Source organism: Rhipicephalus microplus, chromosome 1 (assembly GCF_043290135.1).
Source record: "Rhipicephalus microplus isolate Deutch F79 chromosome 1, USDA_Rmic, whole genome shotgun sequence".
Lineage (NCBI taxonomy): Eukaryota > Metazoa > Arthropoda > Arachnida > Ixodida > Ixodidae > Rhipicephalus > Rhipicephalus microplus.
This window is the reverse complement of record NC_134700.1, coordinates 68,734,882-68,879,060: the sequence shown is the minus strand read 5'-3', so window position 1 is coordinate 68,879,060 and position 144,179 is coordinate 68,734,882. Positions and strand designations below refer to the sequence as shown.

General features: G+C 45.8%; 1 protein-coding gene and 1 non-coding gene across 4 annotated transcripts; one reads left to right on the top strand and one right to left on the bottom strand.

Moving 5' to 3' along the window:
- Positions 1-30,024: 30,024 nt before the first annotated feature.
- LOC119178754 (uncharacterized) lies at positions 30,025-142,176 on the bottom strand. Of its 3 annotated transcripts, XM_037429996.2 has the most exons (11): positions 141,897-141,957; positions 128,558-128,655; positions 126,801-126,889; positions 124,434-124,518; positions 122,995-123,150; positions 116,675-116,734; positions 107,056-107,115; positions 98,733-98,792; positions 70,446-70,531; positions 39,472-40,531; positions 30,025-30,738 (listed from the first exon to the last, which is right to left on the bottom strand). In XM_037429996.2, exons 4-11 carry the CDS (start codon positions 124,503-124,505, stop codon positions 30,646-30,648), a joined length of 1,647 nt encoding a protein of 548 aa, XP_037285893.1. In that variant the 5' UTR covers positions 124,506-124,518; positions 126,801-126,889; positions 128,558-128,655; positions 141,897-141,957; the 3' UTR covers positions 30,025-30,645. The 3 variants fall into 3 exon arrangements, with proteins under 3 accessions (XP_037285893.1, XP_037285891.1, XP_037285892.1); XM_037429994.2 differs by lacking the exon at positions 126,801-126,889 and having other exon boundaries at positions 141,897-142,176; XM_037429995.2 differs by lacking the exons at positions 116,675-116,734; positions 126,801-126,889 and having other exon boundaries at positions 141,897-142,176.
- LOC119178756 (uncharacterized) lies at positions 109,046-110,222 on the top strand. Its single transcript, XR_012886729.1, has one exon. It is a non-coding gene; the product is annotated as an uncharacterized LOC119178756 (transcript).
- Positions 142,177-144,179: the final 2,003 nt, after the last annotated feature.

The following is a 144,179-nucleotide window of genomic DNA, read 5'->3' as shown; positions in this document are numbered from 1 at the left end:
TGTCTGATTCAAAATCAGCGCTTCAAGCTATCCATTCTTCCTCAAGAAGAGGCCAAATTTACGAGTTCGCGTTAGAAATCGTCCAAGCATTTGACCTAACACACAGGAGCGGTCACTTGATTACACTGCAATGGATTACTGGACACTGCGGCCTGGTTGGCAACGAAACAGCCGATAGCGAAGCAAGAGTGGCAATATACAATGCTCCTATGTACGTCAAAGTACCATACTCACGAAGTGACGTGAACACATTGTTGAGATCACTCATGCGCGAATGCGCTGCCACTTACTGGTCGCTACCAGATCACCGGAACAAGCGCCTGCGGGAAACAGACCCTGGTATGACTTTTCGTCTTCCAGATAAAATCAGCCGAAGACATGCTAATATACTGCACCGAATTCGCCTAGGCGTCGCCTTCACTCGCCACTACACCCACCTAATCGGCCGTGCGGACAGCCCGAATTGTGAACGCTGCCAAGTGTGCGAAACGATAGCTCACATATTTGGTGACTGTGCATTATACGTGGCGCAAAGAAAAATGCTAACTGCAACGTTGGCAAGCATTGGACGAACACCATTAAGTGAAAGCCACATATTGTCAGCAATGAACGATCAAACAGTATCAAAAACTGCTACAAAGGCTGTTCTAGACTCTATAAAAAGCACTGGACTAGACACTAGACTGTAGGGTACTATGCTAAGTGGCTACTGTACATACACACCACCTCTTCTTGTCCCCATCATCACCCTTCATCCCTCTTTCTTTCCCCTTTCCCTTATCCCCTGTGTAGAGTAGCAGGCTAGAGCGAACTAGCTCAGGCCGACCTCTCTGCCTTCTAATAAATTCACACATACACACACACACTGCAACACCATACGCTTGTGTGCAGAGAGTATCTACCACCACATTCGAAGCCCAATAGAGGACAGCACCATACTGAGAAGACTGCAGAGCAACACACACACACACACGGCATACTAATGCACCGATTGTATTCAATGTTGCACGAATATCTTTGCCCGATTTGCACCGTACCTGACACGCTGGCCCACCTGATCTTCCAGTGTCCATGCAATACACAGACTTTTTGCCTGCGCCCCATAGGCACCCGGCCATGCAGTTTACGAGATCTAATGGTAGCGCTATAACACACAACCTAGCGAGTCGGCGCAGCAAAACTGAGTCTTCCAATACGTAGCCTAGCGAGTAGACGCAGCAAAATCGGACTTGCATGTGCAGATAAGTTTCTTTTTTATTTGTGAGCAGAGGGTTCACGACTGATTATGTAAGCGCCCAGGAAGCGTTTTTTGAAAACGTGCCAAAAAGGGCATCGACACTTCAGCGTATCACTGTGTTCAGCGAGCGTTTCCTTTTCTTAGTATCCCTGGCGGTCGGTACCAACAATGCTGAGGCGGCCCAAAAAGGTTCGTCGCGCCCTCTGGTCCACTGTCGGGCGCCTATAGGTGCGACGCTGCTCAAGAAAACGAACACCTTCTCGAAACGTGGGAGGCCAAGCTCACCTCGAAGGACCTGGACCAACAATGACCTCTCGTCGCCAGGGCCAAGAAAGCAGCAAAGGTCAGAGGGTTCCTGGAATGAGAAGACCTCCCACCTAGGGTGAAATCAGGACCTACAGCCCTACACGGTTTCAAAAAATAAACGTTCATTCCTCCTTTTCCTGCAGTATAGTCGACAGCGATGTAAAGTTTTCTTGATAAGTGTTTATGGACACGATTTCTCAATAAAATGACAAATTTATTCCTTTGAAGAGTATTAAAAAACCCTTGTCAAACCCATGGTTAAGCAGAGACATTATCCAAACTAGATGCAAGCTCAAGAGAATGAAGAAAAACAAATCTAAGAGTCCAATGATCGTAAAATTAAAAAAATGAGTAGCTGGCTAAAATAAAAAAAAGCCCGAGCAAGATTTTTCAATCACACCCTTCCTGATTTTATTACAAACTCCACATATTGGCGCTATTTAGGTCAAAAAAGCCACACAAAAAAAGTCACAACTTTGCCACAAAGGCAAAACAATGAATGCGATAGTAACAAATTGGAAGGTCACGCGCAGAATTGCAAGCAGATCAAAACGTGCCCGACGTTTCTCACGCACAAATAACGCACAAAACGTATTCACAGGTACAGATGAACGTGAATAAGCGTCTCACTTGTTACATCGCTGTGTCTGAAAAGCATGCTTTTTTCACAAACGAGAAAAAGCTCTGTTGAGAGGCGGTGGCAGTCAGACGCATGTCACGTCGGCTCCATCGGAAATCAACGAATGTCGTAGAATTTTGGCAAATATCCGCCAGAAACTAGTTTCAGCATTTCTGAGATGTCGTCAGGAACCTCTGGATACCTATTTCATCTAGGTAAGCCCATTTCGCGGCAATCTACGACTGGTTGAACACTACGCGACGGCCGAGCCCGGCTGAGCCCAACGCCGACGAGGCTTACGCCCGAGCTCCCCAGCCATGGCAGCGTCCACAAAGACAGGCTACGACCCCAGCACGATGCAGTGGGTTGACATCGAGGTGGCAGAAACACGGGAAGACCCTATACCAGGTGAAGACGAGTATCTTCATATCATGGTTCGCCAACTGCAAGAAAAGCTCGCTAAAATAAAGCCCCGAGGCTCGACGGCCGCCGCCCAGCCACAGGCTCGCAAAACAGGATCAACACCCGCAGCTTGTGTTGAGTCCCCGTGGCAGCTGGTGACGTGGAAGCCAACACACACGCCTCGAATCCGGTCGGACGAGTTAGTTATTGTGCTTAAACCAAAAATAACTATGGATATGCACGCTGCGTTCGGCCCAGGCGGAATTGGCACCGCAGTGCAACGCTTCACCGGCAGCACCACGAACGCTAGTATCTCCGCGTGGCCGGTGTGGGACCAAAAAATTGTTGTTGTAGGTGTGAAAACGGAACGCCTGGCCTCGAAGCTCTTCGGGGACATCACGCTGACGATCGGGGACCGCCAGGTACCGTTTCAAGGACATTGAAATCAGCCGGAGAAACCTGCAAGGGTGTCGTCACCGTCGCAGACAATGAAACTTCGGAATCCCTTCGACGCAAGCTCGAGTGGATCGACGGCGAAATTTTGTATGTGCGGAAACTCGGAACATCCAACGTTGCAGTGGTGACCTTCAAAGGACGCCACGTTCCAAGATTCATTCACTACTGCTGTGAAAACGTGCCAGTGCGCAACTACAAGAAAACGGTTCCGGCATGTTACCGGTGTGGAACGGTGGGCCACAGACCGGATGCGTGCCCCAATCTGGACAATCAGCGGTGCATTCACTGTGGTGCGAAGGTGGAAATCACTCTGCAGGGCCCAGCGAAGCACGACTGTCAACTCGAGTGCCTTATATGCGGTGAAAACCATTTCACCAGCTCTGCTCAGTGTGTCGGAAAATTCCGGAAGGCATGGAAGCCCGCTCTACCACAGCGGCAACATGGACTAAAAAACAAGCAAGAAGAGCCCTCAGCACCTCGCAAGACTGACGAAAAAGCGAAGCTCATCCATAACAAGCCCAAGCCGATCAAAGCCCCAGCCGAACAGAAGTCGAGGCCGCCTACCTTCGGCGCCGGGGATTTCCCGTCACTGGCAAACCCGCCCAAACAAGTGTGCAATTGGGTAGGGGTCTCCTCTTAGTCTCCCACCACCACCACTGCCTCTCCCTCCAATCCTGAAACCTTAAAACAATTGGAAGCCATAAAAACGCACTGAAACTCTGGAACGAGCAAATCGAGCGCTGAAGGCGCCGCACGCTGCTACTCCTCCACCACCGTTGGAACCGGTAACTATGCACACCTCCAACTGCTCGGACGATGAGCAGGACACTCACTCAGACGTATCGGGTAACACTAGTGTGTCGAAAACTGTAGTAGGTGCTTCGAACTACATAGAAGGTCGACTAAGCAGACTAGAGACTAAACTTGAGGAGCACAGCAAAATGATTCTAGAACAAACCAAGCTTACAGTACAAGACATTATTCCGCAGCAGCTGAACCTATCAGTCCAAGCGGCTATGCAAGACCTCAAGCAGAGCGTTTTGCCAATTCTCACAGCCAGTGTACTACAAACCATTCCAAATTGGCTCACACTCCAATTGGACCAACTCAAAACTAGCATTAAGACAATGGAACAACCCCGACGCAAAATTGTTCACCGTCACCTGGCAAATTCTGAATCCGAGAGCATCATAGCCCAATCGTTAACAACCAAACTGAGTCCTTCATGCCTCTCTAGGCTTCCACGCTGGCTGCAGTGGCGAAAATGACACCTCAATAATAAATCCATGATGGCAGGCAGTTCTAAACATAATAATAAAAGGTCCAAACAACAGCAACTCGATATTTTTCAGTGGAACTGCAGGGGGTTTAAAGATAGGGAAAATAGGGCCGCTCTTAAACTTTTCCTGCAGAATCAACATTTTACCCCTGCAGTTTTGGCGCTACAAGAAACCGGCTTACATGCGAAATTGCCTGGTTACAACTCATTTCAGGGAAGTGCGTCCACCTGTGTTCTCGTACACAAGGAGTATACCGCTTGTCAGATAGACCTTGATCTGTCAGAGGCGCATGAATACACAATGGTCAAAGTGCTTCCCAATAGAAGACGAGATCCTAGCTTGTACATTCTCAATGTATACAGTTCTCCACAATCTAGGCAATGCGTCTTCAACGAAATGTTTTATAAAGCGATTAAGGAAGCAGATAAGTACCCACTGGTGATTTTGGGTGACTTTAACGCCCCCAGCTGTCACTGTGGTTACACCCGTGAAGTCCTCAAGGGACGTAAATTGGCAGAACTCATATCCACTCTTCGTCTATCGCTTCTCACAGATCCGATGAAACCCACTAGAATTGGGAATTCTGTAAACCGTGATACTTGCCCGGATCTATCACTGACTAAGCACATTTCCTACGCAACATGCGAAAACTTAGAAGAAACGCTCGGCAGTGATCACTGTCTCCTCAGAATCACACTCTCCGCCAACATACGCCGTATAACATGGAGCCAAGCTAAGCTGACAGATTGGACAGCCTTCCACTCACAGGTGATCCCCTCTGTGCCAGGGGCGGGAGGATATACGGGATGGGCAAAACAGCTCCTTGCAACCCATTCCAAGTGTCTTAAAACTATAAAGACAACGGAAGACACCCCCGCCGTCGATAAGTACCTGCTCCACCTTTGGGACGTCCACAGAAGCTTAACTAAACGATGGTGGAAAAACAAATTCAACCGCAAGCTTAAACTTAGAATAACCGAGTTGAGTAAGCAAGCGGAGGAATATGCTGCAGAACTGAACGAATCCAATTGGATAGAACGGTTCAATGTTGTAGCTAAAAATATGAATACAAAGAAAGCATGGCACCTTTTTTCGAACTATCGTGGACCTTGCCCAAACCAGAGGAGAAGCGCAAAAGCAGCTTCGTCGAGCCCTGCACAGTTTTTAGGTAACCAACTCCCAGCTGGCTGATGCTTTGTGTGCTAGATACCTATGTCGCACAACGGATCCCAACAGGTATGCAAATGAATATGCAGGTAGATAAAACAGTCAGCTCGATGCCCCTTTTGAAATGTGCGATCTGAAAGCAGCACTGAAAAGCAGGGGCACTGCCCCGGGCCGAGACCTGATCACGGTAAAACTGTTAGCAAATCTGTCACACGATTCTTATCGGCATCTATTGCAGTACATTAACGCGATCTGGGATGGCCAACCACTGCCAACTGAATGGAAAACAGCAGTAGTCACATTCATCCCCAAACCAGGCAAGCAAATCAGCACGGACAGCCTCAGACCTATATCATTAACTTCATGTGCCGGCAAATTAATGGAAACAATGGTTAAGACCGTCTCGCCACGTACCTCGAGCGCAAGGGGTATTTCGCAGATTCCATGTTTGGCTTTAGGCCACACCTGTCTGCGCAAGATATCCTCTTGTAACTAAAACGAGACATTGTACAACCCACTCCCTCGACGCACAACGACAGGGCAATCCTTGCACTCGACCTTAAAGGTGCATTCGACAACGTTAATCATGAAAGCATCCTGAAGAACTTGAGTAGTACCCATTGCGGTAAGAAAATCTTTGGCTACATCAGAGACTTTCTCTCTGAGAGACTGGTGTTCATTCGCATAGATAACGAGGAACATGGAGCATTCAAAATGGGGACGCGGGGAACCCCGCAAGGAGCTGTCCTATCTCCGATGCGATTCAACATTGCCATGATGAAGCTACCGCAAGCATTACCAGTAGTGGAAGGAATATATCATGGAATATACGCCGATGATATAACAATCTGGACGAATCGGGGCCATTAGGAGAAATTGAAGACCGCCTGCAGCAGGCCGCCTCCATTGTGGAGGACTATGTGGCTCCATGTGGGTTGCAGTGCGCTCTAACCAAATCTGAATTCCTGCATATAAGAGAAAATATTGAAGATAGGACGACCCTAAACTTGATAGTATCAGGATCAACCATACGAGAGGTTTCAGAACTACGAATCCTTGGCCTTCTGATTCATAACAGAACAAAAAACAGCACCACGATAGACAAGCTAAGGAAAATTGGAGAACAGGTAGGGCACATGATCCGCCAAGTGTCAAACAAGCGCGGGGGGCTACGAGGAAGGGATGCGATTCGGCTCGCCCATGCTTTTGTAACTAGCAGGATTTTATATTCAATACTGTATTTATGAATGAGGAAACACGAAGAGAACAGAGTCGATGCTATTCTTAGGAAAGTAATTAAGCGTGCACTTGATTTACCCATCAGCACTTCAAATCAGAAACTCTCTGCATTGGGAGTGTTTAACTCTATACGAGAGCTCCAAGAAGCCCACCTCACAAATAAATATACGCATCTTACGCAGACGACCCCCCCCCGCCCGGGTGGCGCCTACTGGACCGCCTCTTGATCCGGCACGAATGCGAAATTGAAAACGCGGAGCGTATTACTGAAGTTTGGAGAACAAAACTTTGGGTGTCCCCGGTTCTCCGCAATATGGCCAGGGAGGCGCACCAGGGTAGAAAGCAAGCGCGTGCTGAGGCACTTGAACAACGGCTTGGCTCCCGTAATGAGGTCTACTACGTCGGTGTGGCCGGGCCTTCACCTAGGGGATACTACACGGCGGCGGTAATACATCAAGGCACGTAGGCAGATGGCCTCACTTTCAAAGCCACAAGCTCAAGTAAGGCGAAGGAGGTGGCCATTGCACTGGCAGTATCCTATCCCAACTCAAAACAAATAGCTACAGACTCTCGTAGAGCCTGCGAGAGCTATCTTGCAGGAGAAATCTCTCCAATGGCTAATAGACGTTTAATATTCAGCATCAGGAACCGCGATCCTACCCCAAAACGTCTTATATGGACTCCGGGACACATCAGGGTCTACGGGGTAACGAGGCTGCACATGCAGCGGCCCACATGCTTACTTCCCGGGAAGCTCCCGTGCCCCTGATACACCTGAACGTCCCACACCTTTAACACGGTTTCGAGAAATCAAAGAATACTACATTGAGCAACGCCGCTTGTATCCCGCACCAGCGAAGGGACTCTCGAAAACAGAGGAGCGCGTCCTGCGGCGCCTACAGACAAACACGCTGCTCTGTCCAGCCATACTCCAATATTACGACCCAAAAGTAAGTGCGCAGTGCCAGTACTGTGGCGCAGTGGCCAACACTTACCATATGGTCTGGGCCTGCGAAATGAACCCAAAATTAACCCTCTTTCCCAACCCCACCAAAGAGGACTGGGAGACGACCCTACTCAATAGCTCCACACTAGAGTAACAGCGAACTCTAGTCCAGTGGGCTCGGGTGGCGGCCTCGACTAATGACGTCCTGGACTAGGGATGTCAACCAGCCCGCTGAGAATAAGGGCTATCTGGCACAGCCAGCATCAATACAGGTTTTTTCCTCCTCCTTCAGAAACAAAGACTTCAACGATTGCAGTGACCTTTGTGCACCCAGTTCCTACAATAAAATCGTTCTGGTAAAAGCCAAAGGCCAGCGAAGACATACGATCCTTTCCACCACGAGATAAGAGAAAGCGAGTGAGTGCCCAAGAGCTTTACGTCTGCCCCTCCTCTCCACAAGGCAAAGTACGCATGGGAGATGAGAGCGCGCACCACCACATCATGACGATGTGTCAACGCGTAGTAATTGAGCCATATTGCTGGTAATGCTGAAAACACGGTCGTGTCACCCCCCCCCCCCTGAATAGCTTGCCATCCGAATGTTCAACAATGCGCTGCTCCGTGGCTCAGTGGTTAACGCCTCGCACTTACGTTTCTGAAGCCCCAAGTTCAAAGGCGCGCGCCGGGGTCTTTTTCTGTATTTTTTCTTTCTTACATTTTAATATATACGTATACTATACAGTGAGTGACTGCAATGCCCACGTCGACGCCAGCGGTGAAATCCAGCTGAGAGAGAGCCTTTAATTGTTATTCCAATAATAAACGTAAATAGTAAAATAACAGAAGACCTCTAAGAAGTTGCACAACCTTGCAATGATTACTTAAGGAGTGTGTTTTCTGAGTTAGACTGTTATGAACGATGCAACGCAAGACCTGTAGTGCATGAGGTTACGATTTCTCTATATGATGTTTTGGAAATGCATCTTAATCTTGACGTACACTAATCTGCAGGGCCTGACGGGACACCGATTTTTTTACGACGTTACGCGAAACTGATTTGAGTCTTCTTAACAGAATTTTTCAAATTATGTTTACGATTAGAGGATATTCCATTCGACTGGCGTAAATCCAGAGTTGTCCCATTTATAAAAAGGGGGAGACTACCTTGCGGTTTCCAATTATCGACCCGTTTCTATTACAAGTACTTGTAGTTAATTATTAGAACACATTGTAGCAGTTTTTATTCACCAGTATTTAAATGATCACAAATCTACAGGGCCTGACGGGACACTGACTTTTTTACGACGTTACGCAAAACAGATTTGAGTCTTCTTAACAGAATTTTTCTAATTATGTGTACGAATAGAGGATATTCTATCCGTCAGGCGTAAAGCCAGAGTTGTCCCATTTACAAAAAGGGGGAGACTACCTTGCGGTTTCCAATTATCGAGCAGCTTCTATTACAAGTACTTGTTGTTATTTATTAGAAAACATAGTAGCAGGTTTTATTCACCAGTATTTAAATGACCTCAAGGTCCTCTCTCCACAACAGCATAGATTTCGAAAGGAGTTATCGACTACAACTCAGCTTGTGCAAGGTGTTCATGATATCTCTGAGGTGTTTGACTCGTCCGGACAAGTTAACATGCTTTTTTTCGATTTCAGTAAAGCCTTTGATAGGGTGGCTCACAGAAAATTAATCTACAAGTTCGAGTGCGTTGGTCTCCTTTAAAATATTATATCATGGATCGAGGCGTACCTACGGCACAGGCAGCAGTTTGTAGACATTACGCAATGCTCGTGCGTTGTGCACCATGTAACCTCGGACGTGCCGCAAGGCAAGCGTACTAGGACCACTGTTACTCTTGGCCTATATAAATGAAATCTCAGAAAATCGCCCCAGTGACGTGCACGTAAACCGTCATTTGCGGATGACTGTGTCACATTTAAAGGTGTAACCTCGCAGCATGATGACCAAAGCTTGCAGCTGTCAGTCACAGCTATTTCAGATTGGTATTGACTTTGGGGAGCGGAAATAGGTGTACGAAAAACCGTTTTGCCGCGAGTCACACGAAAAAGAAAACCTAGCATATTCTCTTAAGTTCTTAAAAACCCCATAATAACGGAAGTTGACCAGTACAAATACTTAGCGGTCTCAATAATTACCATACTTATTGATGAGATCGTGTATCTTTTACATGCTTTGTAGTCTTGCGCAAATTGTGGTTTTGGAAAAGAAACTCTAGAAAAGCTCCAGCGAATACAAAACTTTTAGCATATAAAGTTATTGTGCGTCCAAAGCTTCAAGAAGCGGCGGTTGTATGGTATTTTCACACTTAAAAAGACATCATAAATTTGTAGCATGTGCAAAGAAATCCTGTTAGATTTATTTTTGGAAAATACAGAACATTCCCCGTCACTTATAATGCTTCCCAATCAAATAGGTTGCCCTGAACATTAACGTAAATTTAGTGGCCTACAGTAGCTAAACAACACCATAAAAGGGGAAACTGGCGTTGAGTTGCCTCGTTTTTTATAACCCCTAAAAACACGGTCGACTAGACACAAACACAGCTTTTCTCTTACGCCATTATTTGCCAAAACCAAATCTCACATGAACAGTTTCTTCCCGCACACCATAACAGAATGGAATTCTTTACCTGTTGTGATACAATCGAGGAACTTCACAAAAAAATTAGAAAACTATTTCTCCTAAAATTGAGTACAAACATGAGCAGTGTTTAAAACTTTCTTGCAATTATGTTGTGAATCCTATGCTGTGTGTAGTGTCCTGCTATTGTCTTAAGAGTTTATTACCTGTGTGAAATTTTTTGCGAAGCAAGTGTCGTGCACTGTTAATTTTTCTTCATGCATTGTTAGTGTTTTGCGAATGATTCGTCATAGTATTATTGCATTTGCCCCTTCTACATGAGCTAGCATATTGGCCTACAGCATCAATAAACAAAAATAAAATAGATAAAAAACTGTCGTCCTCACGCACTGTGCTCGATAGTGACTACCTCATCGTTATTATAGTCAATGTACTAATGGCCCGAGACGTCACCCTTGCTCACACTGTTGTCTCCGTTGCTGATAATACAGTGGTCACACCCCTATTCAACGTCAGTCTCTTTGACTTGAAGGGCCACTCACCGGGTATGACAATTTTGAGCTGACAAGCGCAATGCGTAGTAGACAAGGCGTTCATGATCACGTCTGCCGAAATTTGCAACGCTACACGCCGCGGAAATGGGTCAAATTTCAAGATGAACACTGCTCTCCCTCCCCTCTGCCGACGCACGCCTAGAGAATGAGGGCATCACGCGGGCGTATGAATGGCCCTACGTAAACGGCAATGCAATGACGTTGGTCCTCTATGAAGACGACTCTGCTCCGACATTGTCAACAATACACCACGTGGCATGGCAAAAATTCTTTAACACAACATGCGTAGTTTATGTGTTGGTTTCTTTAGGAGATTAACAAAAGTTGAAATAAATATTGAGACGCAATAAAAACTTATGCGCGTTTTCTTTAATTTTTCCCGTGAAATGCTACGAGATGCAGGGCTGATGTGCCAGTGTTTCGCATGCGTTCGTGTCCCTGCGCTCAGCGCATTGAGAAGACGACCGTGTGGAACGCTCCTACGTGTTCGCGCACTCATTGTGCTCATCTACTCTGGCGCGTCTAAGCCAGCGTTTCCAAACCATCCCACAGAAACAGGAAGAAAACCACCAAATAACGCTGGCCAACAAAGCAACGCTGCTCGCGTGCTCGGGGGTTGGACTTGTTTGGGCACATCATGGCACGTCACCTCATAGTCGGATGCTGGAGAGGGTGCGGAAGAGATTTGGCTTGCGAAGGCTATGCGGAGGAGCGGCAAGGGTTTTGAGCCTGCCTCCTCTCATCCTCACTTCGCGCTGCTTCGAAAAACCTGTTTTATCCGCTTGTGATGAACAGACGCGAAAAATTTTTGTGGCAAAATTCAGCCTGGACACTTTGAATTCGTATGCTTGTTTTACTTGCGTTGGTTAACACAGGTAGGCTGTATTGAAGGAATCCAAGGAAAATAATCCTGTATAGTCGCAACATAGCAGTTGTGGACATTCCCCAGTTCTTTCCAGCGAAGAACTTGAACAAATGACAGATGCCTGTCAATCGCCTTTTCATGTATTATACATGTGAGCTCCATGAGAGGTCTCTGTCAATTATAACACCTAGGAACTTGTATGATCGGAGGTGGCGTATTCTTTCGCTGTTTATCATAACGCTGTAGTTATGCATTGGTTTGCGCGTAAATGCCACTAGTGCACATTTCTCAGAGGAAATTTCCAGACCTCGTTGACGGAGGTAAATAGACACTTGAGTGGCAGCTCTCTGAATTCGCGCTCGCCGCTGTAGACGTGTTACTGCAGACGTCCAAACGCAGATGTCGTCCGCGTACATTGACAATCTGACAGTACTTGGCAGATGCTCATTGAGAGCTATTAGCGTCCGGTTGAATAGCACAGGGCTAAGTATGCCACCCTGGGGAACACCACGGTGGCTGTAATGTAGCGACGTGTCACCATCCTCGGTTCTTACGAAAAAGGATCGCTCAGAGAGATAGCTGCGTAGCCACTGAAACATCCGACCACCCACTCCTACCTCCTTGAGAGCGGTGAGGACAGCTTCATGTGTGACGTTATCGTACGCCCCTTTAACATCAAGAAATAAAGAAGCGCAGAGACTCTTACGGCCTTTTTCGTGTTGCACGTAGCTGACCAGGTCTATGACGCTATCAATTGATGACCGGCCACGGCGAAATCCCGTCATAGCGTCCGGGTAGATGTTGTGATGCTCCAGGAACCATTCTAGCCGTCCAAGTACCATCCTCTCCATCACTTTGCCCAAGCAACTAGCCAGTGCATTCGGGCGGTATGATATGAGCACCAATGGTGACTTGCCAGGCTTCAGTAATGGAACCAAACGGCTGGTCATCCAGTTAACTGGGAGGGTGCCCTCTCGCCACGAATTGTTGTATATCTCGAGGAGGGCACTCCTCGCACACTCACCAAGGTGACACAGTGCTCTGTATGATATTTCATCAGGCCCGGGTGCTGATGTCCGTCTACACAAAGCCAGTGCTGCTTTAAGCTCATGAATAGAAAAAAATTGGTCCATGTGGTGATCGTGTGATGTCGCGCCACCACGTGAGAGCGTGGAGATGTTGGGATCTGCGAGTTGACCAGATAAGTTGGCACAGAACTCTTCTGCCACGTCGACCTCCGATCTCTGTTGAGAGAGGGCTAGAGCCTTGAATGGAGACCGCTGAATGGGAGATGTCCGGAGCCCTCTTATTGTCCTCCACAAGTGTGATAAAGGCTTGCGAGGATCTAACGAAGCGCAGAAGGCTTCCCAACGTTGTGACTCTAGCTTGTCTATGCGGCGTTGTATCTTCTTCTGAAGACATCTAGCGATTCGTAAATCGTCGATTGCTTTCGTGCGTCGGTACCTTCGTTCCGCACGCCGTCGGAGAGCCCGAAGTTGTTCTAATTCCACATCAAATTCGGTTACTCTCGAAGAGCATGTGAGGGTGCACACTGTGTCTTGCACTGTGGACTTGATCACCTCTTCTAAGTCAAATGAGGTGTTCTCTTGACAGCGTTCTTCCAAGAGAGATTCAAACTTGGTCCAGTCCACTCTTTGGATAGTTTCGCGTACCTCACAAGGTGATAATCCTCTGATCTTGACATATGTGGGAATGTCGCCGCTCCCATGTGTTTATATGTCCGCAAACCATCCGGCACATCTCACGAGACCACGAGAAACAAAAGCCAAGTGAAGGCAATTGCTGTATCCAAGGCCACGTAAAAATGTTGGGCACCCATCATTTAACAAGCACAGCTTGTTGTCTGAAGCAAACGTTATCAGACTTCTACCCTTTGCGCTGATCTTCGGGCTCCCCCATAGTGTATGGTGGGCGTTGAAGTTTCCGATGATCACCCATGGGACAGGAGTGGATGATAGGATGTGTCCTAGTCTTCTGTGGTCAAATCTACTTGATCGCGACAGGTATGCACCGATAACAGTGACAGTAAGACCCCTTTTCTTCACTGTTAAGCATATATATTGGTTATCGTTGTCAGGTGGTACAGGCCGAATAATGTAGGTCAGGTCACGTCGAATAAACAGCAGGACCTTGCTGTTTCCACTATAACAAGCCGACATAAATGATTCGTATCCGGAGAGTCTAATAGCGCTCAATAAATTTGGCTCGCAGATGACGATGATGGGAAACATATTGGTGGAAACGAACCGACGGAAATCCGCAATGCGTGATTTCAGTCCCCGTGCATTCCACTGAAAAATTGTTGCTTTTTTGACCTCTTCCCTGAAAGACAGTGGCTGGTGGGCTATTATCTACTCAAGAGCCGCCAGTACTGGACTCAGAGCGTCCAGTACTTGAAGTGCCCTTTTGGCTGACGTTGTGCGCATGTTGTTTAACACCGTGCGAATGGCATTTTATGGGTCGTAGAAGAGCAATCACTTGCTTATCCAAGTTCTGCTGCTCCTCTGTTGTCGCAGCTTGCTGTGATGAATGCGGCTTCTGATGTGGTTCTTCCGCAAGTTGCGTGCGCGTAAGTGGCGGCCACTCTTCAGTAGAGAGAGATCTACTTGTTTTCTGTCTTCCATCGTCTGCGTTCGCCGCGTTGTACCCTGCAGTGGGCGCCGTTCCCAGATGCGTTGGCTTACTTTTTGTAGTTGACTGCGTTCTTCGCGAAGATCTTCGACGGTGACGTCGTCGTCTTCGCCGGACTTTTTCCGCGGCCTCTTTGTGGGTAGAGCTGTCTCGCACCATTTGTCTAAGAATAGTAAACTCCTTCTTTATGCGTGGACAGTCTTTGGAAGATGCACTGTGGGCACCTTGACAATTAGGGCACTTTAGTATGGTTGCGCTGCATTTGTCCTCGGCGTGTGGTTCTGAGCATCGGGGGCACACTTCGGAGTTCCTGCACGTTCCCTGCACATGGCCGATCTTCTGGCACTTGTGACATCGCATAGGTTTTGGAATAAATGGTCGGACCTGGTGACGAAAGTGGCCTACCTTCACATGGGAGGGGAGACAGTCCCCTTTAAACGTAATTCTCACACAATATGTGTTACCAAGGCGGCTGACATTCACAATGACGTTATCTTCATTTGCCTGTTCTATTAGCACTGAAAGATCCGAGTTCGGAATTTCAGTGGCGATGTCATAAATGACTCCTGTTGAAGTGGTGCTATCAGCTAGTATTATAGACTTGACATTGACGTTACCCAGTTGCGTTACTTTCTGAAGCGCGTTTAGCGCACGTGGGATCAGCACATCGGTTGCCAAGATGTTCTTTCTTGCGCTTAGACGTATTTCTTTGATCTGATTTGGCGTAATATTCTCGAGATACACAGAGAGCGCTTGCCTGTTCAGCCCGCGTAGACTGTCGGTAGCCTTCAGTGGCACAAACAGTATAGAGTGAGGCCATCGCTGAGGGGCAGTTTTCACGGTAGTCGTGCTTGATGCCGAAGTTGCATTGACGATCCGTCGCTTAGCCTTGCGGTACAGGACGGGTTGGAAGCCGTCGTCCGAGGACTCGTCGCTTGATGCGGAGCACAGCTCAGTGTCCTCACTCTCACTAGACGCGTTTCCTCGCTTCCTCTAAGCAGTCCCCGCGGTCGAACCGGACTCGGACGGTGCCCCGTGAGGTTGAACATCCATCACCACGATATATGGGGCGATAGACCCCACAACTGCGGCGAAAAAAAAAGGGAGGAAGACGAAGTGATTCGTTTACGGAACACATCTTGCTCGTCTTTGTGCTTTTCGAGAATATAAAAGGTCCATCTGCTTATGCTACTTAGACGATGTTATTGCCTTTCACCTACCTTTGAGAGCCACCTCACACGTCTGTCAGACGTTCTGGCTGTTTTTCGAAGAGCTGCTCTCCAGCTAAACTCTGCAAAATGCCATTTCAGACATCGCCAAATCACTATACTCCGCCATCTTGTCAGTGCCGCTCGTGTTCAGCCGGATCCCGACGAGGTGCGAGCAGTACGAGAATTTCGTGCCCTGTGTTCAACCAAGGACAGCTGAAGTTCTCTAGGGCTATGCTCTTACTTTTGTCGATTTTTTCGCAACTTCACCGACATTGTCCAACCGCTTACTGATCTCTTAAAGGGCCACTCACCAGGCCCTATAACAAATTTCAGTTAGACACGGAAGTTGTTGTGTGTCCGATAAGGAGCATTATGCCACAAAAAGTTTTTCAATTTGTTCATTACGAATCGAAAAACTGTTGTTTTTGTTGTTGTTTTTTGTTTTTTAGGGCCGCGAAACGAGGATGAGAGGAGGGGAGAACGAAACCCTTGCCGCTCCACCATGTAGCCTTCTCAAGCCAAATCTCTTTCCTACCCTCTCCGACTTCAGATCAAGAAATCATGTGCGCATGACGCGATCAAACAAGCCCAACTGCCAAGCACGCGAGCGGCGTTGTTTTTTGGTCTACTCGCTGTTTCTTCGGCATGGTTTGGAAACGCTGGCGTGGACTCGGTAGAATAGATGAGCACAATGAGTGCGCACACGCGTATAGCGTTACTTCTTTCGCTTCCACGCCTGTCATTTGCTCAACGTGCTGACCGCGGAGACACGAACGCATGCAAAACGCCAGCACATTAGCCCCGCATCTCATTCCAATTCACAGGGCGGGGGGGGGGGGGGGGGGAATAGAAAAAGACGCACACATTCCCTTATTGCGTTTCCTCATTTATCTCAAAATTTTCATAATCTCTTCAAGTAACAAATTACATAAACTACGCATGTCGTGTGATATTATTTTCGCCATGTCACGTGCTACTGCTGGCAACGTCAGGGCACAGTCGTATACGTAGATGAAAGTCACTGCACTGCCGTGTACGTAGGGCAATTCACGCGTGCACGTCATGCCCTCATTCTCTGGGCGCGCGCCCACGAAAGGAAGGAGGAGGAGCGTTCATCTAGAAATTTGACCTCTTTCTGCGGCGCATAGCGTTGCAAATTTTGGCAGACGTGATCGTGAACGCCCAATTTACGCTTGCGCTTCTGAGCTGAAAATTGTCAAACCTGGTAAGTGGCGCTTTAAAGAAGGACTTTCCCATCGCGCGGGGCGTCATGCAAGCGGACGCCTTTTCGGCTCTAATCTATCTGCTGACTACGCCACCAATACTGGCCCATTTCGACCCGGTATCACATACAGCTTCGGACTGATGCCAGTGGCTATAGAATCGGGGCGGTCGTCGGCCAACTACAGTACGGGAAAGACCACGTAACGCCAGTCATCTTCTTTCACCTGCCGTACGGAAGTTATCAATCACTGAGCGTGAATGCCTAGCCTTAGTATAGGCCATGACAAAACTCAGGCCCTACATGTATGTCTGAACTTTTTTCGTTGTTACAGACCATCACGATCTCTGCTGGCTCTCATCGCTAAAAGACCCATCCCGATGTCTCGGTCACTGCGTCTGCAAGAATAATCGTTTGTGGTCCACTACAAGTCAGGACGCCTGAACAAAGACGCAGAGTGTTTGTCACGTCATCCGGTTCAAACGCACGACTTAATTGAGGAACCTTGCATCAGACCCCTGCGTGCTCTCTACTCACGCTTTGGGTGAATTTCTCCACCGAACAGCGACGCAACCCATCGTTACTCTCCATCATCGAGCGTCTAACATTTGCTCCAGCAGACCTTTCCGTTCGCCTGTCCGAAGTCCACGACAACATTTTGTACCATCGCAGCTTCAACGCCAATGGCCCGGAATTACGACTCGTACTTCCCCATCATCTGCATACCAGCGTTCTGGAACAACTCCACGACGTACGTATAGCCGGTTATCTAGATGTCTATCCAGGGGTGAAAGCGGCCTTCAGTCTTTTGGAGCAGCTTTGGAAGCAGGAATAATGCGGTTTCGGAGTAGCTTTGGAGCACTAAAAAGGGAGTTATGGAGCGGCTATCGAATAGCAAAAGGTGTGTTTTGGAGCATCAAATTTTAGTGTTGGAACAGATTTCTCAGGCCACACATCACTGTTAATTAGAATTTTTGTTTTGTGGTAAACACGAATATTTCAGTGGTTTTTACTAGTCTTGCGCGAATAGTGAATTTCAGGTTCGAAAACAGTTCACTATTCACTATTCAAAGCGAATAGTGAATTTGGTTGAATTATTTCGAATTGAATTCGAACAGCATGTATCACATGTGAGAAAAAATGGGAATATTTATCATGACCTAACCTGCACAGTACTTTTTAATTGAAATAGAAGTTCTATGCAAGTTTCATTTTTTTTTTCATTCAAAGGAAGTCGTAATAATCTTGAGTAGTAGCGGGAGTTGAGTTTCGAAAGGATGCTGGTGATAACCTGTTAAATATGTAACGTTTTCAAATTTATTATACGTGAAGCATTAAGCCATCACACCAAGCTTTTAAGCATAATAAAATGATGAATTGATATGAGGGAAACATGTTAATTTATTGGGGCCGGCAACCCTTCTTCAAGTAGCAATGGAGCCACGAAAGAAGCTTATTGCCTATACGAATTCACCACCTCAAATTTTTTATATAATCAGTCCAGCATGAAAGGAGTTCCAAAGATTTGTCACACACTGCAATTGTATTCTCTCTACTCGTCCCTACAAAAAAAGCTGGAAGCTAAGCACAGAGCTAAATGCTCAGTGAAAGGAAAAACGCCACGTGCCTCGTGACCTTGAGCGCCTTTCCTCTCTTTATTTTTGAGTGGACAAGCGGCGGCCCCAGTAACGACCAAGCGCGCCATGCATATGTCAGCCAATGGCAGTGACAAGTGATTTTTTAACATTTAGTGTTATTTGCCGAGAAAGAAGAGCTATTTTTAGCTAACTGAGAATTTATTGTGAATCGCTGGCCACGTGCTGCGCTATAATATTTGCCTCGTGTGTTCTCGGTATCCTCAACTAACGATCAGCAGCGTTTGCTGACCATGCTCAATAAGTGTTGCAGGGCCCCGTTAAATTTGAAGGAGGGCTTCGCGGAAAAGCACATTTTTCTTGCACAGGTGCTTTCACAGCCTAGCATTTCTTCACTGCACTCATACTACCTTTAGAAGCGGTTACATGCGGACTATTATGATACTTTGAAATTTTCAATGATTTAACTTCAAATCGAAGCGAATTCGAATGCTCTGCTATTCGTTCGAATACTCAAATCATTCGAATATTCGCATAAGCTTAGTTTTTACTAAGCATGCAATGGTGATAAACGACCAGATTTTCACAAAATCAAACTTTACAACATCAAGATGAAAGCGCAGCGATTCAAAGAAAAAGCTTATTCGGTGTTCTACACAGCTACTAGACCTCAGACGATTAACAAAAACAATGTTAAAATGTTGCAACTTTCAACATGTGACTGACACACCGCATTCAACTATAACACCAACTTAGGACTACAAATAAGCCACTATATAATAGTTATTTTATAACTAAACTCTTAGGGCTCTATAAAAGAAATGTTAAAAAACGTATGTTGCGGTTTAATGTGCCACAGCCGACATAAGAACCACGAGAAAATTTAGATGCGCTCGTCGCGTCATTGCAAGTCAATTAAGTGATTTTTTTTCTTATCGCGATAGGAATGATATGGACACTCGACGGGTTTTTGCCGTCGCCGTCATGTTTCGCGTATACTATAAGTTGGTACCATTTCCTGCGCATCTTTTCCTGCGCACCAAGGCCCATTTTCCTGCGCACCAAGGCCCATGGTATCATTTCCTGCGCACCAAGGCCCAACATCTTTCTGGCACCGCCACGCATGATGTCGCCCCCCTCGTTTGCCAGAGTCCCGGGACAGCCACTGACGCTGCAACAGCTGCAGGTCATGCTGCCCACGCAGACCATGCTGGCCCAGCCCACACTGGGTGCGTTCCAGACAGACCAGCACCAATCCCTGGTGCAGATACCGACGTTCCCCCAGCCGCAGATACTGGCGCATGACCACCATCACCACCACCACCACCTCCATCATGGGGCCCTGTCGGTACCTCTAATCTCGACAGGCGGCAGTATAGTGTCCTCTGCACCCAGCGCCAACATTGTCACCCACCATCCTGTCATGACCTCGCGACACACGGTCCACACTCGGCCTGTCCGACCAGGTCACCGTGAGACCCGCTTGTCGGCTACCACAGTGACCCGGCACTTCCTCCTTCGTCCCTTGCGCTTCTCCCAGTGTCGCCCGCCAGAGACCCGCTGCTTACCGATGGCCAATCAACGTTGACAACCTGGACTTTCCAAATGAACACTTTATGGATTGTCGTTCATGTACATAGCATTTGTCGCTCTCTTTTTTTTTCATATGCCTTTGAATCGCGCAAAGCGCTAGGGGGGGGGGGGGGGAAGCCCTGTAGTGCCATCATCATCGCCATCATTTCTTGATCACTGCGCCGCGCCTCTCGCGCAGCTGATGCTAGCTCGAGCTGCGCGAGATTTAGAACGAGCTCACGCACCTGGCGGTTTGGGCGCTGGTCAGCCACCGCGGCTCCTCTTCAGGCGTGCAATAAAGTGGCGAGATCAGCACGGCCCCGTCGGCTGCCTACGACGCCGTCTCACGTCTCTCTTCTCTCGCCGCTACAAGCACAATGAGTGCGCGAACGCGTAGGAGCGTTCCACGGCGGTCGTCTGCTCAATGCGCTGACCGCGGGGACCCGAACGCATGCGAAACGCTCGCACATTAGCCTGGCATCTCGTAGCAATTCATGGGGGAAAAAATGTAAGAAAAATGCGCATAATTTTTATTGCCTTTCATTATTTATTTCAAGTTTTATTAATCTCTTAAAGCAACAAATACATAAACTACGCATGTTATGTTAAATAATTTTAACCATCTCACGTGCTATACTGTTAACAACATCAGAGCAGAGTCGTCTACGTAGAGAACCAACGTCACCACGTTGCCGTGTGCGTAGGGCCATTCCTACGCCCACGTCATGCCCTCATTCTCTATGCGTGTGCCGGTAAAGAGGAGGGGGAGCAGCTTTCATCTTGAAATTTGAGCCATTCCCGTGGCGCGTAGCGTTGCAAATTTTGGCAGACGTGATCATGAACGCCTTGTCTACGCATTGCGCTTGTCAGCTCAAAATTGTCAAACCTGGTGAGTGGCCCTTTAAACGAGCATGAAAAAGCGCGGGAGAAAGTGGCTCGCTCGAATAACAGCTGTGAACTTTGATTCTAATCAAGGGCACGGTTGCGATAGCTGGCGCACGCGATGTCGGCGAGCATGCGCGCACGGCTCGTAAACCGCTCTGCGTGGTGCGCCCTCAGCGGGAAGAAATTGTGCAATAAGAGTACTTCTCCCTATAGTAGACGTACTTGTCCCCTTATATCAGCGTTTTAAATGCGAAGCATTTCTAAGCGAACTTCGGCGACCCTGAGCGTATCTATCTATCTATCTATCTATCTATCTATCTATCTATCTAGCCACCTTCAATTTTTACCTCTCCTGGCCGTTTTGTTAACGGTATCAATACCACACATGGTATGGCATAACATGACTGCATGAAGAACATATTTGACTAGTCGTAACATGAAAATCATGACATGTATGTCATGAATGTCTTCATTTACATTTCACGGCCCTGCAGCTCCTGCGGTGGTTTCGTTCACATTGCATGTTGCAAAACTGGTATGGTATGACATGATTGCATGGCGAACACAAGCGACAGACCCTAACTTGAAAATCACGACATGCATGTCATGTAACATGACTATATGCCACGCTCATGATGCGCTCGCGGCCGTTTCGCTAGCGTCACATATACCATTTCGTATTACGGGACCCCAAGGGATGACAAAGGTATGTGAGTGGTGCAAACAGGGTAATCATGGGATCATGTGAGAACATGACTACATGCCACAGTCAAGGAGCCAATACATTTTGACGTGACGCGGTGTGCGTGCTCGCCAGCGTTCATTTCGTCGCATCACGCCGGCATTGCCACGCCAGGCGCCGGTCCTGCTATATACTCGCAGGCACGCGCCGCGCTGCTTTGACGCACGCGCGTTTCAGCGCGTCCGTTGCCCCTTCGTCACGAAAAGCGGGCGACGCAGTGGTTTCTGGGTAAGTATCGGTGCAAAATGCAGCATGTCGCATTTCGCGCTGGTTGCCATCGGGCCGCGCCGACGGACGCTGGTCGCGCATGGCGTCAGACAATAGAGTGTTCACGTTTTGCTAACGTAGTGTCGCTGTGCCCAGCGTGCGCGCGCGTCAACGCTACATTGAAGAATATTGGGCCCTTCATGATGCGCTCGCGGCCATATTGCTAGCTCCACATATACCAAATTTGGTGTTACGCGACGTCATTGAATGACGAAATATACGACTAGTGCAAACATGACAATCCTAACACGCATGCCATGTAAGAACATGATAACATACCACGCTCATAGCATGCTGGCGGCCGTTTCGCTAGCTCCACATATAGAAAATTTGGTATCGCGTGACATGAATAAATGACGAAGGTAAACGACACATCCAAACATGATAATCATGACACAGAAGTCATGTACGGCATCATTTACCTCCACCTCGTAACGTTGTACTGATTTTAAAGTGAAATATCAACATTTCGCATTTGTGCTTTGCATTTCATCGATTCCCACTGTACGTAAAATCTGCCTTTTTTTTGTTGTGAGTGTTGCCATGTCGAATTCAAAAGAGTTAGCTGTCATCCTGCGTGTTGTGACGGGGTCATGATGTCGACAAAGATAGCAGCCACTATTTTCATGAGTGAACTTTTTATTTGGGCTCACCTATGCCCGGAAACCAAAACGTCACTCGACAAGCAATGCACGCTGTGTACTGCTAGCAGCGAACGTGGAGCGTCGGTCGTCGAAAATCTGCCACGCCGTAAAGTGTGTCGGCTTTTACACATGTGTCATCGAAGATTCTAGCGTTATCACTAGCGGCCGCATAAGGTCGAGAACAAACTATAATGTACGTGTTGTGCGCGTAATCTCATCGGAAGATGGTCCCCAGCTATTCGGGCGCGGTTTGTGCAAGGCAGCGTCTCACTCGTAATGGTACGGTAACGAAAATAGAAAGAAAGGAGCGTGTTCAGCGTTACCATTAAAACAGTAAAAATCGTTGCTATTGCAGTCATCGATTCGTGGATGACACTGATTTTTACTCTTTTTCAGTTTATATGACAAAAAACTCGCCGCACACGCGCTCGGCGGTTGCTCAGCAACGGTGCGACGAGTTTTTTGCAACATCACTGCCGTCTTAATAGTTCGCCTAACATATTTGCTGTTCAACACATATAGAGTCGCCTAATGAGGTATGCACACAAACCCCACCTTAACAATAATCATGCATTGTGTTCACGTGGCGCAAGATTCATGCATGATCCGAAATCCGACGTTTGATATGGATGCGCTGACGTCCTTTGTGTAGCCGACGCATGTTGCTCGGTCGATCATAAAACTCTAGAGTAAATTTGGTGTTGTACGTGCAAATTGCTATTTAGGCGCGGCTTGGCGCAGCAGGTCAGATAGGGGCACCGTGGCGCAATTGGCACAGTACTTCCCCCCCCTGTCTACCGTATACCTACGATTGTGTGCAACGTCGCTTTTTCTAACCCGGCCTGTATCGTTCTGTGGTTCGCTACGTCACTGCTTGCGACCGCTGCAAGCGCCCCTCTGTGCTACCGTGTGGCCTCCTACAGCCCATCGAGATACCGACGGAATTACTCTTTCGTGTTGGCCTTGACCTGTTAGGCCCGTTTCATACGTCCACCTCTGGAAATAAATGGGTGGCAGTCGCCACAGATAACGCCACACGCTTTGCCATCACTCGAACAGTGCCAACAAGCTGTTCCACTAACGTAGCTGACTTTCTCTTGTATGAAGTCATTCTTCATCACGGCGCCCCACGGCAGCAGCTAACTTATCAAGGGAGGTACTTTTTTTGACGTGTTGTGGATGACATCCATCGTGCCAGCTGCACTGAGCACAAGCTTACCACCGTTTATCGTCGGGTGGTTCACCGAACAACGCACAAAGGGTTAAAAGTACTTCGCTGTCCTAGTTGTTCCACAAGTTCTTTTCTCAGAATAAGGGAAGAGAGTTAGTCGGAATGTTGTAAAAAACAGCAGATAATACCTCGCTTCGACGCAGTAGCTCCTGCTCACGTTCTGGCAAGCCAGGCATCGGGCCCCACACTTGTTACTGTGGTAACAAGGTTAGCATTACTTAGAAAAAAAAGCAACAATAGGGTACGAGCTTTCTTTAAGTAGGCGCTTCCAGCTTATCCCATTGGGGCAGCCTTCCGACGTCATGGGCAAGTTAATTGTGGTCAACGACCCCGCGAAAATCAAGTGGAGAGATGGCATTTTTTGTATTTTGATTTTTCTAGGTTGTGGGGGTGCTGACACCCCCTTTAAAGTTGTTTGCGCCGTGTGGCGCACGTGTCTCACCCCAAGCCCGCAATTTGGGTGACAACCACCCGGCGATAGATAGCGTTGTGTTCGCGTTAAGTACCACTGTTGGTAGAGCGGTACCGCCGGCCGTGACCCCTGGCGGAAGGCAGGCCTCGGTGGCGGGCGAGAGTTGAGAGGGTCTCTTCTGCGCGTGGCGGTTGCCGCGAACGGTTGTCTCTAGCCTGGGTCCTCGGCGCGTGGTACCGCGGGCCTGCACGTCGGGGCCCCTCGTGGTAAATCAAGCGTTGGCGATGCCACCTTGGGTGTGTTAGTGTGTTTATCATGCTGTGTGTTGGTCGTGTTATTGTGTAACAATGTTCTAGCGTATTACATAACGAGTTATGTATAAGTTCGGCGGACGATACGTCGTTATAAAGTAGTTAAGTAAATGTACGTATGTTATTTGGTTTGTATCGACCACGTCTACTGTGTCCTTTCACTTCAAGAGCGTGGCGTGGCGCTCGTTCGTCATTTCGAGACCCCAGGAGGCCGAATAATTTCAGACTGCGTGCCGTTACACTGCCGTTTTCGCTGAGTTAGTCTGCCTCTACTTCATTCTACAACAACCCACGAATAAAACATGGGGGGGGGGGGGGGGAACAGTGTTGGAGGGCCCCTAGTGGGGTCTCGATATGAAGAAGAGTGCCATGCTCTCGGAACACGAACACAGTCGGACGAAACGACACGTATTTAGCTGCTTTAGAACGACGATATCGTCAGCGGAATCATTATACATCAATTGCAATCAACGCACTAAACAATCTTACACAATATTACACATCACTTATAACATAAACCCTAGGCGGCGGCGCCAAGGCTTGCCTCACCACGACGGCCCACAGCAGACAACCCGCGGTGCCGTCTACTGCGGACCGCCGCAAGAGTCAACCGCTCGCACCAACCGACACACGCAAAGGAGGACCGCTTCTCTCTCCTCTGCTACCACTACGGCTTGCCGCCAGGTGTCACTGCCGGCACTAGCGTTCTAACAACCATGATAATGATGGTGGTGATAAAGGATGTTTGCGGCTGTGCCCTTAAGATTGGGTGATGGCTTACGCCACCTAGCCATACAGTTAAGTACTATCACTCTGTGTTTAAGGATTAAATTTCACTTACACCTCGATTGTAGCCACCGATTAGTTTGCCTTCATCTGGTTATTTCTACCCGTTTAAAGTATATTTTCCCTTCACTGTCCTTAGACTCCAATGCTTTCAAAAATTCGGTGCCATTATCTTCGACTATAGGGCGGAGCCCTTTAAAGAAGAATATTAGATGTTCAGCCGTTTCCTCCTCCTCTCCAAACGCACTACATAACATGCCTGGGCCTTCGTATTTTGCTCGGTACGTCTTGGTCCGCAATACTACCATTCTAGCCTCGAAGAGCAGAGAACTACCCCGTGAATTATCGTAGATCTTTTCCCTTGTAATTTCCTGCTTGAAAGCTCAGTAGATCTCCTTTGATGATTTCGTAAGCACTCCCATCTTCCAAATGTCCCTCTCTGTTTCCTTCACCTTTTTCCTAAAGGATGTTTCCTTTTGGCTTGGTATTCTGCTGTTGCCCAAATACATGCTTGACAGCTTTCGAGTTCACTTCCTCAAATTAGTATAAACATTTTTCATCTACAAGTAGCTGAAAACCTTCCTAGCCCAACGCTCCTCTTCCATTTTTCTCAATCGCTTCTCAAAATGCTCCCAAAGCAAGTCTACCTATGCCACATTAACTTTCCAATCTTGCTTGAACTTCTGATTTCATGCACAAGACCGCATTACCGAAAGTCAGACCAGGAACCATGACCCCTTGCCATATTCCTCTCACAACCTCATACCTATTGTAATTCCACAGTGCCCCGTTTTTAACACCGCTGCATTCTTGTTACCTTTAGTCGTCACGTATTATTCATGTTCCCTTAGGTACTCGGCCCCACTGCTTATCCATACGCCCAGATATTTGTATTTATCTGTTATCTCTAGCGTGATATTCTGTACTCTAAGCTTATTACCTTCATTAGCATTAAAAATCATGACTGCAGATTTTTCCTTGCTGAATCTGAAATCTAACCTATCTCCCTTTACTGCAGATGTCCATCAATCTCTGCGAATCTTCGTTGTTTTGGGCTATTACCACTATATCATCTGCATACATCAATGCTAGTAGTGACTGTTAAATGTGTTTTCCTTGCTTGCCAAAAAAGAAGCTGAAGCCGAGTAGACTCCCCTCTAATTTGATTTCTAGTACCTTGAGACACAGCATAAATAAAAAATGTGACAAGGGACATCCCTCTCAAAGCACGCATTTTATCTCTATAGGTTCAGATACCCGTTCTTCCCATTTTATGACTACCTTGTTACTTTTATCTCTATCCTTAGAAGATCAGTTATTCCATCTTCCACATACAGGGTGTCCAGCATAAATAACAAAGGTGACAAGGGACATCCCTCTCGAAGCCCGCATTTTATCTCCATAGGTTTAGATACCTGTCCTTCCCATTTCATGACCACCTAGTTACTTTTATCGATATCCTTTAGATTAGTTATTTCATCTTCCACATCCAGTGTGTCCAGTATTCCCTACAAGTCTTCTTGAATCACACTATCGTACGCTCCTTTGATATCTAGAAATGCCAGCCACAGAGGCCTGTGTTCTTTTTTCGCTATTTCAATACACTGAATCATTGAAAGCAGATTGTCCTTCAACCTCCTCCGTTTTTTAAAGAACACATTTTCGAGTTCTCCCAGCGCCCCCTCATTCTCTGCCCATGTCTGTAGTCTCTTTTTTAGTATCTGCAGCACCAGCCTGTAAACTGGTGGTAGTGGTTGTAAGGGAAAGGAAAAAGGCACCTAATTTCTGTCTGCCTGAGCGGCGACACAGCGCAGTGTCTTATAGGTGTGGGGGGAAGGAGGGATAAAAAAATAGAAGAAAATAGATGAAGAAATAGAGAGGCAAGCGACGAAAAATAGAAGGAGATAGGAAAGTGGAGATCTGGTCGAAGCAGTCCAAGGGCGGGGCACCACAATGCGAGAGCTGCACGGCGTCAGGAGACCGCGGAGGTCGAACCAGTTGGCGGGAGCTACGCTGGCGTCGGGGATCGCGAGGGCACGACCGTCCAGCTTGAAATCCTCCGAGCAAATCCCCTGTAAACTACTGATGTCACTGTTATAGGCCAGCAGTTGTTAATATCGGCTTTGTCCCCCTTTCCTTTATAGATCATGCTCAGTTTCCACCCATTGGGAGCTTCACTATTCATTATTGGTTCGCTGGCTGCCCCTCTTAATGTTTCCTTAGAGTTTGGTCCTAGTTTCATTATTAGCATGATTGGGATGCCGTCAGGGCCGGTTGATGTGCTATCAAGAACCCTTTTCTCTGCCCTTTTCCACTCTTGTTGTTCCGGTGGAGCCACTGAGATAATTCGTCCATCCTCGTCTGTTATGGTGCATGCAGTTTTCTTGGTGTTAAAATTTATCTGTCATCATTGCTTTTATATATTCTATTGCCTCATACCCTTCTAGTCTGACCCCTTGAACTGTAGTTCTAAACCTCTGTTTCATGCTTGTTTTATTACTCAGAGAATTGAGATGGTTTCAAAACTTTGCAGCTGCCTTTCTATCCTTTTTGTTTACTTCCACCATCCATTGGGCCCCTTTTCTTCTAATCTTGTCACTGATCAAATCAGACGCTTCCCTTCTGCAGTTCAGAGAGTTATTCTATTTTCTTTTGACATCATCTTCCGGATCACCCCTCTGTTTAGCATACCCGTGTTCCCTGGATGCATCCTGACTTCTTACTATGGCTCCCTTAACATCCTCATCCCACCAGCTCTTGGGTTTGTGTCTGCTTTTTTCGGTTGATTTGACTCGTACCTTAGCAAGCTCTAACTCAAACAATCGGGTTAGATTTGTGTACGTCCACTGTGTTTTAGTACCCTCGGTGATTATTTTCTAAATTTCTTTAGTTGCTATTTCTATTTGCCTATCTGAATAAATATTACCGTGTGGTTGCTCGTAATGCCACCTTTCTAATTTTATTTCTCTTCCAAAACTCAGCTTGATACCTTTGCAATCACTACTTAATTTTCTGGACCCATATTCATCTACGTTCATGACCCTTAGCCGATCATACATCCTATGTGACTATATTGCGTAATCTATCGTCGACTGCAGCCTTCCCACCTCCCATGTTATCTGCCCTTCGCATTTCTCGGTGCTGTTACAAATGATTAAGTCATGCGTTTCACGCATATCCATTAGCATTCTGCCTGTTGGGTCAGTATATCCATCTGTATCTTCTATGTGCAGATTCATATCTCCCAATATAATTACCTCACACTCTTCTTCTAGTTCGTCAATGTCATTTCCTATGCACTGCACCATTTGTTGACTTTCCTCTCTGGCTTTTGCCCCTGTCCACAAGTATACAAAACCCAGGAGCATCATTTGCCCTGCCACTTTCCCTTTTAGCCATAAATGTTCCTTGCACTCCTGCTTGACCCTTGGCTAGTCTGTACTTTTATGAATGAATGCCCCAATATCACCCCCCTTTCTGCTGCCTTCTGTTCTATTACATTTTCATGTGTAGTCCGGATTGTTAGGTGGTTGTTCTATGTCCCTAAGATGTGTTTCTACAAAACCATATACCATCGGCCTCTCCTCCCTTCGGTGGTGTTCTATCTCTTCCCGCTTCAGCCTATTCCTCCCACCCTGAATGTTAATATACCCTACGTCTGAATTGGCTTGGCCTTCGTGGCTACGTCGATTTCTGCCCCGGACTCTACGTGTCTTAGATAGTGCTGCCACTTTGGAATCGTATCTGTCCATACCACCTGTCAAAGACTCTCCCTGGTTGTTTTCCTCGTTACAAGCTATCCTGCACCACGAAGGGCCCACGTGCTCTCGAAAAAAGCTACTGCGCATCCTGCAAGTCGCCAACTCCCCTCTTGACCTAGCCGCCGATCGAAGTGAATATGTCTCCTTGATTGAAAACCACCCCACCCATGCACCTCTCTGCTTATTTCCACCATCTCTAAGCCTTTCTCTGGACTCATCCGCCATATCTCTTGCTTTCCGTTGACAGCCTCTCTTTGCAGTTTGTTGTCATGCAACGGTACCTCAGATATCGTGCAAATCACTACCTGTACTTGAGGAGAAATGGCGCACATTTCATCTGTGGACACTAATCCTGCTGTATCTTTATTCAGGGCATCGTTTAAACCACCTGCAATTATCACGAGGTTTCGTACATCAGCTGCAGTTTTGAGTTTTGCGCTCGCTTGCCTGATGACTGCTTCAAGTTTGCGTCCTAGGAACGTCTCTACTGCAACCCTCTTGTCACCTCTTACCCTCTCTTTCATTGCTTCTACGCATCGATTTAAATTGGAGTCCCCGGCGATTATCGCCTGCTGTCACTTTTCAGCTGGAGCGTCCTGCACCTGGAGGTTACTTGCACCTGTGACGCCGGCTGCTTTGTCCCCTCCCAACACCGCCACTACTTTGCTGAAGCTGGGTCTTGCGACCATTGAACCGGCTGAACCTGTTTTTTCCGAACTTGCTTGCTCTTTCTTCTCTGCCGTTCTGGCTGCCGATGCCATACTGTTCTCTCCGTCGGCCGCTCCTTTGTTCACCTTCGCTAGTGCCTTCTCGGCGGACCTGAGCCTTTTTCCCATAGCCTTCGTTTTTTCTTGCGCTGTCGCCAATGCAGTAACCAGCTTGGTGATTCTCATCTGCAGTTCACTTTGAGCAACCATCATTTTCTCCATTTTTTCCTCGGCCTCACTTGCCTACACTTGGCGTCAGCCTCCTCTCCATTCGCGTCTGGACTTGCATCTATTTTCAAACCCACCTCACATCCTGAACACTTTACAGCCTTTTTAACCATGTCTTTTTGACACCAGTTGTCTTTATAAATTGTCCCACTCGATAATTACAAAACACGGGGTATGACGAATCCTGCCCTACGAAAAAAAGAAAGTCTAAGTTCTACTACAAAATTTGCATGTTCGGTGTACGCGCACCTCTCCCATGGGACGGCAAGAAAAAAACACATACACACAAACAAGTGAATACCTGATGACTGACCCCCGAAAAAGCCGTGCAATGTAATAACTGCTACCAAGGTTTGAACTTCTGCCTTAATAATTATAAAAGCTTGAAACATGCAAAGCCACTTATCAGCGCAGTCGACCGGGAGCGCCCAAAAAACATGTCCATCCACAGTGCCAGTCCGAACTGAACTCTGAAACGGTTGCAAGCACAACGCCACCTAACACTCAATAGTTGTGAAACCGAAATGCAGCCTATGCGCGAAACAGGTGCGCCACAAGGCGCAAACAACTTTACAGAGGTGATAGCACCCTCCTTCCCCCACCCTTTAAAGTGCACCTAAATATAAGCGTACGGGCCTCTAGTCTTTTTTCTCCGTCGAAATGCGACCATCGGGGCTGGGATTTGATCCCGCGGCTTTCGCGTCAGCAGTCGATCGCCATAATGCCCTATTGGCGGGTTATTCTGAATCCATGTTGTCTCTCCAGATTTCAGTGCTGCTGCCGCCACATGCTGCTTCAGCTACTCCTTCTCCATTCGCATCTGCATGCTCCTGCAAATAACGCACACAATCTCAATGTAGACTTGTAGTATAATTTGATTTTGCACAATTGAAACATAATCATTAGAGTTTTAGTAAAGCGAAAGACAGCAAAGACAAGGATTTAGCGTTAGTTTTACATGGTACGTATACACACTGCGCGCGCACAGAATTTAAACGTAGTCTGAGCTGTTATGTACGTGCACCAATTGCCTAGTATATCGAAACGGTTGTACACGCAAGGGAATACGCACATATGATACGATGGCGGCATCCGTCGAAGCGAAAACCCACCACTTTGGCATAGCTTCAAAGTCGTCAGCCTGCACCGCTTAGCTGCTTCATTCTGCGCTACTACTCGCATTTACATGACATTCGAGCAATAATGTTTTGCCAACCGTGACCTGGTGAGTTTGCAGCTACGTTCTTGAGATATGCTCTCAATTAGCAGCGCGAAAAGCTTAATGAGAGACTGCCTGACTTCACTGTAGCGGCGTCAAGATGGCACCGCGGTCTGCATTTAGTTTTTTTCGTTCATTCGAGCGTTTCGAATGGCGTGTCCACAAGTTCGTTGAAATGTGCCACGTTTATTGACCGCAATAAAGTCAAATGCTGTAGTGAAGAATAGGCTTGTTGCTTTGCCTTTTTTAAATTTAGGTGGCACCAGATCTGTTGTGTTAGGGTTAACGTTTCACTTTATGAAAGGCTTAATCTCTGCCACGAGGTGCACGTTGTCGTAACATTAGCGCTAACACGCACTCCAACACTAACATAAGAGTTCAAGAATATACCAAAAGTCTCAATCAATCAAAAGGTCAGCTTAGATACAGACTGCGAAATGCAGGAGTGAAACATATTTAACATGCCTATATGTGCTTGAATTCATTTGCTTTGAACTGCCTGCCTGAAATTTCTATTCAATGAAAATGTGAGCGTACCATCAGAGGTGCAAAATGTTGTATGTTGACCACGATTAGGGGCTAACAAGGCATTGCATAATAATGATTTATTGTGGGGGTTCGCGACCCCTAAAGCTTTGTAGCACAATCGAAAGAAAGCACTCTGAAAAGTGTCAGTATGTTTGAGTGAAGAGACTAAGTATGTTTGAGTGAAGAGGCTAAGCCAAAGAACTAGGTTAACGCAGACTGCAAAGCTGAGAAAAAGAAAATAACAGGACTACGCAGAAAAGCACATTAACAACTGAATTTAGTCGATAGATGTTTTTTCTCCTTTTCTCAACTTTGCAGCGCTGCCTTTACCTACAGTGTGCCCAACTAGCCCTTACACGAGCTTTTTGGCAAAAACTAGTACGTCCAGTAAATTATTATAAACCTGCAATCAAAATTGTCCGAACTGCATTGACCTTGAAGTGAGTGAAAGTGATCTGTAAGAAAGAATGGGTAATATACGGCGGTGTGTTCCTCGTAAAACATAAAACCCCAGCACAGTGGCTGAGGTCATCACATTGTGCAAGAGCTACGAGGAGCTCCGCCGGCAGCGTTCAATTACCCATCGCTCCCCACCACGAGCTGCAACGCTTGCTGGCTTGGAGGCCAGTTGTGACCAAGTGGCGTTGATGGCGGACCTCAAGTCCTTCATCCGTGAAGAAATCGCGTGCCAGTTCTCCCTCCTGCCCTTTGCTCACCCACCAGTTGTTCAACAATTGGCCACTAACCTTCTCCCTCCCATCCGTTGAGCGATTGAGCAGGAAATAGAGGAGGTCATGCCTGCGTACCACCCCAAACAATCTCCGGCTCCTGCACCCTTGAGTTACGCCCAAGTCGTCGCCAGGCCGCCTCAAGTCCTTCCAGCACCCGCCCCTCTGACTTACGCCGAAGCTGCCGCTTGACCTCCGTCCTTTGCAGCGAGTATGCCCGCTACGTATGTCGACGCAACCCATCAGCCTCAGCCCACCATGCAGCTTTTCCAGCCACTGTTCCGTCCATTGGCTCTGACAATATGGGTGCGACCTACCCCGGCGAACCGATGGCGCACACTCGACAACCGGCCCATATGCTTTGCCTGCAGTTACGCCGGTCATGTAGCTAGTTATTGCTCTCACGTACAGCCAGCTCCCATTTCTTCGCCTGTTGCTGGCCAGCTCAGCCGTCCCTATCACGACAAACGGTCGTCTCACCTAGGTCTATCTCCTCGAAAATCGCCGTCTCCACAACGTCGTTCCTTGTCCCCCATGCGGCCAAGTTCGGCTGCTTATAAGCAGGAAAACTAGTCAAGGACTGTGACGCTATCACAATGTAAAAGACCTCAGAGCAGCCCCTCGAATGTCATTGACGTGTTTGTGGACCGTGTTTGTGCATCGGCTCTTATTGACACTGGAGCTGCCGTATCAGTTATGGGCGAAAAACTTTTCCGCTTACTTCGAAAAGTGACGAGGCCACTTTCTGGGTTATTCCTCCGTACTGCTAGTTTGTTTGTTTATGATCTGTGATGTACTTAAACATACATTGGTCACTTCACTTTGACAATGTTGCACTTTTCTCTCTATGCACAAGCATTTTTCTGATGCACATTCACACTAGCAACATGAAATCCCAGTCTCAATTGGGCAACACCATGGCTGCACCAAGGCAACACCATCGTAACAACATGGCAAACAGGGCAACAATTGGGCAATACCAGGACGCACACCTGTGAAAACTCATGAACGCATAGTGCTCATTCAAGTGAACATACCTCCAACTCTGCAACTAACACTGCTCCATGATACATGGCACTGGTAACCGATCCGACTAGACATGTCCAGTGTACATCACTGAATTTCTGGTGGACAAGACTGTATGCCTGCGTTACAACGTGCTCCACATTGGTATAAGCTATACGACAGTGATTAGTTCAATCTTTCTTTCTTCAGACAACATGGCGTCCTTTTGAGGCCATTGCCCTAGCAGCCCTAGCCATGTTGTTAGCTGCAATCGTGGAAGCTCTGACATCATGCAAGGCATGTAAGACAACTGGCGATTGAAGTCAGTTCAGCTCTTCAGTGCAGTGAGTGTCAGGCTCTCGCTATTCGTTAAATGCCAGGATCCGGGAGCCTGCAGCTGTAACTTCACCTCGGTAGACACATTGCCCGAGTTTATGCTCATAAGGGATCATGCTCATTTATTTTTATTTTTTTATCTGTCTGCATACTTCTTGCCACTTGCATATTGCTGGCACATGGAAGAAGAGAATAACGGCTTAGGGTTACTCTATAATCGGTAACATAACAACAACTGATAGTGTTCTGGCACTTGGTGGAGCGTATCTCTTTTGCAATCTGCTTCCCCTCCACCGCCCACAAAGTTTCTCACAATAATACCTAGAGGGATTTCTGGCACAACCACCAGTGTATTTCTTAAGTTACATTGTACCTCCGACAAAGTTTCTCACAATAATACCTAGAGGGATTTCTGCCACAACCACCAGTGTATTTCTTAAGTTACATTGTACCTCCCACAAAGTTTCTCACAATAATACCTAGAGGGATTTCTGCCACAACCACCAGTGTATTTCTAAAGTTACTTTGTACCTAAGGCGCTATGTAGTCATGGGAATGACAATATATGTCTGCGAGGCTTGTGTTAGCTGGATTGAGCGAGGCGTGTACTATCTGATATTGGGCTTAAAACATGGACTGGTAAGCACGAACAAAGCTTCTCTAAAACAACATTGTTATAAGCAGAGCTCATGCACTCATTTCACATCTGACAACCAAAGTTAACTCGCCTGCAGGGCATACACAAATGGAGAAATAAAAGAACGTGACAAAACATCCAGAAATGAACAGTAACAATGTTGTCTGTCTGCTAACTTTAGCAGCCACCACTACTTTATACATTTTAAAATATTGTTACACACGAAGAAGACCAGGACATGCACGGCTGAAGGGCCTGTTTATTTGGTTGCGAAGAGAAGCACCAGAGCAGCTAACAGGAGGATGATTGCAGCGTCATGGTCTTCCCTCTTGCTCCAGCTTGGGGCAGCCAGCACGCTCAGGCATCTTCATTTTCTTTCCAGGTATGTGCAACATTCCTCTTCTCGTACACGAAGCCCACCGGGCGAGGTAATTGATTCACTTTTGCATGTACAACTTCAGTCGGGCGACATGAACTGCTTGTGTTTCAGCAGCTCTCTTACCATTTCTCGTGAGGCAAGCTATTGTGTACGTGACTTCCGTGAGTTTGTTGAGAACAACAAATGGTGCGTCATATGTGGCTAGGAACTTCTGGCATAAACCACGTCTTCGTACAGGAGTCCAGAGGCACACTAAGTCGCCTGGATGGTAAGTTACAGGCCGTTGGCAGGCGTCGTAGTGTGCCTTCGATTTCTCTTGAGATGCCAAAGTGTGTAAACGAGCAATACAACGCGTCTCTTCTGCAAGGCAGAAGATTTCAGCCACAGAGATATTCTCGTGCATCGAAAATGACAAAGCTGTGTCAAATGTGTGCCGCGGTGATCGTACGTACATCAAGAAAAAGAAACTATAGCCTGCTGTCTTGTGCTTAGCAGTGTTGAACGCGTAAGTTGTAAATGGTAGCACATCATCCCAGTTCTTAAGGTTGGATGCCACATACATAGAGAGCATGTTTACAATTTTTTGGTTGGTGCGCTACATGAGCCCATTTGTTTGCGGATGATATGGCGACGAATGACAAAGGTAGGACGCACTCAATTCAAGCAGCTTTTCTACTATCTCTGCCATTAATTTTTGTCCACGGTCAGTGATGATCACATGAGGTGGGCCATATCGGAGGACAACATGCTGCAGCAAAAACACAGAGACCTCGCTGGCAGTTGTGGTTGCTATGACCGCCATTTTGCAGTAGCGTGTGAGGTAATCGACGCATACAATTATCCAGCGATTGCCCTTAGCCGACTTCGGAAAAGGGCCCACGAGGTCAATACCCACTAACTGGAAAGCTGTGCTTGGAGGTGGCAAGGGCTGTAGAAGACCAGCTGGAGCAGTAGATAGGCGTTTGTGGCACTGACACTGCTTGCAGCTGGCCACATACCCCTCGAAGGACTGCCGCATTGCAGGCCAATAAAAAAGTTTCTTAGCATGGTAGGGCGTCCGCGTAGAACGTACTAATGTCCGGACGTAGGATCGTCGTGCATAGAACTTGAAATCGCTGACCGAAGGCTTTCCGGCACCACCAGGAGGAATTGTGCGCCAGTGCTAGAAAAGGTCTTATACAGGAGTCCGTTGCGTACACAGACATGGCATGTTGTAGGAGCTGTGCAGAGCGATGATAGTTTAATGTCCTTTTGCTGTTCATCTACGATAGTGCTGAAGTCAGGAAATTTTGGTGACACAGAAGCTGCGAGGTGGTCGAGGTGATCGGCATCACACTCTGTAGTGCTCAGTGGCATATGGGAAAGGCGATCTGCGTCGGCCAAAATTTTGAGGGATCCTGCATTTTGAGCTGTTCGAAAGTTCGGCAATGCCGAATGACGTCGGACACCGAGCTCAGGTGCTCTTCTCTGACGAGAAAATTATAGACATCCTCGGCTATGCCTTTCAACAAATGTCAGAATTTGTCTTCTGACATTTTAGAATTGACCACCTAGCAGAGCTTTAGCACATCCTCTATATACGTGGTGCATGTCTCACCTGGCACCTGCGCGCATTGAGACAATGTCTGCTCGGCCCGCTTCCTTTAGACACTCGAGTCGCCGAAACATGCCTTCAGTTTTGCAACAAAAATGTCCCACGTCAGCATGTCCCACGTCAGCATGTCCTTGTGGTTTTCGTACTACATAAGCGCAGTATCCGTAAGGCAAAAGACCGCATTGGTGAGCTGTGCTGGGGTATCCCAGCTATTAGACTTGACGATTCATTCGCTTGTACTGGACGAGCCACGCGTCGGCATCATCTCTTGATTTCCCTCCGAAGGGTGGTGGGACTAGGTGGTACTGCAGCGGACCAGAAATCGCTGTCCTGGGAGCATCTCCTTTTTTTTGGACATGGCCGTGGAAATTTCGTCAGATTTCGTCGGCTTCGAGAAAGCACAGCAGTGATGGTTCCATCAATACCCATGTGTACCCAGCACCTTCACCAATCTGTTACGCACGAAGAAGACCAAGATGCACACGGCTCAAGGGGCCGTTTATTTGGTCGCGACAGGAAACGCCGGGGTGGCCAACAGGTTAGTGATCGAAGCATCGTGGTCTTCTCTCTTGCTCAAGCTTGGGGTGGCCAGCGCTTTCAGCCATTTTTCAAGTAGAAGTTAGGGTGTAAAGAATTTGCCATAATGGTGAGACAAAAGATCTCACAACAGACGGTTTTGACACAACATTGAATTAGCAAAATCTGGCCAGACGTATATTTGAGGCGTACGGGCTCTTAATGAATGATGGAAATTTGAATTAAATACATTCCAGCATTCTCATACACTAATTTTTCATCCAGATAATCATGAGAAGAAAAAAATTGGACGTCTAATTGCGTGCTTCGTTGCGAATGACGTCAAACGACATTCTGCTGGCAATTTTTTTCGTGCATAGCGTCGTATCTTCGGCGCAGCGTAAGAAACACTATGGCTTTTACAGTTTTGTATCTAGGTATTTTCTAGTAAAGAAACACATTACTTATTACCTATTTATTGATGTTAATCCTTAGATACGCGTGATATTTGCTTTTTGATCAACAACCTTCATAAGTATGAAAGCAGCTATCAGTTCAAGACGGCTGAATGTTCAGCAAGCATTTCAACTTATACCAGGTGGCTAAGAGACAAACAGACCAAAATTTTTGCGTTCAAGTATCACAAAAAAGACTATTGTCTTTGAAACTAGAGCACAATTGAAGCGGAGGCGCTAGGAAAATGAACTGAAGATAAACATGCAATCTATGAAACAGTTACCAAAGTCACCCAATTCCAATCTGAACCCACCATATACTTTTACCAGCATTCCCTGGCATACACCAACCTACTAAAGCAAGATTTTTCTCTATGCTTTATAGTGAGAAACTACATGCTGGAGCTGAGAGCACCGGCTCCAGAGAGCAATAAAGAGGGTAGCATCGCTCAACATGACGAGTGCGATTTGATGCCAGCAATGACAGTGCATTTGGCCAGTTAAGGAGGAAAGGCAGTGCTGCAAAGAATGGTGTAATATAATTACCAACATTACCGAAAGGAGAGGGAACATGAAAGCTTTCAATGAGACATTCGTAAACAAGGGGGTGGGTGCTGGTCTTTTTCAAAGCTGCACAGCCTTAAAAAAAGGTCACAATTTCCCCAAAAAGGCAATGCATTGAATGTGATAGCAAGATAGTGGAATGTATTACGAAGCAAGGCTAGCACTTTAAGAGCAATAATAAAGGGGCCCTGCAACGCTTTTTGAGCATGGTCAGAAAAGGCTGCTGATCGGCAGTAGAGGCTCTCCACAACAAGCGAGCCAAATATTATAGCGCAGCATGTGGCCTGGAATTCGCAATAAATTATCAAGTCAGCTAAAAATTGCTTTCCCTTCTCTCGACAAATCACAGAATATGCCCGAAAATCACACGTAGCAAGCCCATCTATCAGCCATTGACTGATTTGAGCATGGCGCTCTCGCTCGTTATAGAGATCACCGCGAGAGGCCGCTACTTGTCCACGCGTTCGCATGCGATCACACTGAAAAAGCCCGCACATTCGAAGGGAAAAAAATTTAAAACTTCTTAAGGTCACGAGGCACACGTGATGTTTTTCTGTGGCCCTGCCATCCCTCCCTGCTTAGCTTCCAGCACTTTTGTCGAAACGAGAGAAGAGAGAATGCAATTGTAGCATGTGACAAACCTTTGTAACTCCACTCGCACTGCATGGATTCTTAAAATTTTTGTGCTGTTGAATTCGTGAGGCAACAAGCTCTTCCACTGATGTCATTCCATGGTTACTTGAAAAAATGTTGCAGTGCCCCTTTAATTGTAGTAAAGATGCGCTTGCTAAGCAACCAGTTCTAGCTGCCCAGTCACAGTAGATGACCACAACAAGGCTCGTGCGTAGTGACGGCGTCGATATACGAAGTAAGGCTGGCAGTCAACTCATTTAGATCCGATCTCACGTAACTCTATAAAACGCTGGTGTAAGGAAACACAATCGCTCCAGGTACACTTTTGGCGCCGTTTTTTCGTGTTGAGAGCGCAGCCTGTAGAAGCTCACGCCTGCTGTGGGGGCACATGCTGCGTGCTTATTGTTCCGTGATAACGCGGCATCCATAAGCGCTCTCCCCGGCATGTGCACTCATAAGATATGCAGGCGCAGACGACCCCGGCCGGAAAGGCAATGCTCGCTCCGCAGAAAGAGGAGGCTGGTGCAACATTCCCGGTATATATATATATATATATATATATATATATACAAGAATGATGGCGGCGGCGACAGCGTAAATCAGCCGAGGCTGTCTATATAATTGCTATCGCAATAAAAGACCAGACCACTTATTGAAACGTCGGCTCCAGCTATGAATTTCTCGTTCGATATTATTAAGGATTGTTTCATTTATGATGAAATTTATTAAATGATCCTGTAAACTAAACTTGAAAGCAAGATTGTACGAAAAAATGTTTCGAGTCCCTTTAAGAAACATGAAATTGCAGTAGGGGATATAGAATATCCATACTGAAATACTAGTGAAGGGTTTTCTGACATATTAACAGGGTCAGAATAATGCCACCTGAAACAGAAGGTTTCCTGTCAACTGAATATTCTGCACGAAGGAAAAAAAAAACTACACAACTTCAAAACATACTTCACTTACAGAAGGCACCTTGGTCGAAGGGCTACTTGACAAAGGAATCTTCACCATGCTGTCTGTGCTCGCTAAGGTGGTGTTGACACCAGAGTGCATCCGGCGCATGTGCACTTTGAGATGTTCAGTCCTTGAGAACAGTTTCTTGCAAATAGGACATGTGTGTGGCTTCTCACCTTTGTGCATCATCACATGATAATACAGATTACGTTTCTGTGTGAATCTCGATGGACAGAGGTGGCAGAGGTGTGGCTTGTCCATCTTGTGCCACTTCAGATGGTTCCGCAATGTTTTGATCCGCTCAAAGGTTTTGCCACACTCTGTGCAGTGGAACATTTCTACTCCAGCTGCATGCAGTTGCATGTGTCTACTCAAAGATGCCTTCTTGCAGAATTTGGATGGGCATGTTTTACAGGCATATGGCATTTTAGCCGTATGCACTCGCTCGTGCTTAATGAGACTTGATTTCTGCATGAAATTTTGTCCACAAATGAAGCAACGGTACGGGTTATCGTCCTTGTGGATAAGCTCGTGTGCTAGGAGACTATGCTTGAAACCAAACCTGCGACCGCAGACTGAGCAGGAATACGGTTTCTCATCCATATGAACGGCCTTGTGCACTTCGAGATTAGACTTCTGGGCAAACTTCTTGCCACAGATGAGGCAAGTGTGGGGGTTTTCTTCCATGTGAATGACCTTGTGTGCCTGAAGACTACACTTGTAAGCAAACTTGCGACCACACACTGAACAGGAGTATGGCTTCTCATCCGTATGAACAGCCTTGTGAATAGTGAGAGCTGATTGGTAGGGAAACTTCTTGCCACAGATGTGGCAAGTGTAGAGCTTCTCACCCGTGTGGACGCGCTCGTGTGTAATGAGGTACGACTTCAGAGTAAATTTCTTGCCACAGAGTAGGCAACTGTGCTCTTTCTTCCTTTTGTGCACACTCTGATGCCTTCTCAAATTTCCCTTGCTTGTGTAGCGCTGCTCACAAATGTCGCACTCAAACCAGCTGCCAGCAGTTGTCTCGGGCTTCATTGGTGAAGATCCTGTAGCACTTCCAGAAATCCTGAATATTGCAAAAAGAAAAAAAGTAAAAATTGGTTAGCCACTTCATAAATCAGTCATAACTGAAGCATAGACTTGGGTGAAATAATTACCACCCAAACACTTCATAAAATTGGTTACCCTTTCACTGTCATGTTTTTTGGGCACTGCTGCACGCTCCATGCGCATTTTTTTTTTTCTGTACATAATATAGAAATATTTTGTAAGCAATGTAATAGAATGCTGCTAGGAGTATGTAAACATTTGTATAGGACATTGTCTCATAAAAGTAAAAAGCAACAATCACAAGGAATAAAAAGCTTGATAAAATAATCACTTTCAATTGAAGGAGAAGTGACATCAACATGACGCATGTCGCATTTTTTGCGTCAACACATAGTTATCAAGCTCCCAGGAACGACTCGGTACCAATAATGCAACAAATGGACAAAATAATACTATATGTCATATCGATTGGTATGACAAGTATCGAACTCAATTCAAAACGGGTGCAAAGCCCGCCAATTTTCAGTGCTGCCAGAGCGTCCAAGTGATCACCTCCCGCGTTCTCGCCCCATTTAATCACGGGGTCGCACGAAATTGTGATGCGAGTTTCAGTTGACATATCGTCTGCTAGGTGCGCACATGTATAGGCATGTCTTTGCCACACCACTGTCATTGCCACTATTATCAACATCCACAAACGATGATGAAAACAAGGAGAAATAAGGAATAGCAGCATTTTGCAACATGGTGAATCATTTTCAGTTCCATCTTCTTCTGAGCAGTAATTCTGAAATAGACGCCGAACATAGCAACAACAAGGAGCTGGAGACGAATGCTTGGGCCACACTGGCTGGCAAGACATATGAACGCTGCGTGTGTGCTACTTGTTCATGATGACTGTAGCTTGAAATAATCACATTCGGGCTCACGACTACACGACAAATCACCCAAAGTGGCACATCGAAAAAGCAGGATTGACACGAACGTGCTGCACGAACCATGCAAAATAAAGCAGAGGAAGCCAATGCCAGGCAACCAGGCGTCGCTGCCAGACGGTACCACATGTAGACACCTCAAAGACAACACTAAAATTGTTGACATCATTGCAGCTCGCTCATTGTCACTCCGCGCCTGAGGCGTGGCCTAGGAGCTAGCTGAACACGTCAAAATACTGTTGGCGTCTCATGGCCAGGAACGCGCCTTCCAGCTTTAGATGATCTTTGTGCTCAAAATAGAATAACTTCTACATAACGGACACCATTCATACTTCACTAAAAACTTGTGCATATCCAGTAATCAAATGAGCACCACATCTCAAGTTTGAAATTTGGTGTCACTGCTCCCTTTAACAATGGCTGATTAATTCAAAATTGCTGCCAACATTTATTGCCTACTTTAATCAGGAAATAAACTGATCAAGAGCTCCTGCATTTCTTCCTTAAAAATACACGCTTACTCGCCATAGCTGCACTACTAAGACACTGACAATGAGATGCAAACCGATGGTGATGTGCAAGCTTGCACTTTCTCCGTTGTAAAAAAATTAGCTGCTAGTTATATTTGTTTACATTCTCTCTTCACAGACAGCGGGATGCACCCCCATTACTATTCGTCTCCGTGGCAGGGAGTGCTTGGTATACCCTTTCACAGCCGGGTTTTTCAACAACCAAGATAGGTCGTTGCATGAGTTATTTTGATATCGGCATCGAATGGGTTACACAGCGAAGCTTGAACATGCAGCTGGGATGTTTATCACAAGCTGGAATATATCGAAGTTTCTTCTGCTGTAGCTTTTGATCTTCCTGTTACCACATTTAAAAGATGCGTGTTTCAAAATTTGCATCTGATGACAACCGTTTAAGAAGGTCAAGAACACTTAAAGGGGCCCTACAACACTTTTTGAGCATTGTCAGAAAACAATGCTATCGGTAGTGGAGGCTCCAATAACCACGCGTGCCAATAGCTATTATAGCGCAGCACACGACCTAGAATTCACAATAAATTATTAATGCCAGCTAAAAATTACTTTCTCTTTTCTCAACAAATGACGGAAGATGCTCAAAAGTCATTCGTAGAAGGCCATCAGCCATTGACTGATTTGAACATGGCGCGCTTGATTTTTACAGGGATCATTGCGAGAGGCCGCAACTTGTCTATGCATGCGCCCGCGATCACACTGAAAAAGCCACGTATTCGAAGAAAAAGAGAAAGGTGATCAAGGTCACAAGGCACGCACGACGTATTTTCTTTGCTCCATGCTATCCCTCCCTGCCTAGCTTCCAGTGCTTTCGTCAGGACGACAAAAGAGAGAATGTGTCTGCAGCGTGCGACAAACCTTTGTAACTCCGCTCGCACTGGACGGATTCTCAAAATATTTGCTGCGTTGAATTCCTGGGGCAAAAAGCTCTTTTAGTGAATCCATTTCATGGTTACTTGAAAAAGTATTTCAAGGCCTCTTTAAATGATCTTATGAGTAGCAATTATTCATACTGTGGCAGGTAGCACCTCTAGCTATAAAACTGAGTATATGCTAGCATTGCTTCTTCATTATAGTTTTCATGCACTAACAAACTACAAAACTATTCTACCTTGTAGCAGACTTGCTATTTCTGCTTTTATTAAGCAGTTTTGATTAACTTGTTTTCACTGAGCTGCTTGAATTTTCTAGTCACTTGTATAGTTTTTGGGCTTATTTGCATTTTCCCAGCAAACATAGTTATGTTAGAGATTGTCTCATTCACTAATAGTGCGCTTGTCTATGACAATGCAAAGGTAGTTTATTGTTGAAGTCAACCATATGTTGCGGGATCAACAAGTAATGTTAACTAGCATGAACTGGCAAACGTGCATTCAACAAAATAAAGACTATGAAATGGCTAAACATGTGGCCCATTTCTCTCCAAGCCTGTCCAATGCTTCTGCACCAACTCATTCCGTCTTGAACAAAAGAAATTTCTAAAATTGTAGTTATAGTCTACACAGAAAATGCAGCAGACATAGCAATGCCTGGGCATCCAGCTGTCCAAGATTGAAGGATGTGGCTAAGTTCTGCTCATAGATTACTACTCCAGATTCCCTGAAGAAGCGACCCCAGGGACTACATTTGTACCAGCAGTCACTGCCGCTGTGCAAAGTCCTTTTGCTCACTTTGGGACTCCATGCATTATGCGGACAGACAAAATGCCTTGGTTCATGTCACAAGCCTTCACCAAGTTCAGTCCATCTTATTAATTCTGCCAGGAAACAAGCAGCCCCTTAAAGTAATTGAGAGGCAGAGTACATGGTGTGGACAGAAAAAGCCTTGCTAGAGACAACCTCTGATTCATACGTAGCCTTTCTTGCTTAACTAGACACAGCTGAACTTTAGGATCTCTCCAGCAAAACTGCTCAAGAGAAAAAAAACTGCAAGCGCGCCTTGCAAGGCTATCCAGAACAACTGCTACTCGTGTTGACAAATCACAAAAAGTTCAAGGAACAAGATTCTGCAGCCAAACTGCAGCAGGCGAAAAACTATAGTCAGCGTCGCAATGCTGGCTCTTCCAAGTCCTTTGATACAAGTGAATGTGTGGATCGAAAACATCAGTGACAACAATTGTTTCCTTGGCTTGGCTCTACAACCTGACTGTATGTGGCTGAAACTCCTAGCAACATTCTGCGAAGGGATTGTTGGCCCCTGGTGCCTTTCTTAGCAAATCAGAATATCTAATGACAGGTGATACTGGCGTCGCTATAAAAGCCAACGTTATCACTACAAAGCTTTTTTTCCACGTCACAGGTGTGACCTTTTTCACTTGAAATACAGAGGTGGCCAAGGAGAACAAGTTCACCCCCGTGTGAATAGAAGCGAGATACAGCGAGAACACCACACAAGCTGAATCTGCACACCTAGGGAACGAATATGCAGCGGTTGCCACAGTGTGCTTTGCCTTGCACATACAGGATAGCCCCATAAGCTATCCTGTATGAAAAAAATTTAAAAAGTAGTTTGTTACAAATATAACTCATAGGGTCGTTCCTCAATTACTGTACTCGTCAAATGATCAGGGTTGCCCTCAGTTAGCAATAGAGGCAGAATTTGCCTACTGAAATTACTTTACCAAAGAGCTAGAAGATATTACAGCATAGACTCCTCTCACATTATCAATTATTCTCAGGGTTACACAACCAGGCGAAGACATTCTTTCACGATAACTCCTTTACTTACACAAAATAACTGCTTTAAATACTGTTTTTTTCCCTAGAACTATTGTTGATTGGAATAACCTACCCGACAATATTGTAACACAAGCCTCACTTTCTTTGTTTGAAAAATATTTGCAATAGCCCGTTAGCACTATTGAATTTACTTCTCTTTTATTATTCTTTCCAATTATTTGCATAATCTTGTTAAATTTGACAAATTTTCACCTTGACATTTTATTCTTTTTTGTGTTTATTTAGCTTGTTCTAGTACTCTTGCATTTTACAGTTATTTGCTGTTAAATTTCATTGCCTTGTTAATTTTCTTAGCCTCATCATTTTATCTGTGTGCGCTGTAATTTTCACTTCATGTATATCTTTGAATACTATTGTGCCTTTTTTGAATATCATGTACCAATGTTTCACACCTGCTATAGTCTCTGCTTGAGACTGCAGTATCAATTAATAAAAAAATACAAAGTAAAAAAATTATAAAAATAACAATGGGACGGCGTCTCACAACAGATATCTATTTCCTGGAGAGACAGAAAATTCTGCTTGTGATGGATGGTCACTAACATGATCACTAAGTCCTCTGTACAAAAGCATTACACACTATCGTATAAACCGGACTATAGGTTGAGTGGGAATATAGGTCGACCTCCCAAGTTCAGGCTACCGAAAAAAAAAAGGATAACAACCCGAAATTGCCAAATGACATTTATTTGCGAACTGGGCGCACTGCACCCCGATCGTCGGAACTCCCCTCAACTACCATCGCAACTGTTCCTATTCGTCAGACGAAGCACCACTGTCTTCTGAAGACGAAAGTTTGTCGCTGGCCGTCTCCCACAGTGCATTGTCTTCCGCGCCATACAGCGAGTTACTGATGGAACATTTCTTGAAAGCATTTTCCACCATAGAATCTGGCAAGGAATGCGAGGGGGAAAGCACCCAGCCACAAACAGTCGCAAGCGGAGGCCTCTGTAGGCCGCCCATCCGTGTATTTGGGTTGTCGCCGGACATCCACTTTTGGTACTCCAGTCGCACTCGGTCCTTGAACGACTTGTTTAGTACAACGTCAATCGGTTGGAGGGTGGACGTCATACCACCTGGTATCACGGCGAGGTGCGTTTTTTCATCGCCCAGTGCGCGCTTCACAGCGTCAGTTAAGTGACCACACAACGCATCTAACACCAGCATGCTGCAAAGACGCAGCAGTGCACCTGGCTGACGGTTCCAGACTACTCGTATCCATTAGAGCATCATGGCCTCGTCCATGTATCTCTTTTTTGTTGACGCGAACGACAACACCGTGCGAGACCACTTCCTTTGGCATTGTCTTACGTTTGAAAGTGATGAAGGGCGGAATCTTTCCACCATCTGCCATGCATTCCAGCATGAGGGTGAAGCTCGAGTGCTCATTGCCAGTGGACAACAGCTTGATATCCTTGGCGTCACGCTGCAAGATCATGGTCGATGAAGGCAAGTCAAACCACACGGCGGTCTCATCAGCATTGTCAATTTGCCCCATCATGTAGTTGTTCTGCTCCCGAAGCCGGTTCACAAAGCCTTGAAAGTTTATAAGCTTGTCCTCGAGCTCGTCTGGAAAGTTCTGACAGATGGATGTGCGCCACCGGAAAGAAAATCCTTTGTGTCTCATGAATCGATGCACCCAAAAATTTGGTGCACGAAACTCTTCTCTCGTGAGCCCACCTTCTCGAGAGAGTTCCACAGCTTTCTTGCGAATGGTATCCACGGTCACTGGCAGCGAGCACGCATGAACTTCCCACACAAAGTTCCCTAGCATATTCTTCAGCTGCGGATGAACCGCACTTCGCCCACGAAATGACATTTTTCGTGGATTGAACATGTGCAGCTTACCTTTCTGCACCCTCCAATAGCGCACGCTTTTTTCTGATACACCAAAGCAGTGCTGAGCAGCCATATTCCCATTCGCTTCTGCGAACTTAACAACCTCTCGTTTAAACGCAGCTGAGTATTGTCTTCTCGTACCGCTACTCGTATTCAGTGAAGGAAAAAAGACCACTAAAAATGAAACACAATGTCAAGCGGAGCAAGAACTTGGAACAGATCGGAGGCAAATCACGAACACAAAAAAAAACAGACAAGAGAAAAAAAAAACCTCTATTGCATTTGAATGCGAATATGGCCATGTCCAGCTTCTCATGCACATGCAAGCCACATGTTGCCAGACAGCAGTGCACTGTCGGCTAAACACCGCTATATAAAATGAGGGGCGACATTAGCTCGTTGTTCTCTTCAAAATATCTAGACTTATATTCCAGTTAATATGGTACTACTCCTATTCCTGCATGTGGTTTCACTTGTTTGAATGCAGCCTATGCTCTGTGACCACTGGTGCATTGAAAAACACTTCTAATAAGATTTGCATTAAGGGAACATGTGCCTTGAAAAACACAAGTTTTTTCCAAAATCACATTTTTTTTTGTTTTTTATTGCTCTCACAAGTTGAGTTTCTCTACTTTCAGGGCAAAAAAAAAATCAAGGCTGTACTTAAACTCAAAGTAGGCTAATATCCCTTTTGAAAAGCACAAGGTGGCTAGAAAAAAAACTAAAAAAAGCTCATTGTCTAGAGCCCCCCTAAACTGTGCCATGGCTGCTTGCCGTTGCATTTTGCATGAGGAGTGCACCAAAGGCCCCACATCAAAATTACCATGATTCCCAAACTCTCACCATAGAAGCAATCATATTGAAAAGCACATCATTGCCAAAGATGAGCTTTCATTTCTACGATTAAAAAGTTTTTCTCGAATTGCAATTTCGGGCAACGTCCCGAGTTTGGGCATCATGTTTTTGGTGCTTCTGATGGCCAGAGCCAAATGAAATTTTAGCCACAATCCTGAACATGTGAAGAGGGCAGTTATCTATTTTATAGTATAATATTTATATAATTATTACAAATTTAAAGTAAGCGATTAGTATGGGCTGAACATTTAATACTTTTCAGATTATAATTTTATTGTTCATTTAAATGCATTATACACACCTTATTGATCGTTATTTCCATGCTACAGTTAATGTGGAGCCATATGAGCTTTTAATGATTCATCACTATAATACTTTAGTGGCCTAAAGGTCTGTCCACAAAAAGCTACATTTTACAAATTATCAGGGTAAAAAATGAAAATTATGCCACTAACTACAATACTGATCACATATTTGAAATCAACATAAGAAACTTAGATAAACAGCAAAATTTTCAATGTCTTAGACTATAGATTAAAAAGCTTTTTTTTTTTTTTTTCAAATCACATCTCCCCTTAATCTGAAAACATCCCTTGTTTATGTTTACAAATAGTTGAGTTGGTTGGAGTCCTCATATTTGTAAACTTAATAATTTCTTTGCCAGGATAAGAAAGATGGTCCATTCTAGATTGAGGTCACACTTGACCAACTAGCTGACAAGGCTTGTGGCAATTGCTACATGTGTTGTTGCTCAGAATGGGAAGGCATCGCTATCCACTTGTGATGCATGACAATAACTACATGAGCAATTTCATACTATACTACCTATCTGAACGCCACTCTCATCACTGGGTGTGTTAAAACGTTGAATACAGGGTTTTTATGTGCAACAACCATGAACTCATTATGAGACACTATGATTATATTGAGTCCAAACTATGTATTCGAAACCCTTTATGAGAGACACTGATATAATAGACAAATGGTTTGACAAATGAACTGATAAAACAGACTATCATGCCTACGTTAAAATAGAGGCTGATAAAAAAATGCATACATGATACCCTGCTTATAAGAGATGCCTCGTATAATAGACAAGAATTGCTTCCCGGTGTATCCAAAACCAGTAATAAAGGGAAGATGGAAGCTTGCGATGAAATATCCGTAAACAGGGGTAGTGAGCCGACGTTTCGACAAGCACACTTGTCTTCCTCAAAGACAGAAAAGAACAGTTCTGTTCTACGCTTCAGGAAGACAAGTTCGCTTGTAAAACTTGTAGGGTTCAATCTTGTAATAACTCTTGTAGGGTTCAATCTAAAATTAGGTTATTTGCAGATGACTGCGTCCCGTATAAAGAAATACAAAGCCAGCAAGATCAAATAAGTTTGAACAATGATTTCGCCTTATTAGCACAATGGTGCGAGAGTTGGCAAATGGTCATCAACTTCGATTAAACAGTTGCAATGACAGTAACAAAAAAGAAATCCAAACCCACTTTCCCGTATGGCTATGATAGCATCATCCTTAAAACACTCACTAAGTACAAGTACTTGGGCGTCGTCATATCGTCACATCTCGGATAATCGGCGCATTTAGATCACGTGACTGGCAAAGCGATGCGGAAGCTAATGTTTTTAAAGCGGGCCTTGTGATACTCGACAAGAGAAGCCAAGCTCTTGGCCTATGCGACGATTATACGCCCTATCTTAGCATATGCGAGCGTGGCATGGTTCCCGTCTACCTAAAAACACATAGCCACTATTGAGGCCATCCAGCGCAAAGCCGTGCGTTTTATCTGTAACAGATATAGGCGCACCGACTCGCCTAAGCAAATGCTGACAGATATTGGCCTTCACACGCTAGCCGGTCTGGCGGTGCTATCCCGACTCAAATTTATGTACCTAATCCTACACAACAAACTTAGAGTAGATTCGAACACCTACATTTCTTTCAACACTTCGAGAGAAACCCATCACGAGCATCACTTTACAATGCAAGAATATTTATGCACCAACAATACTTTTAGTTCTTCGTTTTTCCCGCGGGCAGTGCGAGAGTGGAATGCTTTACCCGAGACGGTGGTTGTGCAGCCCACTGTCAACAAATTTTACGAACTTGCTGGCCAAGCCGTTCTATCAGCTACATGATAGCGACGCTATCAGGATTGTACTGATCATTGTCCTCCCTGCCAGTACATTTGTGGTTTAAAAAGGTGGAAGTCGGTACCAACTTTGTATGTTGCGTGCTTACCTTTTTCTTTCTTTTTCGTGTTTTTGTTTTCAGTGTGTGCACATGTGACTAAGACATGCGCCTCGTTAATAATGTAGGTCCATAATTGTTATCATTTTATAACATGATTTTTTTGTACCCATACAATTGTATAAATATGTGAATACAGAATGTTTGTTGACACTTTCCAACCCACTCCTGTAAAAATCCCTGACAGGATTGACAGTATTGTTAAATAAATAAATAAATAAATAAAAATGTCGTATCGACACAATCCCTGTTTACAGGTTATTTCCGGTGCATGTTTCTTATGAAGGGGTGACTGTTCAACACAGTAGTTGCAGCAAGTTCATTGTCTCTTGAAATGCGCTAACTGAGAGGCACCAAAGAGCACCAACTAAGGTGCATAACCCTGGCTCTAGCCGATCCCCGTGTCATGTAGCACTTATATTACCAAAACCAAAATATGCAAGCTCGAGACCTTTTTTCATCAGATTTCTTGCACTATATTGGGCACCTCTCCACACTCAATGTCTGATAGAGTCTGAGGACCGGCTACCCTTCCAAACGTCGATGAATAGGTTCAAATTTACTGGGAAGCACAATTCATGCACCTCAAACTATCTGCACAAGAATACTCTTTGCTTCGTGAATTGGGCTATGATATCGCCACGTTCCATTTCCCAAGTTTTTGTTATCGTCCCAAAACACCACACCATTCTCAGCGCGAACCGCGCCTGCAGTTTTTGAGAAGGTTCCGGACTGTAGTAGATCATTTCAATAAGATCACGCCCACTGTGCGAACGGTACAGATTGTTCTGGAACCTACGCCGCCGCCAGCGATAACGCTAGAACATTCGACGGCAAGAGTATAAATGCCGACGTGCTTCGCCGCTATCAGTCCGAGACTGCTATCTGTGCGAGACTGCTGCTGTAATTGGCCTTTCCGCTTACCGGGCTCAGGTTCGCCCAAATAAACAGGTAAATCCCAACACGAAGTCTCCAGTCTTCGGCCACGTCACGACCCCGTGACATCTGGTGGAGGTGCTGCTTCGTTCTTGTACCGGATGCCCCCGTCAAGCCGTCAACCCAGCCCACGTCGCGGAGAAGACACCGACGCCAACCAGGAGCAGCTAACAAGCCGCCGACAGCAAGGGCTACCACCGGAGTACGGGATTCTAGAAGACAAGGCGCGGAAGACCAAGGCCATGACCGCGACTGCAGCGACAATGACAACCGCCGCATCCCAGCACACGATGGTCATGCATCAACCCAGGGAACCACCAATTTTTCATAGGTCATCGTTCGAAGACCTGGAGTCCTGGCTAGAAACATACGACCGTGTGGCCGCCCTCAACCACTGGGACAACGAAGAAAAGCTCCGTCGTGTGTACTTCTACCTGGAAGACACCGCAAGGACTTGGCTAGAGAATCGCGAGTCCACGCTCCGAACGTGGGATGTCTTCTGCGGCGCATTTCTGCAAACGTTCGCGAGCGTGGCTCGCAAAGAAAGGGCCGCTGCTCAACTAGAGACCCGGGTTCAGCTACCAAATGAGAAGGTTGGAATTTTCACAGAGGAGATGACCCGCCTATTTCGTCACGCTGACCCAGACATGCCTGAGGAGAAGAAAGTTCGTTTCCTCATGCGAGGGGTCAAACAGGAGCTCTTCGCGGGACTAATGAGGAATCCACCGAACACCGTCCAAGAATTTGTATCCGAGGCGACCACCATCGAAAAAACCCTTGACATGCGCACCAGACAGTATAATCGCCGCCTGACTCCAGAATGCGCTGCTGCTCAAACCAGTGACTCCGAAAACCTGCGTGAAACGATCCGAGCGATCGTGCGGGAAGAGCTGCGCAAACTGTTGCCTTCGGCGCACCCTCAAGTGGATTCGATCGCCGACATTGTGCGAGAAGAAGTTCGGCAATCACTTCGAATTCCCCAAACACCGCTGCCCGAGCCAGAAACTATGAGCTACGCCGCTGCAGTGCGCCACAACGCTCCTCCCCGTCCACGCCAAAACGCCGCCCCGTCGCCCTTCCGTCGCCGGACACCACCGCCGCCACCACCCCCACCGACGACCTACCGTTCACCAGCGGGCCAGCGCAGTGCGCCGAGGAAAACCGACGTTTGGCGCACCCCTGACCACCGCCCACTGTGCTACCACGGCGGCGAGGCCGGGCACACTTACCGTCGTTACCAGTACCGACAGATGGGACTGCGTGGCTTCGCCGTCGATGCACCACGTCCGCAGCCAGGGGAACGCCCACGTGACATCGCCGACTACCTGACAGGAACTCAATGGACACCCCGAAGTCCTTCCCGTTCGCCGTCGCCCAACCGCCGCATGTCACCGCACCCCCGGCAGTACTCCGGCCCAACGCGGGGCCGGTCTCCTAGCCCGTATCCGGGAAACTAAGGGCAGCAACCGGTGGAGGTGCGGTTGCTGTGTGACGAACTACCGAAGATCCTCCGACGACGCCGCGACGGAGCTTTAGGAACACAATGCCAACCAGGCAAAGCCCTGACGGCGTAAGCTCACTTACCGGAGGTGGCCTGACGACGCAACGTGGAAGCAGCGGATCAAGCCGATGCAGCCGTGACCCGACGCCACGCCCTAACTGTAATGCGAGACAGCGAACTAGCGACATCGACGTTCTTATTGACGGCCACCGTGTGACCGCTCTCGTCGATACTGGAGCCGACTATTCTGTCATCAGTGGGTCGTTCGCCGCGAAGTTAAAGAAAGTTAGGACAGCTTGGAAAGGCCCTGAAATCTGCACAGCCAGAGGTCATCTCGTAACGCCTGCAGGAATCTTCACAGCGAGAGTCACCATTAACGGCCGTATTTATCCTACAGACTTCGTAGTCCTACAGCGATGCTCGAGAGATGTCATCCTTGGCATGGACTTCTTATGCCTCCATGGTGCTGTCGTCAACCTAAAAACAAAGTCGATATCATTATCCACAGAAGAAGCACTACCGCCACGCACGCCGTCAGGACACCATGCCTTGAATGTGCTGGAAGAACAAGTCACCATTCCGCCTCGCTCAAGCGTCATTATTTCAGTCGGCGCTCCTAAATCACCTGACTTGGAAGGCGTCGTTGAAGGCAGTCAGCATCTGTTGGTCACCCGAAATATTTGCGTCGCAAGAGGAATAGCAGAGCTGCGGGGAGGCAAAGCAACGGTTATGCTCACGAATTTCAGCAATGAGTACAAACATGTGAACAAAGGAACAACGGTCGCATACATCGAAGAAATTGTCGAAGCCACCAGTGCTTTCGCCCTCGCCGGAACCTGCTCAGAGGAACCAAGCCCCTCCCATAGCTTTCGACCTCAATCCCAGACTACCGAACGATAAGCAAGAACAGCTCAAGGCCCTGCTCCTGCAATACGAAGATTGCTTTTCGTCGTCATCGAAAATCCGGCAGACCCCAATCACGAAACATCGCATCATAACCGAAGAAAATGCCAGACCCCTCCGTCAGAGTCCGTACAGGGTTTCGACGCGAGAACGTGAGGCCATGAAGAGACAAGTTGATGAAATGCTGCGGGATGACATTATCCAGCCGTCCAAGAGTCCATGGGCATCCCCCGTGGTGTTAGTGAAGAAAAAGGATGGGACCCTACGTTTCTGCGTCGATTATCGCCGCCTGAACAAAATCACAAGAAAGGACGTGTATCCTCTCCCACGAATAGACGACGCACCTGATCGGCTCCATAACGCCAAGTACTTTTCGTCATAGGACCTCAAGACTGGCTATTGGCAAATCGAAGTCGACGAAAGAGACCGAGAGAAGACGGCGTTTATAACACCGGACGGCCTCTTCGAGTTTAAGGTGATGCCCTTCGGCCTTTGCTCAGCGCCTGCAACTTTTCAACGCGTTATGGATACAGTACTGGCAGGATTGAAGTGGCAAACTTGCCTTGTGTACTTGGACGACGTCGTCGTGTTTTCTTCGAGTTTCGACGAGCATCTTCGGCGCCTTGAAGCTGTACTTCAAGCCATCAAGACGTCTGGACTCACACTGAAGCCAGAAAAGTGCAGATTTGCGTATGAGGAGCTCTTGTTTCTGGGACAGGTTATCAGCAAGTCTGGAGTACGTCCCGATCTACGGAAAACAGCCGCCATCGCCGACTTCCCGCCGCCCACTGACAAGAAGGCCGTGCGCCGATTTCTGGGCCTGTGCGCCTATTATAGGCGGTTCGTGAAAAACTTCGCCCGCATCGCCGATCCTCTCACTAACCTTACCAAGGCCGACGTGGAGTTCAAGTGGGAAACGCCACAGGAACACGCTTTCCAGGAGCTTAAACATCGCCTCCAGACGCCTCCGTTACTTGCCCATTTCGACGAATTCGCCGAGACAGAAATACATACTGACGCAAGCAGCGTAGGTCTTGGCGCCGTTCTTGTGCAGAGGGCTGACGGACTTGAAAGGGTTATTAGTTACGCCAGCCGATCGCTATCCAAAGCAGAAGCAAATTATTCCACAACAGAAAAGGAGTGCCTCGCCATCATCTGGGCTACGTCGAAATTTCGCCCCTACCTCTACGGCAGGCCCTTCAAAGTTGTGAGCGACCACCACGCCTTTTGTTGGCTAGCCACCTTGAAGGACCCTTCAGGTCGCCTCGCACGATGGAGCCTGAGACTTCAAGAGTATGACATTACTGTCATTTACAAGTCCGGCAAAAAACACTCTGACGCCGACTGTCTCTCTCGTGCGCCTGTCGACCAACCGCTACCCGACGACCCGGATGACGAGTACTTCTTGGGAACGATAACTACCGACGACTTCGCTGAACGACAGCGGGCCGACCCGGAACTTAAGGCCCTAATAGAATACCTCGAAGGCAAGACCGCCGAAGTCCCGAAGGTATTCAAGCGCGCACTTGCGTCGTTCTTTCTACGAAACGGTCTTCTACAAAAGAAAAACTTTTCAGCGCTTCGAGCTAAGTACCTCCTTGTGGTGCCTTCAGCTCTGCGACCAGAACTCCTGCAGGCCCTGCACGACGATCCGACGGCAGGGCACCTCGGTGTTTCTCGCACGCTCGCGAGGATACAAGAAAGGTACTACTGGCCACGTCTTACCACCGACATCACTCGTTTTGTGAGGACATGCCAGGACTGCCAGCGACGCAAGACACCGCCGACAAGGCCAGCGGGACTTCAACAGCCAATTGATCCACCTTGCCGACCTTTCTAGCAGATTGGTATGGACCTACTGGGGCCGTTCCCGACGTCGACTTTCGGAAACAAGTGGATCGTGGTAGCTACCGACTACCTCACCCGCTACGCTGAGACAAAAGCCCTGCCAAAAGGCAGTGCATCCGAGGTAGCTAAGTTCTTCGTCGAAAATATCGTCCTACGTCACGGCGCCCCGGAGGTCCTTATCACCGACAGAGGAACGGCATTCACTGCCGACTTAACTCAAGCGATCTTGGCATACAGCCAAACAAACCACCGCCGGACGACAGCGTACCACCCACAGACCAACGGCCTCACTGAGCGGCTTAACAAGACGATCGCCGACATGCTGTCAATGTACGTCGATGTCGAACACAAGACGTGGGACGCCATTCTTCCGTATGTGACCTTCGCATACAACACGGCGGTGCAGGAGACGACGCAGATATCTCCATACAAATTGGTCTACGGAAGGAGCCCGGCAACGACGCTCGATGCCATGTTACCCAACGTCACCGACGAAGAAAACCTGGATGTGAGCGAGTACCTTCAACGCGCCGAAGAAGCCCGACAACTTGCGCGTCTCCGTATCAAGAATCAACAGACGACCGACAGCCACCGTTACAACCTTCGACGACGCTTCGTGGAATACCAGCCCGGTGAACGTGTTTGGGTGTGGACGCCGATACGCCGACGTGGACTAAGTGAAAAGCTTCTGCGACGGTACTTCGGACCGTACAGGGTGGTTCGACGTCTCGGCCCACTTGATTACGAGATTGTCCCCGACGGCATCACGAACTCTCAACGACGCCGATCGCGACCTGAAGTCGTACATGTCATGCGCCTCAAGCCGTTTCATGCGCGTTAACAAACTGAAACAGTGTTTTTTTTTGTATTATAGTTGTATCGTAATTTATTCATTGTACTTTCTAGCATTATTATTGTACCTTCATCTTTAGTTAAAGCATCGCGACGATGCCTTTTTTTCGGAGGGGGGCAACGCCACGTTCCATTTCCTAAGTTTTTGTTATCGTCCCAAAACACCACATCATTCTCAGCGCGAACCGTGCCTGCAGTTTTCGAGAAGGTTCCGGACTGTAGTAGATCATTTCAATAAGATCACGCCCACTGTGCGAACGGTACAGATTGTTCTGGAACCTACGCCGCCGCCAGCGATAACGCTAGAACATTCGACGGCAAGAGTATAAATGCCGACGCGCTTCGCCGCTTGTCAGTTGTTGATCGAAGGCCGACGCTCCGTTCGCCGCTATCAGTCCGACACTGCTATCTGTGCGAGACTGCTGCTGTAATTGGACTTTCCGTTTCCCGGGCACAGGTTCGCCCAAATAAACAGTTAAATCCCAACACGAAGTCTCCTGTCTTCGGCCACGTCACGACCCCGTGACAATATATCTCCACCTGTCGCACTTGAAGCAACCCGGCCCCATGGCAGATGCTCAGCAAAATCGCTTTTGACCCTGTACAGCAGCACATACATTAAGATACCCAAAGAGGACGACGCAAAGCATGAGTGCAACATCTCCAAAAAAGCACAGGAGAGTTGATCTTGTAGACAGATGCACCATCGCAGACCGATGAGGGCTTTTGAACGGGAATAGCTTTTAATGAACTACCACTGTCATGAGGCTTCTATTAAAACATTATTACGCAATCCATGGCAGAAATCACAGTCATAGTCGAGGCACTTACTCTTCCCAACCCAAATGCCTGTTGACAAGTGATATGCAAAGACAGCCAGGTAGCCTGTCAAGCCTTCACGACAGATGACATACAGACGCCCATTGAAGCACCCTAACGAAGCACTTACATGCCCACCCTACATTATGAGTTCAAATACAGTGGAAACCTGGTCACTTGGGGATCAGAAGGAACGAAGCAGCACACCCCATGTCCCATGCAAGTCTCCGAGGCACTGATCTGTCGTGACCGGATTCACCGAACTGAACCGAACCACTCGCTTGGCGCGTTCAGACAGGCGAGAATTAGGCGAGATTCGCAACTGCAGAATTTATCCCAATCCACCTCTTTCCATGACAAGACAAGACGCAGCTCTTGTGAGGCGTGCCCGAGCTCACCCTTCAAGGACACCCATATTCAGCAACCACAAACACAGCATACACGGGTCACATTCTGTGGGACCATGCGGGTGGTCTTCCAACCATGGGCAAGAGCCACAAACACATGCCCACAAACTTGAGACCTGCGACCCTAGAGAAGTGGCTGGTGAACTTCTCCTCCCCAGAAATCATGATGGCACTACTCGGACAATTGAAACTTTCTAGGCCTGTCTGATGGCTAGGCCATGCTTTTTTTTTTATGAGTCGACCCAGGCTGGGGTTTGTTCATACTTAATACATTTTGTCTCTCTCTCTCTTTTAAACGAGGAATGCTGTTAAAGTCAATGCTTTCAGAAGACATGTTTTCTTCCATAAACATATCCTATTCTTCTTTGCAGGAGCCAAAGAGAATATTGAACCCTGTACTCAGAAACACTCCTTGACTTCTACATGACTTGCCACTGCCTCCAAAGCTGCACTAATGGGTTTCGACTAAGCTGCCTTGGGGCGGTGGCAAGTCAAGTTCAAGCCAAGGAGTGTTTCTGAATGTGGGGTTTAGCCCCTACAGTGCACCCATCCTCTTGCCAGTTTTTCTGGGGAAAAAAAAGCTATCTAGACATAAGCAATTTGGCCTGCATTCATTGAATGCAAAACTGCAATTCAACCTAGTTGGAACTTATCTATCTTGAAAATTTTTGCGCAAACACACAGGGACACAGAAGAGAACTCAAATGGTCGCAATCTAACAACTAAATTATTTTTCGAAAAACATTCACTGCATACCCTTCGGATCTGCGCTCTCTGGTCACGAAAAAACAAAAGCACTGTACACATATCATAAATAACGATAAAAAGTTCATTGAATAACAGATATTAGCGAAATTTCTTTGGCTAGTAAGGCTACTGAAGGGTGGCTAACACACTTGCTTTTCTGCTTGTCTATGAGATAGGCCTTTATTATTTCTCTTGACGTCCTGTTTTGATTCCTATATACTAATGTAGCGTTGCTAAAACAAGGAGAGCATGTGCACACATTGCAAAGCATTGCCAAATGAATCTTAGGGCGACCTTTCAGACTTGACATATGCTATTTTAGCCTCGTGTTAATGCACCTGCCTGTCTATTTTACATATACACAACCACACGTCAAAGGTTTGGAATACACCACATTGTATGCACATTCAACAAACTTGAGCTTGTGTTTTATGCTGCATTCCTTATGTATGCTGGTCACTCTGTCACACTTCTGGTTGACCAACGCGCACACTCCTCCAATTTTGTTTTTGGCCGAAAACGCCACCTTTACATCGTACTTTCTGGCCACGTTTTTTATTCTGTGCAAAAGCCTATGTAAATAAAGGATTACTATCACTTTAGAACTTGAACCAGTCATCCCACCTGTTTCCAAACATGGCACCATGTTTGAGCTTTTTTATTAACCTGATACCTACAGTCAACATCACAGAGAATGGATACCCTGCATCCTGGAGCCTAGATGCTTGTTCATGAAACAATGTATGGACATTGTAAAAACAATATTTTAACAATGCAGACCAAAAACATTTTGTAATGATTCATTTCTTGACCAGCTTACAACAATTTGAAGCAAAATTCATGAGCAGCCTTTTGGCCTTAGGCGAAAAGGTTGAACACGCATGATCTGCCAAAAACTCTAGCTGCTGATCCAAAAACTGTAGCTTATTTTCAACCAGTACTTCTGATGTAACTGTTAATCCCTTTCCTAGAGAATTAACAGCATTTATTACCGTTACTCTGAAGTCCTCTTTGTGGACATCGCACCACATCGGGAATGGCACCAAAGCCAAAGTGCATAAATGGGCAAGACTACTGACATATCACTTGCATTCTGTGAAATGGTAAGTCACTTTCCCCCAGGTTTTTTTTTTTTTTTTTTCCCTTGAGCACTGTTTTCGTAACTGCTGGCATGATTGCAAGGTGAAACACTGCATTGGTATGCCATAGTGAGACAAACATTATGTGCAGTCCTCATTGCACAGTGCAGTCATTTCTTGTGCTGATACAAGGCATGACTCTTGTATGAGTTGGCTTGTCACTTGACATAAAAAATTGAAAACCGCTTATGCTTTGCCTTCAAGAGTGGAAGGCAAGAGAGTGATCGGGCTCCATTCACATCAACATTTCGTTCACTTGCCATGCCGCAAGAAAGGAACGTTTGTGCGAATAAGATCCTTTGAAACTTTGTAAAATGCATGCCTACTGCAAGTACAGTTGCAAAGTGTTCGCTTTGAATTCATAAAGCAATACATGCAGCTTCACACTTTGATCATGGTTTCAAAATCAATATACTTTTTTGTGCACAGAACGTTTTGACAAAGATGTCAGATAGGACAAAGAGCGCACTCAAAACAACTTTACTGGTCAGATGGTGGAAATATATGTACAATCTAGAGGTTTAGGAGTTGACACACAGAGAAATGGAAAGTTATGGTGCATGTGTAAAACATCTTATATTCACATTGAATTCACACTTTGACTAAAAATAGACTGCAATACCAACCAGCCCACCTTCCTGTTGATGCTATTGCTGATGATTAATCTTAAATATGCCTAAGAGCTTTTGAAATGGGTGGAACTCTCTATACTAGGGGTCGGCAACCTGCGGCCGGCAGGGCACTGGTATATTATGCAGGCCCTGGCACGAGAGCACGCTCTCTCTTTCCTTGTCACTTCTTATCTAAACCCTAGCAAAATTGCCAATAGAGAAATGTATTGGTGCTATAGAGAAATCTTAATGGTTTTATAGGAGCTGTAGTGATACTTTATTGGTCCTATTAGAATTCTATTGGCGCTATAATAAAGAACTGGGACAACCAGAACTGTGATTTGAGACTAGGTAGGATCATAGGCCTAGCCAGCGAAAGCAGCCACAATGTCCGAGCCGAGTGTCTCATGCTTAGCACTGCCGATGTGGTTGCCGAGCTTCGCATGATCAACTACTTCTTCATTACATATTTCATATTGCATATTTTTGGAGCGCCGTGACGCAGAACAAAACATTGCATCAGGAAAGACGCAACGTCACGTGCCGTCCCGGCTGGTAGAGCGGCCGTTTCTGCATACCTCGTGAGATGGTCGATCGCTACAACAATCCAGCGATTCTCAGCTGATGTATATGGCAGAGGACCATAAAGGTCTATTCCAACCCGGTCGAATGGTCGCACTGGGCACGGTAACGGCTGCATTGGTGCAGTAGGGCGGCTAGGATCGTGCTTGCGGCGTTGGCACTCTGTGCAAGATCGAATGTACTTTTGAACGAATGTGTACATGCCGTGCCAATAAAACCGAAAACGTAGCCTGGCGTAGGTTTTAAACAAACCGGCGTCTGCACACTGCAGATCGGCATGGAAAGCAGCATATATGCTGGCACGGAGATGCCTGGGTATGATGAGTAGCCATTTGCGGCCGTCAGGGTGGTAGTTGCGGCGATAAAGTATTCCATCATGGATGGCGAAGTGGGAGGCTTGTCAATAAAGCGCGAGATGGCGGGCGGGCGAGTGTTTCAGATAGGTAATCCATCAAAGACGCAATCCACGAATCCTTGCGCTGCTCCGCAGCCATGTCGATGGGTCCTGATAGTGGAAGGAAGTTGTCTTGGATGGAGACACTCGCAATATCAGTAGAAGCAGGCAAACGCGAAAGAGCGTTGGCATCAGCGTGCTTCTGGCCTGAGCGATAAATGACCCGAATGTCGTACTCTTGGAGCCGTAAAGCCCATCGTGCCAAGCGTCTGGAGGGATCCTTGAGAGAGGATAACCGGCAGAGGGTGTAGTGATCGGTAACAACATCGAAAGGACGGCCGTACAGATAAGGCCGAAATTTTGTAATGGCCCAGAGGATCATTAGGCATTCTTTCTCAGTTACCGAATAGTTTGCTTCTGTTCTTGCAAGAGTGCGGCTCGCGTACACAACAACATATTCTTGGTAACCAGGCTTTCGATGGGTGAGTACAGTGCCAAGACCGACACCGCTAGCGTTCGTGTGGATTTCTGTGGGAGCGCTTGAATCGAAATGAAGCAGTATGGGTGGTGTTGTAAGCAGTTCACGGAGCTTTGCAAAGGCACTGTCGCAGACTGGAGACCACGCAGATAGATTGCGGTCTCCCTGAAGTAGGTCTGTCAGAGGTGCCATGATCGAGGCGAAATTCCGTACGAAGCGGCGGAAGTATGAGCAAAGTCCAATGAAACTACGCAGCTCATTGAGAGACGCGGGCCTCGGGAACTCGCGAAAAGCACGTAGCTTGGCGGAATCAGGGAGAACGCCATCCTTCGACACGACGTGTTCGAGAATGGTCAGCTTGCATGCTCCAAAGTGACACTTCTTCAAGTTTAGTTGGAAGCCTGCTGCAGAGAGGCAGCGTAGAACCTGTTCCAAACGACGAAGCTGCATGGTAAAATCGGGCGAGAATACCACCACGTCATCTAAGTAGCCCAAACACGAGTAGGATAGTGTCCATCATGCGCTCAAATGTGGCCGACGCATTACATAGTCCGAATGGCATCACGTTAAATTCGTATAAGCTGCCTGGTAACAAAGGCAGTTTTCGGCCTATCATCCGGATTCACGGGCACTTTCCAATACCCAGAGCGTAGATCAAGAGAAGAAAAGAACTCTGCGCTTTGTAAAGAGTTGAGGGCGTCATCGATCCGAAGCAAAGGATAAACATCTTTTCATGTTATTTTGTTTAAGGGGAGATACTACTCGAAAAACGATTTTCTTTAATAAGAGTCTGAATTTAACACAAATTGGCATGCTAATAGTTTTTTCTCCTCTTTTCAAATATGTCATTTATTTTCATGTAGATTGCTTGATTTTCTTTCTGCAGGTCAGATACTGCAAAATTATGGCCATTGTTATGCAACAATTCTGACCTATAAAAATTTGAGATAAAGCATGCAGATATAGCTGACTATGATCCTTTGGAACTGTAGAGTGCAAAAAACTATATAAATTTTGTGTGTAAAAAGGTGAAATACAATAATAAAATAGAAAAATTTACTATGGCTCTAGTTGCCAAGGGCTTTCAATGTTATGTAATTTTTGAAAAACATAATCAAGCAGCACTGACAATCTGAATAGATACTTGCACTCTATGGGCCTTCATCAAGCTATGTGCAAAATTTCATAGAGGTATGACAATTCTAAGTATACGAACTAGCGTGTATAAGAAGCACAGATCACACAAAACTGCAAAAGGAGAAAAACGCATTTGAAAGTTTGAAACCTTTTTTTTTTTTTATCACAGAGTTGTTAGAAATGCATATTCTTTGGCCATAATGTTCAACAGAACTTTGAAAAGCACTGCAAGTTACTAGAACTGTCCTGCAGCATAGGTTGTGCCCTCACGGTCCTTGTGAGCACTCTCTTCTAGCCGTGCCCTTTTCACTCCACGACGACGGTGGGCCCTTGCTTCTGCTGTCAGACGCTCGGACATTCTCTTGATGCGCCTCGCATCGCGGGAATCACTGAAAGTAACTAGATCTCTAGATGGCAGTATGTTGAGCTCTTCCAGGATGTGCTCGAAAGTAGCATGACCCCTGTTGAACCACAGGATTGCCATAGCTGCGGCAGTCTCGACAACCGTTCGGGAGACAAACTTAGTCTTGGGGCAAAGTAGCCAAATTTTGCTGTTCAGGGATTCCGATGTGTTCTGGGTTTTCCCTTTGATGCATCGAGCAAGGAGCTTCTCATCCGTTAGCCGCTTATAAATGGGCAAAACAGCCAATCCCTGTGCTTTTGTCAGGAGAGGTATGTGGCGTGGTGCAGGTTCACCAAGTGCTTCAGCGCGTTGATGTTTGCACCACGACTCTGTTCCTGCAGGGCAAAACTTGTGGCTGCCAGCATTGTCAGTAGAGCATGAGTGGAAGTACGAAGCCCATACTGCAGTGTACATATCCCGTACACTCCCCCTGTAGCTTGTTATGGCAATCTGATAGTATGTTTGGAGCTTCTGAATGGCTGGCTCTTTCATTTTCCGCCCTCGTGGTAATGGCACATGCAGCTTCCGTAGCGCGGTGCCAAGTCTCTTGGCCACATGATTAGTGCAGTCTTCTTTTTCTATATTGACAGCACCATAGACTTTTGACTCTGCAACTGCACTATATGCTTTGCTGTCACCGTCACTCAAGAATGTCATGAAATGCAGTGGGGTGTCATAAGTCAATGTTCTCTGCCAAATGCACATTGCAGCCTCCGTTTCCATGGCATGGGAGGAACAGTCTGCATTTTTTTCACAGACTGGGCCATGGAATGCCTGCCACACTTCCTCGTGTGGGCCCATATCCTTGTGCCTACTGCATGTCAGGCAGTAATTTGATATGACCTCGAAGTCTAAGCAGAGGCCAGTATCTAAGGAGATAACTGCGCCAATCCTGTTGTGGCTTTTGTGGCCCCTCTTCTGCCAAGTGCCGTCGAACATAACAGCCACATCAGTTTCGCCTGCTACTTCTTTCGTCAACTCTCTGGATCGGCGCAAGTTTTCACTCACAGCTGCCATGGCAGCAGTGTGCACCTTCTTTGCTATCGAAAAAAATCCTCGGTGGTGCAATGGCTTTGGTAGTCCAATAATGGAGCAAAATCTCGACAATTGCTCATGCCCAATGCCGACAGCGCGTGCAGCCACCACCGCCTCCACATTTACAGCGAAACTATCTCGGGAGCTCCCACTGTCGTACCGTTGGCTCACTCGGCTGCTGCCGTCTGCCGTAACACGCAGTGACGTATAAGAGCACGAAAGAACAGTCACTGAGCATTCGCTGTTTTCGCAATGAAGTTCGAGGAGCGACGAAAGTCCCTTGCGCTTTTCTGCCGGCTCCCGAACGGCAAGTTGTTGAATACCGCAAGCAGGGCATGCCGCACCTGCCACAAGTGCCGTCAGCAAGAGGGTGTCGCACAAAACTGCCGTTGCACAAACCTCATCGCGCTGTCTTTCGTCTTTTTCGAAGAAGCCGAGCTTCTTTTCCGAAGCACTGACGAAAGAAAGCGCAGCGTCAATCCCTTCATCGCAGCCACTGTCGCTCGCGCACTCGTCGATGCCGCCGTCAGGCCTAGCACACGTAGGCGCGTTCTCGTTCGTCGCCGTCGTTCGGGGCACTTTGCGCCGCCTTCCCTTGAACTTGTGCTTCGTTCGAAACTTCTGCGGTCTCACGTTGCACTTTTTCGGGCTTGTCATCGCGGAAATATGCCTAGACGCGCAGAAAAGCAGACGGACCAAATGCCGATGGCCGCCACCAACACAGCTGACAATGACTCGGCAGCCAATGGCGATGCGGCTTAGGGTGCCGCGCGTTTCAAACTGCTCAAACCATGTGATAAAAAGGCCTCTTTTTTTTTTTTTTGCCCACGTACGAAACTGGCGGTCGTCGGAGCTGTAAGAAGAAGGCCGGACGCAACTTTCCCAACCGATCACGATGGCGGGCGGCAATGCGACGGGGAGCAGCGCGCAGTCAAAGATGGCCAATATCGGCGCAAATTTACGAAATTTTGAGCCACCGTGATGCCTTCATACACACTTTTTCGCATTTTGCGGTTCAAATTCAGTTTTGAAATTTTCACAGATGAAAGAAGAAGGTTTGAAGATTACAATGTAATAAAAATCAGAAATAAGAGAAATTTCGCTAAAAACGCGATTTTTTGACTCGCATCTCCCCTTAAACGACGATCATCTACACAAAAGCGTATCGTGCCATCCTTCTTTTTAACTAAAACAACCGGCGACGCTCAAGGACTGTTTGATAGTTGAACGACGCCGCGCTTTGGCATGTCACCTACTTTTTCATTGATGGCACGGCGTTCAGTCGGCGAAACACAGTACGGTCGCTGCCGTAGTGGTGGATGATTACATGTGTCGATCTGGTGGCATACAGTAGATGTTCGACCTAAAGTAGCGCTGTGTCTAATAATGCGTGGCACAAGTGTACATGAGAATATTATAAGGACTTCAGAGCTTAAAGCCCAATAAAAATGGCACACCTGCTGCTGCACCCTTAAGGCAACGTAGTGGGTGCATAGCAAGTTCGAAAATCTTTCACACACTAAGTGTTTGAAGGATGCACTAGGACTAGAATATCACTATCGTGTTCGACTCTTAAAGCTAAAGCTTAAGGTTCCCCTAATTTTGAACCTAGAAAAAGCATGGCGCTGCGTGGTCATTTCGCTTAGGATTTGCGATTGTCACAAACGACTCCAATTTTCGGATCATCCGCAGACCCCATCTTCCAAGCAAGGGCGCTTTTGTGTTGGGAGGACAACATCCGGCGACTAACGACCCAGCGTGGCGCCAGCTCGTCTTCCCTGCACCTGTATCGAAAGAGGCACGGGCGGTCTAAAGAAAGGTAATTACCCCCAGATGGGACGGGAGCACGCATACGCCACTGAAAAAGTTTGGACTGCATCGGAAGGGCAGTTGACATACAGCCAGCAAGAAGTGCGGTCGTCGGTGTCGCGAGTCTCGCGTAGGCGGCGAGCATGGAGTGACCCGTGCAACGTATTGAGACGGCTTCAATTCCGGGCACCCTCGTCGTCTACCAAGCCGGCGAGATCTTCAGCGACACCCAGTCAACTCCCCTACGCGCACCATGAGCTGGCCTGGTTCGCATGGAACTTTTTATTGTGACTTTTTTTTTTTAACTTAATTTATTATAACTAGCCTTTTTTTTAAATATGTGTGGTTGTGTGCGCTGCGTCGCACGTTGAAATTCAAAAGCGCGACCATGATCTTTTTCATGTAATTTGTCTTGTATCTCTTTTGATTTCCATCATGTCATTAGTTTATTAACATTCCACGTATCTGTGTTCTTTTTTTTTTGTACCTCTTGAAGTGTTCTTTTAGAGCACAGTTTGTTTTATAACCGTTCTTTGTCATCACGTATCAGTTTTCTTCCTCTGCTATTTTTGTTAACTCCTGCCTACGCTCTTGTTTTAATTAAATGCTTGTTCGTTTTGTATAAAATCTCTATGTCTGCTTATGAGTGCGTCGATCAGGCTTATTCATCACCACACGTGCAACCCTGCAAGGGTCGACCGACCTGCAAATAAATTTTAAATGTGCCACTTCGAGGCCTTTCAGGCGTTGCAGGCTGAAGCGTAAAGTGGAAGCCTGCGAGTCTGCCGCACGTCGATGTTGGATCGGCGGGGCCTCACCCGAAGTGTGTGACAGCGATGAAACGAACAGCTCTTTCTTTGTAAAATAATAATCTATCAAGTTTTGTTTGAGTAATGGCAAAAGATGGCCGAAACTTGTCAAGGAGTCTCAAAAGCTCACACCTCTGTTGTGGGTTTAGGCCTTCGTCGATGACACGGTCAAAAATCTTGGCAGTGGAAGGGCCATTCACGGAACTACAGGAGAGGGTGCTGACTTCCGATGATCCATCAGGAACGCCAAGTGTTGCGATGGCTTTGAATGATTCTAATGAGCCAATACATTCACCCCAGAGCAGCGTAATCGTGAATGGGAACGGATTCCCCACAGGCACGTCGGTTGCACCACGTCACTAATGATCAACTTCTCGTAGAAAGGGCGATCGTCCGCAGGTAGAGCATCACCAAGGGGACAAAAGACGACTTGGGCGCGGGCAAAATCAATGACGGCTTGGTGCTGGGAGGGAAAATCCCAACCTAAAATGACGTCGTGAGAACAGTGCGGGAGTACTACGAACTGCACTGTGTAGGGCACTCCTTGAATTACAAGTCTGGCGGTACACGCAGCCACAGGCTGCACAGGCTGTGCAATGGCAGTATGAAGACACGAACCCAAGTAAGGCGTTGTCACTTTTCGAATTGAACGGCAAACTTTTTCGGTGATGACAGAAATGGCGGCACCAGTATCAATAAGGGCAAGAATGGGCACACCTTCAAGAATGGCATTAATTACATTCGGCGGCGAACGAAAAGGGCTTGTGCTTTGCGACGAAAACGCAGTTCTTGCCTCGGGAACTGCGTCATTTAGTTTTCCGCGTCGGTTGTAGGGCGGCATCAGCGCATCTGAGAGGGCCAGCGACGACGTGGAGAAGGAAATTGGCGATCAGAAGCTGGTGGGTGGCTTGGTCGAGGAGGGTGCAATTCAGGTTCGGGAGTGTATGGAGCGTACGTGTGGTCGTACTCATATGGACATGGATTTTCACGTGAGGGGAGTGGGCGGTGGCGGCACAGACGTGCGACGTGTCCGGGTAGACCACACGAAAAGCAGATCGGTCGTTTGTCGGCAGCGCACCACGGATTATGGACTCGGTGGACAGGAGGTCGTGGCGGCTGGGCGGTATAAACAGGAGCAGGCAGTGGAGGCGGCACTCTGAACGTCTGCAGTCGAGGTCGTGCTGCTGCTTCGACGTACGTCAATGGTGCATTGACTGGTGGCACCAGCTGCGGAGGAAGGACCTCAGACACTTGGTCTTGTATAATAGTCCGTAGTGTAGGCCTAAGCGGCGAACTGCGCTCCGGTAGGCCGGAGATGAGTGAGAGTTGGCGGGCAACTTCTTCGTGCACAAAATCTTTGATCTGCGAAAGGAGGATGGGATCTTGCGAGGAAGTTAAGGCGGACATCCATTCTTGGTGTGGGACAGCACGGCGGGCGACGAGACGTTGCCAACGAAGCTCAGCATAGCTTTGGCAGAGCTCTGTAACTTGGGGGACAGAAGCAGGGCTTTTTAATATCAGCATCTGAAATGCGTCCTTGTCGATACCCTTAAAAATATGCTTGATGCGGTCCACCTCAGCCACGTTTGCATCGACATGTTTGCACAAGTCAATGACGTCTTCTATGTAACTGGTGAAATTCTCACCAGGTAGTTGGGATCTTGACTGAAGGCGTTGCTCCGCACGAAGTTTGCGGACAGCAGGACGACCGAAGACTTCGCTGAACTTTGTCTTGAATGCTGTCCAGGTTGGAACATCGGTTTCATGGTTCCGAAGTCACAAGTGCGCAATGCCACTGAGGTGAATGCCGACGGTGGCCAGTCTCGTGGCTTCGTCCCATTTGTTCAAGACACTCATGAGTTCGTAGGTAGCCAGCCAGTCGTCGACGTCGTGATCGTCAGTGCCACTGAATATGGGAGGGTCCCGCTGACGGAATCGCGCCGGTCCACACGATGGCCTGGGGAGCCATAGGTGGGGGGCTTGTGGCAGATGTAGTGGTCATGGTGGCAGGTCGAGTCCGGCTTCGCAACTCAATGATTGTGAGGAAACCCAGCAAACTTCACCAAATATAATAAAGAACTGGGACAACTGGAACTGTTATTTGAGACAAGGTAGAATCGTAGGCCTAGCCAGCGAAAGCAGCCACAACGTCCGAGCCGAGCGTCTCTTGCTTAGCACTGCCGATGTGGTTGCCGAGCTTTGCATGACCCACTACTTCTTCATTACAGCACCAATAAACACCAATTGACCTCACCTATTTGTCACCAATAAGGTGCCTGTAGGTTGTAGCTATTTGTCACCTATATAACCAATACTCGTATTGGCACCATTATGATTTGATAATGACATTGTGATATTATGATATGATATGATATGATAATAAATATTTATTGGTACTTTAGGCAATAGTTATAGGTGCGTATTCGTACTCATAGGCTGTAATAGGTGAGACAAATTTGTTGCCTATAGAACCAATAAACAGTAGCTATTTGTCACTTATAAAACTAGCTGGTGTGAATTGCCACTAGAATCAAGTAATTGTGAGGATGTATGCATGGTATTGGAAGGCCATTCGATCGGATCGCCATTGATCCACACATGGGTGAAAATAGATTATGGATGATTGGTTCAGTTCCAGAGCGTCTACCAGGGCGTAAATCACGATAAAAAAAAACGATTAGCCAGCCGTATCATTTTGCACCCTTGAATGAGCATGCTGCGAGGTCTTGCATACCGTGATCTAAGCGGCAATTGCATGCTTCAGTGAAATTGCCAGTGTCTTGTTTACTTTTTTTTTACATCTTAATTCATAAGCTGTGTGATATTTCACGGCGGCTTCTAGAAAATGAATCGGTTTTCAAAGCTGACCACATTTTCGCCCATAGATCAAAACAACATTCAGAGGAAGTTATAGTGGCTATGGGTCCGTTCAGACGTAATATATAAGCGAGGAACCCCGTGAGCTGAAGTTGCAGACAGCAAGAACGTTGGCAGAATTTTTTTCAGGGGGGCGCCACCTTAATTAGAATTGGGACCGGGCTGGCAAAAGTGGTAGATCGTTATTTTGTGTGATATACACCATCGGAAAAAATACGGGAGGGGGGCACAGGCTTGGTGTGCCACTCCCTGGCTATGCTACTGGCGGATGGTAACCTGTGTGATCGGGTACACAAATGGAGACGGACAGCCAGAAGGAAAGTGATGTGGCACAGATTGTGGTTAGGTTAACTTGGCGAGAGAAGTAAGCTTTAGCAAACACTGGTGCAGCACATGTATGATGCGAGTAAGAAGGTTTTGTTGAACGCGCTGGCCGAACACGCAGAAGACTGGCCATGAAATAGACCAGAATAGGATAAAATTAATGAAACTAAAGGAGAAATACCTGGACTTTCATGCTATATCTTGACTCTCTGACAATTCAGAGCACAGCGCAAATTCTTGAATGTAATGACGGCAACTTTCCGCACATGTAGACACCTATGTCTTATTTTAAATTATACATCATCAGACTATTTGAATGAGGCTTCCGCGCGAAAACAAACATTCTGCTTTCATGTGATCATTCATGGTCGGTGCTCAACTTAACCCCATTGGCTCGAAATAAAAACCCCAACAAAAAAGAAAGAGACAGGTGACAGTGGCAAAGCCTGCTGCTGTGACAGTGTCCTCACGTACGTGGCAACATTTACTGGAACTTTCTGAATTGTGTAGTCTGCAGAAGTCCGCACACATGAAGCCAGAGCAAAACAATGCTATCAAAAAAATGAAAACACAGCAAAGTCACGGTAAAAACAATGCATCCAACTGCTAGCTTTTTTTTTTTTTTGCCAGGGCGAGGAGAAATCACGTGATCCAACCATGCACATCACAGCGATTGCAGCGCTCGCGCCTCCAGTGGTGGGCCTCGTGCCCAATATCAATTTTTAAAACACGAGTTGAAGGAATAACAAGCAGCCTTTGTTGAAGAGAAATCCATTGCTTGGAAGGCAACCATTTGCTTGGGAATAAATATCTCTTGCGTTACTAAGAAACATGAGAAAAACTATCCTTCTAAGTGTGTTTCTCTTCACTACACTGATTGATTGATTGGTTGATTGATATGTGGGATTTAACATTCCAAAACCACCATATTATTATGAGAGACGCCGTAGTGGAGGACTCCGGAAATTTCGACCACCTGGGGTTCTTTAACGTGCACAAAAGTATGAGCACACCAGCCTACAGCGTTTTCGCCTTCATCGAAAATGCATCAGCAGCAGCCGGGATTCGATCCCGCGACCTGCGGGTCAGCAGCCGAGTACCTTAGCCACTATACCACCACAGCGGGGCTCTCTTCACTCCACTGCGCTTACCTTGAATCAATGATGTCGCTTGAAGCTTCAGTGCTGCTGTCGCCAAGTGCTGCCTCAGTTACTCCTTCATTTGGGTCAGCATGTTCCTACAAAGCCATTCATGTACTTATTAAAGCAGACCTCTTGATGCACATGATCTGACCGAACAAAACATGGTTATAGACAGATGGACCAGCGGTGGCAAAAGAATGACAGAACAATCTTTACAGACTGTAATATGTAGCTGTAGAATGAGTCTAACATGGCTATAAATGAGCCTAAAACTTGCTTGCTTAAGAATGCTTAAAGGTTCTATTAAATTAAAACATAGTGTGCCACCAATGAGGCACTGTTGGACATCAAAGTGATAGGCAAGTAATTGCAGGGAAATAATTTTGAGTCAGCATGCGAGCTCTGCAGTATCATAGTCTATTCAAAGAATAGCAGGCGAGCAATCTGAAAAGTGGCATGCATGCGGGTGCATGCAATGAAGTTCACCAACTATGTTTCAGTGATTCTTCCGGAACCCAAGCATCTAACTTCAAGTGCTCTTGACTAATTTGACAAGAGTGTTGGAGCAATATAGAAGAGAGGTGGGGGGACATGCAGCAGTCTCTGCTGGTTGCCAGATATTAGTGCACCAGCCAGAAACAAGGACACCCACTAGCTTTACTTAGGCTACTTTCCCTTCAAGACCACAATAGAAAATAAGGTGTTTATTTCATGTGACAGTGATATCAAATTGTTCGGAATGTATTGGCAATATTATTCTTATGAATTTCTATACTCTAGAGTCAGAAAGCATAACCTTAGACAACACAAGCAGCGCCTTGCATCTATCGGAATGCGGCTGCCACGGCCGGGAGTCAATCCCGTGACCTTAGGGTCAACAGTGAAGCGCTGTTACCACTAAGCAGTGGGTTACAGAAATGACACAAGTCAGAGTATGGATGTGGCATAATACTAACACACAAAGACAACGAAGAGCACTTGTCCTGTTGTCTATTCCTTGTCCGTGTATATGTTAGCACTATCCTACATTTTGACAAAGAATGTATTTTTATTTATTTATTTATTTGAAAATACCTTACAGGCCTCCGTTGAGGCATTGTGTAAGGGGGGCAGTACAAAAAAGTGGACTTCCGTAGTAGTTACAAAAACATAAAGTTCATGAAGAGCGGTCATGTAGCAGATCACATAATAATAGGAGGCCAAGCTAAAATCTAAGCTAAGCTAAAATTGAACATACAACAAAACCCTCAAAAAACAGCACTTCTTTTATACACAAAGTAGATGACACAGATAAATGCCAAGCAACCCTACCTATTCTAAATATCACTTAGACAATGTTGTTAAAAAAAAAACGAAAACTTAAAGGTCCGGACCATCCACTGTGATTCGCAGCCATTCCCCCGACATGGCGTCCGACATCGATCATGGCGTGCCAACATGACAATGACGAAGTTTCAATGCCAGGGTGGTGCCAGACCAGCATAAATCTTAACATGGTCTGGAGCATGCAAACCCAAAGACCACAGCAGGTGATCAGCCATGGGCTTGGCATGCAGATAGGTTATGGCTGCACAATTTAGCCTAGAAAACCCTGATCAGCGTGCACGTCTTCAGGCCATGGTTGGATAAATGACTGCCCGGCTTCCTGCACACGTCCACCAAGCTCGCCTTTTGTCTCTTGCCCCTGATGCTACCTCCGAGCTCCTAACTCTTTCAAACTTCTGCCATTCTTTTTTCTCTTCAATTTCTGCTTTTTTGGTGTGCTTTTTTTCTACCACCAGACTTTCTATTTCTCTTTTTCTTGATACACTCCTACTGATGACAATTTTGTTAGAGAAGTTGTTTGTCTTGACACTGCCACGTCTGAAAAACCCAAGAGATCTGCAACAGTTTCAACCTTTTTTTTATGAGGTAAAGCCAAAAATTTTTGCTGTCAAAATGGAACACACTTTCACTGCCAACAATTTGTAACATGTTAGATCTATTAGATCTTTGGCAAGAAGATCAGCCATTAGATCTATGGAGAGAAGATATTTTATTGAATGTTTGCAATAAACTCGGATTACATTCTCAGTGTTGTGCTCACTCACGGAGCAGAGAAAGCAGGAGAAGGAAGACTTTGAATCGTTCTGAACAACTAACAAAGCCAGAGTCGGAGACAGCTTTTTGAAGGATCTGTTGAATACTGGAAGATTGTCACTTGATGTCTTTAGCTAATAGATGATTATTGAACTCTTTTCTCCCCATTTGACACTGATATGCAGTAACTTCATCAGTTGATGAAGTTCATGATCAGAGGAAGCACCAGTGTTTTCTCCTACATTCTCCAAACATTTTTTTTTGTGCAATCTGACACGTCAACTGGTACAACTTTGAGGAGCACTTCATTCAGAATAACCATGTACAAAAAAAGAGTGATGCCAAAGCTATGCGGCCCCCTCCAATTCAGCTTCACAGTGTCAAGAACTTTTCCACAGTTGTCATGTCACTCATTAGTCTTACTGATCCGAGTGTGCACAAGCTCTCGAAGTATTTCCGCTCAATAATTTTGAGATTCCTGAAACAGCGTTTCGAAATTTCAAGCTCATTATTGTAACAAGAATGTGTCACCTCAGTACATGCAACGGTACAAGCAGCAGGACCATCCAGTAGTGTGAACAATTATTAAAGCAGATCTATTTAAGATACCTTCATCCTCAAGTGTGCAGAATGCAACAACACATCCATCAAAGCTTGCCATTTCGTCACTGAGCTGTGGAAGCCAAGCTCCAACTTGGAAAGCTGTGCGTTCAAATCAAGTGGTGAAACTATTTTATGTCTGCTAGGTGCAGTTTCGTCAAAACCATTGTCCGTAGTCACTGATATAGACCTTATGCAGAACTGCTGCCATCTGTTGGCCGTCATGCGCATGCCACCATGATAGAGGATCGAGCGTTGCGCTGTGCGCACCATCCGCGTGCATACACGTGTACGTATACCTAAGGCATATCGACGTGAGGAGTGTATGAACTAAGATTACAGGCAGTAACACTTAGCCTTGCCCCAGAAGTGGGTACAAACTGCTTGAATGAGCCTAGGACACCACCCTAAGCCTCTACAAGGAAGGTAGTTTAAATTATTCTTGAGTAAGACATGTTCTTGGGCAAGTTAGTTAAAGGCCGAGGGGGTACACAGTAGCAGAAACATGGAAAACACAGATGAGAGAAAAGATGTAGGAGGAGAATATGAGTAACGACAGGAATGTTCGAAAAAAAAAAAAGAAGGGGGGAGCAGAAAGGTTGGGCGCTGAACTTAAACTGTTTATTCAAAAGAACCAGCCACCAGATTAAAATTCTCTGGCCTTGCGTGCATTAAAATCGATGAACACTGTTCCCACTCACGTGTCAAGAAGCTGCAGCTAATTTCGGTAAAGTGAAATAGAAATATCACTAATTCAACCTGTCCCTCTCTTCTTAATATGAAACAGCTCCAATAACTCTCGTGCTAATGTGTTGTTGCTTCTGCCTATTATCTTCACTGCCTATTACTGCCTATTACTTATCTTCACTGCCTATTATCTTCTGCCTATTATCTCTCACCAGCCAAGGCTCTAATATGCAGGCTATACAGTGTGCAGGTAAGTGCACATTTCCTTTATTCGTTAAAGATAATTCATGCTCCGAAGCTCGATCGTTAACACAACGTCCAGTTTGGCCCACATAAGTCTTCCCACACGACAGCGGTATTTCATATACGACAGCTCTCACGCATTTCACATAAGGTCTGGTGTGCTTCTTCAGGCATTCGGGCTTTTTGTAAACGCGGCTGACCCGACGACACAGTCCAACCAATATGCATGGTGCCGAAAAGACTACATGCATACCATACCTACTCGAAATCTTCTAGAGGCAGTAGGAAATTTGGTCAATGTAAGGCACGACTGCAGGCTTGCCTCCTTTTTGAACAGGGCTTGATGTTATCCTTTTGGTTCCCTTCACCTTCTGAAGAAGGATTTTTTGAGGCGGCCACTACGACGGAGCTTGGGAAGCTGGCTGAATACAGCTTTGCCAATCGGCTATTAAGACTTTCCTGCATGGAGTGAGAACACGACTTCATGAGGACAGACTTAGGACAGTTGGTTGCAATTGCTCTCTTGACTTTTTTCGAGAGGGCAGAATCGTACGGGAGCACATCTTTCTGTGCGCATGGGCTGCACAGCCAACAAACATGGTTTTGGTCAAATGCTAAAGCCAGGTTTAAAAATTAAAGAGTGCTATGGGAAAGGGATTCATGCGTAAAGAGCATGCCCTTCCCAGGATGCAGCCGAAATGAGGCTCAAACGTCGCTAAGGTGGCGGTCCCACTCCGGCGGCACCCGCTCTGCATTTCAGTCATTGTTTGCTGACACACCACGCTTACTGCGCTTACTTTGTTGATGTGAATTGTATTGCATTACAAAGCTTACAACCTCTATTTCCTAATGACAGCTAGTATTGTTGCCTAGTCTCAAGCAATATTGCATAGCAATGAGAACAATGCAAGCAAGAACCACTGTTTTTGCTGTACAAGCCATCGTTGTACTGGCCGTGGGGCGAAACTGTTTAACATAACCAAATGAAATTTGCTGAGCCTCTTAAAGAAGCATTATACAAGGTTTCTATGAAGAGATATAGCCAGTAAAGCAATTGTTAAGTGCTGCATATAGAGTTGGGCAAAACAATGCAAGTTTTGGGTGAATAACTTTTTTGATGTTTTGTGTGGAACAATAATATTGAAAGGGTTTTAAGGTTACAAGGAACTTAATGTCTGCACGAAGTTGTTTTGCGTTCTGATGAATAGTTCATGAATTATCAATACTTGAATTCGGCAATTTACGGCTCCACATGTTCAGGCATTACCGAGGACGTGGCAAAGCTATCGAAGCTGATAATCTGAAATTTTTAATATTCAAGCAGCAAGCTTTCTCTGGGTTTCAATGAAGATGATGATGATGTTTGAAGTTTTGTGGCGCAAGGGCCATTTCACGGCCAAAGAGCGCCAGTTCATGTTACTAAGAATATGGACAATGATTGTGATAAGCGGCTGTATAAAGGCCATAAAATTCCTCGCGGTAAGGCGGGTAAAAACATACAAGTAATAAAATCATGACCATGCCGTGAAAGGTGTGTGTGGTGAGGATAGATGACAAGAGTTGGTGATTATAAAAAACGATGGTGGATATGAATGGCATTAGCACAAGTGCCTCACTCGTTCATACCCTTGCGTCCAAGGGCCGTGAGGCAAGTGCTTTCTTGTGTAACCGCCGCAGCAAAAACCTCTCTAGAGAGGTCGTGCTACGGAATGCCCGGGTGTATGATATGAAAATTATTAATTTCTTTTAAAAACGCTAACAATGATTTATGACTAAAAAGCGGTTCCCTACCAACGAACATTGCAGGGTGTAAAGGTATATGTTGTCGGTAGGGTAATGTAAAATGTTGTTTTCTTATAGTTTCTAAGTGTTTACACTGGATTAACATGTGAAGGACGGTTAATGGTTCACCACATCTGTCACACAATGGTGGATCGCCACCAGACAAAAGATATGTGTGTGTCGTGTATGTGTGTCCTATCCTGAGTCTCGTTAGTATTACCTCTGTATGACGCGATTTCGATACAGGCAGCCAATGACCAAGGTGTGGCTTAATAACGTGTAGTTTGTTTTGTGTGTGTGTATCCCACTTGCTCTGCCAGTAGTCCCGGAGGTTTCGTTTGAGAGACGGCTTAAGATCAAGGGCCGGGATTGATATGGATGTAATGGCGGTGCTCTCATGGACGGATGCAGCGAGCTGATCCGCCCTCCCGTTGCCTTGAATCTCACGGTGCCCTGGCACCCAGCACACTACAACATGTTGTTTGAGTGTGTAGAGTGTGCATAAAATGGAGTAAAGTGAGACAAGGACTGGGTTTTTGTGTTTTTTAAGAGTGTGCAGAGCCGTTACTACACTGAGGGAGTCTGTATAAATTACTGCTTTTTGTATTTGTAATTGTTTGATGTGTTTAGCTGCCACAAGTATCGCGTAAGCTTCCGCTGTGAAGATACTTGTGCGTGGATGTAGAGGGCCAGCATCCGAAAAGGATGGGCCGACAGCAGCGTAGGACACAGAGGAGTTAGTCTTGGAGGCATCTGTGAAGAACTCAGGACGTGTGTATTTCTGTTGAAGTTCCAAAAAGTATGTTCGGATATGGGCAATAGGTGCATGTTTTGTAACTTCTAGGAAAGACACATCGCAGTCTATAGTCTGCCACTGCCACGGTGGCGGGTATGCTACAGGAGCCATCAAACTGTGTTCAAGTGACACTGCAGTTTCTTGAGCTAGACACTTCAGGCGAACTGAGAAGGGCTGCCTCATCGAAGGCCTGTTTTGAAACAGAGTTGAGCTCAACAAATCATTATTGTAGAGTATGAGGGGTGCTCCTTGTCTGCTTTCACCTTAAGGAAGTAAACAAAGGACATGTAGATTCTTTGCAGATGAAGCGACCACTAATTTGACTCAACGTAAAGGCTTTCTACGGGGCTGGTGCGAAAAGCACCCGTAGACAGGCGGATGCCCAAATGGTGCACGGGGTCCAGCATCTTCAAGGCACTTTGAGTAGCAGACTGATAGACAACGGCCCCATAATCTAAGCGGGTGCGAATGAGGCTTCTATAGAGGTTCATGAGGCATTGCCTATCACTACCCCAAGTAGTACGTGACAACACTTTTAAAACATTCATGGCTTTTAAACATTTTCTTTTTAGATACTTGATGTACGGCACGAAGGTCAACTTGTTGTCCAAGATTAGGCCTAAGAATTTATGCTCGGCTTTGACGGACAGACGTTGCCCGTTCAGTCGAATGTCAGGTTCCGAGTGCATGCCTCTCTTTCGAGAGAACAAAACACACGCGCTTTTTTGTGGGTTCAGTCTGAATCCGTTTTCCTCTGCCCATTTGGAGAGCTTGTTTAAACCTAACTGAACCTGCCGCTCACACAATGCCAGATTGCAAGACCTAAAGCCAAGCTGGACGTCATTGACATATGTGCAATAAAACATATTGCGAGGGATGGTCAAGCGCAAGGAATTCATTTTTATGAGAAAAAGTGTGCAGCTAAGTACACCACCTTGTGGCACGCCTGTTTCCTGAACAAATGTTTGGGAAAGAACCGTGCCCACTCGGACACGGAATGTCCGGTTTGACAGGTAACTTTTGATTATGTGAAACATTCTTCCGCGCACGCCAAGGTGGGAAAGGTCTCTTAGAATTCCGAAACGCCATGTTGTATCATAAGCCTTTTCGATATCGAGGAACACAGAGAGAAAATATTCTTTATGGACGAAGGCGTCTCTGATCTGTGCCTCGATACGAACAAGGTGGTCTGTGGTGGATCTACCTTCTCGAAACCCGCACTGAAATGGGTCGAGCAAATTATTTGTTTCAAGGAAATGTACAAGTCGGCAGTTTATCATTTTTTCGAAGACTTTGCACAAGCAGCTTGTAAGTGCTATAGGCCCATAACTCGAGGGTAAAGAAGGGTCTTTGCCCTCTTTCAAAATGGGAATAATAATAGCCTCTTTCCAGGAGGTAGGGATAGCGCCAGAAAACCAGATAGCATTGTACAAACAAAGTAAGGTTTTTCGTGTTTCGATTGGTAGGTTTTTTAACATTTCATACACCACACGGTCAGAACCTGGGGCAGAAGTACTGCAGGAGTTGAGACATTTCCAGCTCAGCTAGACTGAAAGCTTGGTTATATGCCTCGGATCTAGTGCATTTGTGTTCAAGTTTCTGCTTTTCTATTCTTGTTCTGTATTTTTGGAAAGTGTCAGTATAGTGGGATGAGCTGGACATCTGTTCGAAGCGTGCACCGAGGAAGTTTGCCTGATCTTCCAAGGTATCACCCCGAGTGTCCACGAGTGGAAGTGTGTGTACTTGTTTTCCTGCTATCCTACCGACCATGTTCCAGACTTTAGCCTCCTGTGTGTATGAATTGATCCCTGACAAAAACTTCTGCCAGCTTTCTCTTCTGGCCTGCCGACGCGTTCTCCTGCCTTGAGATTTTATTTTCTTGAAGGTGTCAAGATTTTCGGCTGTCGGTGAGTTCCGAAGCAGCCTCCAAGCTCTGTTTTGCTGTTTGCGCGCGTTTCGGCATTCAGAGTTCCACCATGACACACGCCGTTTTCCTGGGTGCCCATTTGTTTGTGGGATGCATTTTGTTGCAGCATCAATCAAAAAAGCTGTGAAGTAGTTGACAGCAACATCAATGCTTAAAGTACATATGTCACTCCAATCTATACGAGCGATGGTATGAAACCGTTCCCAGTCGGCTCTGTTTATGAGCCATTTGGGAACACGGGGTGTACACTCAGTTGCTGTAGTTGTGCTCAAAACTACGGGAAAGTGGTCACTTCCGTACATATTACTGACGACTTTCCACTGGAGTAGAGGCACAAGAGATGGAGACACTATGCTTAGGTCTATGGAGGAGTAGGTGTTATGTGCGAGATTATAATAGGTTGGTTCTTTTCTATTTAGGAGACATGCGTTCGACGAGAGAAGGAATTGTTCAATCAGTCGACCTCGCGCGTCGCAACGAGAGTCTCCCCATAGCCTGCTATGCGCATTGAAGTCTCCAAGGAGAACATAAGGCTCCGGAAGTTCATCAATTAAAGAGTGTAAATCACGTTTTCGCAGCTGATAGCTAGGAGGGATGTAAATAGTGCAGATTGTGATTAGTTTATCAAAAAGAACCGCTCGAACAGCCACTGCCTCAAGGGATGTTTGGAGTTGTAAGTGTGTGCATGCAATTCCTTGATTCACTATGATGGCAACACCTCCGGATGATGTCATGGCATCATCACGGTCCTTTCGAAAAATAACGTATTTGCGAAGAAAATTTGTGTGTTTTGAATTAAGGTGTGTTTCTTGTACACACAGCACTTTTGGTGAGTGTTCGTGTAGGAGTTCTTGGATGTCGTCAAGGTTTCTGAGAAGGCCCCTGACGTTCCATTGTATAATTTGAGTGTTCATGGTGAATGTAAAATAATGCTGTGTGTACGAAAAGCGAGTGGCTGTTTAGACGGGGAGTTTGAGTTCACTTAACAGGGCCGTCACCAGGCCCTGTTATTTGCTTTTTTGTTTTCTTGGCGCGCTCCAAGGAGCCACGCCGCTCTTTCGGCACCAAGGGTGCCGACGTATCCATTGCCTCCTCAGAGGCACTGGATGCCCGCACGTGCGGGCTGTTAGTTTGGATTTTGGGCCTCGCCTGGTGAGGGGAGGCCTTGAGACCCGAAGACTCTGGAGTCTCCGGTCTCTGTTTGGGAGTAGGCGGTGTAGCCTGGGCTACAGCCGCCTTGGGGGCAGGTGCCACAGCCGACGGCTCGCTCTGCGCAGGCCGAAGGGGTGGCGAAGGCTGGTGCGGCGTTGCCCCCTGACGCGCCGCATCAGCATATGTTGCGCCGTAAAATGGCGACACTCTTCGTCTTGCTTCTTTGAATGTGATATTTTCTTTGACTTTAAGAGTGATTATTTCTTTTTCTTTCTTCCAGTTAGGACACGAACGCGAATACGCGGCGTGTTCCCCGTCACAATTCACGCAGTGAGGCGTAGTAACACAGTTATCAGATGGGTGGCCGTGGCTACCACATCTTGCACAAGTTTCCTGACCCCGGCAGTTCTGCGAGCCATGACCAAATCGTTGACATTTATAACACCGTCTTGGATTGGGAATGTAGGGACGGACAGAGAGTTTGATGTATCCTGCGTCTATAGATGAAGGCAGTGAGCTAGATGCGAAGGTGAGTATTAAACGTTTGGTAGGTATTTCTTTGTTGTCTCGTCTGATGACGATTCGTTTCGCATCTGTGACATTTTGCTCTTTCCACCCTTCAAGCAGTTCCTGTTCAGACATTTCAAGAAGGTCTGCTTCTGAAACAACTCCGCGTGAGGTGTTCATTGATCTATGAGGTGAAATAGATACTGGGATATTACCAAATGCTACGAGACTGCCAAGTTTTTCATAGTGGTGTTTTTCAGGCAGCTCAAGGAGAAGGTCTCCGCTAGCCATCTTTGTAACCTTGTATCCTGGGCCAAAGACCTCTGTCAGGGATTTAGCAACAAGAAATGGAGATATTACTCTGGCTTGTTTTGTTGGGTTTTCGCTGTGCACAACATGGAATTTGGGAAAGCATTGTCTGGGTTGGCTGAAAATTGATATGTCATCGGTGCGTCCCCTCTTAGGCGGGAGACGATCTAGGAGACGGGGAAATGCAGGTGTTCCCATAGTAGTGTACTTTTTGTTCGGCAGCAATGGCGACCACCCACCATGGAGTCCAACCAGGGGACGCTGAAGCACTTAATAGCATAAGGCTGCAGACGCCAGCCGTACATTGCCACTATAACCAAATATAACTACTCAAGGTTGAGTAATTACACAAGGTTAACCCTTGCCGCCATGAAAAATCGGAAGTAAATGGAAGAGAGAAGAAGACAGGACAGATTTAAAGACGAGAAAAGACTAAGATGTAGGAAGAGAGAGATAGGAAAAGGGGACTGCCGATTTCCCCTGGGTGGGTCAGCCCAGGGGTGCCGTCTACGTGAAGCCGGGGCCAAAGAGGTGTGTTGCCTCTGCCGGGGGGCCTTCAAGGTCCAATCACCCAGCTTTGGCTCAACCCCCAGAATCCCCTTTTCCCCGGACACGGCAAAGCCACGCACGGCTAGGCGTGGGAGGGAGCCGAAACTCCCCCGTTAGCTCGGGTCCGTGGTGTCGCTACACACCAAACGCCTACTTGCGCAGGCGCCCCTGCGGGGGTTTCAATGAAGACAAAATTGTCTTAGAGTAATAAGAAAAATTGTAGAACAGCAGTGAATTTACCTCATTTTGCTGCTTGCCAGATTCACAACAGATTTACGTTTATTTTTCCTTAATAGGCCAATTCAGAACAAGTATTGCACATTAGCAGGACCATGTCATGTCTTGTATTTACTAGTGCTCACAGATTTTGCGAAGTCATGCTTGAAACAACAAATTTTCAAAACATAATAAACCTCACAAATATTTTTCGGTGGTGGCGCCATCTGTGAAAAACGCTATGAAGTTGTCTCGCGTCAGTTCCCAGGTTTGTCAAAAGTGACGCCGCTAAACATGACTGCCGCCTAAACATGTATGGGTTATTTCTCCAGACTTTAGTGTTTAGCCCAGTGGCTAAATCTAGTCGCTACGCGATCAATGCAGAATGTAATCCACAAGGTGCAGCTAAAAAAAAAGAAAAGAAAGAGAGGGAGTGACAGAAAGTCAGATTCCTGATGAGAAGGTTAGGCTATTGTGCGGAGGATTCAAGGACTGGCATAGTTGTTCGCTTTTGTAGCCAAGGGATCGTAGAAGCGTTTTCGAAGTACAAAAAAAACTTTACCTAGCCTTGCGACTCATAGGACCTAAACTGGTAGTCTGCTTTGCCTTCACGGGGAGGTGACGGGTGTTTGGCAGTTTGTGTTCGACTATTTCACGTGACACCAGTTGAACGATACCTGGACCTTTTTCGGGAGACTAGTCTGCTCATGTGAAAAAGTGGTGACTTCTTGACGCACGCCATGTTTTTTGCGGGGTCAGAAGGCCAAACAGCTTCTCTAAATGCTGCACAGTGTGACGACAGGTGCGAACTGAAGGGCACCTGGCATCGTTTGCAAATCATCCGAAAACTACCAAGCCCACGAGAATTTTTTACCAGTGCGTGACGGATAACTTCAGAGGCCATGTACTTCCAATTTTGATTCCGGTGATCTTCATGGAGGTACTGTTCAGACTTGAACAAGGCCCAATGACAAGTTTGTGGATAGCTTGCGAGCAAAATGATGGAAAACAGTCTTGCTTATGCGCAGTAACTATCTTGTAAGTTGCGAGTTAGCGAGCCATATTTCCCAGACTGCAGCGAAAACTGCGAATGGCTGCCTAAGCTCTAGCCTTCCCAGTCGCGTGCTGTAAAACAAATGTTAAGCATTCCGACAAAGCTCGAAACACGATTTTTAGCACGTTCTCTTCTCAATAAAAGATGTATTTGCTATCATAACAATTACACTCACATAACGTACAGTGTACTATAATGAGGCAGTATGCTCACTAATGGGCGGAGAGTGACGCACTTCGTGTCGGCACCGACAGGCGGGGCGGCTCGCAGCGTCACCTGAAGCCTTCTGGCGGGTCGAAAAGCGTAGCTATTGCGCGTTGCTGTTTTACGCGTAAGTCAGAGTTACGGCGTGTGTGCAACTTTTATGTGTGTTGTGAAACAAATCACTACCATTGCAATTGATTTATGGAGGGAGGGTGATGTTTTAAGCGGCTATTGCATGGCTGAATGCTCCTCCACAGAGCAGCTGCAGTAACAAAGCATGCAGTTGAAAGCATTCAAGCATTTTTTTTTTGTTGACCTGCTAATGGATATGCTTTTCAATGCCATTTCGGCACTGTAGCGATAATAGCAACTTCACTCTCACCGATTGAGCCCCATGTTGAAAATACAAACAATGCCTCATTTTGCAATTCTTTGTTTTTTTCGCATATGAACGGGTCTAATTGTAACGAACCTATTTAATGCTTCTTCTTTCTGGGAATCATTCATCAATGGAATTACTTGGCTTTGTGATAAATCTATCTGCATGTAATCTTAAACTTTTTAATTACTGACTTAGATCACACAAAGTATCAAGACCGGTTGGCGCGTAGGCGAATGTGGTACTCTAGTGAAAAAATATCTATGCATGGTTATAATCAGTACATAACAAGTAGTATATAACACATACGAACACATATTTAATTTTTTACTATATCATAGAATTAAATTCCACCAGTTCTTCAGCAGCGTGAATAAAACAGGACACGAAGAAACGCTCAACAGCGTCACGTGCTGACAATTCGTTTTATTTTCACAACACTGAGTATATGTATGCGCAAATGATTGCTATGTCCCAATATAAATTAAAAATGTAGAACTTGAGACTTGTGGTCTAAGAATAAACACATGCAACTAACCTAAATAAACATCTGCTAATTGACCACAAGATGAAAAAAAAAGAAATATGCATGGAATATTGAATGTGATTCAAAATACTATCAGTAGGCATCCAAAGTTTGAAGACAGAAACATCGTTACTATGCAATTCCAATGAAATAAATGATTAAAGCACGCACAACACAAGAACCTACGAATATATAGTTAAATGCCAGCATCAAAACTAGAAAAAATTGTGAAAACATCAAAAAGGCGAAACGATAAAACAATCCACACAAAACCACCCAGAAAAGCAAATTTTGCATCATAATATAGGTGGCGCAGTTGTCCTCAATCAAAAGTTGAAATATGAAAAGGCCAATCTCTTAATGTTCTACCGATCATTTTTTCTGGCTTCCCCAAAGCACGATTATGGCTTTGCGGTCACTGCCCTTGTGTTTTCTTGTTTTGTTTTTTTTTACCGCACTTGACATTGTGTTCACTCCTACAGGGGTCTAGCTCTTCCTGTCGTCAAACACTGCCTCGAAAATTTCTCTGTACATACGCATCAGGCTTTGTGTGCGTGACCACGGAGGCTGGAAAAAGCGTGTCCTTTCCATCCAGAAGGCCGTGACAGGCCGTTTTTAAGACAGCTGCATCTTGTGGATAGACACAGGTGCCGATCCTTCAGAAAAACCAGCATTCACAGGGGCAACAAAGCAACGCGTGTGATATCGACAACGGTCTTTCAAACGAATTAATGGAGTGAACATGCACTGCAGCTGTGCACACACGAATCGAAACAGCAGCTTAAACTATTTAGGCCAGTTTAAAAATAGGAAAAATTAAATTCAAGACCCCTGACCCCTTATTTATTTGAATACAAATATTTATATTTTGTGTGATAGAGGAGACCCTCTCCCCACCTTCAACCCTGTGTTTAATGCCTCCCGAACTGCAGCGTAACCAGTGAAACCCTGGGGACGTGCGGACTCGCTTCACACACAGCAAGAGAAGTTTTCAAGACAAACTGGCGGCAGCGTTTTGGTGGGCGCCCGATCTGACGACGCGGAGAGGGCCATGGCGGTGCAGCGCAGGTATAAGGCAGTGAGCCCACTGCCCCCTTCTAGTAAACTGTACATAACGGTAACACATGTGTTTCAAATAATCATTGTGCTTTCGAAAATCACTGATGTGACTGCCATTTGCTTGTTGTAGTGGGCAACGACTGATATAGCAGAGAGGTAGCAGGAATAATGCTTGGAGTGCGCGAAATAGACAAGACGTGTACCATTTACCTCAAGCAAAACTAAAGTTTAGCAAATAATCTGTTTGCTTGAGTATATGGTGTTATATCTTATTTTCTAGGCACCTGGCCTTCACTGACCAAAGCACACAACGTAGCTCATTTACCCTCACAGTATCGGCGGCATCGGCCGCCATAGGCACCTAGAAAATAAGACGCTCTCAGAAAACGAAAATGCACTCAAGCATGTCCCTCCGATGAATCTTTTCAACGACTACTCAGTGGGGGCAGCCACAAATGTGTGAGCTGCCCATTTCCCCCCCCTCTCCACCCTCTCAAATGACAAATGCGATACTTAAACCGGTCTCGCAGCTTCCCCTCACTAAGCCAAGGGTCTCAATCGGCTAGCGTGCTGTCGAGTCACTGAAAATGATGAAAGCACAAAGGGGATAGAAATTTCAAACTTTACAAAAAAAAAAGCCTTAGAATCTTGAAAAAAAAAAAAAGGCTGTGCGCGACTTTTCGTGATGGTCAATTCATATGCTGGTGCTAAGAGCGCTCAAATCGATGAGCACTCAAGGCAACTGTTTCGTGTGATCGCTTCATTTACCACACCACTGTGCTGCGGTTCTGAAACAGGAATGAAAAGATCTGCAGTACAATGTGCGTGAACTGATCAGATTTTGACAGGTGCACCATCGCATTCGCGAAAGCTCGGCAAGTGTGCAGGGGGTGTGCGAAATTTCTATCCCAATAAAACTCGGAAGGACCCTTATGCGATTCTCTAAGAGTATTCGAATGCCACAACAGTCTTGTTTTTCTTCTCAGTCCCCCCCCCTCCCCCCCCGGAAGCTTTCTGCACCTCACGTGGTTTGTCAGTTTCTCGAGGTCTGCCCACTTTAGACCAAGCGGCGATGTCACGCGATGTCATGATTTGAAAAATTTTGGTAACCTGTGACGTCAACTAATGATTTTTTTTTTAGCATTCGTAAAGACTGTGCCGGACACCTTTCGCTCTCGATGAGGCTTCTAAGCTTTACCCACCATGTGTACTTTGCTGTTTATTTTGTAAGAGCGTGCGAATATTAACTTTTCATATTGAATCGAGTACTGCCAAAGGCAAATCTGTAACACCTACTTTGTCTATTATAAATTTAGGTGAATATGACATCATTAGATACTTTATTCAAGGCTCCAAATATTTTCCCCCCACTCTAATTTCATTTCCAAAAGTGTCATTTCCGAAGTATGCTTGGAAAGTGCTGCTGTTTGCAAGATAGTTGGGGAAAGTACACTTGGGGAGAGTACACGGTCGATTGAGAGATATGAAGTCTTGAAATAAACCCATATAGTAAAGAAGTTATAGTATTTGTGAATATATATATATATATATATATATATATATATATATATATATTCTTATTACACTGGGTGACAATCATTTATCTCCAAAGTATAGTCACCTGTAATCAATTTTCTTTGAGTTGCATCACTTCCTTCATGTGTTTGCCTGTGAATAAGACAATTTAGCTGCTTAGGCGGTGGTTGAAAATGAAGCATAGATTTATGTTGTATGTGGGGTGCACTTTTGCTAAGCGATTTTCGGGCAAGCTTTCGGTTATCAACTTTTGGCCTGTACAGATAGGTTTGGTTCCTACTAGAAAGAACCCTTTACACATTTTATTATTCAACACTCCCAAAAAGGCGCAATTCACATGTGCTTTACGACTTAGCTGCTGTACGAGGGGAACTCATTTTATAGCTGTAAGAATTGACCCCAATAGTTTTCTCTAAAGCTGAGCACTTCATTCGTGCATATATGTGCGAGTGCATCCTTCAAGTATGAATGTTGTGTTGCTTGACCTCCTCTTTTCCTCTGCCTGCTCGCCACGCTTGAACCGCAACATGACCAATGTCATCTTGATCCTCACTCATATTTTTTTGAAGGTTTCAAAGAAAAAGAAAGTGGCAACCCATACACCTGTTTAGGGATGCATGAGGCTTGTAATGTTTTAGCAGGCACAAACACAAATTACTTCCGCCCTTCATGCACATAAAACCAACATTTTTTTGGCTCCCTGCAAGGCACAGAGAAGGGGCTTTATGTAATCATAGCCAGGAGTAGCGGAAAGGAACTTTTCAGGTAGCTTCTGAATGTAACGACATAAGTGTCAAGCAGACTATGCGTGACAGCCGCACTGTATGTACAGCCCAACCAAATCTGGGGACTGCAAAGAAATCTCTACAGTACACGTGCACAAGGGTGGGGCTGTTCCCCATGACTCAACACTGCCGGTATTCAGGGCCACTGACCACCTCTCTCGAGAAATTAACACACACACGATTAGTCTCATACTCATTTTCTTAGAGAGGGAGAGAAAGAGTTGGTTCAGAAACTGAACCATTATTTTCAGAAATCCTTGCCGCCACCATGGCTCAGCAAAAGCCAGTGTCTAACCACTCTATTGTAAATAATATGTTTAAAGGACAAAAAGAGGCGTCTCTTTTCTGGGCAGCTGAACAGGAGTAGGGCTCTTAGGGCCGTACTTTTTTACGTGGTGGGGAAGGGGGGAGCGTCATGCACATCTGAAACGTTTCAAAGGAGATCATGGATGCAGCAGCGTCCCTGAATAAGAACAGATTACAGCAGGGACGGGCTCTTCACCGTTGCATGCTACCACAGCAGAGAGCGTATTTATCTCCCTTTTTTTTTTTTTTTTTTTTTTTTTTCAAATGTGACTTCATGGTGTCTTCTGATGGCTCCAAGAGAAACTACCCACAAAATGGGGACAGTAGAACAGCCATCTTAATGCACTCTTCAAACGAAAAAACTGGGTCAGTTTCTAAAATAATTAAAAAATAGTCAACATATCTAAAAGCCTTAAGAAGAAAACCTATCACCCAACGAACAGAGCACGTCTCCATTTACAGACGCTAAGATGTCACATGACTCTGGGGCAAAGCAAGAGCCAATACTAATTTCCTGGCGCTGGACGTACAAGTCATTGTTAATATTTCGCTACCGCAAAAAATGGGGCCATCTTTACTAGGTGTAAAATACAATCTTATAGCTACATAATAATGCCTTATATACATCATTGGATACCAAACTGTAGCTAAAAGAGTGGTCTGTCGAATAACATAAATGTAGCATATATATTCATTATACACATTAAATAAAAAAATGTGTAAAATAAAAAATTCCTGCAGTGATTATACAATTAACACTTTAAAAAGGAGAAAAAAAATTAACACTTTAAAAAGGATATTGCAACAAGGTTGTAAAAGTTTCAAAAATTATTGTCAGAAACTATTCTTTCCACAAAACAAAAAGTTTGTGGGGGTGCTGCCGTAGATAGGTTATCCTGTACAGAGTGCCATCACACATGGGGTCGGTCTGCTCAGAGTCCGTGACACTTGGAAAGGACTCAAGTGATTCAAGACACGCGACTTCTCTTCAGGAAGTTAAAACAATTCACAACAAGGTCTACAAGCCAAATTTAGCAGATTTACAAACCTGTTCAAATTCTTCTCTGTGAGTGTAACTTCAATATAACGCAAATATAGGAGCTTAGGACGGTTTAGACACCAAAATCTTAGGCAGTAAAAAACCTGCTGTAAACTTCCTCTGTATGCTAAGTCACTCCACACGAAGTGTTAGAAGCACCATAAATTTAAAATATATCTTAAACTTCAATTACTCAAAAATTAAGACCAATCACAAGACTGACAGACACAGATGTCACCGTGCAGCATGCGTAACACAAGTTTCAGTAGCCATTAAAGCTTCCCTACACCAAAAAGAAAAAGGTTCTCTTTTGCACAAGACAGCCTGACCCCATTGCCGAAAAATGACAACAACATGACGGTATTATTCCAGCGTGAACGTAGCGTTTCTACCACACACTCGCCTGAAATGCGTATTAGTACTATCATGGCCAGGATGAAAAAAGGACATTGCAAGCGCCGCTGCTGGGCTCGACCCTTTGGTAGACACAATGAAGGAACAAATGTTATTGTATTAAAACCATGTTTAGTCGGTCATTGCTCAATTCTTTCCAAAAAAAAATCTATACCAAAGTTGACAAGGTGTTTTAATGAAAAACAAAAGTGTGATCCGTATGTCCCATTGTCCAGTTAGGCAACTTTCGTCAAGTGGGACTCATATGTTCAACTGTCCACATGAGAGTGTTTATGTTCTGAAATGGTGCAAAGCAATTAGCATAAAGCAGAATATTGCTCACAACACACATGTACTTCATGCTTACTTCTCTTTTAGCTAGTTGAGCACCAGCGGCACTGGCGTTCTGTGCTCGTCGAGTTCGGACAGCGAGTGTTTCCAGAGAGCGGTGCTTATTCTGAATGCTAGTCACAGCACGACCATTGCTCCTAATCGTTACCATCGTTAAGAGTTCTCTGGCCAAACTCAAAATAGCTCAAGCGAGTGCTCAGCAGTGAGACGTCTCTTCTTAGCTTCAGAAAAAAGATACAATGAGATCAGTACGAACCACACCTCCCTGGTACTGCTATGCCCACAAAGCCTAACTTTGAGCACACTGCTTTTTATGAAACACATGCAGTTTATCAATTCATGATTAAACATAAAAGAACAGCTGGTTTTTGCTAAGCCATTATCGTAGACGAGGTTCGTTCACTCAGCATCTTTTTTGTTTATTTGTTTGTTTGTTTGTTTGTTTGTTTGTTTACAATAGGGATACTTGCCAACCTAGCAGCACGAAAATTCGGGAGACTGCAGCAGAAGAGGGGAAGCAGAAATTAGTGACACGCTGTTGTTTCTCCCATACGCAGCGATTCCGAAAGCAGGGGGCTTCAGAGCCTACAACATTGTGTTTTCAGCATCTGCAGTCCTTCCTCTGACGACAGCAGTTGTTCTGTATTACATCCGCACCTGTAACGCTTCGTGTTTTGCACTTTGGGTCGGTCGGTCGGTGAACTGATACAATGGTAGAAAAAAAAGTGCAGCTACTGCAGCTAGACTAAGCACCGTTTACCCTGATTAAGTACCATTCAACTGGGTGCCCAGAAACCGAAATTATATGTTATTCAGATAAACAAATAAACCACAAGGTGAAGCATAGAAAGGTGTAAGGGACATTGTATGTTTTAACTACTGTAAAGGAGAAACACACCGACATAAATACAGCGCCTATTCACTAGGCTGGCTGTTTTAATCTGCCTTGTTCTTCTCTTCTTTGCCCACACACTTTGCAAATACCCATGCATGTGCGCCCGAGTGGCAGTATTGCTTTTTGCTCTTAAACTCGGCCACGTTTCAACACTGCACAGGGAGCTGCCGAAATATTCCTGAGAGGATGACATTGTGTAGACTTGGTTGTCGCAGGCCCACAGGCTCAGGACCCTGAAGCACCATCAGTAGCGAAATGGTCTTCAATGGTTGGCATTGAATGTGCCATGTAGATGGTCTCGTGTGTGCTCCAACCCGTCTTGCCGGGCAGCCGAAAATTCTGGGGGGTGACGTTAGCACTTTCGGGGTGGTTGTTGAAGTCATTGGTCACATAGTGACATGGAACAGTTCATACATTTTTCAGCAGACTGGGCAGGAAAAACTAACGGCCAAGAAAACGCAAGAGTGAGGAAAGCTCCGAAAATGAATGAGAGCACAGGTGCTTTGACTACAAACAATTTATTTTGGCAAGGTGTGCCTAAGACTTAAAATATTCGAAGATAGTTGTCTGCCACTTTTTTCACTTGCTGGTAAGCCCCAGACATTTTTCAATAATTTAAAAGGCCGCATTGCTTTCAGCATACTCCGGTGTGCGACGTAGTGTACCTGCGAAGGTAATCCGGGGCCACGACAACTTCTCCAAAGTTGAGATCAGCCCACTCCCCTGCCAACTCATCAGAATCGTGTGGCTTGTGCTCGTCATGGATGTCCCAGTCTTCATTTGCGATCGAGTTTGCAGCGATCTCTGCGATTGTCTGGTCCTCCGACTGTTTTGTAAGCGATGCTGTGCCTTTTGTGGAAACGATCGATCCAGCCATTTGACACTGTAAAATCAGCGATGACCAGTCTGTCAGCCATTTCCATTGCCTACTTGCATAAAATGTTGTCGTCGAAGTTGATATCTGCAGCGGGGGCTTGCTTGAACCAGGTGAGAAGAGGCTCGTCGAGCTTTCAGTGCTTGACACCATGAGCTTTCAAGTCGAAGAGAACAACATTCCCTTCAATCTCGGCACGCTTCAAGACGATGCTGTTGAGCGTTGACGGTGGCAGTCCAAGGCCTTTGGCAATGTCGATCCTTTTTCACGCTGGCTGCTAGTCGATTGCTTTAAGTATGCCCAGCTTTCCCTCAAGGAAAAGCGTTTTCCGCTTACGCGACGCCATTAAGGCTTGACAAAGATTGCCTTGACAAGTTCAACGGAAACAGACTTTGCGCACACAACAGCGACTGAAGACGAGTCCCAACGTGTGGCTTGCGGCGGTAGGACTGTCACTCACTTCCGGCATTCCATAGTGAAACTTCTGTAGTAACCACAGTGATCATGGTGATAGCACTTTTCACACATGGCCATCTAGGGAGCGGCCTCTACAACCAACGCCTCCGCTAGAAAGATGCCTGAGGAATGGCTCGCGCTACCAGCGGAGTTGGCCTGCGTTCACTTTTACAACAAGCTCCGCACGGTGACGCTCGCTACCGACACTATCATCACAGCGGCGGGCGGTACCAGCTAAGCGTTTTTCGTCTGCGGCCCATAGGGGCGCGTCAGTCGAGAGTTGTTCGAGACCTGCAATTGTGCACCACTGTTTTGGAGGCTATGCAAAGTGTTGCGTTGTTGCACCGTCCACCACAGGTGACGCTAGCGACCGAGAACATTTTAAAATGAAGGAGGGAAAGGGTGTGGCAGCTGTTTTTCTTCTCATGCGGCTGGCATCTTTCTAAAGGACGCGTTGCTACAACTCGCTCGCGGCTTTTTGCAGCCTGTTTGGTAGCCAAGCCAGGCCAAGACTGCCAAACATCACAACAAAATGGCAATGCCTCGGCGGGACCGGCGTACTAGGTTGCGACGCATCATGCAAGAATGTTCTCACAGCTGCGACCTAACAGCAGTGTTCGCAATACATGGGATTCTATGAGAGCTATGCTAGAACCGATGAAAGACAATGTAACAGCCAAGAAAACGCAGCAGCAGATAAGACAAGCAGCTGGCTCTTTTTCCGGGTCTTCAGGTTAAGCTTCCACATTGCTGCGTCATCAATGCCCACTACTTCTTATATCAATGGCCACTATTACATCTTCATGCTCTGTGGAAGCACGAGAGTGGCCCTCAGATCACAGTGACTTCTCTTCGATGTCGGCGGCCGTGTTAGTATTTTCAGTTTCCATCAACGAGACATCATTGAACAGGAAGGGAACATCCTTGCACATGCATTCCAAAGTTCGTCTGTGAAATACGGGAACCACTGAATCTGGAGTCGTAGCTGCGGCAACCCCGTGGATGAAATTGTCCTCAAGTGACACAGCACTTTGCGCATGGCGAGCATCCGCACACTCGGCCAATGGCTGCAGTGACGGTCCAGCTGATTGCGAGAGAGCCGACTCCGTTGCACTATAGGCTGATGCGTTCAAACACTCTCGCGCTGGCCAGCTTGGCAGCAGGTTGACTGGCTGTTATGACTTGTGACACAGCACATTGCGCATGGCGAGCATCCGCACACTCAGCCAATGGCTGCAGTGACGGTCCGGCTGATTTCAAGAGAGCCGACTCCGTTGCACTATAGGCTGATGCGTTCAAGCACTCTCGCGCCGGCCAGCTTGGCAGCAGGCTGACTGGCTGTTATGACTTAGAGGCGGTTTGAGTCTGCGTCATGTCCAGTCAGGAAGTGGGTCGCGCAGCACGGTTTGAGTTATCGTCCACGAAACCTACCTTGCGGCCTTTGTCGGTGTTTGTCGCGGAGTATTCCGCGAAGCTTACTTTGACACTGCTAGAGGACACAGATGTATCATCATGGCAGTGCCCCTCAGTAACAGAGCATCTGAGAAAGAGAAAGTTGGTGCAAGGCGCAGCAGTACCGTCGGGACAGCCTCCTGCACAATTTATGCCACCGAGGGAGGGGAGGGTGGTAAAGGCCTGAGTTGCAATGTCTATGTTGTGCGCCTTACAGCTGGTATGCGTTGTTGACAGTGCATTGCCAGTGAGTGGTCGCTGTACCTGGAAGATTGGCGAAATAGACTGGTCAACTTTGCACATCATTCCGACCAGGATTGCTGCCGGGGCCTTTGTAGGCATGCCATGCCTTGGCCGCACCGCGAAGATGGTCGATATTAATTATCCATTTTCGGTCTTCCAACAAGGCATGGAGGGGGCCCTGCGAGTCGACAGCCTCAATGCATCCGAAGAAATCGTCTCGGAAGCCATGGAACTCCGGTGCTGCCCAACAAGCTGCCGACGGCGAAATGCTATGGGCGAACCTGAAATAGGCAGACGCCCAGCAGCCCAGTTGGTCTGAGAGCTGCATGAGGGAACATCTGAGCTAGCAGCAGTTTTCAATTAGATTGGCCTCAAGGTATTGCGAAACGGCTGCAGCCAGCATGGCATTGAGTGTGCACAATCTTCGCAAGGTGGCAGGTGACAGCTTGGAGCGCATCGCTATTAAGTTATTATAGCCAGGATGCAGAGTTGCGCGACGGTATGCTGCAGCTCCTCGGCGCTGTCAAGTGGTCTGCATTGAGAGCCAGGGCTGGCAGCTGTGGAGAACACAGTGACTCCAGTACTCACAGTGGCGCAACCCAAAGCCAAGGATGCCTTGTTTTGTTCACGACAATACAGTCGAGCCCGACTATATCGAACCCGTTTATATCAAATTATCCCGTATATCGAACAATTCCTAAACACGGTAAGTTTACATTGAGAATATATAGCAAAAGTTACTGTTTTATGGAACGAAAATAGCAACGACAGCTGATATATCGAACTTCGTGTGCCTCAAAAGTGCCCCAGCAAGTTGGCTTTCCCTCGCGGTGGCGGGGAAAACTGCCGGTGCCACCCTAGAAAAAGTTGGTTAGACCAGACTGTGCCGGGCGAACACCCCCCTCCAAGAAATGATCCTGGCCCGCTCGCAGCGCTTACAGCCAATCAGAGGCCGCCGTGCTTTCTCCGAGGCACGTAGGCGGTAGAAGTGAGCGCCATTTTTTTCTTTTTTTATGCTTGTGTGCCTGCTGCCGTCGATTTAGCGTGGCCTGTGGTGTTGCCTGTTGGCGCTCTGTGAACTGTATTGGTGTGATGTCATCATGGCTTGCGCAAAGAGGCAAAATTTGCCGTTCGCCACGAAACTTGAAATCATCAATAAGGTTGAGCGCAGCGAAAAGAAGTCTGACGTCGCCGCAGCGTACGAAATTCCGAGGAGCACCTTGAGTACTATATTGAAGAACAAGGCAGACATCAGGGCCAAGTCTGACAAAAGGCCAGGTGCCCGTGGCGCCCGACGTGTGCGCGCTGCTGTGTACGAAGATGTTGAAGCGGCTGTTTACAAGTGGTTTGTGGACGTTCGGTCGCGAAACATCTTGCTGTCCGGCCCTATGATCGAGCAGAAAGCCAAGGACATTGCTTTCTGCTTGGCAGGAATGATTTCCAAGGTGGTTCAGGCTGGCTTCAGCGGTTCAAAGAACGGCACGACATTGTTGGCAAAGCTGTTACAGGTGAAAGCAGAGCGGCGGACCTGGACAGCATAGAAAAATGGCTCGAGGAAAACTGGCGAGATATCGCAGCAAGATATAGAGACCAAGATATTTTCAATGCGGATGAAACTGCTCTATTTTGGCAAATGTTGCCAAACAAGACACTCGCGTGTCGTGGTGACAAAACAAGCGGCGGCAAGGCAAACAAAGCTCGTGTGTTTGTGCTGTTGGCAGCTAATTTAGACGGATCGAAAATGCTTCGACCTCTGGTTGTCGGGAAAAGCACGGCACCGCGGTGTTTTCGAAATGCGCTGTCGCTTCCAGTTACCTACCAAGCAAACTCAAAAACGTGGATGACCGGGGAGCTTTTCAGCAGATGGCTATCGTCGTGGAATGATGATTTGGTAGGCGAAAATCGCAAGGTGTGCCTGCTCGTGGACAATTGTTCATGACACCACTGCAGTACGATCTTCAGCAACATCGAGCTGCGTTTTTTGCCCCCGAACACTACGTCTGTACTGCAACCACTGGATCAAGGCGTTATACGCGCAATGAAAGGTGGCTATCGGAAGCGCCTGGTGGAGAGGCTGCTGCAGAACCTTTGTGTCGGCAGGGAGCTTAAGATCGACTTGGTTGGAGCTATTTCTATGTTGAGTAGATAGTGGGCAGATGTCAAGAAGGAGACGATCCAGAACTGCTTTAGGCATGCCGGCTTCTCCATGCCTGGTGCTGACAGCAATGAAGACACCGCAGGTGTTTCCGCCAAAGTTTGGAACGAGCTGGCAGACTTCCCGGGTGCTATCGACGGATCGACATTCGTGAAGTTCGTCAGTGCAGACGATGATGTCCTCATCATGGGCCAATCACAGGATGAGGATTACATTGCAGACATCGTGCCGACCACGAGCCAAAGCGACAGCAATATAAAAATCGACCACGGCCCACTGCCTACATCTTCCGAAGTGATTAGTGCACTTGCGTTGGTTCGGCGCTATTGCTTCAATGCGGAAGGTTGCGGCCTCAGCTGCTCCAAATCGTTGGACAACGTGGAGACGTGCGTGCTGTCGCAGGCAGCGAAGTCGTTGACACAGAAAAAAAATCCGGGATTATATTATTCCACAGTAGGGCACGCAAGTAACCCACCATATTAATAAAGTACTTTTTTTCTAGTTTGTTATGTGCCTTTGTGTCAAAACCTATACCGGGCCTATATGTTGCGCGAATTTCAGCGAGAAATAGAGGCCATGTTGGTCACCTGCAGTTGGTTTCATCAATCAATCCAAGCGCGTTGACCCTAATCCTAAACCACGGTGTCAAGATATTCCCATAACCCATGCAATGCCTTGACGTGAACTGGTGTTGTGGCGCCGATGAAGGAAAGTTGAGCCGCCAAGGAGGCCGGGATGCTGTCTCAATATGGTGTCCACAGCGCCAGGATGTTGTGAAGCAACGAGGAGGCATAAATTCCATCCTTGAACTGTGCTTGGCACAGTGATAGGTAGATGGGTTCCATGGCCGAGGAAGCGTGGACGGCTTTTCTTGTATGGTCGCCCCAGAACGCTGAGAACGCACGAGCGCAGGTGGTGTCTGCTTTAAGGCATAGTTTTCGGCAACTGCGTTATTGCACAGGCGAAACTTACAGACATAGATACAATGCCTGTTCACTAAGCTGGCTGTTCTAATCTGCTTCGTTCTTTCCTTTTTTGCCAATCCTCCGGCCGTGTGCACCCAAGTGCCAGTTTTGCTTTTCAACCTTACACTACGTAGTATAGTGACTAAGCCATAGAAAATTAAAAGGGAAAAAAATCTACCTGCCGCTAGTATGAACCGAACCTACTATCTTCAGATGCTCTACCGATTGAGCTTTAGTAGTAATACTTGGTGCAGTACATGCAGTATTTACTCCCGTAATGAACACACTTTTTTTCTAAAAAATTGGAGCAAAGTTTAGGGGTGCGTTTATTGTGCCGGGTAAATTTTATGAAAACTTCTTCGAGGGGAGCAAAAAATGTGGTAATGCAAAAATAGGTTAGGTCGCTTAGTTTTCTGCAATTTACATACAAGTACACTGTTTGGAAACAGCTTATTTGTTGCACTTTACTCATCTTTGATGGTTGATGGCGCTATCTTCTTCAAGCTGTACCCGGGCCGCCAGCGCAGGCCATAAAAGCATTTTGCGGCCATATTTTCTCCCAATCGTTTAAGCGCAAGAGTGATATCTGCTGTGGTCTCGAGGGGGCGCCCAAAAGCTTGCGCTACGACGCTACGACGCACTTTGCCAACTTCGCAGCAACCTCGCATGATGACCGTGATGGCGCCGTTAAAATTGTAGCAAGTAATCAAGATCTCAGCAAACTACACTCAAAGCATCAAAACAAACCGCCGACAAAATACGGCCGCCGCCTCACTTCTACACAAGAAGTTCCTCTACACACAGGTAACAAGCGAAGCAAGAATCAGGGTTGCTACAATGTTGCGGAAATCGTCACAATCTTTTCTGAACGACAAGCGCTTCTTTTTTGGTTTTCCAGAAACCTGCAACACGATAGCGACAAATGATCCTTTGCGACAGCAAATCCTGCCGTCGTCGCTCGAAAATTGCGTGATCGTGGTTGGGCTTTTTCTTATTTGCAGGAAGCGATCACCAGTTGGCACGGGCAGCTTCGTGACCTTCACTTGCTGTGTGCTTATCAGTTGCGATGTCTCTACAATCGCACCGTCCATGAACCCCAGTGAACCCCGCTGTGGCACACAGATAAGAGACAGGATGTTCTAGGCACAGAGAGAAAGAAAAACAATACAGCATGTGGAAACGGGCAAACGCACGGGGAGGGAGCGAGTTGAGGTGGCCGAGGGGGGCCGGCAAAATAATAAAAACGGTAGAGATCTAACGGGGGAGGAGGCGCCAGGTGTTGGTTAGCGGGACTGCAGCAGATGAATGTAGGGGGTGCATTTATTACGCGGGGGGAAAAAATCCAAATTTTGATTACTGAAGTTGGGGGTGCGTTTATTATGCGAGTGCGTTCATTACGCGAGTAAATACGGCATATGAAAGAAACATGGCACAGACGTAAAGATAAAGCGGCATTCCAAAATGGCTGCCCCCTACGTGCGTCGGCATGGCGCGTCGGCCATTTCTGCCTATGGGTTTCACATGTGCAGCACTTCGTACATGTGCTGAGGAGTTCGTCATTTTGGTGTGCATTAGCATCGACGGCATGAAAGGGCCAACTCCAAAAACTCGACGAGTGCACCACGATGTCGCTTTTAAAAGAAAAGTCATCGTGTGTGCCGAAACGGACGTAAATCGGGCTGCATCGCGGTCGTTCGGAGTTCACGAAACGTGCGTGCGGGACTGGCGGAAACAAAAGCAGAATATTGTCGACAGGAAAGATTCACGCAAAGGCTTCAGTGGACCACAGCAGGGTCAGTTTCCGCAAATTGAAGAGCTGCAGTGAGCGGCACAGCGGCCCGTGACGACAGAACTGCTCCAAGTGCAGGCTATGCAGTTAGCCTTAGAAAAAGGGCTAATGCGGAGCCAGTTTAAGGCGGGCAGGTGCTGGCTAACTAACTTTATGAAGAGGAAAGGCTTTTCCCTGTGAAGGCGAACGGGCATACGCCAAAAGTTGCCGGAGGAGTACGAAGAAAAGCTTCAGTTTTCAGAGGTTCGTCCTAAACTTGCGGCACAACAACGGCTCCCTGCTTGGGCAAATCGGGAATGCCGATCAGACGCCTCTTTACTTTGACATGCCTGGCACCACAACCGTCGAGAAGAAGGGGGCGAAGCAAGTTCGCGTGCTGACATCGGGCCACAGTAAAACTAGAGTGACGGCAATGCTCCGTTGCACGTCAGATAGGCACAAGCTTAACCCATACCTCATATTTAAATGGAAGACGCTCTCGAAAGGAGTCTTTTTCCCGAGTGGTGTGATCGTGTGGGCCAACGAGAAAAATGGGTGCGCGTTGCAATCGATGTCTTACTTTTTTTTTTGTCGTGGAAACCTGGTGCGCGTTACACTCGAGGGCGCGGTAGAATCGAGTAAATACGGTAGTAGTGGATTTCCTGTCTACTTTATTGGGCTTATGTGTCTGCATTTACCACCACAGCTAACTCATGCAAAAATCAATTTCTTAGAACCCGATCCACTCTGATCAGTCTTCTCCTTAACTGGCTCACAAAGGCATAGCTGTTATTTTATTTTATTTGACGTGCACTCTTTGGCTTCGACCAAACCCCTCCTCCTACGTGATTCCAAGTTTTATACGACACATTGCAAGGTATGCATAAAGTGGTAGTGAACAGTCTGTCATCAACATGTTTCTGTTTTTCATCCTTGTTTCATGATGCCAAGATAAGAAACACCGAGCTTCGAGTAAGTAAGCCAAAACAAGAAAGTGCAATTCACTTACACAAGGTGGCGTGGTTGGAGGGCTGCTTGGCTCTTCCTTGATATTCACGCACTCCAACCACTGAAAAAGATATTTTTGTTGTTTATTCTCATGTATTCTACTGTATGCATTCATTATCACACTTCGCATGCTTCAAGAGCACGACACTGCTGACAGACAAGCTGCTTTAATTTGGTCGGCAGAACTTCAAAGACAGTAGCAACAAGCCCCTTACATTTGTGATATGAGCAGCTTTCATTCTTATAAGAACTACAGCACCACACAAATGGTACCTCTGGCATACCTGGAGATAAAGTGTGTACATTTTATTCCAAACTTTGACATTGTAAGCCATTTCCACAACAGTCCGAGGCCTTGCACACATACAAGTACACCAAAGCCTCATTTTATTTGCAGCCGAAGTTTTTTTCTTATACTCCTGATTTCACTATACCTATGACTTCTTTTCATTAATATATCTAAAAACAAGATGAAAAACTTACTAAAACAAGCAAACTAGATTGCGTTGTGGGGCACAGCACTGCAAGAGAGCTTCCGAGTAGATCAAAATTATGAATACCAGTCCTGACTAGTAGCTGAAAAATAAAGGTCTGTGAAATCAATCTCTTTCAGATTTTTTTAAAGAGCATTTGGCCATGAAAAACATTTACACCTGTTGCACTCAACGTACTGTGAACCATAGCGTCTGTCCTGTTCACAGTGCTTCCTTTGATTCACATAAAACAGAACACCAGCTAACCCGGTCTGAAATACTTATGTTTTTAATATAATAAATAGCACGATTGCCTAAACAGAAAAATCAGTCCTGTTTTTCAGTGGGGCTGCCACAATGCAATACAGTTGCAGGAAGTTGCACCTGCCCACCTTCACTTGAGCTTCATTTTTTGTTAGGTCAATTTTTATCACCCTATCAGTAGAGGGAACGCCTTCCAGTATTTTGGAGCAGCCATTGCAACACGCAAAATCTGCTTTTGGAGCAGCTACGTCTGTGCTTGGAGCATGCACGGGCTTTCCATGACACGCACAAAGGAAGAAAAATTATTGATGTTCCCTCAGTTTACATATTCATTTATACAGAAGCAGCAAGCTTACAAAATAAGCACAAAAAATAATTGAATCACCAACAAGCTAGCTGCAACATGCAGTTCACCGCAGCACGCGTGCGCATGCACACACACACACACACACACACAATCAAAACTCGTTACAGTAAAAGCTCGTTAATACATACATACAAGCCAAGAACCTGTGGGGCACACGGCCAACTACACACTAAACATAGAATGCATTAGCCACAAAATACATCAGCGGGTGCAAGGTTTCCCTTTTGGAGGGGGGGGGCAAAGGTTCGTCGCAGCGCTCCCCTCTCCCCATCATGTCAATGTATGGGGCTGGCTTTGCAACCCCTCTGCCCCCCAACCCCCCTGTGCATACACCTATGACCAGTACCAATTTGCATTTCTTTACGTGTGCCATCACTGGTAATGAAAGAATACAGTGCCACAGCAAATACTGCTTGAAGTGGCTAAGCATGAAGCCGTTTCTTTCTTTTTGCCAATGTTCAGAAATGATTGGCATTCTCTGACAAGCATTCGATGGCACACTGTAGCGACAACCAAGAACATTTCGAAACTACTGTGAAGTCCAGAAAACGCAGCCGATGCAGCGACTGACACAGTGGCGAAACGGACATAATCAGCTGTACACAATAAATGTGTACCGCAATCTGCTACCTAGCGAAAAGTGTCGCAGGTACAGTCACAAGAAGCCAATTGTCTAGTGGCTAGTTGCGTGCAGCGCTTCACCTAACCTACTTGGCGTACATACCGTGACGAGTCACTTGCGCCCACTTCCCTTTGTACTATGCACAGATGCAGTGAAAAGCAAGTTGCACTAATGCGACGACGACGCTGCAAGCTTTCTGCAAGGGCTGCATGAGCAATCCTAGCAGCAGGCAGAGGTGCTTATGGATTGTTGTCTCATGAAAGCGTGCGCTAGGCTTGTTATCTCAGTGCCCGCGATCCATAACGCTCAAGTGTGTAACAGCGAACTGCTTTCCTTTCTGCAAAGCAGTGCATGTTGAACACGGTCCCGCACCACGATTAAGGCAGCAGCGATCAGGGTGCCTCAGCGCTTGCAGGTAGTCTCCGGCTATTAAAAGATATTATAACCATGGAGTAGACTTGAAGCGGCCCTCCGCCACAGACGTAGACTTTTTGTCGGCGACAAGCCATAGTGACGCGCTTTTTCGTAGCCGTAACAATGCCTTCGTTCTTTGCCAATGGTTGCCTAAAAAGGCACCACTGTAATCGCGCGTAAGTTGCAATAAGTGATGGGCCGATTCAGCGCTTTTGCAGCAGTGAAAGTGTATGCAAATGCAGCAGCGCGAGTGTACAAGGTGGCAACCATCACATAATATCCACTCGCGATACGTACTGTCAATATTACTTTTGGTTCCAAAACCACCTTGTGGGGCAGCGTTTGGGGGTGCTGACACCCCCCCGGTAAAGTTGTCTGTGCCGCGTGGCGCACGTGTCTCGCCCCAGGGCTTTATTTCGGTGGTGACCACTGCCGGGCGATAGATGGCGTTGTGTTCGCTTTGAGTACCACTGTTGGTAGAGTGGTAGCGCCAACGGTGGCCCCTGGCGGAATGCGGGCCTTGGTGGTGGGCGAGGGTTGAGCGAGGCTCTTCTGCGCGTGGCGGCTGCCGCGAACTGTTGTCTGTAGCGTGGGTCCCCGGTGCTCGGCACCGCGGGCTTGGCGCCGGGGTCCCACGTGGAAAGTCAAACGTTGGCGACGCCGCCTTGGGTATGTGTTAGTGTGTTGGGTGTGTTAGTGTGTGTTTATCATGTTATTGTGTGTTTAGTGTGTCACTGCGTTATGTTGTTTATATGGTAGCGTGTTAATTGAAATTGGTGTATCATTCGGCGGATGATATCGTCGTCTAAATTAGTTAATAAATGTATGTATGTTGTGTACTTTGTACCGACCGCCTCTGCTGTGTCCGTTCACTCCAAGATCGTGGCGTGGCGATGCGCACGTTCGCCTCGCCGAGACACCACACTGGCTGCCCAACGTGGAGCTCCTGGAGTATCGGACGACAGTTTTTGCGGTTCAGTACACGGATTTTGTTAGAGCCGGAGTAGAGTAGGCCTAGGGGGGACTTCTTTGCTAGCGTCGGTGGTGCGCTTTGTTGAGAAGCGAGGAGATTGGTTTTGTTACGTGTTTGAATTTGTCGGCAGGTTGACTTTCTATTTTTTTTTTTGCTCGCAAGTGTTGTTATTTTTTCTTGTTAGTTTTCAAAAACGTTGTTGAATTAGGATGAGAGCCATGCGGTCCGCATCCTGGGGTGAGCAAGGCCTAGAGCACGTGGTTTGTAGGCCAGGCCCGAAGCGAGTGAGTACGGAAGTCTCGTGGGTGGTCCGATTTTCTGTAAATAGCTTCTTCTATATCTTTGGGCTCAGGGAGCCAGGCGTCGTTGCTGTCTGGTATTGCGGCTCGACGCCGAGGCGTCGTGACACCACCCGGGGCGGTGGACGCCGATCGCTCGGTAAGCTACTGTGTGCGGCGAGCGATAGGGCCACCTCACAGAGTGGACGTCTCCTCGCGGCTGCCTCTTTCTTCGCCTAGGCTTGGTGCTGGGTGGATGCCGATTGTTGCCGAGCGACTCATTAGGCCTAAGGCTCTGCGCAGCCGCCTGTCGCACGTGGCACAACTAGGTGGATCGTGGCGTTGAGGTGTTGCGCTATGCTTCCCTCACTTTTTTTCTTGTGAGCACGAGTTAGGAAAAGTGAGTTTTGTTTTGTTTTGATGGGCGTCTCGGCCGCCACCGATGTATTAGCTAGCAGTACTGACCAACGTACCACGTGGACGAAAAGCTCGAAGCTCCCTTCCAGAGGACCTGCTCGATTGTTTTCTTTCAAGTTTTTTGTTGTTGTTATTGATGTATTCAGCGGGAGGGATGTCATCCATGGCCGGCTGTCCTGCACATCATCAGCGTCGCTGGCCAGGACTGCGGTCATGAGGTCGGGCGATGGAGATGCCTGGGACCTGCGCAACTGCCTGCAGTCCGGCGCCCTCGCGAGTGCTGGTCGCAACTGGAAGACGTGTCGGCGCTAGCGACGGATCGTCGCGCCGACGGCAACGTTGCTGTTGCGGGGCCGGTACTGAGATGAAGTCTAGCCGAACAGTGCAGCAGTGTCGACCAGCGGCGGTGTCGTGGTGCAAGGACATTATGGTCGTGCGATATCATTTTTTGTTAAAGCTTGTGTAGCTAATTTTTGATTTCGAGATATGGTTTGATTTAAGGTTGAGGGAATATGGGGGTGCTGACACCCCCCCTGTAAAGTTGTCTGCGCCGCGTGGCGCACGTGTCTCACCCCAAGGCTTTATTTCGGTGGTGACCACCGCCGGGCGATAGATGGCGTTGTGTTCGCGTTGAGTACCACTGTTGGTAGAGTGGTAGCGCCGGCGGTGGCCCCTGGCGGAAGGCGGGCCTTGATGGTGGGCGAGGGTTGAGCGAGCCTCTTCTGCGCGTGGCGGCTGCCGCGAACGGTTGTCTGTAGCGTGGGTTCCCGGTGCTCGGCACCGCGGGCTTTGCGCCGGGGTCCCACGTGGAAAGTCAGGCGTTGGCGACGCCGCCTTGGGTATGTGTTAGTGTGTTGGGTGTGTGTTTATCATGTTATTGTGTGTTTAGTGTGTCACTGCGTTATGTTGTTTATATGGTAGCGTGTTAATTGAAATTGGTGTATCATTCGGCGGACGATATCGTCGTCTAAATTAGTTAATAAATGTATGTATGTTGTGTACTTTGTACCGACTGCGTCTGCTGTGTCCGTTCACTCCAAGAGCGTGGCATGGCGATGCGCACGTTCGCCTCGCCGAGACCCCACAAGCGATGGTGCAAATTAGACAAAAAAGACCCTTGTGGAGCAGTATGGCACAGTAATTTCTCATTAATGCATGTGGATACAATTGGCACGGGTTTCCCACCACTGCCATATAAGGAATCACCATCCGAGATGTCAGTCGGATTTTTCTTGTTCTACATAAGTGGCAGGTTTAGTTGAAACTGCGGTTAATATGCTTTATAAAATTATACTTTAATTATATTTGCTCGCATTTTACAATGCAAGTCCATGACATCATTATGAAGCACACTGCAATAGAGGGCTCCAGAAATTTCAACTGCCTGGGGTTCTTTACCGTGCACCTACACCCACGTACAAGGACCTCAAACATGTCACCTCCGTCAAAATTCAGCAGTCATGCCTGAGATACGATCCCATAAGCTTCGGGTCAGCAGTCATGCCTGAGATACGATCCCATAAGCTTCGGGTAAGCAGTCAAGCCCTATACACTGTTTTGCAAGAGCCTGCCGGTCTCTGGCAACAATGTGCGTTCACCAAAAAACCACCCCAGGAAACATCCGACTTAGCTTGTTCTTTCGTGGTGTTAGCCTTTGTAGTTGGCCGCGGCTGCTCGTGTTCCGATATCTTATGCGGATAAAATCATTCTGATGAAGCGCTCGTAACTTAGCCACAGCTTTGCCAAGCCAGGATGCAGTCTACATGCCTGAACTGATTTTATATGCTAGTAAAAATGTTCTGTTTTGATCACGAGAGAAAACTGGATTCCCGTTAGGAGCGCTTAGGCTTGTTCTTCCTACTTCATTAAAGGCAATATAAAGCTCAGCGCACACTAATGGCACAGAGACGATACTAGTCAAAGGTTCCAGTTATCAGAAACACATCAGTCGCTGTCGTCTCCCACTCGCGCCAGATACGTGTACTGACGCGTGAAACGGGTAACAAAACGTGAAAGCAAACACTGAAAATGTATCGCAAAGGTGTTTCTCGTATAGTTTGAACAATAATAACAATGTGTATGGTTTGTAACAACATGGGGCACAAAGTAGCCATGCTCTATATGAATCGCCGCACGTTGTATGTCGTAGTGTCCCCGTTTCTTTGTCATTTCATTTAATTTTTTTTCGAAAGCGACGCCGGCAAGTGGGCACTCATCTGTGCAAGCAAATGACTCATCACCTGTCTTTCTGCCGCTAGTTAATATCCCTGCATTTTAGCTCGTTTAGCTTTCCGTGTGAACATGGCTTAGGTGGGTTCAACTTGAAAGTTTGATTCATGAATAACTTACACGTGAGTAAAACGTAATAGTTCGCGTGACCAAGCCCCAGTTGATGTCATCCCATAAACAGTACATTTTATAATTTCTCGGTCACACGAACACTTCGGATCACGAGCAATTCCAAACGCCAATGATCTCTATAAAGAGTGCCCGGCGTTACACAGGCGCAAAAATAAGCGTTTTATCTTGAGGTTGTGTGCTTAGACGATAACACAAATATGTTCGGGGTTTGACAGGAGGAAGGTTTTCAGTTCTAGTCGAAAAGCTGAATTGAAGAGCATCACTATGGACCAGGCAACTCTTCTCCTGCATGTCAACGATGTGGGTGCGTTTTGAAGATGCGAAAAGAGAAAACACAGGCGTGCGCTGTCGATTCTCTGTTCGCGTCTTCAAAGTGCATCCACATAGACATTCAGAACCAACTAGCCCAATTAAGTTCGCTGAAAAGCTTCTCCTGCAGGCGCGGCCGCTGCCAGAGGTAACACGGAGGAGCGGGCTGCACTCATCAGAACGCCACGACGGATATTCTGTGCGGCGTCCGTCGGCCACGCAAACTGTGTTACCTGCAGCAGTGGCCGCACCTACAACTGCCGTGCACTACGTCAAGCCCCTTCATGTGGCCGCTAGACGTGGAAGTATGCTGGGGTAAGCCGTTTGACGCGAGCCAGTTTGCTTACAAACACCGAAGCCGTCTATAACAACTAGACCGAAACAATGCATGTTTGACGAGTTTTGCTTAACCATAACTTGTTTACACTGTGCCAAAAAGCAATAAACCTATGTTCATACCATTGTTCATTCAAAATTCTGCATTTCAGTGTTTGAGAAGATTCATTTATCAAAAGTACTACAGCACACACGTGAAGGCGTGTAAACACACAATAAAAAAACTATTCTCCATTTTTAAACTTTCGACTAAGACGCAGTCATCTTTTTTTTTTTTTCTTTCAACTACAGAAATGTGCGATAATAAATGTGTTCCTATAATAACAACAAGGGAAAGTGCAAAGGGGTAAAAATATGCACGATGCTACTTTTCAAGTCACATTTGTCCTATAAAACTTTGAGCAAGTGCCCACCTAAGCAATCACCCTAATTTCATTTTTACTTCACAATATGTGCACTGCTCAAGGAAAATAACATTACTCTTCCACCCTCTCAAAACAGTGCAGAAAATTTTGTTCGTGGGCTGTCTTATAATATGCCACGCCACGAACAAGAGCCAGAAGAATTCTGAGGGAGTACAGTGCATTACTTTTTTGAACTTTGATGCGGTGCAGAAAGGCACCTCCATTTTTCGTGCCAGTGATATTGGCTCGTTTAAAGGGCATGGGGGGGGCCCTTGCACGGGAGTGCTCACGTGATGTTGTGTCATCACAACTTGAATGCAGTTGAAACTCAGTTTAATACAAAGCCGATTTTACAAAGTTCTCAATTTCTTGAATAAATTTTCGTTTCCTGGAAACTGTTCACAGGGTTCAATGTTGTGATCAACAATGTGGCACCAAACCCAAAATAACAATGTCCTTCTTGAAATAAATTATGAAAAAAGTGGTGATTTCATTTCAATCCCAGCACAGGCGGGTTTCCCTTCAAGTTCGCACTGCAACAGTTGCATCCAGCAACCTTAATCTCACCCCTAATTTTATTTTGACAGGGCAGGATGCAGACCTGCACAGAACAATATTAATTCTAGTCAGTAACACTCTAGCAACTCAGATAAGGCTAGGAGCAACAGCTGTTCATTGTCCCTGCAAATGCCCCCAAGGAAACACTACGATGCTTGCTTTTGTTATTTTCCATGATTGCAGTCAGTCTCCCCATCCGCCCACCACCAGCCAGCCATAGCTCCATGCGACCTAGCCTGCATCCCCTACATGTGGGAGGCTACATGTCCGGGCCACTTTTCGAGCTTTGCATGCACACAGGCAAATTAGCGGCAATAATAATGCCCGGTAGTGTTCAGGTGTCCTCATGTTACAATTTGAGACTGCGAACAGCAACATTCTCTTGTAAATTTTAAAAATTTTGCAACTTCGCAAATTAACTCAAGCTATGTCGCTGCTTTGTTAAATTCTGTCTTAACTGTATTTCAAACAAGAACCAAAAGACTAATGTGCCATATTGTTGGCCAGTTGTAACAAGCATCAAATTGCAAAAAATAAGCTTTACTCACAGGAGGTGGAGAGTTTGGAGGGCTACTCTGCTCTACCTTGATGTCAACACTCATGGCGCCCTGAAAAAGACTTTTCTTTAGTTTTTGAGCCGAGCCTGAAAGTAACAGCACACTTTGAATCAGACATGCTTCAGTAAAACGCTTCTGCAGGCAAATTTTGTACCCAACAAGCTGCTACTCTGTGCCATCAATGCACGCTTGCAGAGTTCTTTTCTCATACAAGTAACCAATATCGATCCCTTTTCTTTCGAATGTACTAGGAACCCTGAAACATACTGGAAGGTACAGCGTCCTGCTTCAGTTTTTGCTGCTCCTTTTCTCGTCTCTTCTCTACTTTGCCTTTTCTGGGGTGTGCATAAGTACATGCAGAGCACAATACAAGTTTCAATGTTAAGGGTGCATGCATCTTTTTTTTTTTTTTTCTACAGCTAGTAGCTATGTTTCACTTCAACTTGCTATTGAATGAGCTCAGCAGCAAGCATCAATGAAACTCATTTCTAAGAGCCAAATGAACCAGAGAATTAGGTCTAACAAAGCACAAAGCACATGAAATGCTGTCTTTATCTGTAGCGTAGTTAGTTATTAGCACATCAATTGAAATTAAGCAAAGTGGACAAAAGACCAGTTTTTTGTCATTGAGATCTGAACCAACAACGTTCAAATTCTTGTTCTTTCATTGGTGAGAAATATTTCATGCCCATTCAGAGCAATGCAGCGGCCTGCATACGAGCAAAACATGGGTCACAGGTTTCTTATCACCACGTAAAAGCGCTTGACACAAGCAGCAATAATAACAGCTTTTAAAAAAGATAAAACTGTGGTTGGATCCATCTAGAAGCTCTATAAAACAGGTCAAAATAAAATTGTTTGGCAATAGGCTCATTCAACCAATCTGCTGCATGAAAAAGGGGGGGGGGGGGGGACTATTTCACGGATGCTTCAATCTTCTCTAATGCAATCTGGTTGCGGTCGCGTTGAAGCCATAGCCACAACCTATTGTTCTGCTTTACACGAGTGACAACTTCAGAGAGTAAGTAGACTGCAGTTCATACTTCAGACTGCAATTGAAAAGGAGGCACCTGCCTCATAAAGCAGCAAATGTGAAGCACAATGTTGCTATATCAGTGGTCGTACGAAAATGTCTGCCTTCTGAAACATGATGTGTCTTCTTGACTGCCAATCAGACTTGCATTGCTGTACTATATAAAATCTAATGTGCTTGTCAGATTTGCATTATCCTGTTGGCCAAAAATAACGGTGGATGTTTTGGCTCAACTTAACACTCTGCACGCTTTTTATTTAAATATACTATACTCTGAATTGTTGCTTTTGTTTGCTCTTTGAATAGAGACCATGGCAGAACCACGTAAACGTCATCATGATGAATAAGAAGGCAAGGTACCGCTATTTTACCATTTGGAATCGCTTTTTGGTGACACCGTTTATATTTGCAGGCACAAACTACAGAGTTTATTGGTTCGAGCCACGAAAACGGTGCCTATGACATTATTGAAACCATGGCCACACTTGCTGAATCTGATCGAGGCGTGGGAGAAGTATCAAATTCAAGCGCGTCCGAACCAGGAAAAGGGACTAGAGGAGAAGGGAAAAGTTTACAATCCCCTCCAAGCTGGGCACTGCAGTTACACTCAGTTCCAAAACGAAGAAAGCTTGTGCATAACGTCTTTCCCTCTTGAGATGACGGAGAAGCTGAGACAATTTGTAATGACATTGTCAGAGGATTCGAACAAGGACCCACCCAGTGCAGAATCGCTGCCGTCGCACTCCACACACGAGGAACCACTCTACCACACGTCCACATCCTACACGACTGCAGCTGGAGCAATGGCACAAGCCGATGTGTTATCTTCGCTGGCTTCATCAGACGACCAAATTGCTCTTCAATTTGGTCTATAAATGCCAGCGCACGGAACCTCTACAATCTCGTCCAGTATCTCAATAGTTAGCCCCGACTACTGGAACACCTTAAAGTAGGAGGAAGCGATTGGGGTCGCGACATTAGAGATGAAGTTTTGGGACAATTCCAAGGTTCTGGACACGAGCCTGGCTGAGTTTTGGAAATACTCCACCCGAAACTTCTGCATTCAGTTGCATGTGACGACGCCCATAGAGGTCAGATGAGCGGTGGAGACGCTGACAAAGTATGCGCAACAAAGGGTACAAAGTGCGGAAAACGTGCAAAAGGAGCGTCGGAAGAATCCATCTACGACTGGCTACGCGAAAACCCCGTATCGCAGTTGAGCAACTTAGTGCGCACCCCTAAATCGCTGGCGAACCCGGTCTTTCGATTTATTCGCCTGAACGACAAGAGCCATCAACGAGCCATCCAAGTGTTTAATGAAGAAATGTGTTCGTACTCCACGCTCAACTTCGTAGAAATGTACAAGAACACGCAGCCACTCTTGGACGCCCCACACGGCGACCTCGCTACCTTTTACATGGACGTGCCTGCGTCGTTTGATGCCATGATGGAACGTTTAAAGTTTCAGTTTCACGAAGTCCACGAGGAAGTGTCGGCTTTTGTAAACAACTTGTACAGCCTGGTCGAGAAGGCGGTCACCAAGAAAAATTGCATGGAAATTGTGTCCCCTCCGAGTGCAGGCAAAAACTTTTTTGATCCTGTTCTTTCATTTTACATTAACCGAGGCACTATTCGTAACTTTAACTGCTACACTAGCTTTCCACTACAGGACACCGTGGGACGCCGCATCCTGGTACGGAACGAGGCAAACTGTGAGTCATCTGCTTTTGATACTGTCAAAAAAACTTTTGGTGGTGACGTAAACTTGGTGGCTGTCAAGTACACTGCTAACCAGACCATTTCCAAGACACCCATCATTGTGCTCTCAAACAACGAGGTGTTCCCAGATGACGAGGCCTTCAACCACCACATGTGGTGCTACAAGTGGCGGGCGTGTCCTCCTCTGAGGAAATAGGACAAGAAAATTCACCCGTTGCCCTTGGTGCTCCTTTTTGATACATTTGTCCTGGAAGAAACATATGTCTGCTTGATCTATAACAGTTTTTGAACCTAACATCCTCAGTACTTGGTTAATGCTTTGCATTTTCCGCCTACATCAACAACGACAAGCGTGACAGCTGTCGTTCAGTCACAGTCAGTCAGTCAGTCAGGGACAGTAAGTCAGTTCAGTCAGTCACATCAAATAGAGGCGGCTAAGAGTGCAGCAATCGTCAATGTCGCTACTGCTACCATGTGTATATCTCCCCTGAGTAGTATGCCTTGGTTCCAAGGCTACCGGTACCTGGTCACTAGGCATCGATTGATAGTGATAAATGTTTTTAAGGCCTATTTTAAACAAGGTGCAGCAAATCTCCACTTGAAGCATTATCTATGTGATGGTACACAAGCTAGAGTTGCTGTTTCTGCACAATTAGCATTTATAACATGCGCTGAGAATCTCAAATGTTGAAGCTCATGTGAACAGCTTTGACATTTGAAACAATGCACAATCTCATAAGAAAGCACTTCTCCATCTCTTCAATTCTATACGATCAGTGCTGCCAAAGATGTCAACATTGCACCATCAGAGTTTATTTGAGATGAGAAATTTTCCCAATTTTGATTTTTGTTAACCCCTTGTGTTCGCCAGATTTTACCACAGTTTCTAATTACTGGACATATAAAGTGTTATTTAATACTTGCAATTAGGTACAGAATAAATACTATGCTCTAATATACCCTTTTCTTTTAAATAGAGTCGGTTAAATTTCTTCAGCTCAATAAGTACTTGTTCTCCAACTATATTTCTGCAAATAAACATTGCCCAGCATGTGCATAATTCTGAATTTCGTTAATTTATTTCTCCTTGAGATGGTACTTTTTTTTTTTAATTTCTTTTGAAAACTTAGGGGTTCTGTTTGCATACAAATGTTTGTCAAGCAAGTAAGTTTTTGTTATCTTTTCAAAATAAGAGCACCATTTTAAAGCATGTTCACTTAACTTCATTATGATAAACTGCATGACACTGCTAACTTAGTAGCTATACCAGAAAAATTAAATACCTACTTAAACATGCTGTAAATGGCTCATTTCCCCTTGATAGAAAAAGCTCAGTTGAACCGACGGTCACACGGACCAATGAGTTCCCAAGGAACTCATTGGTCCGTGTTTGTCAACATTTTTCTAACGAGCACTTGACTAGAGTCATCCCAATTGCTCTATTTATCTGGGATTTCCATGCTAAAAAAGCTTGACTTACTCAAAAATCACCGAACCTGCACATTTACTACACATATATATGTACACTAAAAGAAACGTCTGTTTATGACTAAGCAGTGAGGTCATCATGTATTATCATATTATCATTCCCACAATGTACAATCAGAAATGCACTTAATGGACATTAACTAGACTCATAGGAGGGAACCCAGAGGCTGTTAAACTTTGTTCCTAATTTCTCATCATTACTCAAGTAATGAAGCAGGATCATAGTCTGAATCAATATGCCCTGTTTATTGGCTTGGAGTAAGAAACATTATAACAAAAATGCTTACAGGAGGTGGCAGAGATGGAAGGCCACTCCTGTTTGGCTTTTTATGTGAAAACTAATTGAACCCTGGAAAAAATTTCTTCTAGTTTTTCTGCTGAATCATGAAAAAACCATGTGCAGTACCTAAAACCAGACATGCTAGAATAATGTGTGTCATTAGCTGTCAAAATCAGAGTTTATTTCCCCAAATGTGCTTACATAGCTTAAACAAGGTGGCATTAAACAAAAAAAAACTTGTACTACATCTAGCGAAAACAAAGTGAAACGGGCCTTGATACAGGATGTAGTTGGTCATAGGGCGGCACATCCTACTCTGTACAAAACATAACGGATAGACGAAGGTTTGCACTATGTAAATTAGTCTCGCTATTCTCTCCCCATAATTTCTTATGTCGATTATACGATTCCAGCTAATAAGGTTTTAGCTTTGCAAGTTCTACTGGATCTCTTTATAATTTCTTTCATGGGTACCTTGCGTTTTAGGGGAGCTTGCTTACCCTTTGCCACAGTGCTTCTGGCACCAACTGCTACTTCAGAAATTAGCCTAGTTAGGGTTTCATTCATTTCCTCTATGCCATCATTTCATTCTTGTTCTAAGATATTGTATTTATTCATGCAATCCTAAACCAATCTGTTTTTAAAAACCTATTATGGTTGGCATTGTGGCTGGCATGTCTTCCAGTAGTTTATTTTCCTCTTCTGTTCACAATGAAAACTATTCTTGCTCCTAGTGAAGTATTGTTACAAGTGACTGTGTTTACTTAAAGATGAGGTGAAATAGCGTTGTGAAAGAGCAGCGTACTTCTGAGACAGGCCTAGAACGCTTCACCCAACCACACAGTCCAAGCGCCGCTCCACTACTCCTCTTCTTCTTCCGCGCCCTGTAGGCTCGCGCATCTTCGTTGCATTTCCCCCGGCTGCAGACGAAGCTCGCCGAGCGAGTTAAATAGGCCTATGATGGTACTGTTTGAGGCGGGCTACGTGAACAATTTGTGTAGTGCGCGAACGCCGGTTATTGGCTGTAACTCGGGCGACAACGTAATTCACGTCACTGAGACGAGTGACTATCACGAATGGGCCGGAATAGTTTGCTAGAAACTTCCAGTACAATCCTTTTCTACGAACAAGAGTCCACAGCCAAACGTAGTCACCAGGAGAAAACTCTACAGGGATATGTTTGACATCGTAGCGACTCTTGCTGTGTTCTTGAAGACAATTTTCGAAGGCGCGCTAGTTGACGTGCTTCTTCAGCGCGACACAACGTCTGAGCGATGAACAGATCTTCCTGATGCGAGAAAGGTAATGAGTGTCCAGAAAACTCCATGAATTTCGTGCGTAAAGCAGAAAGAAGGGCGAATGTCCAGTAACTTCATGCTTGGCGGTGTTGTACGCGTAAGTAACAAACGGTAATACGGCGTCCCAGTTCCTGTGGTCAGCATCAACGTACATCGATAGCATATTCGTGAGAGTTCGATTTGTTCTCTCAGTGAGACCGTTAGTTTGCGGACGGTAAGGGGTGGAGTGGTGATAAGAGGAGCCACAAAGGCACAAAATTTCTTCAACCACATCGGCGATAAATTGTCGTCCACGGTCACTGATGACAACCCGTGGAGCACCGTGACGCAGTATGACCCGTTGTAACAGAAAAGAAGAAACAGCGGCTGCTGTGGCCGATGCCAGTGCGTCCGTTTTCGTATAACGCGCTGAAGAATCCACGCACACTATAACATATCGGTGGCCCGATGGGGTCCGAGCAAGTCGATGCCAACTTTTTCAAAAGGGGATGTCGGTGGAGGGATGGGCTGCAAATAACCTGCCGGGGCAGTGGTGGATCGCCTGTGGTGCTGATATATAGTGCAGCTGGGAACGTACTGCTTTGTGGTCTTCCACATTTTCGACCAGTAGAACCTCTCACGTAGTGGATGTAGCGTACGTGTGAAACCGAGATGACCGGATGTTATGTCATCGTGCATAGAACGAAGGACAACCTGGTGCAGGCTTTCCGGCACCACTAGAAGCAACGGGAGGCCGTAGGCTGAATAGTTTCTTTTACACAGCAAGCCATTTGAAATTTTCAAGCGCTTGTCGAAGGAGTTATGTGCAGCTTCAAGCAAAGGTTTCAGAGTAGGGTCGCGCTGCTGCTCATGTTTGAAGCTGCTGGTATCTGGGAAGTCGGATGAGACAGAAACTACATAGTCATCAATGTCATCGTAGTCAGCGTTGGTGTGTACTGAAGGAAGGCGGGATAAGCAGTCGGCATCCGTGAGACATCGTCCGCTCTTATAGGTAACAGGAAAACTGTACTCTTGGAGGCGCGGCGCCCAAAGAGCCAGGCGGCCAGACGGGTCGTTCTTCGTTCGAACCGATCGGTGTAATTCGGACGAGGCTCAAAGTAGCTCTGTCGCATCCGAGGTACCAGTGGTTCACGGGGCCGTTGGTCGAATGCACACCGATGGCAGACACCGGCGGTGTCCACAGCTTGCAGTTGAGCAAGTTCTTCCTTAACCACTCGTCTTATAAGAGAAGAGATGTCGTCCTGCGATGGAAGGTTGACACTTGCAATCGTGGGCACATTGTCAAGACGTCCAAATTTTGGTAGGACCCTCCTCCTCTTTAGCGCTTCAAACGCTCGGCAGTGTCTCCTTAGGTCAAAAGGTGTGTGTAAGTCTTCTTTAGTGATAAGAAAATTGTACACGTCTTCCGCGATTCCCATGAGCAGATGACCTACCTTATCTTCGTCACACATAGTCACACTCACGATTCCGCAAAGCTTCAAGACGGCCTCGATGTAGATGGTGCATGTTTTGCCAGGTAACTGAGCTCTGCGTGAAATCGTTTGCTTCGCCTGCTTCACCTTAGCTGTTGAGTCACCAAAACACCTCTTCAGCTCGTCCACGAAAATGTCCCATGTGGTCAATGCACTCTCATGGTTGTCGAACCAAAGAGACGCGGTGCCGATGAGAAAAGACACCACATTCTCGAGCTGCTTAGCAGTGCTCCAGCGGTTGCTGCGACTCACTCTTTGGTAGTGCTTGAGCCAGTCCTCAACATCGTCAACCGGCTGCCCCGAAAAGGTCCTCGGCTGACGTTACGGCATGCCACAAAGAGCTTGTCCTGGCGGGTGAGCATGTTGCTCATCAGCAACGAGATTGTTATGGCCTGCTCCCGCGTCCTCCATGTCTGGTAGCTGCGGTGGCAAGCCTGCCAAGCATCTGCTTTGTCGCAAAATCGGTAGAGCTGGGTCGTCCAGATCGATGTACCCGGCACCTTCCACCAAACTGTTACAAGTGACTGTGTTTATTTAAAGATGAGGTGAAATGGCATTGTGAAAGAGCAGCGTACTTCTGAGACAGGCCTAGAACGCTTCAGTATGATTAGCAAAGTTATCTTGCCTACTACTTCCATGTGCTGCACTATGCTTGGGGTCTCCAGACATCATGAAACCTATTCAATATTTTGTCACTTGATTAGGGCCACTTGCATTATTTATAATTTAGGAACAAGGTGTTCAAATATACAGAGATACTTTTTTTCTGCTAATTCCACTGCAGTCTAACTATCCCCGAAGTAGAAAGCACAATTTCCAATTCTTCATCCCTGCTCTTCTTCAGTCCTACCTTCACATGTCGGTGCCAAGACTGTTCTTACTGGCGTGTGTGCGTGTGTTTGTATGAGGAGGGGATGGGTAATTCACAAAAGCAGAGTTCCTGTAGGGGGTTAAGGAAATAGAAAACTTCATGGCTGGTCTTTAGTCAGCTCTTAGAAACACTAAGGTAGGAGAGAGCAGTAATTTTTTTTTTGGCGGTGGGGGGGGCCTGCCTGCACCCTCTTGGCAACACCCCTACAGAGCTCATTCAGCATCCTCATAGATGCCCACACTTGTGTATTCTTCATTTGTATCTCGTGTTATTGCGCAGTTTTTAACCAAGAATCCTCATAGAATTGCTCCAGCTTTTAGTAATGACAGGTGTAAGGTAAATCACACCCTTGTAATCTTTGTAGTTTATAAGTCCTATTTAGTTTTATAACATTGCTTGATACCCTTTTATTGATACTGACACCAGATTTGCAAAAGCTATTCATACACTCCTCTGTGAATGAGATTTGAATATTTATAGCATGAAATGGAGGCTTAAAGTGATACAATTACAGGAGACTGCGCGGTTGAAGAGATGCTCAGCTCTTCCTTGACATCTTCACTTTTATTTTTGATGGCACCTTTTCGTAGCCGCCTAGTCGCAGAGAAATGGCTTGTTGTACACGCCAGAGTTTCACTTCTGGCACATCAAGTCTCCCAATCGCCCCTGCCAGCGCTCAATTACTGTAACGGTCTCTTCATTCGACCACGAAGTGCTCATATGCTGCGACGTAGTCGAGAAGCCGGGGACACTTATAATCAATTCGCTTCGAGGTGCTCCAACTGCTCTAACGGTGCGAGAGTAGCACTTGTCGTCTGCTTCTCCCATAACTACATGTGGTCAATACGAATCTTAAAATTTGCAACATCACAGATATTTTTCTAATTAGAACAGTTTAAAATTTCTTTTACAAATAAATATCTAGCTTCTTTAATCTGTCTTTACAGAACAAAGCTTGTTTGTCTTGTTTCTTTTGCTTTTAACAAGCTCGGCCAGGGGGTGCAGACGACACAAAATCGCCATCTCCCAGCCAGATCGCAATGTGCGGATCGCGATACTTTTGATCCGAATCGGGCCTGATCGCGATTAAATGTGACCGTGTAGCAGCACCTAATCCGGATAAGCAGTGATTGCGATTAAAAATGCCCGTGTGACACTGGTATAAGAAAGTTACCACCATCTTGAAAGACTTTACATAGGGATCATGTCCTAAGGTATTATCTTTATCACTATACAGCTGCACTGAGACAAGTGTGTTTGAATGTAAACAGCAAATGAAAGCCCATGGGGGTGGGAATGCTCATGCGTATCAGATCATCAACTTGAGCTTACCCAGCCTATATGCTGTGGTAACAAACAGACTACAACTATCAGGACACAAGAGGCCAGTGAGACATATTAGTGGCTAAGAGTAGGGAGTATGAAGGTGTAAAAATGTGCTTCACTCACAGGAGGTGGCAAAGTTGGAGGGCTACTCCGCTCTACTTTGATGTCCACACTCATTGCGCCCTGAAAAAGATTGTTTTCCTCTGAGCCGAGTGTGAATATAAAAGCGCAAACGGTCATACACACTTGAACAGCTGAGGTTTTCCATGGAAAGCTTGTCACCAATATACAGCCACTCCGTCTTTATTTGTAAATACATGTTCGCAGAGTACTTTTCTGGCAACTGGTGTTGATTAACTTCCCTTTCATTCCTAAAGTGGCAGGCATCCCATGAGATACCGCAAAGGGCGTTATTCTGGTTGAATATTCATTGTTTCTTTTCTCGTCTCTCAACTACTTCCAGGATGCTTTCAATGTGATGCAGAGCGCAATAGAGGTTGCAACGTTAATCGCTCCTGCCTCCCTTTTATCTCCAGCTAGTTGCGATATGTTCCTTTTGCATACCTATGAATTGCTCCGACAGCATAGAAACTTGTTTCCACGGTTCTTTGGGGATAGACAGCGCCGGTCAAGTCCACATACGTCGAAAACACGGGCGGCATATCACCAGGCAATATTGCATGACTTAATAGTACCAATATCAGTTCACAAAGCAGACAGGACTACGATTACACGAACGAGCTGGCTACAAACCACTCAACTGACGGCTGCGTGTGGTTTTCTGCTTGAAGTACAAACCACAATGTCCTCTTTGGCAAACCAAAATCTGGTGGTGGTAGTGGTTAGACGAGGAGAAAGGCACCTAATTTCTGTAGCTCAATCAAAGCACGGCAGCCTCTCAAACACCAAAAATCTCTCAAACAACCAATTCGAACTCCCATACGCAGACTGAAGGCGAGCAGGTGATGAGTAGATGGATGGATTGATATGGCAGAAGGTCGTGGGCTGTACCCTTTAGATTGGGCGGCCGCTATTGCCATCTAGCCGTAATACTGAGTGAACCAAAAACTAAATTTATATATATTTTTTTAAATCGTGAAGTTGAGGACCGGTACTTGCAGTGAAGGGTTTAATATTCACTCGTGCCTTGATTTTAGCCACCGATAGGATAACGTCCTTCTAGTTAATTCTACCCGCTTAAAGTCTATTTTGCTCACCGTATCCCTAAACCCCAGTGCTTTGAAAAGCTCTGCGCCATCATACTGAACTATAGGGTGAAGCTAGACCACTGTAGTGAAGCCCTTTACAAAACATTATCACGTGTTCGGCAGTTTCCGCATCCTCTCCACACGCACTGCATACCATGTCTTCGTACTCCTTCCCCTTCGGATTTGGACCGATATGTCTTGGTTCGCAATACTCCCGTCCTGGCCTCAAACAGTAAAGAAGTAGCCCGAGTATTATCATAGATCCTTTCCTGGGCACTTCCTGCTTAGCAGTTCGATAGATCTCCCGTGCGGACTTCTTAATCATGCCAACTCTTCACATGTCGGTCTCAGTTTCCTTCAGCTTCTTAACCACTAGTTCTTTTTGGTTTGGCCACCTGCGGTTTTCTAAGTATTTACCCGTCAATTTTCTGGTTCAGTTCCTCCATTTTGTATCGATATTCATGTACAAGTAGCTAAAAACCTTCCTAGCCCAACGCTCCTCCCCCATTTCTCTCAATCGCTTCTCAAATTTTGTCTTGCTGCTAGATTCCCTGCCCTCAAATGGTGTCCATCCCATATCACTTAGTACTCCCTAATTTGGTGTATTCCCGTGAGCTCCTAAAGCAAGCCTACCTATTCCACGTTGCCTATATTCTAATCTTGCTTGAACCTCTGATCTCATGCACAAGACCGCATTGCCGAACGTCAGACCAGGAACCATGACACCTTTCCGAAATTCCTCTCTCAACATCATACCTATTGTAATTCTACAGTGCCCTATTTTTCATCACCGCTGCATCCCTGTATCCTTTAGTCGTTACGTACATTTCGTGTTCCCTTATAGGTACTCGGTCCTATTGCTTATCCACACGCCCAGATATTTGTATTTATTCGTTATCTCTAGCGTGACCTCCTGTATGGTAAGCTCACTACCTTCATTATCATTAAAAATCATGACTGCCGATTTTCTCTTACTGAATCTCAAATCTAAACTTATCTCCCTCCTAACCACAGATGTATATAAACCTCAGCAAATCTTCCTTGTCGGCCATTAGCACTATGGCATCTACGTACATCAATGCTGGTAGTGCTTGCTGAATGAGTTTTCCTTGTTTGATGAAAGAGAGGTTGAAGCCAAGTCCACTCCCCTCTAATTTGGTCTGTAATCCTTGTTGGTATATCATGAATAACAAGGGCGACAGAGGACACCCCTGCCTACGCACGCGTTTTATTTTTGTGGGCTCGGATATCTGTTTTTACCATTTTATAACGACCGTGTTACTTCTACAGATATCCTTTAAGAGCTTAGTGACTCCATTCTCCACACCTTGTGTGCAATGGCATACGAACACTTTCGCATATATATATATATACATATATATATGAGCCTACAAGGACAATTATCACAGCCGAAATGTTGGCGAGATTCAAAATTTCAAACTTCACTATGTTGTAACATAAGGCCTCATAACAATTTGATTCTCCCATAAGGACATCATTGAGTCATTACCCTTGTGATGGAAAACTTCGCCTTCCTTGTTGATTTCCCCAGCATACAGCCAAGAGTGACCGCTGTCAAAAGAGGGGGGCGGGGGGGCTGAGCCCTCCCAAATTTTCTCAGTGAGGGGCTTGTGCCCCCCTTGCCCCCCCAGCTGATACGCCTATGCTAGTGCGTTCAGAATTCCCCACAAGACCTCTTCAACCACGCTTTCGTCTGCTCCCTTTATATCCAGAAATGCTAGCCACAGGGGCCTGTGTTCCTTTTCTGCTATTTTGATACACTGCGTCAGTGAGAACAGATTATCTTTCAACCTCCTTTGTTTTCGAAACCCATTATGCAGTTACCCCTGTCTTTCAACCTCCTTTGTTTTCGAAACCCATTATGCAGTTACCCCCGCGCCCCCTCATCCTGTATCCATGCCTGCAGTCTTTCCTTTATAATCTGCATGACCAGCCTGTAAACCACTGATGTCACTGTTATGGGACGATAGTTGCTCATGTCAGCTTTGTTTCCCTTTCATGCTCATTCTGCTAAGTTTTTATTCATCTGGGACTTCACCATCGATTATTGTTTTGCTCACTGCCTCTCTCAAAGCCTGCTTAGACTTCGGACCTAATGTCTTTATCAGCATAATTGGAATGCCATCTGGGCCTGTTGATGTACTACTAGGAAACCTCTTCTCAGCCCTTTCCCACTCTCGTGAAAATGGAGCCTCTGCACCAATTGACCATCCTTGTCTATTAAGGTGCATAAGACACTTCTTTGTTGAAATTCTTCTGTCACCCTTGTTCTTATATATTCAATAGCTTCGTCCCCTTCTAACCTAGCACCTTGAGCTGTAGTTATAAACATTTGCTCTAGGCTCATCTCATTTCTTAGGGAGTTTAGATGGTTCAAAAATTTCGCAGCTGCCTTTCTACCTCTTTTATGTACTTCTGCCAGCCACTGAGCTCCCTTTGTTCTAATCTTTTTATTGATCAGAAGGAATGCATCCCTTCTACAGCTTAGAAAAATTTCCCATTTTCTTTCAACATCATCTGTCGGTTCACCCTGCTGCTTAGCATGTCTGTGTTCCCTAGAGGCTTCCCGACGTTTTGCTATGGCTCTCTTGACTTCCTCATCCCACCAACTCTTGGGCTTGTGTCTTCTTTTCCGGGGTGACTTGTCAAGTGCCTTAGCAAGCTCTAGCTCAAACAGTCTCATTAGATTCGTGTACGTCCACATTGTTTTATTATCCTCAGTGATTACTTTCTCAATTTATTTAGTAACTATTCTTATCTGCATTCCTGAATATAAATTTCCCTGTAGTTGTTCATCTTGCCTCCTTCCCACTTTCATTGCTCTTCCAAAACTTAGCTTCATGCGTTTGTTATCACTACCTAGACTTCTGGAGCCACATTCATCTATGTGCATTCCCCTGAAGAAAGGAAGGGAAGTTAACCAGCCTATAGGGAGCTGGTTTGCTACACTGCACATGGGAAGGGGGTGGCAGAGATGAAAGATAGAGAGCAGAGAGGAAAGAGAGATAAACACAGCACATTCGGCAGCACACGCACGCACACTCAGTCATAGTCCATTCTAGTCTTTCGCGGTGTGTGACATTGCTGTTACAGCCGCTTCTTCAAGCCCATGTCGCCTAAGAATTTCAACACAGCTTTTGTCGCCTTCTGTTGCAATGTCTTCTCTCAGGCACTTGACAGAATAGTGTCCACTGACATTTGGCTGTTGTCGATGCGTGCAAGAAGAGACACCAGTGACTGTATCTGGTTGTCATACAATGAACAGTCACACAGGATGTGGTGTAGCGTCTCTTCTGCATTCCCCTGAGCCTATCATACATCATATGCGAGTTTAGTACATAAACGATCGTCAACTGCAGCCTTCCTACCTTCGTGTTATTTGCCCTTCACGCTTCTTAGTACTGCAACTGATAAAATCATGCCTTTCACACATATCCATGATCATTTTGCCTGTTGGGTCAGTATACCCATCTATATCTTCTATGTGCGCATTCATATCTCCTAGTATTATTGCCTCGCACTCTCTTCCTAATTCCTCGGTGTCCTTTATTTATTTTATTTTTTCAGAATACTGTCAATCCCGTGATGGGATTTTTACAGGAGTGGTGTCACATTGTACATTGTAAAAACAAGCAATACACAGACTAAAAATACATGTTGCAAGCCCTTGAAATTTCAAGCAAATATCTCAAACATAGTGCAAAATTTGCTGTAGTGATAGGCAAAGAGTCTTCCTGAATATAAACATCAGATGAATTGCTGGGGCAAGCAAAAAACAAATACAAAACGCAATTGTACAGACAGAGTTAAAACTTGTGACATCATCGATTCAGGAAATCACGGCTAAATAAAAGTCAGCACACATTCACTCGCTCGATTAACAAATTTATCAACTGTCGGCTGTGTCAACACGGTGGGGTGCCGAGCATTCCAAGCGCGTATGGCTCGCGGAAAAAAAGAGTGGCCAAAAACATTGTTCTTGAAGGGATACTCATCAAGTGTCTGACAATGTTTATTTCGTGTTTGGCGCTCACACTTTGTTATACACTCCACTATATCGTGGTTTCCTCTCTGGCCTTTGCTCCCGTCCACAAGTACACCAAACCAAGGAGTGTCATCTGCCCAGCTACTTTCCCTTTTAACCATAAATGTTCCATGCATATCTGCTTGACTCTTTGCCAAGCCATACTTTTATGTATAAATGCACCAATTCCACTTCCCTTTTTGCTGCGTTCTGTTCTACTGCAATATTCCCACACGTAGTCCGGATTGCAAGGTGGTTGCTCCATGTCACGAAGATGCGTCTCCACAGCCCCTTATACCATCAGCTCCTCCTGCTTTAACTGCTCTTCTATTTCTTCCCACTTTAACCTATTGATGCCACCTTGCGTGTTAATAGATAACCTATGTCTGACTTAGCTCGGCCCTCGTGCTTACGTGGATTTCTTCTCCCACGGACCCCGTGTGGCTTGAATATTTGTGCCCCTTTAGAACCGTACGTCTTTGGCTACACTGCTGGCTTCAGGGCTCTGGGTCCCCCTAAAAAAGCTGTGGCTTGACGACCCATCCTATTACCAACCCTCCTGCCTGTCGCACCACTGTAATGAATGCCATCCTGTGCAAAGGGGCAAGCGCCGGGCTCGTGCACGTCTTGGTTAACTTCCACTACGCTGTTACCAAGTTGCCGGCTCATACCCTTGATCACACAATTGGCCTCCACTACCCTCCTTTCCATCCCGCGAGACTGCCCCCAGACCTCTGGGACTGTGCATATGGTCACATTCACACTCCCAGAGGCGTCTCGGAGCTTACACATCCCACCCTCTGTCTTACCAACTAGCCCAAGTTGCCACACTTCTAAGTTATATGTGTCTGAAGGTTCTGACCCTTGCCCTTCAGCACATCATTGGGACCATTGGGACCAGGATGAATATCCAGCAGAGCTGGATATTCATCCGTGATAGCCTGTGGGCACCCATTTTCTATCCAGTTTCTTCTAGCAATGAATGTCCGTAACATGCAGTCAGTGACATAAAAAAGGTCCGGCTTAGTTTCTGCAAGTTCTTTTTTCATCAATGTAATGTGGCTCTTAACACCGCTTTCATCTTCACTGTCTCGCACTTCAGTAACCTAAAAGAGGAATATTTCATTTAGCCAATTACTTTTTCAGTAAAATAACTTGATACACGACAAAGTCAGGCATTTGGAGCTTACAGTGGTTGGTCTTGTCACCTTTCTTAGAACTGGCTCATAAATTGTCAATGTGCCATCTGAGCGATGCTTTTTGGTAGGCACTGTTTCCCCGCGGTGGATCCATATCTGTCTTCGCTCATATTTTCCTTTGAAGCGCAAGGCCTCTCTCCAAGAATCCTGGAAATGTTTAAAAATTCGACAGTTTATTATACCACAAAATAAGAATGCCATGCCGATATTAAATTTCACGAAAGCTAGAAACTGATAAATCCGACACTTTGGTTAGCCTCAAGTTTAAACATTCTAGATCAATAAGACTAAATGTACAATTATTTAGACACATGCAGTGCAGTGCTTCCTGCACCTTGCTTATAGATGTGTTTTTTTTGTGTGTGTGAAACAAAACCAAAGCTAGTGCGCAAGCACAATATGCTACAGAACCATCACATGCAAATACATAAACTCAAGTTATCCCTTGACATGCATCACCAACATCACTACAACCAAAGTTAGGCACCTGTACACTTGCTAGCTAATCTAAAAATGCATGTGCTTGCAGCACTAGCGACCACACAGTTATTGCAGAGGATTCACACTCTGCTAAATACAGTACAACAGAACATTGATTATTTTGAAATATCAAAGTCCTGGCTCTGGCATAGTATGTACTAATAGGAAAGAACTGCCACAAAGATGAGCTCCAAGAGCAGTTGTTCATAATGCTGTATATTGTTCATACAGACATCCTTTAAAAATGTTGCATTGATCGCAGTGCCTCTCTCTTCAATGCCTTCAGAACATTAATATGATCGCCAAACACTAAGCAACTGAGAATCTTCGCATACAAAAAGCCGACCGACCATCTTGGAGTGGCCAGAATTTACATGTGCTAATGACTAGCTGCATGTTCAGGAAAGCCTGCACGCTAACCCATTACAACTGCCACCACACAGGGCTTACTCCCCTATGTGCCCCCAGCCATTTTCCCTTTTCCTTCTGCTACAATGCATGCCCTCATTTACCATACTGCACTGACATATATTAAACCATGCTCTTTCTAAAATGGCATTGCCTACACTAGTGTGATGTACCACAATAGCTAGGTCCATGGCTGCTTTGTTCAAACAAAGGGGTTCTCCCTAGTTTCATCTATATATTGAAGAAAAAAATTTTAGTCCTTACGAAATTGGAATTTCCATTGTTGTAATTTTTATGGCCACGGTACAAATCTGTGTAACAAAATACTCGTACAGAGCAATCACTAAGCCATAAATTTTGAAATAAATTTAGTTTTTCATCAATAACTAAAACAGTGAAGCAATGTAATACTGACTCTTCGTATATCCATGCCAAGTTCTACTAAGAGTGCAATAGTTTATATAAATAGTCATTCCTCTGATATCATATAAACAAGAAAAGAATTACAATGAACGAATGAAGAATAAATTCCTCTAACTTACATATCCTGTTCTAATGTAGTCAGCCAAGTTTGGAAATTTTCGCACGAGTGCTTTGGCCCTTTCTTCATACATCTTCACTGGATGCCTAAAAAAGAACATTTTGGAGAAATACTCAGCAGCTAGAAAGAAACACGAGCTCCGATACAGAACAACAAGAAAAAAAAAAGGAAGTGGCAATATGTTGTACAGTTGGACACAACCTCACGAATACAACAGACAAGTAAGGCAAGAAATATTACTCGTTTTTAAACCAGTATTATATAAATATTGTGCCATTCTTAATATTTAATGTGAACAGAAAAACATCTTTAACATTAGTAGAACTAAAATCCATAACCTTTCAATTATGGGCTCAAAGATCTATCAATTGGTAGAACATCAGACCCATTATTCAGAGGTTGTGGCTTAGGGTCCCACAAATGACAAAGATGTTTTTTGAGCACTTTTGTTAGCTTCAATTTCTGGTATAATCAATACACTACTGCTACAAAGGAACAAGTGATGTCCCCTGTGCTTTCCTTGGTTTACTTGTCTGTTGTACTCATTAAGTTGTGCCTAGAAAAATGAACATGTGCCTGAAGCAATTCAATTTTTTTTTACATATTGAATTCTGTAGATGCTCTAACAGTTGCATTACTGCAAATGACAAGGGGAGGCACTCAGAGTATAACTAGAAGTGAAATCCAATGTACAGTACAGATACAGCAAGTGGCCTTCACATGCAGAAAGCCGCACAAATGTTTCAGTTATTTGAGATAGCGGAAAACAACGCCAATATAATACACTACTTTGTTTACCAGCACTATAAGGCGATTTCATACGAAAAATTTTGAGTGCATTTTTCACCTAATCAGTGATGGGATTGGCCAGAGCCATTTTGCCATAGCTCCTGGATTAACTAGAATCTTTGGAGCAGTGCATAACGACCATTCGGAGCAGTTACTTGCCTCAGATCTTCATATGCAAATATTTGACTATAAGCCATAGAAGCTGCAACACACGTCAAACAAAATTCCTTTATGCACGCATGCATGTTCCTTTGTAGTACTCCCGAACGTGAAATTAGGTCCCTGCTCTATCTCTCTGCAGTCATCTCCAAGTTTAAGTCCAGTCAGCCAAAGCCACTTTACACTTTCAGGAACTCACTTGGTATTTGTAAATGACTCTGGCTTTCCCTGATGCCAAGCTGATTGACAAGATGTCTAAATTTTCCGTGGACTCAATTTACTTTCTAAAAATTAAAGCTTCCCATTAGTGGTGCCAAGCCTGACAGAAGTGCAAAGCTGGGCAGCCTATTTAATTTCTTTTCAGTTTTTACTAATTTCTTATTTTATTTTTTATTTCCATTTATTTTAGATTTTCTTCCTACTTTTCTTTCTTTCTCTGCATTTCTCGTTTGCTCTCTTTTTGTTTTTATTTCTTATGCGTTGTTGCCTGCGTTACGCCATCATGACGGCATTTGTGTTGTGGCCACAATCCTTGTGAGCAGTCTCTCCAAGCAGACCTCTCCAACAGAAAGAAAGGGTAGACTTGCACAGGCATACAAAGGCTGCCTTGGCAGTGCATTTATTTTATGGGGGGGTGGGGGGTGGGGGGTAGTGACGCATATTTACACCTCAGAGAAGATTATAGCAGTATCCAGGAAGCCTTCGTTAAAAAGTGTTATTGATGCAATGCTCATATGAGCACAGTTTTGTGTGCTCACATAGGCAGCTATGTTTACATGAAAACCACTCTGGGTTCCTCCTCACTCGGCATTCTTTGAAACTGAAATAACAACTGGGCACTATAAAAACTTCTCTTAATAAATAATTGCATTGCAAGCTCAAGCAAACACCATTTACAGCCGTGATAAATAGGTCGTTAGCTATTTGTTAGACAAAAGAAAACCCGATGCAAAACCTTCAGTGCTCCCTTAGGACGTCCTACTTCTTTATCAAGAGAGTGCTTAACCCTTTGAGACGCTATGTACACAATTGTGTAAACCACTAGTTCTTGCTACTTGCATCAAGTAGAGGCTAAGAAAGAGCAAGATATATATAGTACTTCAGATGAATTAAACCTCCCGCATAATACATTTGTCATGATTAAATATCATTTTGCAGTGTACTGTTGCACAAGATCACTTTTCTGAAGGCAAGAACATTCAACGAGTTGTACAACATGCCGCTTTCTGAAAGCCCAATATGAAAGCAGAATTTTTTTTGCTCCAAATGGCCATGACCAAAAATGAATTTGAACTATAGTAATATTCCTAGGCTGAGATTTGGTTTTGTTTATGACAAAGGTATGTATTAATTACTTTCGGGTAAATATATTTAATTACAAATTAATTAGGTCAAGTATATATAACATAAATTCAATTACCTCTATATTCTTGTTTCAATACAATATTGAGTGCCTTGAAGTAATGTAGTGATTTCACACATTTAGAGACGGTTCTTCACATGTGGCTTCTGAAAGGGTTAAACAGCAAGTGCATAAATAGCACAAGTACATAAAAGCACCACGATATCATATCCTGCATGAGGGCTTCGATTAACTGTTATTCCCAAAGCGTACTATCAAGGTTGATAGCAATGAAGGGAGAGAGTGGTGTACAAATTAGGCATAATAATTAGTTCATTGTTTTGTTAAAGCGTGCTTCCAACCCTAAAAGTAACCAAATTTTTTTTGTTTTTACATAACCCAGCTGCTTTATTGCTTTTTCAATGAGTTAGCTGTACATATTGAAAATGCTGTAACGAAGCCTCCGAACTCTGAAATGGGTCGAACTTTTGAGCACCTTTTAGTGGGGCTACCCAACAAGGACGCCGCTAGCGCTGGGAGTCCGTGCTTGGCCGTGACTGTTGCCATAGCGTATGATCACTGGTTGCCGGCTCATAAACACCTTAACAAATTGATGGAGGTGCTGGTGGTAACAAATTGGTGGTGGTAACACATTGGTGGAGACAACTATGTAAACAAGTTTAGAAACAGCAGAATAATTAAGAATATTTAGTTTAAATCTAAAATAGTAAGTCTAGCAGGTTGACTTAAATATTAAAAAAATTGAAGTGGCCTTTATTAAAGCCACATGCCTGCTTACAAATATGAAAAATTGCAATTACCCGCGAAATTATCACTTTCTAATTTGAGCTAACAAACCTGAAACCACCCGCTCTTGTTTCAAGTGCCTTGTCTTCTTAGAATAAGAAAAAGTGACCACTGAATGAACCTTGTGACCTTGTTGGTATGCTGAAGCACTGCACCCAATAGAGTAGCATTCCTCAGTAGTATTGCACTAAGTGCTCATGCTTTTTATAGTGAAATTAAAGGATGAGTATCTCGAGGCTTGCCTCTATGTTTTGTATAGTTACTTGATACTTGACACTTGGCCACAGTTACTATTCTCTTACCAATGCGTTTTATTACTGTACCTATAGAATCCACAAAAATGACAACCTCTGGGAGCACTTGCTTAAATGCAACTATAGCTTAGCAAATACATATGGTTCAAAGAAAAATAATGAGTAAATATATGAAGAAGACAGCTCTGCCTAGTTTGTTCACTTTGCATCTCAAATCTTTGGTTAACCTCTGGTTACAATCTTTTAGAAAATTAGCGGAAACCAAAAATGCACATGAATTATGGAACATATTTAAAGTAAAGCTTCTCAAATCATGCGATCGATATGTGCCCTCAGGAATAGTGATGCCACGTTACAGCAGATCTAAGCCATGGCGCACAAAGGAACAGTGTAGATAAGCCAGAAAACGAGCAACCACCTACACTGCATACAGAAAAACACTGTCATGACACTTGAGCAAATAACCAAGCACATGAAAGGCGTGATAAACAGAGAGAAAAACTCATTCTTTGGGTCTTTTTTAAAAAGAAGATGTAAAGAAGTCCTAAAAAGCTTTGGCAGCTATAGTCAAATTGAACGGCAAAGATACAACGTCTGTTCCGACACGGTCGTTTATGCATTTTACTTCTTCTTAAAATGCAGCTATCATGATAAAAAATTAAGCTCATGTCCTCAAGCTTACTAATGCATAAAATCTGAGTAGCAAAATTGGCACAATAGCTGGAAAAAATTTGTTGAATATATCATGCTGTAATTTATTGATGATGGACTCACCTGTATTCACTCACTTCATGTAGCTGCACCTTAAACTTGTCTTTAATCACAAAGTCATCTGTGACATCAACAAATGTACTGAAGTCCTTATCATACACCTGTAAATATATCAGCAATTTAAGTGTTACATGTGAAGCATGTGTACAACTTTTACCTAGGATTGCATAATGAAAAAAGCAGCAGTAGCTGTTTCAACTAAACATGACAGATTTAATTCTAATGAGTAATTCAATGACATTATGAATTACAATGCTGAAATAATTAAAATTAGTTTAAATTCCCAAATTAAAGCTACATGAAATATTGATATGTCATTTTTGTAACATCTACAGCAATACTAGTTGGTGACGTTTAGTTTGTATGTGTAATGGCCCAAGTACAAGACAAATGGCACTGCTGACTTCATTTAACCAGTTAATTAAAGTCCGCACTGTATCTTGTGCCTTGTTATGATTAAACTGTTACACCTACGAACTAGACATGTCACTTCAATTCCGAAAACTAATGAAATCGCATTGACAATAGTTCATCTGGAGCTTCGAAGAACTTCAAAGCTTAAATTTGAGTTCAGATGCTACTCCTGTTCTCTCTGGCATGGCCTCATTCGTTGCAATGCCTGAGCCACTTACATTAAATCTTGAGTGCCAATTTAACTTCCGAAAAAGGTATTGGTATTTCCAATTTCTTTAGGCAGTCAATCCTTCTCACGCAATTCTGTTTCTGAAAATATATTACATCATTATTTCTCTTTACAATTAACAGATTATTTTAAAGCAGTAAAAGACTGCCACAATAAAGGTGGTTATCCTTCAATGTGTAGTGTGGTAACAAAAAAGTCAAAATGCTGTGAAAACCTAAGTAATTATTTGATTAAGTGCATGGTAACACACTGAAAAGTGCACAACTAGACGTTGCTTTGTCGTAATAAATGCTTTCATGATTAAACATCGCTGTTTGTGCGATATATTTCGAAGCATATATGCATATGTTGTCACACAAAACCTCTATTGTTGTCACTTGAAGCAATATCCAGGGTAAAGACAACATCCAAGACACCAATTCCATGTCGTCACTAAAACTGGTTACTGTGCTGCTTCAAGAAGCACCTCTTTATCTTGGAGCATCACTGCCACCAGCAATATTCTTCTTGTGAAGCAGCATTATGAAGTGACTGTTGCTATACTTGAAACATTCTCGAAAGGCATGAATTGAGATATTTGATAGACAACTAACATCCTCTAGAGTCGAAAATTGCAAGCAAGGCAATTAACAATAATTTAGGGACAAATGGAGCGAAATATCAGGCCTGACAAGCGTCACTTAGCATTGGCGATATTGGTACAAACACGTGTGACAAGTACAGCTCGAGATAGGCAATTATAAAGGGTTATCATACCTGTCCTTTTTGTTTTCTTTCCTTTCCTGGTGCAATTTGTTCAAGGATAAGTGGTCATCACATTTAAAAAAGTTAATGAGAAAGTAAAGAGTTTGTTTAGATCACTGAATTGAAGTAATTCATTTCATGATGCTCACAAGAAAAAAAGTAATTCAATTACTGTTATTAAATAACTGCCAAGATCTGGTTAAAATGCAGCATATATTGCATTCAAAGGCATACAATAGGTTGGATAGGGCCGGATGGTGAACAGAAGGCACGAGAATAGGGGAAAGGGGGGGCGGTGGCGAAGCGTAGTGTGAGCCACCATCGGCGCACACCTGCGCAGGTGCAATGGTGATGACGCTGCGATGTGCTCCCTAACAGGCTGCAGAAATTAGGCGTCTTTCTTTTCCTCTAATCACTACCACCACCACCAATGGTGCATGGAGGCGTGGCTTCAGTTGAGTGTTTTTTTTTTTTTCGTGCCTAAAACAAAGTTTGCTAGAGTTGATGGCGATGTTGGCCGAGCTACCGCGGCGAATCAACAACCTTTCTGTTACGAATGAAAGACAGCATGGCTGTATTTGCCACCTCGGCTATATAAAATTCAAGTTCATGGCAGATTTGCGCTCTTATTATAATTTTATTTTGCCAGACTGGAAACGACGCCTCCTGGAATCGCAGAGGACACCGGCGATCGCATGTTCATCATTAGACGTCGCATCACCGCAATACGAGGCACTCACAAAACATAGACGCACTGACGTGGCTGTATAACCTATATGGTGTAATATAAAAATGATGCCGGTTCAAACCGTCAGGTATGTTTTCCGATTTTGTGAATGTTGACACGCGATATTCAGAATAAGGCAACCGAGAACAACTTTTGTGTACAGTGATCTGACCGAGAAGAACAAAACCACCTTCAAAGAATAAATAAAAAATAAACAAATAAATAAACTTCAAGCAACACCAAAGGCCACTGTACCGCCTGAAATACGTATTCGTGCTGGCAGTGCATTCGCTCGAGTACTCGTAGAATCGCTCTCAAAAGTTCATTACATAAAATACTAAAAAAGAACATATAAATGTACTTCGGAAAAAAACTGAATCTCTACTTAGCGGGAAAAAAAAAGCAAGAAAATGCGAGATCTCGATACTATATGTTGGAAGAGCGGCATTTCAGTGCGCAAAAAAAAAAACTAAATGCTATGCTAAGCGAGCCGATACTGTGCTATGTACCTTACGTTTAGTACTAGACCACATATCATACGAACTGTAGCAAGGTAGAAATGCCAAGAAAACGAAAACTTCATTACAAAAAATTTCGTGCGCCAATTTCGTCCACTTATAACACGTAGTCAGGTCAATTTACCGTTACTATATAATTTCTTCAAGCTGTAAAATTGCTGTAGAACCTCTATCACACGTCTCAAGCTGATCTTCATAATCATTGTGACTTGTGAAAGATATTGTTCTGATTGTGTGAACTGCAGTTGCTGAACAAAGACACATTTCGGAGTAGCTTTTTATACAGCATACATACGTATATTTAGGACTCTGCGGGGGTATAAACTAAGGACGAAAATCCACAACGAATACATCCTATACTATATGTCACGTACTAGTTTATTTACGTACAGACCTACTGGAAGGCTGAGGAACGCCAGTAGAGCGAGGAGCGTCAACAGGCCGAAAATACAAACAAGGCAAGCTCGGAAGGCGCGTGTGCACCAACGCTGTGGCTTGCCGTTTCTTGCTGCTTCATCGACGCTCTCTACATTGGCCCCCAGTGAATAGCGTAGCCAACCTGGCGACTTAAGGCGTAGTCACTATAGCGGGGTCGTAATATGGCTTCAGGCGACTCGCATGCACAATTTCTCGGCCACGACAGCGTAAGTCATCAGACTGTGTCAAAGGCTCAATCTCATAATTGACTGGTGACGTACGGGCGAGAATGCGGTAGGGCCCGTGGTATCGTGCCAGTAATTTCAACGAAAGGCCAGGAGTGCTCGGTGGAATCCAGAGCCAAACGAAAGCACCAGTCGTGAAAGTAGAGAGATGTCGGTCGGTGTCATGCCGTAGGTTCTGGTGGCCTTGGTCCTCGGTTGTCAGTGAACGGGCCAATCGTCTGCAATCTTCTGCATACCTGGCAACATCAGAAATTGCAGTGTACTCAGAGGAGTCGGGCGTGTATGGGAGGATAGTGTCCAGCGTGCACGACGGTTCGCGTCCGTACAACAGAAAGGGGAAAACCCTGTTGCCGCATGCGTAGCGGTGTTATACGCATACATGGCGAATGGAAGGACAGTGTCCCAATTGGTCTGGTCTGAAGCTGTGTACATCGTCAAGATAAATCATTCTGTGAGGCCATTCGTCTGCAAGTGATATGCTGTCGTCATGCGATGAACCATGTTGCACTGAGCGAGCAAGGCTTGAATGGCGTCAGACAAGAAAACACGCCCCCGGTCGCTCAAAAGTTCACGAAGCACCATGGCGAAGAACAAAGTTGCGCAAGATGAAAAACGCAACTTCCCTTGCTGTTGCTGCGGGTAGTGCTGCCGTCTTTGCGTAACATGTGAGGTGGTCCACGCCGACAATTATCCACCTATTTTCAAAAGACGATGTGGGAAGTGGTCCGTTTAAGTTGATACCGAGGCGGTCAAATGGACGCGCTGGACAGGGCAGAGGCTAAGTGTACCGGCAGGGCGTTGAGGTGGGGCTTTGCGTAGCTGGCATGCAGTACAAGCACGCACGTACTTGCGGACAAATGTGTACATGCCGCGCCAGTAGTACCGCTGACGTAGACGGTTGTACATTTTGAGAGCACCGGGGTGAGCGCTTTGCGGGTCGTTGTGGAAAGCAGTAAAGATTTCCAAGCACATGTGGTTGGGTATCACTAACAGCCACCTCCGGCCTTCAGACGTGTAATTTCGCCGATAGAGGAGGTTGTATCGAATAGCGAAATGTGTGGCTTGACGACGGATAGTTCTTGAGACCGAATTAGCTAACGGATCAGTCAGAAAGGCGAGGAGTTGGGAAATCCACACATCTTTGCGTTATTCCGATGCCATGTCTGCGAAGTCGATTAGTGTTATGACAGCTGAAGAAGGTGACGAGGAGGTTGGGTCAGCCGGTAGCGGCAAGCGGGATAGCGCATCAGCGTCGGAGTGCTTGCGGCCGGATCGGTATACAACATGAATGTCGTATTCCTGTAGGTGAAGCGCCCTACTACCAAGGCGCCCCGACAGGTCTTTGAGCGATGATAGCCAGCATAGGGCGTGGTGGTCCGTGACGACTTCGGAAGGGTGGCCATAAAGGTATGGGCGGAACTTCATCAAAGCCCAGACAATTGCGAGGCACTTTTTCTCAGTGACAGAATAATTACACTCGGCTTTCTTGAGGGTTCGACCCGCGTAACTGACCAGGTATTCTTGGTATCCTGGTTTTCGTTGAGCCAATACAGCACCAAGACCGACACCACTGGTGTCGGTGTGGACCTCCGTAGGCGCATCGGGGTCAAAATGACGTAGTATTGGAGGTGATAATAACCGCTGAAGCGCGGTGAAGGATTCGTCGCACTCTTTTGACCAAGCAGAAATGCCTTTGGAAGTTGTCAACAGGTTGGTAAGAGGCGCGATGATGGAAGAGAAGTTGCGCACAAATCGACGAACTTCGAAGCGTCTTGATGGAATTGGGCTTCGGATAGTCGGCCACGGCGCGGAGTTTCGCCGGATCCGGGAGGACACCCTCTTTGCAGACGACGTGACCTAGTATAGTGAGCTGACAAAATGGCACTTCTTGATGTCAAGTTGAAGGCCAGCGGAAAGAGGTGAGACATGTGAGAATAGCACGAAGACGAACAAGGCGAGTCGAAAAGTCGCGAGAAAAAACGACGATCTCGTCTAGGTAGCAGAGGCACGTGTTCCACTTGTAGCCGCGAAGGATGGTGTCCATCATCCATTCGAAGGTAGCTGGGGCGTTGCCGAGTCCAAACGGCATGACGTTAAACTCATACAGCCCATCAGGTGTTACAAATGCAGTCTTCGATCGGTCAGGATCAGCCATTGGAACTTGCCAATATCCTGGGCGTAAATCTAAAGAGAAGAAATATTCTGCTCCTTGCAAGCAATCCAGAGCATCGTCGATGCGTGGCAACGGGTACACATCCTTCCGAGTTATCTTATTGAGCCGGTGGTAGTCGACACAGAATCGGATAGACCCATCCTTTTTGCGCACAAGTACAGCAGGGGACGACCAAGGGCTCTGCGATGGCTGGATGACACCACGTTTGAGCATATCGTCGACTTGTTCGTTGATAATACGGCGCTATTCCGCTGAAACTTGATATGGTCATTGGCATAAGGGATCAAGAGTACCGGTGTCAATGTACCGGCGTGATGTTCGCTGTGCGACCCAATGATGGTTGAGCGCAATCGAACGCAGAACGGAACTCTCGAAGAAGGGACAAGAGTTCACGTCTTAGTGACGGCGATAGCTCAGCGGCAACAGAGGGCTGGAATGAGTCCGGCGCGGGCAGTGTGGCCACAGGTGGCGTCATAGCATTGAGCTGGAGGTGAGGTGGGTGTTCGGCAAACTCCAGAGGGCGCAAGAGGTCAACGTCTTGTATGTTACCCAAACATTCTCCGTGAAGTAGGGTAACTGGCAACGATAGCGAGTTCGCAACGAACATGGCGGTAGCACCAGATTCTACGGTGAGTATGGCAAAGGGCAGGTGTAGGCTACGGCGGCAGGTAAATACGTCAGATGGAGTGAACGAAACAGTTCCGGCAGGAGTGGCCGTACAGGTCAGGGCTACAAGGCTGAATGTTCTCGGTGCTATTTCCGTGTCTGCAACAACGACAAGTTTGTAGGCTTCAGAAAGAGAATCTATTTATTTATTTATTTTATTTTATTTATTTATTTCGACATACTGCCAATCCCATCAGGGATTTTAGCAGGAAGGGCGTGAACATAAAAATTCGAATAGGTACACAATAAAGACATACATCGCGATAAAGTACAGAATGAAACTAACAGAATCGGATCATTTAACAATTTCAGATCAAAGAAGGCATAAAACATTAGTGTAAAGAGAAGTTGTCAGAAGAAAATAAATGCAGCGACTTGGTTGACACATTGGTTGACATATTGGCATATGCATCAAGAAACACAACAAGAAATCACAGCAATAAGAAACTACCCTACAATATGGCAAAGTATTTCAAGGAAGGGCAAATTTATACACACTGAAAAACAGAAACATGTTCAAGAATCAACAGGGCGATTTCTCTTCACCTGGATTCAGTACTAAAAAATTGCTTAAAGAAAAAAAAAAAAAAAAAAAGGTTGGCAGCGGTGTAAGGGCAATTTCTGCACGTGAGCAATCTATGATGGCCCGATCACGCGAAAGAAAGTCCCATCCAAGCATGACTTCGTGGGAGCATGATGCCAGCACAAAAAATTTAATGGCATAAAGTTCACCTTGGATAATGACACGTGCAGTGCACACAGCTGTAGGTTCTATGGACTGCGAGTTGGCCGTGCGGAGCATCAGGCCCGAGAGAGGCGTCGTCACCTTTTTCAACTTGCGGCATAAGGTCTCACAGATTATGGAAACGGCGGCCCCTGTGTCGATAAGCGCTTGCGCGGCGGTCCCCTCAACATTGAGTCGATAACGTTTTGCGGGGAAAAAGATGGAGGCCTTAAGCAGTTCGAATTGTATGCAGCTGTTGCCTCCGGAGCAGCAGCGATCAGTTTCCCTCTTCCGTAGCAGGTCGGCGACGCATAGATGACAGGGAGCGTCGTCGGGGCGATGGTGACCAATGGTTTGCGTAGGGTCGATGACCGTCAGTGATGTACCTTGATGGCATCCTAGACGACGACGCAATTGCCCTGCCCACGGCGTCAATTGGAGGGGAATCTCGGCGACAGTGGCGGGCGACGTGTCCAGCGATAACACAGGCGAAACAGATGGGCCTATTATCCGGCGTCCTCCAAGCGTCTGAGCGACGGTAAAATGGAGCTGAAGATCTCGCGAAGGGATATGGCGCAGCAATTGGGGTTGTAGGCACGACATAGGGCGGCGTGGCAGGTTGTGCATACGGCATACGCTGTTGCGTAGGCCGAGCAGCGACGGCGGCGTACGTGAGAGGCGTAGCGACAGGTGGTTGCTGATGCATCGGTGGAAGGGCCTCAGCGACTTGGGTCCGAATGGCGCGTTGGAGGTCCGGTGCCAAAGCTGGCGCGGGCTCATGTGTCAGTGGCAGCAGTGACAGCTGGCGCGCTACTTCTTCGCGGACGAAGTCCTTGATTGTCGAAAGCAGCAGCTGCTGATCGGTAGGATGGGCAGCTAGATGCAAGCTTGCGAGCGTGTCTGGCGTCGTGAGGGCTTGACGAGCAATCGTGCGCTGCCTACGCAACTCATCGAAGCTCTGACAGAGGGAAACGAGCACAGCAATTGTGGGGGGATTTCTCACGAGCAACATCTGAAAGGAGTTGTTGTCAATGCCTTTCAAAATGTGCCCAATTTTTTCTTCCTCAGGCATTTTCGAGTTGACGCGGTTGCATAGATGCAACACATCTTCAATGTAGCCCGTATAAGTCTCGCCTGGTTGCTGCGCATGGTGACGTAAACGCTGCTCGGCTTGAAGCTGTGCGCAGGTCGCCCAAAGACGCCCGTAATAGCAGTCTTGAATGCAGACCACGTAGGAATGTCGGCTGCGTGGTTATTAAACCACGCCCCGCCGCGGTGTTCTAGTGACTAAGGTACTCGGCTGCTGACCCGCAGGTCGCGGGCTCGAATCCCGGCTGCAGCGGCAGCGTTTACGATGGAGGCGCAAACGTTGTAGGCCCGTGTGCTCAGATTTGGGTGCACGTTAAAGAGCCCCAGGTGGTCGAAATTTCAGGAGCCCTCCACTACGTCGTCTCTCATAATCATATGGTGGTTTTAGGATGTTAAACCCCACATATCAATCAATCAATGGTTATTAAACCAAAGTTGCGCGGTGTCCTCAAGGTAGAACGTGACGTAACCCAGCTTACTTGGGTCGTCCCATTTGTTACTTGCGCCGACTTTGTCGTACCTCACCAACCAATCTTCGACGTCCGACTCAGTGGAGCCCGTGAAGATAGGAGGATCTCGTTGAGGATACACGGCGCCGCAAGTGACATGGACGGTCGAAGGTCCCACATGAGAGGCGTCTCGGTGGCTATGTTCGTGTCACGTAGAGGGGTAAGCTTACGGGAGCGAAGTTCCAGGTTTGTACGGGGGTCCAGACACCTCCACCAGATGTCACGTAGTTTACGTACAGACCTACTGGAAGGCCGAGGAATGCTAGTAGAGCGAGGAACGTCAACAGGCCGAAGATACCAACAAGCGCAAGCTTGCTTGCTTGCTTGTTCCTTTCTTTTGTGGCTCTCACCCACTAAGGGGGATTGGCCAAGAAGCCGGTGGTTAATGCAAGTAAATACCTATAGATTTTCTAGATTAGGGGAATATGAATACTGTGTTTTGACGGTGAAATTAATTTGGCGCAATGTTTAAAAAAAAAGAAAAAAAGGGGGGGGGGGAGAAATAATAGAATTTGTTAAATATCTGTGGTGGAATCGTTATATGAAATTCTCCTGAAAGTTGAATCATTGCAGTGTATCAGCTAAATAGTAAGTGGTAGTGTGACTAGTAAAATTCGAGAGCTGATGGCTGACTCAGCAAGGTAATCTTCTTGTGTTATATATGAAATCGCAGAGAGCCCCGCAGATGTTCCTGTCGCTATGTCCCAATGAAATGGCCCCAAAAGACAAAATATTGGGAGTATCAAGTGATATTCCTAATTTTCTGAATAAAATTTCGAAGCAGTTTTTTCTTTGATTTTTGAATCGGTGACATGTAATAAGAAAATGGTCGATATGTTCAGGTTCGTTACAGCTTGAGCACAGAGGGGATGGCACCAGACCAGACCTGTTTAAGTAGAAATTAAGAGGTGGTACACGGCAACGTAATTTTGTTACCAAGACTTCCAATTTACGCGTGGGACACCATTTATTATTCCATGTGAAGTGCAGGTGCGAGAAATCTGGATTCGGTATCATGGTTTTTGATGAGTCTTCAAGAAGGGAAAGTTTTCTAAACCTCGCTGCTGTTACATAAGCTGTAGGAGGCATGATTGGCACAATCGGAAGATCAAGAGATGTTCGCGCAAGTTTGTCAGCCATCCCGTTTATAAATATACTACGATGGCCTGGCACCCATATCATTCGCACTAGATGGATGTTTGCTGGGATTAATGATTTAAAAGTCTCTAGTACTGCTGATGTCGACGACGATGATAAGAATGAACACACAGAATACGAGTCAGTCACTATCACAGCTGTCGAATGAGTCACAGGAAGTTTACGAATAGCTAGTATAACGGCCGTTAATTCTGCTTCAAATATTGGTGTATAATCTGGGAGGCGTAATGAAAATGACCAGAATAATGAGAGAGAAAAAATACCCACACCTGCCTTCTCGCCACTCATAGATGCATCCGTTGCAATTACTGTATTAGTACCTAATTGAGACAAGTGTTGTTCTAATAAACCAATTAAATATTTAGAGGGCAAGTGTTTAGCGTTCATGGGAAAGATATCGTCAAATTCTATTTGCACTTGGCCGATTGGTTTGACAGATGGTGTGATCTCGAATATATTAACATTCAAAGCATCTAGAAGTGTTTGAACAAATAGCACTTGGGGTTTATATACACGGGACCAATGCTCATTGAAAAAGACACCAGGCTCGGCAAAGAATACAAATTCTCGCCTTCTTAAAGTGGATTCAGAAAATTTTAAATAGGTGTTTACTGTTAAAATACGAAATCTGCAAGCAAGGGTGGGTATCCGAGCTTCTTGATACAAAACATTGTTAGCTGTGAATTTTGGCACACCTAAACAACTACGTAGGGCTTCCCGCTCTAAGAGAATGAGGGGGTTTATTTTGTATGCTGGTCCACCAGAGAATAGTACACATCCAAATTCAAGAATCGGACGAACGTACATGCGATAAATCATGATCATCGTATCTCTGCGAAGACCGGAATGGAGGCGGCCAAGCCTACTTATCATTCCAACAGCGCGTGTAGCCTTAATTTTAATATATTCAATGTGGTCACGCCAGCTCAGTTTTTGATCGTACAGTACACCCAGATATTTAATACAATTAACCTGGGGTATTATTTCTTGATGGTACTGAAGAGAAATAGTAACTGGTGCGTCCAACGGAAAAACTATTATAGCACTTTTAGTTACGTTCAGGTTCATATGAATTTTCTGAAACCAGGTTTCTAATGTTGCCAAATAACACTGTAAAGTCGAATGTAGTGAATAAATATCGTTGTCAGATGCAAAGAACGCGATATCATCTGCATATACATATACGTGTACCTTATCACTCTGTGGTATTGAACTTAACAAAATGTTAAATAGCACAGGCGATAGAACAGAGCATTGAGGAACACCTCTCATTTGGCTATACTTCGACGTGAAAATACCTCGTTGGAAGCAATAAAATTTCCTGTCTTTTAAAAATTCGTATATCCAATTTGTTATGTACTGCGGGAACGTAAGATCTTTTTAGGACATTGATAAGAATAGCATGTTCAACACTGTCATATGCCTTGGCTAAATCAAGGGTTACTAGGGCTGCATATTGTCGTCTGTGCCGAGCAAGCTTTATACGAGCCTCTAAATCAACATGCGCCCACCATATAGAGTAACCTGGTCTAAATCCAATCTGGCACGCACTGAGTATCGCATTATCTGTTATGAACTTCGTAACTCTAATGTAAAGTATTCTTTCTATTAACTTAACTACGTGTGATGTTAAAGCGATTGGCCTAATGTTATCTATCTGCATTCCTAGTCCCTGTTTTTTAAGAAGCGGTATTATTTTTGCAAGTCTCCAGTCAGGAGGTATCCAACTATTTTCAAGTGAATAGTTGACAACGTTAAGGAGGTCTTCAGGAGAGATGTCGAATAATATTTTTAACATTTCCGAAGTGACGCCATCTGGTCCAGGACCTGTGTTTGGCAGAATACGAACGACGTGCGCAAGTTCATCCCTACTTACTTCAATAAAATCATTTTCGAATGACGGTTTTGCACACTTTATTTTGATTTGTGATGTAAATCTCTTCTCCAATACTATTGCAATTTCCGTTAATGTATTTTCCAAATCAGTTGGAGAAAAAATAACTGAGTCAATATTTACGTGTGCTGTAATAGCTTTACGATTACGGAGAAATCTGAATAGAGCTTTCTTGTTGCCACTCTTGGATAAGTAGCTGTACCGTTTTTCTTCATAATCGTCTTTCGCTAATGAAACTGTTCTCCTAAAGGTAGCTTTAGCAAATAAATAATTTCTCCAATTAGTCGGACATTGGTTGGTGAGGAGTTTTTTCCATGCAGCGTTGCGGCGTCTATAATCTCTGGCGCAATCCGCATTCCACCAGGCAGATATGAATTTTCCCTTTGTTGAAGATATAGTGAACTGTGATTTTTTAATTGTACACTTTAGGGTGGAACAAAGGCTCATAGCTTTCATATTTGTTTCCATATTGGGCAAGGAAGACAGCGTTGACTGTAAGTTCTTTTTAAATTTAGAATAGTTTACAAAACTTTGCACCTGGCGATCCACCGTCACTAAAGGAATGCTGACTTCAAATACCAGGGGGCAGTGATCACTACTTGTAGCAGTATCAAGAACAGTCCAAGACAATATTGTCACACTTGAGCTAGCAAATGTCAAGTCTAAGACGGACCTCGAATTACATCGAACGAATGTCGGAACTCTGGAGTTCCAACAAATAAGGTTATTCCGGTTAGTCCAGTCCCACAACCATTTTCCTGATGAATCAGTGCGGAATCCCCATGAAACGTGATGGGAATTGAAGTCTCCCACAAATAGCATACTGTTTCTGCAAAAACTCGCAGTCACGTCAAGGGCTCTTTCATCTTGTATTCCAGCTGGAAAGTAGTTGTTGACTATAGATAGTGGCGCGCATCCGGGAAAGTGAATTTCCAGAACCAATACTTCATAATCGTGTGATATTTGTTGGTAAACTAAGTGTGCTTTATGGCAAATTTTGGATGAAATGAAAAACATTAATCCTCCACCACGTGAGTCTCGGTCCAGCCGAAAGCACTGATAGTCTTTTAGATAGAAGTTTTGATCAGAAGACAGCCAAGTTTCTTGTAAAATTATGACGTCTGGAGATTGTTGAGAAATTAGATATAATAAGTCTGTAGTTGCAGAGAGAATTGAACGGCAGTTCCACTGAAGTACTCTAAGGTACCCTATGATGATAAGCAAGCAGTAGCAACTGCTGGATCTAAGATTCTATCTTTTAAGAAGTCCGCTTTAGTCCTAGGTTCCTTCACACTCTTTTTTGTTTTCGGATGAGAAGAATTATTAAGTTTGCTAGTGGGTGATCTGGTGCGTTTCAAAAGGCGAGCATCCATATCTACATCTCGATTAATTATTGATTCTGAATCAGATATACCTTCCTGCTCAGTTGTGTTAGGACTGGAAAGCATTGCCTCATTATCGATAGAGACATCTGACTGATGTTCGGCAGGTTTACTATTTGAGGCACTAGGAGGTTGGATACGCTTAGTTATTCGATCAGATGTAACCGACATCTGTGAATCCATAATACTATTGAGTGAGTCGGACAGATTGAGTAAAAATTTTTCTAATACTTTTTCTACGGCCTTTTCTACCATAGCAGAAATGGACTGAGAAAGTGATGCATCCATAGAAAGAGGTGGACGAGCTGCTATACCGGCATAACCCTGACTCCTGCAAGCTCGGGGCGTGCGTGTGCACCAACGCTGTGGCTTGCCGTTTCTTGCTGCTTCGTCGTCGTTCGCATAGTTCCCTAAATATATAACAAATAATGTGCAACTGCACGATACACTTACCCGAAGTCTCAGCCGCGCTGTATCGACGTTCACTATAACGCCGGATGCCTGTAGGTTGTCGAAAAGCTGCTGCCGCGTCAATGATCCGTCGAAATTCACAACGATTTTCTTGTCACGAAACTCGACAAGGCATTTGGAAGCCATATCAGGAAAATTCGATCAACAAATGCGTGAACACGCGAAAACAGCACGGCTACACTGGGGCGAGGGCGAACTGAGGGGCAAGATGGGCGAAGAAAGAGCATTTATTGATGACAAGGCATCACGAAACTTGCGCGTTAGAGCGCTACATGGGGGCTGGCGAGGCTGCAACACACAAGCGCGTCCGCATAGCCATAGCACAGAACACCTATACACTGGCCATAGCCTCCTAGATTTTCTTTGCCTGCCGGATTATCGGCGGTCACTTGAAAAGCGGCCGTCGTCGGAACTATGGTGATGGCGCTACCTAAGTAGGAATGTCTTCAAATAAGCTTGCTATTAGGTTTTTACGTTTTTGAGGCTTATAAGCAACACAAATAACAAAAAAATTAAAAGACATAATGGTAATTATCATTAACTCTAAATAAGTGACGCCATCAATCAGCAAGCAACTCCTTCTGTACAAGGTGAAGCCTCTAAATTTAGTAGGAAACGCCAAAAATGCCAATCTCAAAAGCCCAGAACGAAGACTTTATTTGCTACTTAGGTATCGCCGCCATAAATGACGGGCGTTTCGCGCTTGTTTGGCAGGCAAAAGAAATCTAGGAGGCTATGGCAGGGCTCACGGCGGTACCGAGGGTGGCTACCGGTATGGTGGCCAAAAGGAGAGGTGCACGTAGAGAGGTTAAAGTGAGTTGAGACATAGCCTCCTATAGAACTTTATAGAGGAGGCTATGGTTGAGAGGTGTCAGCCAAAGAGTTTCCCAAAATTAACTAGAGGGCACTCTGGCGCTGCGATCGTTCAGCGACCATGGGAATGATGGGTAGTCATGGAGGAAGGAAAAAGGTTCACAACGGCTTCACAACGAGTGACGTCAGGGCCTCTCCTTACCTTTCCTTGGGTAGTACTAGAGGTGCGCGCCGACTGGTCGGCGCGCCGCCGCCAATAGTTTTCGCCGCGCCACCGCCGCCGACGCGAACTGATCGGCGCGCCGCCGCCGCCGACGTTTTTCATCGGCGCAATCGGCGCGCCATTTATGCGCCAGTACTGACTTTTCACAAATTTGTCTTCTTTTTCATCGTGATTTATAGCTTCGTTTCACATTTTGTGTAGCCAGTAAAAACCAGGCTTCTTAGTTATCTTAATCCAGCTTCAGAGACCGAGAGTACCACTATGAACAGCGGAACGAGTTCGGCGGCCGCTGCATGAAATGACATATTGGACAAATTGACAAAAAATAAATGTAACAGTTACAGTAAAGCATAGACACTGCCATCTTAGGCTTAGAAGCAATTTTTGCTATTTTTTGTGTCGTAATTAGCTATGATTATGGTGATACGACGTTGAATGTAATGGCCCAGCGTTTTGATGCGTGCGAGTTCGCCATAGCACAATTCGAATATTCATACGGATGGAAAACGGCATCATTATCAGTCCTCAGATGGCAGCCTATAATTGTGCCCGAAACAGGGCGTACATAAAGAAGAATTGAAGTGGTAGCAGTGCAGCACGAATGCAGCGCGTTAGATGAAGGGAGGAGGAGGAATAAATGAGGAAGGACATGGAGGTTAGGCGTTAGATGAAGAACTACACAAAACCCCGAAGGATGAAATTGAAAGGGAGAAGTTTAATGAAGATTAAAAGCGTCGAGGCATAATACATGCTCGAACCTACTCAGGGTATATCAGCACCTGTCCGCGGTGTTAAAGTTGATAATTTTCGAGGATGGCCACTTATATGCAGCGTCTGAACATGCTGCAGAAAATATTCACCATCTGTTTTATTATTTAACTTGTCTGTTTGTACCGGCCTTTTAAGACATTGGATACCCGGGATGAAGATGCCAAGGCAGTTAGATGGCAAGAGAGAGAAAGGAAGGCTGGGGGATTAACCATATCTTGGCATCCGGTTTGCTGCCTAGCACTGAGGGTTGAGAAATAGGGGCAAGAAAGGGCGTGTAGAGAGACAGAAAAGAAAACGCATGTGCACTCAGGAGTAAGATGGCAAACTTAACAGAGTATTTATTACATTCTGTACAGACAGGGCGAGAGGTCTCTTGCGAATGAGCTGGGTGGCTCACTATAAAGTGTACGTTTTGACTTAATCAGGGAATGGGTCCAGAATGCGCTGTTGAATCACGA

What these genes read in the sequence shown, in the direction of transcription:
- LOC119178754 (XM_037429994.2), bottom strand. Translation starts at nt 142,040, where the DNA reads ATGGCTTCCAAATGCCTTGTCGAGTTTCGTGACAAGAAAATCGTTGTG. An exon ending in CTCCAACTTTGCCACCTCCT is followed by an intron (nt 107,116 to 116,674) that starts GTGAGTGAAGCA and finishes AGTCTTTTTCAG; the next exon opens with GGCGCCATGAGTGTTGACAT. An exon ending in CTTCGACCAAGGTGCCTTCT is followed by an intron (nt 30,739 to 39,471) that starts GTAAGTGAAGTA and finishes CGTTATTTGCAG; the next exon opens with GAGCATGCAGATGCGAATGG.